At 49.6% G+C, this 104,248-nt stretch overlaps 5 protein-coding genes across 10 annotated transcripts; 1 reads left to right on the forward strand and 4 right to left on the reverse strand.

The window, feature by feature from the left end:
* Window positions 1-9,726: 9,726 nt before the first annotated feature.
* Window positions 9,727-28,455, reverse strand: MYBL2 (MYB proto-oncogene like 2). Of its 3 annotated transcripts, none has more exons than XM_075768502.1 (14): window positions 28,319-28,455; window positions 23,826-23,919; window positions 22,640-22,711; window positions 22,158-22,250; window positions 20,167-20,387; window positions 19,850-20,006; window positions 18,811-19,080; window positions 17,183-17,569; window positions 15,438-15,577; window positions 14,333-14,432; window positions 13,596-13,709; window positions 12,931-13,047; window positions 12,562-12,708; window positions 9,727-10,497 (listed from the first exon to the last, which is right to left on the reverse strand). In XM_075768502.1, the coding sequence occupies exons 3-14, from the start codon at window positions 22,694-22,696 to the stop codon at window positions 10,369-10,371; spliced, it is 1,932 nt and encodes a 643-aa protein (XP_075624617.1). In that variant the 5' UTR covers window positions 22,697-22,711; window positions 23,826-23,919; window positions 28,319-28,455; the 3' UTR covers window positions 9,727-10,368. The 3 variants fall into 3 exon arrangements, with proteins under 3 accessions (XP_075624617.1, XP_075624615.1, XP_075624616.1); XM_075768500.1 differs by lacking the exon at window positions 28,319-28,455 and adding an exon at window positions 24,712-24,825 and having other exon boundaries at window positions 10,202-10,497; XM_075768501.1 differs by lacking the exons at window positions 22,640-22,711; window positions 28,319-28,455 and adding an exon at window positions 24,712-24,825 and having other exon boundaries at window positions 10,202-10,497.
* LOC142604131 (uncharacterized) lies at window positions 26,433-28,027 on the forward strand. The gene has a single exon (XM_075768656.1). It carries the CDS (start codon window positions 26,925-26,927, stop codon window positions 27,675-27,677), a length of 753 nt encoding a protein of 250 aa, XP_075624771.1. The 5' UTR covers window positions 26,433-26,924; the 3' UTR covers window positions 27,678-28,027.
* A 2,270-nt stretch (window positions 28,456-30,725) lies between the features above and the next one.
* On the reverse strand, window positions 30,726-42,227 carry IFT52 (intraflagellar transport 52). Its single transcript, XM_010306603.2, has 13 exons — window positions 41,911-42,227; window positions 41,030-41,117; window positions 40,625-40,754; window positions 39,660-39,735; window positions 39,504-39,575; window positions 38,535-38,661; window positions 36,255-36,341; window positions 35,506-35,574; window positions 34,600-34,754; window positions 33,487-33,574; window positions 32,288-32,396; window positions 31,642-31,787; window positions 30,726-31,061 (listed from the first exon to the last, which is right to left on the reverse strand). The coding sequence occupies exons 1-13, from the start codon at window positions 42,027-42,029 to the stop codon at window positions 31,014-31,016; spliced, it is 1,314 nt and encodes a 437-aa protein (XP_010304905.2). The 5' UTR covers window positions 42,030-42,227; the 3' UTR covers window positions 30,726-31,013.
* A 288-nt stretch (window positions 42,228-42,515) lies between these two features.
* Window positions 42,516-61,417, reverse strand: SGK2 (serum/glucocorticoid regulated kinase 2). Of its 4 annotated transcripts, none has more exons than XM_075768693.1 (15): window positions 61,315-61,417; window positions 57,390-57,542; window positions 52,373-52,442; window positions 51,081-51,138; window positions 50,335-50,384; window positions 49,667-49,724; window positions 48,993-49,076; window positions 48,546-48,677; window positions 47,632-47,744; window positions 47,043-47,079; window positions 46,389-46,475; window positions 44,971-45,066; window positions 44,539-44,694; window positions 44,052-44,141; window positions 42,516-43,829 (listed from the first exon to the last, which is right to left on the reverse strand). In XM_075768693.1, the coding sequence occupies exons 2-15, from the start codon at window positions 57,439-57,441 to the stop codon at window positions 43,674-43,676; spliced, it is 1,239 nt and encodes a 412-aa protein (XP_075624808.1). In that variant the 5' UTR covers window positions 57,442-57,542; window positions 61,315-61,417; the 3' UTR covers window positions 42,516-43,673. The 4 variants fall into 4 exon arrangements, with proteins under 4 accessions (XP_075624808.1, XP_075624807.1, XP_075624806.1 ...); XM_075768692.1 differs by having other exon boundaries at window positions 57,440-57,542; window positions 61,315-61,402; XM_075768691.1 differs by lacking the exon at window positions 57,390-57,542 and having other exon boundaries at window positions 61,315-61,395.
* Window positions 61,418-65,741: 4,324 nt separating this feature from the next.
* On the reverse strand, window positions 65,742-69,579 carry SLC32A1 (solute carrier family 32 member 1). The gene is made up of 2 exons (XM_075768381.1): window positions 68,765-69,579; window positions 65,742-67,902 (listed from the first exon to the last, which is right to left on the reverse strand). Exons 1-2 carry the CDS (start codon window positions 69,140-69,142, stop codon window positions 66,715-66,717), a joined length of 1,566 nt encoding a protein of 521 aa, XP_075624496.1. The 5' UTR covers window positions 69,143-69,579; the 3' UTR covers window positions 65,742-66,714.
* Window positions 69,580-104,248: the final 34,669 nt, after the last annotated feature.

Raw genomic sequence — 104,248 nt, forward strand, 5'->3', positions numbered from 1 at the left:
CATATTTTATCAGAAGAGCAGGGGGAGACATCAGCGGAGGATCTAACAAACCTTCCTCTTTAACCTCAACACTGCCACCAAAAGCTCAGGCTAAGCAGGGTTTACTCACACCTCCTCCTGCAGAAGGCTGTCCGAGTGGCACACAGTTGATGGCACTCAGCTGTTTACTCACAGGTTTGCTTCCAGAAACTCTTACTCATAGGTAGCGTCAAGACCACAGGTCAAAAAGCGGTCCAGGGTCCATCCGGGCACCCTGGACCGCTTTTTGACCTGTGGTCTTGACGCTACCTATGAGTTCCAATAGGCTGATGTTGCATTTGATTCATATTATTTACAGCTTGGGTGATACAAAGCGTTACCAAACATGTACTCTGCGACACCAAGAGCTGATGTGCAATGCCTGGGGCATGTTTCCTAACGGAGCTATTACGGATTTAAATGATAGCATTTGCCAAGCACTTGTGCCAAGATGCTTTCAAAAGCCCCGTGTGCTAAGCCTTAGCTGAATAGCTGAATGATCTCTTGCAGAGATGGGGACACAGAGAGGAGGAATTTAGTTGATTCCTTATCAGTAACACCAAAAAATAGCTTTTTTTGTCTTTTCTTTTTTCTTTTTCAAGAGGAGGACCAGGACTCCACTTATCCTCAGAAACAGCTGCCTCACCTTCCTCGCCTTTGCTGGCTGATACAGTTCGATCTCTTCGTCTTTAGTGAGTATCTTTACTGCTATGTTCTCACCAGCTTCCCACCTTGGCCTGGCTCCTGGTCATCTCCATCTCCCAAAGTCATTCTGATGTCCTGGCATAGCCCTTGTCCCAGAGGCAGGAGGGGAAAGCAGCCAGCCCAGAGCCAGACGGGCACCAGTAAACCTCCCAACTAGAATCTTAAACAAGATAAGGGAGTGAGATGGGGAAAAGTTTGTATTTCATCGTGGCTTGTTCCTGATAACAGAGGAAACAAACAAACAAACAAAAAATAGCAGGTCTCCAGCCAGCCACAGAATACTCCAAAACACACACAGCACACACAGCATGGCAACATCAAGCAGAAAAAGGGCTCATTTTCTTTCATTTTATCTTAAAAGACACCTCTCGAGGTCACTTACCCAGAAAAAGCAACAGAAGGAATAACACAAACTTTTTATGCTTAAGCGTGCCTTTTCTAACACAAACACCACGCGTGACTCCCCTGCCTCTGACACAAAACCAGGGCCAATTGCTCGGGGACAATCAGCAGAGAGCACCCGGAGCGCATCTCCTGGGTCACACACATCTGCAGCCCACCATCTCAAGGCAAACCAAACCCAGCACACGGGCAGCCCGTTAGCCAGCTGCCCTGGCACAAGCCATCGTCCTGGGGCCACCGCCTCCGCTCGGGCAGACCAAGAGCCAGCGCGGCACCGGATCAGGCCTTTCTCCTCGGGATCTCACAGTCCTCCCTCCTATCGCCTGTGGGTGGGGAGGAGGAGGACAGGGAAGAAATAGGATCTCACTGCCTTCTCCTGTGCATCACACAAAATAAATCCAAGATGGATTGGTGACCTACTTTGTCTGAAAGGCAGTAAATAATAGGTAGCGCAACCGATTGCCTTTCAGACCCACCAGCCACGTGTAGCAGATAAATCTACTTGGGCGAAGGAAGGTTTCCCACAGCACACCATTGCCAGAGCACAGCCGTGACCTCAGAAAGCCCCGAGGAACGGACTGATGAGAGGTACGTGCCAGAGACACACAAAGCTGGAGATGCTCAGCAGGTCTGGGGTCGACAAACAGGAGCCGGCGGGGCTGGATGGAGGTTCTGCCACGCAGGCGCAGACCCAGCTCACGGGGGAGCTCAGCTGAGCTGAGGTGCTGGTGTCCGGACTGCTGTGCTTGTGCATCGTTGCCTGATTTGTGTGTTGACTGGACCTTATTTAAAAGGGCTTTTGCTAGAGGATGTGGGGCATCAGCACATAACATAGCCCACGCTGTCTGGGTAAGGCACAGGAGGGCACCGACACAAAGCTGCTCCTGGGTCACTGGGCCAACAGAAAGGCTCTGGGTGATGCACTCACAAGGGTTCAGCAAAGACAAAGGTAGTCCTCAGAGAGATTTCCTTAGCAACTCCTTTCCTGACATGGCAGCAGCGTTCCCAAATCACTGCACGGCCAAGAGCCAGGTGTGACCAAGCTGGGTAGCCAAGACACAGAGGGGCTCAAGAGTCATCCACGAGTACAAAGACCCTCCAGGGAGCTCACCCTGCTGCCACCAGCCAAAGTGGGGCCCTGCAAAGCCCAGCAGGTCCCAGCACAGCGCAGCACCCTCAGCCACAGCACCATCCCTGGCCTTCCCCTCCCGCAGTGATGGAGTCAACACCCTGGCTTGTGCCAGCCCACCCTGCTGCCCACCACAGCATGCAGCTCCATTGTGGGGGCTGCCCTGAGCCCCACGCCCTGGCACACCAGCCCGAGGTCTGCTGAAGCCAACCAAAGCCTTTTTGGGTCAAATCAGTCCCTTGCCATCTGCATGATGCTGCTCCATGCCTGGAGCCACAGGAACCAGCCATGTCTCCCACCCACAGGCAGGAACTGTGCCCTGAATATCTGCACTGGGGTTATCCCAGCTCCCAAACCCGTGCTTAGGCGCTGCTCTGATCTCTGCCTGCCTCTCCCGCCTGTCTAGGGTGACCACATAGGAGCTGCTGCCGTACCCCCACTCAGCGCATCCCGTCTGCGCTGAATTGCGGGGCCTGCCTTTTTTGCAGGGATGCGTGGATACGCGTGCGTGCCGGGGGAGATTCGGTTTCCAGAACAGGACAAACACTATTCAGCCACCGGTTTACAGTCTGGGAGAGGCAGAGCAGGCAGGGAGAGCCCCAGGCTCTCTGCAGACTGGCTGGGGCTGCCACTGAGCCATGTCAGAGGGGCTTTGGAGGCAGACGGGTGGGAGGGCAGGGACGTGCCTGGGGTTGACATGGAAAATGCTGCTAATACCAGTCTGGAGGGAAGTGCTTTACAAAGATGACGTTGGTGCGATGGGATGAAACGAGCGCCAAAAGTGCCAGCCCAGACACAGGACGAGGGTTGGAAGTGATCAGACCCAGGTCTCTGGCCCAGCGGGTTCCCAGTGGCGTGAAGGGGGAGGCAAGCAGACCCCCGGCAGGTCTGCTCACCAACTCACAACTGTGAAAAAGCCTCTGGGTGCTCAGACCCAAAAACAAGGCAGATGCAACCAGCCAACCCATAAGTATCAGCAGCCCGGGGCAAAACCCAACCCAGAAACCCAACCACTGCTGGGGTCTCTCATTCACGCGGGGCAGCAGCGATCCTCATCACAGCCCTTCGTTCCACCCCTGCACCGAAAGCACGAGAAGGCTGTGCGTGGAGGCAGCACGGGATTACAGCTCTTTCTCCCTCCTCCTCCTCGCCTCACCTTCCCCAGGAGCTGGAGGTTTCCACTGGTGCCACCGCTCACACATGCCAGCTTTGAAATAGCCCGAGGCAGAGCTCACCTGTCCAGTCGACACGGGGGCAAGCAGCAGAAGCGTGTTTCACAAAGAGCTGGCAGATTTTCTAACCTGCTGTATTTTCCTGCCCTTGGGCTGCGCTCCTATTTACCCGCTTGTGAGACGGATACGGCAGCTCCATCCCGCACAGGCTGCCCGGCGCGGTGGGAAGAGCTCTTGGTTTCACGAACAAGTATTTATAAGATGTTCGTGCTGGAGCCTGTGCTTCACCTACCTGTTTTATTTTTAATCTTTATTTCATAGAGCTCAGACAATTCTTTCAAGGTTCCTGTGAATGATCTTTATCCCTTTTGCAGCTTATTCCAATTCTGTGAATAAAATCCCTGGGTGGCCCTGGAAGAAGAAGAGAAAAACGATGACATTTGAAATGAAGTAAGAAACTGAAAACAGAACATATTTTTAAAGAAAACTCACAACTGGAACTCCAGCAAGCCATAAACAAGCACGTTTGGCATCTGTAGATCCCAAAATCCTTTGTAGGGAGAGGTAAAAAAACCTAGATGAATGGAGTTATCTGCATTTCGTAGGCAAAGGGAGTGGGGTTGAATTGCATCTACAGATATAGCGTATTTCACAGGGCAGGGGAATAACCTTGAGGCCAACTTGAGCACGTAAATTATGACGTAAGCATCAGACCATATAAAAGTGCCCAAAAGCAGAGATCCTGAACTGCCCTACCCTAACAAGGGACTAAGCACCACTTTCTCCTCTCTCTGCAGGTGGGGAGGGACCACTTCCACAGCAGGCTTTGGAGCATTTCTTCTCCTCTTGATCTACTCGTTCCTGCAGCAGGAAAGCCTGTTTCACCAGACTGCCAAGTGTTCATCTGCCCGCCCGCATCCTCATCACGCTCTCCCAGGTTTTCATCAGCATCTGTCCTCCTTGGGCCTCAAAGGGCTTTGTGGGTCAACCAGCCTCTCGTGGTCCACGTTGTCAAACCCATCTGGTTGCGAAGGAAGGATGATACTTGTACTTATTGTCCAAGAGGGGTCTGAAATTTGGGCAACTCCCCTCTTTGATATCAAACAAGAGGGTATTTGCTCTCCCTTGAGTGATGCTGTGGCGAGTCCTTCACTTCTGCCTTTCCCACCGCTGCTGCGAGGAGGAACAAGGACCCAGCTGCTTCGGCCTCGCTCTGCGGCATGACAACACTCCCCCTTAGTGGCAGGAGCCAAGAATAAGTCTTCAGACCAGAAATAGCTCTAATGAGGGACAGAATGATCTCCTGGCTCAACATGGGTCCGGCACATAGATCTGGGTATTAATCCGACTGCATTTCCACAGCGTGGGACTTATCGCCGCCTTCTAAAAAAAGATGCCTGACATCAAGAGAGGGGGGAAAAAGAAAAAAAAAGATTTTCTTCTTTGCGAGGGAAGAATGCTGTGCGCACCCCTGAAGGCGGAACAGGGATGGTTTTGCAGGAGAGATTTAGGCAGCATCCCCGGTCCAGAGGGTAAGACAGGCTTTTCACAGCTTCCCGCTGCATGGCAGCCCGGGACGGCACACTGGGAGGGAGCTGTGGGACAGGACACGGTCCCATGGCACGGAGGGCTCCGGAGAACTGCGGCTGCAAGGATTACTAGGCAGAAATTAATCTGTAAAGAAAACTTAGCAACAGTTAAAGAAAATATTGATTTTGTGTTTGTCTGCTTCTGCAGGGCCTGAGAAATGGCAGATTTAGACATTAACTGGGGCTGTTTGGGCTTAATTCAAACCTCGATTTACACTAACCTGGGGAACAGACAAGTATATCAGTGGAATTGAATCTAAAATTATTACTTTTTTTTTTTCCCCCTTATCTAGTCCTTTTGCACAGATCTGACACCAATTTCAGCACCTGTTACCTGCTGCACAATTACCGATAGGCTTTATTTTTACAGGGCTGCAGATTTTAATTTGATAGTGCAGTTTTTAGAGCAGCATCCTCCCCGGATGAAGGCACTCGGCAGCACCATCCCCAGCCGCTCACACCAGCACCGCTGCTGCAATAGCTTTGCAAACGCAGGATGGTAAAAACAGCTTTACGCACCAGACTTTGCGTTCGAGTTCCAGCTGCCATAGCGAGGAGGGGAGCAGTGTCAGGGAGGTGGCTTTGCTCACCCACGGGGTGATGGTGAATGTCACAACATGCTGGAGCATCTCCACGTCTTAAGCAAGATGCTGGGTCTCTGCCCGAAGCACAGCCGGGCGCTGGATGGATCCGGGTGCTTTCAGCAGCTCGCTGCTCTTGGCCGAACTCAGGACAGGACACAGTGCATTTGCACCAAGAAGGGGGGGGGGGTGGTGGTGTGCAGAATATAAGTAAAAATCACACCTTAAGAGGCATCCCTTCCCCTGGGCTGGCTGCCTCACTCAAAGCCAAAGCATTGGGTGAGATTTCCAAAACCAAACAAAAAAAATCCCTAGGGGAATTAGGAATGCAATTTCTATTTATTTTCCTACAAGATCTGTCTAATATTTTGAAAAAAAAAAAAAGTAGAACCAATGTACTTACAAATAAAACCCCTATAAAAGCATTAAATTTGCCTTTCACTAGCTATTAAGTCACCAGGTCGCATAGGAGCCGGGTGAGGGTTACAAGCCGGAGGCTGCCCATGGCGAGCGGAGGTGAGCCTCCGCTTCTGCCCCAGGCAGTTCTGCTGAGCCTTTTCACAGCAGGGGTTTTAACTCCCTGAAATTTTTCTTTTCTAATGCTTTCCAAATGGAAACATTAATTTCCTCACTCCGAACCCTTCGGTTTCCCCAGCAAAGTATTTTCCCTGACTTCACACCGTATTTTAATCTTTTATTATTCTGTACTGGCGGAGATTAAGAATTGCAGTTTCCTTGCTCCTGAAGTGGGGCAGGAGGGGCAAGGAATTTTAAGTTTCCAAAGTGCATTTAGTTTCCTGTCCAGCTCCAGCCAGCTCTCAACACGAGTGGTCTCCATCTCTCGCAAAATCCAGGAGCTGCTCAGCTAATCCTCAGCGTGTATCTACCAAGCTAAAATTGTCCTTTTAATTTCCTAAACCTTTAAACCTGTGGGTTAGAGTATCAAAAAAAAAAAAAAAGGCAAATGGGAAATTTTACAAGGTTATTGCTTAGCAACTGCTCAATAAATACCATAAGCAGAGACAGGAGAGGAGGCACTTTGCTGCTTTGAATAATCCCCAATGTCAAAGCATTTTTTTGGCAAAGCAGAAGCCTCAGCAATCCACTCCCATCTCAACATCTCCTTGCTCCCATCACAGGGTCCAAGGCAGCCTCCCTTCCTGCACTGAGCTGCGACAGAATTTGTGAAACGTTGTCGAGGCGTAACCAACTCAAATTTAGCCACCAACGTGAAATTCATCTTTAACACACCTCTGCTCCGGGAGGACAAACCCACCGGACGCCCTCCGTGCACGCTGCAGCCTCGCCGTGCCTTCGTGGAAACATCAGGCAGCAACAGGTTATGCTCAAACTCAAACCTCCCTGTCAACGCCAAGCAATTATTCATCATTTCATGCTCTGCAATTTCCTTTGCATTAGTTACTGAGTACTGTGCGGTAGAAAGGTGAACGGGCCAAGTTTGGGTTGCACCGGTAATTGCACCCAGGTTAGCGGCTTCTCCTGCCGCAGCTGCGGTGCTCGGCGGTGCCACCCCAGCTGCGCCGGCAGAAAATCCCTGCGTGGGAGCAGGCAAAACACTTGCTTTACCAGGGCTGGTTTCGTGGGCGAGCTGGGGCACTGGGTGCATCACTTCAGTTGCCTTTTTCTTGTATTTTCTTTAGTTACAGGAAACACCCAAGATAGGAAAAAATACTTCGTTCACCATTTGCATCCCTCCGTGGCTGCGTGCAGGGAGGGCTCTCGCCCCTCGCCGGTGCCTTGCCAAAAAAGCCAAAAGTGAGCAACTTGCTGCTTGCAAAGCGCTTTAGCAGAATTACCTGTGAAAACAAGATTAAAAGGCTGTGAAATCCCTCCAACCGGCAGGAACAAGCCCAGCAGCAGAGTGCCCTTTGAGGGACACATAGCAGCTCTGAGGCTGCTGAGCTGTGCAGGCTCAGCACCATTCTGCCCTGCCACTGGCCACCCGGGCACCACCCCGGTACCCGAAGGAAGTCTGCCAATGAAAAAACCTAGCTGTCTTCTCTTTTTGTTTTTTTTTTTTCCTTACCCCAATATTTTTGCACTCCCCAGCTCTTCCAAGACTCATCCCAGCTGGAAGTGACATCTTGCTTAGTCTGGGCACTGCCGCAACCCACGAGCTCTGCTATTCCCCTCTCATCCTTGCTAAAAATCAATCCTTTTTCTGTGTCTTGACCCAAACAAGGGGTCATCTGCTCTGTCGAGGAATGCAAAATATCAAAAGCAAACACAAAGTTTAAAATAAAGCAGCAACCCAAGGTTTCTGCAACTTTCCAGCAAGCCAGGCTGCAGGAGAGGTGTAGGCACCACAGCTCCTGGAACTCCTTTGCCCTGCAGGGTCTTTCATTTCCAGGTTTCTTTTTGCGATGAGGGCTGTGCAAAACGAGAGGACTGTGTCACTGCAGAGGCTTTGAAGGGACAACAGGGCACAGCCGGGGACACCGAGGGGACAGGGAGCCCTGGACTGAGAGGAGCCTCCAGCAAAACCCCTTCCTGGGGTCTCCACCTCCAGCCCGGGGACTCCACTGCCAGTGGGAAGTTCAACCTCTACGAGGTTTTTACTGGAAACAAAGCTTAGCATCCAAATTAACAGAAAAATTAAGCAAGCAGGGCCTTCCCCCCCCCGCCCCGCCCCCAGCACTCGTGCAGCAGTGCCTGTTCCCAGGTGCCAGGACAGCCAAGCCAGGCTGGTAACGTCCACACCAGAAGGAGCTCCATTTTCCAATTAAAAGCTAATTGTCTTTTTACTCATTAACCATGTCAGGCCTTATTCATTTTCCTCAGTATTTTTCTGCCCCTCAATCTTTCTTAATAAGCACTCCGCAACGCGGGACACCCAGCGCTATCTGGATTTACAGCATCAGAGCAGCAGTTAATACTTCTCAGCCTCATAATCCTTTAATTTAGGGGCAGTTCCCAAACACATGTGCTGGATTCACACCCCGATTTATTCTCCAGCAGAAGCTGCCTGCTCAGGACTCCCAGCTCACGTCGGCTCCGGGAAGGAAAAGCAAGTCTAGGCTTGGTTTTGTAAAGTCACCCAGCACAATGGCCAAGCCTGCTAAAGCTCAAGCGGAGAGGGATGGTTTTATGTCTCTTAAAATAACACAGAACTGAAGTAGCTAAAGCCAGGCTTTCAGACAAGCAGTCCCAACCATCCTTCCAAAGCAAACATTGCAGCACTGCGAAACAGAAATAAAAATGACTTCATGGATTTGCTTTGGCCCTGAGCTTGTAGAAATGAAAAATGAGCTGGGTTTCAAAAACTCCCTCGTTTCCCAGGATCCAATGTTTTATTAACAAAAGTTTGTCAGTAAGGATTTTTTTTTTTTTTTACTGTATTTCCATCGTAAGCCACAACCCAAAAAACAATTTATACAGCTGTTTTTCCATCCTGCAAAGGGACTGTGAACAACGACCCTGTTAAGAGGCACAGGGGTGAACAGACCCCCCCTCCCCACACCTTTGCTGCGCTGGCACCCAGCTGGAGGCAGATCTGCCACGATGGCTTTGGTGGCTCACAGAGAATGGTGCAGCCCCGAACTCAGCTTACGCGAAGAGCTGTTCACGTGCTGGTCTAACCAGAGAGCTGCTCTTCAGTTTTTCCAGCACCTTTCCAATTGCAAAGTTAATATATTGCCACAATCACCACATTTCACCCTTGGCTATGTCAAAACAGGACACTGTACTACTGTTATCGCACTGGAACAGCTACATGGATGGAGCTTTGGCCTCTGAAGGAAGGAGGACAGAAGGGGTTCTGCTACATCACACACTCCTGGTGCTCTTCTCCAACCCACTGCTCTCTGCAGCCTCCCTCCACTCCTGCAGCTTTGCAGAGATCCTGGCCACACTACGCTCAAAGGCACTCCACCACCTACCCATAAAGTAGCCAAAATAGTTTCTAAACAACTGATGAAACTACTAAGGGTGGGGAGGAAACCATTCCTTCTCCCCACGCCAGGAAGCTAGAAGGAATTCAGCAATTCGCCAGGAAAGAAAAGATCCCCCATGAAAAGCGATGCTCTGCTGCACCTCGCCACCCCAGCACAGCGCTGCCGCCCTCCGAGCATTGTGTGGCCCCGGGGAAAGTCAGAGTCTGAGCAACAGAGTGACGTTAGCACCATCGTTTATTTGAAGAGGGAGCACGGCCCTGCAGAGAGGCGCCCGCCACTCCCCTTCTGCAGCACAGCAGTACAGAACAGCCCCGCAGGGAGCAAGGGGCCAGCTCCGAACACGGTCACCCCAAAGCACATCTCCCACGAGCGCGCAACATCCTCCTCCCTCCTAGAGCGAGGAGAGACCACTCCATCCTCCGGAGAAAGCTGGAAGGAGAGATGCAAGACATGCAGGAACCTTTACAAAAGCTGTTCCTGAGGTACCAGAGCAGCCAGCACAAAATGCAGGCAGGCTGCGAGGCCGGTCTCCACCTCCCGCCGCACACGCTGCTCCAAGGTGGAACGCGGCTGCGTGCTTCTACTTTTGCAGAAGCCAGGTCATGCAGAGAGAGGTCTTGCTGTTAGCTTGCCAGCCCTCCCTCATTTGCCTTTCTGTACTGATCCCAAAACTTGCATGCCACACATCAGCCAGCAGTTAGCCCAATTTATTACAATATAAATCTACCTGGGAACAGAAAGAAAAAAATCCACCCCCACATACTATGGCCTGGCAGAGGGTAATTTTTCCTGTGGTTCCCTCCCCTCCACTTATAAAAAAATTTTAAAAAAATAAAATAAAAAAAGCAGAACAATCCTTCATGATAAGATTAAGGTCCTTGATGTGTGACTCTGTTTCAACATGCCCAAAAACTGCCGAGCTTTCTCCTGCATGAAGAGTTGGTCTCTGGTTCCACCACAGGCCACCGCTTTCCAAGCCCTGGTCATCTACAGAGGGAAAAGAAAGCATGTGTACAACAGAGTTAAGGGAGAGAACAAACACAGTGTTGTCACCCTGTTTTAAAACACTGTAAAAATAAATAAAACTAACTACCACTTGCTATAAATAAAAGGGAAATAAAGCTTCCCACTTAGGAGCACCTATCTTGCAACCAGGCGGAACCTGCACACTGCCAGTTACTCATCACAGCCAAGGCGGCTGTTTCTAGCAAAGGGAGGTTACGCCCAGCAGTTTCCAAGGGGAGCGCTCCATTTCAGGACTATCCACACACCCTTTCAGGGCTTTCCCTTACTTGACTCGAGACAAAAAAAACCCCAAAGCACAAACCCACTAAGGCTCCTCACGCTGAATAAACTCCAGAAGGATGGAAGGAATTCAAGAACAGCTTTGGGGTTTATCCCCTAACAACTCAATTCCCACATGAGCTGCCTATCCCCAGGTCTAGATTGGTCAAAGACCATCCTTAACAGCAGTTTTGTGGCTGTAGTTTCAGCAGGGCCCTGCAGCACACGGGAAGAACTGAAAGTCAGGTGTGCTTCAGTCACTGCGTGCCGAAAGGGCACCCACGAGGTGGTTTTACACTCCAGGAAAACCCCTGAAAATCCTCTGGTAAGTGCAGCCAAGAGCTACACAGTGCCCTGGAGTGGAAATACCCATTTACACACACTGCAAAGAACCAGCGCTCGAGCGTCAGCGTTTGCTTACAGTAACAAGGCTGCAGGCAGCCACAGTACGGCTTTGGGGCTGACTGAGGTTCAGCCCAGAGCTAGGTGAGCTTCCTTAATAAATAACTGCCACTGCTACCAACACCAGTCCGGCACAATAAATCCCGAGAGCCCAGCGACACCACAGACAGCTCTGCTGTCTTTGGGCAATGGGATTTCAGCACACACCTGTACTCTGTCACCACGCAAGCTGCCTCACTGTCACCTTCAAGTCACTCCCAAAGCTTTATTTATACAGATCTATTAGCTCTCAGAGCAATACAACCCTGCCTAGGACAGGAGGAGAAATGGAAGTGTTTAAGTAGGGTTTATTTTGAGAAGGGAAAGGAATTACTCTGGCTGAGGAGTACTTATTTGTCAGAAGAAAGAGCCTTCCCAACAGACAGCTCTAATCCAGGGACAGATGAAACCTCCCTCGCTGCAGTGTTTCATGAAGACTGAGCCAGAGCTGCTCCGTGAAGACAACACTGCACCTGGGCTCTCCCTGGGATGTGAAAACACGCCCACACTAGCCCCCATTTACAGTTCCACTGCCCCCACCAAGGGGAACATGTATTTCCATGCTCATTTAAGCTGCCAGAGAGCTCCTATGACTTGGCTCAAGCAAACACCTGCAAAATCATGGTCCAAATCTCCTGTAAGCCACGCCGCCTAACAAGGCAAGGATACCCCTCTACTAATGTACTCTGTCTGCAAATATACCAAGTGGTGAAGAAAGAGACAGCACAAGAAAGTATTTATGTCCCAGAGGGCATTTGTCAGCTGCTGTGACACCAGCAAAACCCAGATACAGCTGTGCAGAGCTGAGGAACAGAGTATCTCTAACAGCACCAACCTCAACACAAGCTACAAGGTGAAAAATACATTTTTGTTTAGCATTTATACAGCACTTCATAGGCTTGCTATGCCCAGAGAAACAAAAAAGGTAAGCCTACTATGGTCCACCCAAGGAGGGCTCACTGGAAAAAGGAAGGTTTACTTCACTGCTAGATCAATCATCTAAGTTCCCTGATGGATTGGGACAGGATGCAGATTCCTACGAGGAAACCCAGGGCCAAACAGGCTAAGCAGGCCACAGCTCTGGTCAACCACCGGGCTTTGAGCCCCAACAGAAGGGCAGGTTTGCAAAGAGACAGGAGGAAGCTGTAGCGTGACACCGCTAGCTCAGCATCTCCAAACCTTGGTGCAAAGACAGCCCTACCAGAATATGGATGCCCATGCAGGAGTGCACAGAGCTTCATCCCCTCACTCCTCCTCCCAAGGAAGAACAAGGGCTGCACTACTAGCTAACCTCCTGACTGGGAGAGCAGCGGCTGCAGGACTTACTGGTGCTGGTGGTCTGAAATGGCTCGGCATTTTCCTGTAGGACATTTTCTCTGGCTGCACTTGCACGAAGGCTCTGTTGAGTAAACCGCTGTCGTTCTTCCTGCTCGAGGAGGAAAGGTTCAGGGACCTTGACAGGAAATTCACAGGCTGCAAAGGGGCAAAAAAGAAAAGTATAAGGAAACAATTTATTTTGCCCTAATAGTGCTGATACTTGGCCTGGCCAAAAGGCCAGCTAACAAATCCAGCCCTTCATCCACATGTACTGCTCAAAGGCAGGTGCAGGTGGCAAAGCTCCCACCGCTGCTTTGCACAGGGTTTCTCTGGAGCAGAAGCCAGCTCTCCCTCTGCTCTGAGCACAGTACTCCTCACCTGGGCTCTTTTGAAACAGATGGTCTTGGGGAGGGCAGGCATATTTTGCGTCATATCTTCATCCACAATATCCAGGGCCAGAGACTTCCGGACCTTCTTGATGGGACTCCTGCGCAGCTGGGGAACATTGAAAAACAAGTGTCAGCACGAATCAAGCTGGTAAACTCCCATCCTAAGGGCCCAGGGTGCACACCAAGCACACGTCACCCCAGGTCTGCATTGCGCCAGCACCTCAGGAAGGTGTGCAGCAGCCTCCCCCACCACAGGGCTCAGCAGCTTCCAGTGCTCTCCCGGCACCAAGACACACCGATTTAGAAGAGGAAGCTCCTTTCAGTGGGAAAGGAAAGGCACCAGGGTAACTGAGCCAAGAGACTTTGCATGCCAGCCCACAGCCTTCTGAGAGCCCAACTTGCCACAGATGCTCCAAGTGTGCCGGGGTCTCTGCTGTAGGTTAGAGACACAGCACCTCCTAGCAAGCCCCGAGTTCAGCATAAACCAGGACACAGCTGGCTGCATTTTAAGCAGGCCTTACCCTCTTGCTGGTTAAACAACAGCAGCCACAGGCCAAAAACTTTTTGGCATCAATAGTAGGATGAACCAGGCAAAACACCCCTTAACAGCACAGGGCAGCTCAGCACCAGATAGCAGTTGCAAAGTCAGCTCACCCCTTGTTTCCTCTTCTGTTTCTCAGGCTTCACATCATCCTCTATGATAAGTTCGATGCCAGCTTCACTTCGGAGCACCTCTTTCAAGTCTTCTTCCAGGTGAGGAGTCTGGGGCTGGTGTGAAAAGGAGAGAGAACACAAGACAGTCAAAACTTGTATGCTGGGCAGGCCCACGAGTATTTCCCTCTAGGGATAATGGAGTCAGGGGAGCCCATAGTGGGAGCACAAACATAAAGATGACTTATTTACTTCCCAGCTGGAAAAAATGTCATAAGATTTCTGCTAGCCTGACAGATTTACAGCATCCCAAGGCACGACACACTTATCAGCTGAACCCCAAATGTGCCATTGACAGACCAGTATGCACAGAGGGCCTGGGATACTGGAAACTGCCATCTCCACAACACCTGCATTAAGAGATCCAGTTCTTCAGGGACGTCTAGGTAGATCATTTCCTTGCTTTTCCTTAAGGTCATCAGTAGGCCAAGCACTGCAGCCTGATTCAAGGGCAGTTTGGGGCATTTTTAGCTGCTTTACAGAGAAGCTAAAAGTCCTGTGGCTACTTGTCATGACAAGGTTCCCTTCATCCCTCCCATCTCAGCCTGGCAGTACCAAACTCTACCTTGTTACAGCACAGATAACGCCTAGCTCACAGCTCCACCACAATCCACCCCATGTCCCATTTCTATTCATTATGTTTCTGCCACCAGCAAGCAGCAGACCTGCCCAATACTTACCAGAGGTCTAATTGGTCCATATTTCTCCAGGGCATTTTTGAAAGGCGTGGGCGTGTGAGGAGTGTTGTCCACCACATACTTCTGATCTGGTGTGACAAACCTGGCAGCAGAGAGTAGGAGAGACAAAGAATCAGACATGCTGTAACCCACACAAAGTAACCCCGTCCTTCTGAGCCCTCTCATTACACGAGACACCTGCAGAGTCTCACGTGGTGGCAGCAGAAGCCACCTGCCTGGCTGGACTGCTCCTGGGGTGCGAGCAGGGCAAACAGGCAGAGGAGCCTTTAGCAGGGAAAACATCTTTCAAACGTGCCAGCTATGCTGCTCCACCTTGCTGGCTGCCAAGCACCCTTGTCAAAGCAGTACAGCACCTCTGACACAGGCGATAGGCAGCTCTGCAGGCCAGCCCTACTCTGCAATGCTTCTGCTGGCAGATCTGCTCAGGCCCGGCCTGGGCTTTGCGACAGTCACAGCTGGACCAGCAGAAGCCCTGGGTGCAAATGCACTTAGAGCAGCCAAGCCAGCTCGCACTGCCTGGATGGGGGAGCTACTCTGGACCACGCCAACAACAGAGTGGTTTTCCTATCACAGCCAGCACCCCCAACACTGTGCTGCTTCAGCGCAGCGACAAGTCTGCCAACAAAACACCCCCTGTGCAGACCACCCCTTCTCCCCTGCCTGGTACAGCACCTCAGTTAACCGTCACCCTGGAGTGCCCCTCAGGTCAGGCAAAGCAGAGGGTGCAGAGCTGAAGGGATGAATCCGAACAGCTCTCGTTAAGGAAATCAAATCCCTTCCCTGCTGGCACAGGGCTCACAGCATCCCAACATTTCCCAAAGATGTGCACAGAAGGCAACAGCCCACCCAGCAGCTGAGCACAACGGTGATCACTTGGCTGCAGCCCAAATCAGATGGGACACTTGCTCCTTGCAGCTCAGAGGAGGGGTGTTGGGGGGAAACACCGATTTAAGGAAATCCCCAGTGTGCCCTGCCCCTCTCTCAGTAGTGCCAGTACAAGTACTGCAGGAGGTATGTTTGAACTGGACCAGACTCCAGCGTGGAAAATCACGCTGCTCAGGTGGGGATGGAGGAGAAAAGAACTTACGCTGAGTTCTTCTGGAGCAGAGGGGTCTTGTCCCTGTGCAGAGGGGTGGTGACAATCACCTTCTGACTGCACACAGGCGTGGAGGTCAGAGATGGGTTCTCCAGTTCTAGTGTATCCTGTTTGGTCCAAAAGTTTAAGAACTGCACAGCACCAGAAAGAAAGAAAGAAGCAGCTCAGTCTCATGCATTCCAGCATAGTATCACAAATCATTACTTTTTCCTAAATATGGGGGAAAGCCTGAAGCAGGAACAATCCTCCCATACTGAGTGGCACAAGAGGGATCTGTCCCAGTGCAAACCAGGATGACTCTTACAGACTCATACAGTCCTGCACACGGACACACACGTGAAAGTTGCCAGAAGGCGCCTCACACCCATAGAGATTATTCACTTCCCATACGGGATGAGCTGATATGACTATAAGCAGCTACAGGGAGGGAGCAAAGTCTCTCCTTGCACCGGTCCAGATAAAGCCAAGCAAAATGGTGAAGGAGGGGTAATGCCAGCCCAGAAAAAGTCTATTCCAGCCTCAGGTTGGCAAGTGTCAGGGAAGGCCACGTAACACAACAGTGTACAAGTTAACAGATTTTGCACTGAGCTGTCTTCAGCCTAAACTGTGAGAAAATGACACACTCTCTCATCTTTGCTAGGATTTTACTTCACAACAGCTAATAAGTGACAACTTTTATTCCCACAGGAAACAAGATTTGTACCCAAGAAATTATCAGGAGAGAAGAGCTGTGTGTGTGACATTCACTGATGGTTGAAGCTCAACCCGAGAGGCAGGACATGTTATTTGCCTTCTCAGATTCACTCCAGGCCTTCCAGCCTTTTACACCCTGCAGAGCTGCGTATGTCAGGTCCCACTCCAACTTCCCAGTTCTTGCTGTCCTTGCATTCAAGATCCTCCTGAACGTGGGTGCCAGACTGTCCTGTGCCACCCAGGGCTGCAGAAACAGCAGAAATAAAGGCCTGGAAGGCACAGGTACACAGGGTCTGAAGAACAGAGCAGCTGTGGGAGCTCTGCTGGAGAATGCAGCAACGCAGCAGCCTTTATTCTGTTTTATAGACAGAACTCCACCACATCAATATACGAGACACTAGTGGGTTTGAACACCACAGAGCTCCAAGACGATCTATGTTGGAGACCACGCGTGCACACTGCAGGAGTCATGACAGAGGCTGAAAGACCCCAACTCCCTTTCACAACAAGCCCAGGAGCGTTCTCCTAAGCACAGCAACTCGGAGATCCGCACAAGGCACGTGCTGCCGAGCCTGCCTGCGTGACTCCACTAGAAGTTAACAGGGAAAGCCACCTTTCACCGTTGGCACTCTGCTCCCCACAGCTGGGGCAGGAATGCCCTGGGGACAGAAGCACAGTGCTCTCCAGATCCTGTAGCATGCAGTTGCTCCTTCCTAATAGCAAGTACATGCCCTGCCCATCACACAAGGTAGCTGGGCTTCGCTAACACTGCAAGCACTCCCAGAGGCAGACACAGGCTGCTGCTCCCACAGGAAGGGCAGTGCTGAAAACAAGTAGTGCCAGTACCCAGCTCTGCACCTTGTTTTATCAAGGAGACTCACCTTGTGCACTGATACAACCTCACCGAAGGGAGGAGAAACACAAAGCTGGCAGAGCTGATGGGAATAGATGGCATTAAGGTATACAGGGCACTAACCTGCTGACTAGCTCACCACCAAGCCCAAGCAGAGAAGCACAGACTGGGCTCTGTCATTGCTCCGTACCTGAGATGGAGAGAAGGGCAGTGTCTTGACAGGGGTGCTCTTGGGCGTCATGCTGTTGCAGGAGTCAAGGAAGGAAAGGCTGGTGCTGGTGGCATTCTCTGTGACCGGGGAGAGGGAGATCTTCCTCTTCTTCTGCCTCTTCAGCACAGAGGGCGGCGTGCCAAAGCTCACCTCTGCGTGTGGAGAGATGGGGATGAGCTCCCCTTTGCTACTCTTGCTCAGGTCGGAGATGGTGTGGCCGTCCAGGCGGTACTCGGTCACATTGGGCAGGGATGGTGCTGGCTTGCTGGGTGTTTGTCTCACCGGGCTGTTGCTGCTACTGCTGCTGCCGGCGGAGGGTTCCTCGGGCAGGTCAAACTGGGTCAGATCACACCACCCATCTGGGTCCTGCGCGCAAGGGAAGCCATCAGAAGCAGCCCAGGAAGGAAAGCCAAGCAACCGGCTGGTGCAGATGTGGAGATGAGGTGGGAGGTGAAGTAAGTGGGTGTGTGAGGTCGCACTGGCTTTCACAAGGAGCCTGGCTAGAGGAGTACTCAAGGCATCCTCTCCTCTGCTACCAGCACAGCCGAGAACCAGAGCATGGAACTAACCCAGCTGAAAGCTGCTGCTTCTGCACAGGGCAGATTTTTCTATTCACGCAAGGTTGGTTTCCTAGTTCAGTTCACAGCACAGCTGCACAAACAGCTGCACCCCCACACAGAGGGGACAAGAAAAAGCAGCTGGGGACAGAGGCTGAATGAAGCGACTGTCACCCAACACCAAACCACAGTCTTGGGCACACCAATACAGCTGGACCCAGGGCTCTGCTGTAATGTGCGCTGCTGGAAGCAGATTAAAAATAACCAGACCAGTTCAGAGACCAGCTGCTTCACAGTTCAGCCCCGCCAATACCCAAGGTACCACAGAAGCAGGCCCCTAAGGACCCACAGATGGGCCGTTAAGCCTTGGGCACAGACCTCCATCCTCCTATACACACGCAAAGTGGATCCTTCACAGATAATCAGCTCATAAACTCTTCAGGCAGGCTGGGAGCTGCAGAGACATTTCCTCTGAAGGCAGCAAAGAGCTCTGTTGATTCTAGCCAGCCTCCTGCCCTGGGGTGCCTCCATCACCCTGGGAACCTCAGGGCTGCTTGACTGGCCCAAAATTGATAGTTTCAGTGAAGCTACCTCACTGAAAGCAAACGGTGGCGTCGTCCCACAGTGAGGGGGTCCGTCCCACATACTACATGTGCGCCTGGCCTATTCCCAGTCTGTCCTGTCCTATACCATCCCATAACAGGAGGGAAAGGAAAGCCCACGAGCACGGGCCTGGGAGAGCTAGGGACACTGATAAAGGGGGGCTTGAGATCAGGTTTCCAGCATCTACAGCCTCCCACACCAGCAGAGCCCGTGCACAAGGACAACCACCATGGGGAATCTGCAAGCCCATAGCAATACTGGCAGAGCTGGAAAGGCCTAATCCAGCCCTGGAAAAGAGACAGCGGGAAGCCATAAGCCAATGACAGATCCAGCCCTCCTCAGGATGCCTGTGGTGATGAGCAAGGGGACCCAGTAAGTTCACTCAGGGGAAAAGAGTTGGGATCAGTCTCCCTACATTAGCTGGAAAAGCAAGGATGTGTTACTTACAGATTCAATCATGTCCAGAGCTTCATTGAAGGCTGGCACTGATGTTGGGTACAAATAGTTGGCAGCTTCGACGACCCATTTGTAGGGTGATGTGACAAATGAAGAGGCATCCTCAGGCACCACATCATCTGGAGTCCCCTCAGCATTACGTTCTGCCAGTTCGGCAGCTGGCAGCTCTGAGGGTAACTCCTGCACGCCCGTCACTTCCTCGTCGCTGACATCCTCTTCCTTTATTTCCGAGATATTGACCGGCCAGTTTGGCAGGACGGTCTTTGAGCATACAACAAAGGAAGTCCAGCCATTAGTAGAAACCAAGGGAACAATGTCAAATCCTGGGGACAAAAAGCAAGGGTCCCTGGACACATTTAGCTCTGCCTGCTCTCCTATCTGCCATTCAGTTTGTTTCACATCCCCATTCTCCCTTACTGCTCTGTCCCATACACCATCTGAGCACAAGTCCATGCAACACTGAGCACAGGATTGTTTATTTGAAGATTTCACTTAATAGTATCCCAGGAGAAAGATGAATGAAGGCTGAGCAGGTAGCACTAATTCTGCATTTCCTACTTCCCAAGAGTCTGCCTTTAAAAACTATATGCTTTCTTCATGAAAAAATAATTGGGCATACTTCCCCTGCTTCCTTTTTTAGCAGAAAGGAACACAATACCTCTTCACCATGCCCCCCACATTGTCTGGAGCAGCCTCCTTCTCCCTCCAGCAACAGCACAAAAGAGCCAAAAAAGAAATATCTTCAGTCTCTAAGACAGACCTGATGCTGGGATTGGCAAGATAACAGCACCAGCAGACTGCTGAACTCCACCCGGATAACACACCTGGGCTCACATTACACCTCTAACTCCTGGAGGGAGATATCTCCCAAGAGTCAGTGTCTTGGAGAAGGCTGGGGGAAGGCACAGACTGTCTACGTAGCCACCAGGCTGTGGCAAAGGCAGCAGAAGGGTGGATGAACAGCTCTGATATGCATTAGCAGAGCAGGGGACTGACCCAGCTGCCTGCTGCAAATGTGCTGGTGCAGTACCTGGCTCCCAGTTCTCATTCGACTTTGGCTCTCCTTGTCATCCACCTCCACAAGCAAGTATAGTGACTTGGACTCCTTAGTTTCATTGAGGAAGCCTCCCGTGTCCACCTTCCGCTTGATGGTGGAATTCCAGTGATTCTTCACAGCATTGTCGGTCCTGCAGAGAAAGCAGGAGGAAATAGAAATCTCCATTTAGTGCAGCTTTAAAGCACAGCTAACAGGTCCTACATGTTCTCCAGCCCCATCTAGTAAGCCCAACACATGAATCTCCACAGGCCACCCAGCTGTGAAGGCACCAGTGAACAAAGAGGTCCTACCTCCCAGGCAGCAGCTTGGCAATCTCTGCCCAACGATTCCCCAGGACCTTGTGGGCTTCAAAAATTATGCGATCCTCCTCCTCTGTCCACGAGGACTTCTTCACCTCAGGGTTCAGGTGGTTATGCCAGCGTTCCCGGCACTGCTTCCCTAACCGCCCTTTCAGGTGCTTGGCTATCAGGGTCCATTGTTTGGTGCCGTATTTTTTAACCAGTTCAATTACCTTTGAAGAGAGCAGGAGGGAAATAAGGAAATGGAATAAAGTGGGGGAAGGTCAATACAGTCATCTTCAGGCTTTGCTCTTCACCTGTCTTAGGACCAGGTAAGGGCAGGCAAAGACCCCTTAGAAGAAAAGGCTGGAGGGATCCAGCACTGACAATCGGTTGTGCCAACACTTGTGAGAACAATTCAGCCCAATTTCTGAAAGAGGCTGTTTCCATGCCGGTATTTTGTCACATGGCACTTGTGAACACAGACAACTACTCACAGAAGATGGGGTGGAGACTGGCAGGTGCACCAGGGGCAGAGGGGCCCAGATTTAGAAACACATGCCCATTTCTGAGCAAGGGCCAAGCCCCACGTGCTCCAAGGCTCCTCTGCTCTCCCTCCTACCCTACCCAGGACCTGGCCGCATGACAACAGTCCCCATCAGCTCTGCACTGGTCTGCCTGCTGGGACAGAGGCACAGCCTCGCTGTAACAGTGTGCTACACCAAGGACATGCCAGGCCCTGGAGCTCCATGCCCCGCTGGCACTGAGATGCACAGCAAGAGCTCCAAAGCATAAAGAGCCATATTCATTCAAGAACTATCCACTTTGCCACTTCCCCTTCACCCAGGGCTTTGTCACTTCTGCCTGAGGCTCAGTGGAAATGCTTCTGGGCAGGGAACCTGTTCTGAGCCCTGGCAATACGTCCATGGCACAGTCGGGATGAAACAGTCTGCTGCCTGCAATGATCAGCCCACCAAAATCTAAAGACAGGAGGCTGAAGAGTTCTCAAAAAGCCTTTCCACCCTGGCCAGCTGCACTCAGCTGAAACGTGCCGATGCTCACAGTGCTCTTGAGCCACAACAAATGTCCCTACTGCAAACTCTTGACTATCAAGCACAGACAAACGGACCAAAGACACCAAACTGAGGCACAGGCCTAGGAGCTGGAGTGCTGGCAGGGCAAAACAATGTGCATTGTCTGGAGGAGAGAGCTGGAGCCCGGCCTGGCCAGGACAGCAGTGAGCATCACGATGGGGTAGGCCGGCAGTCAGGACACGCAAAGGGAAGGAGAAAGCAGGCAGCTATTGCTCTGCTGTAGGAAGGTGGAAGGACATGATGATAAGCTTCCTTAGGACATGCTTGACATAACATACAGATGGGAGGCAAAAGGGACTGTAACAGCCTGTAATGGGACCAAAAGGGAAAGAAATGGGGGAGGAAAAGCCTTACAGGGAATCTGAAAAACTAGGAAATTCTGCAACAGAAAACACTGGTAAAAGTTGGAATGGATTCCAACTTTTCTTAAGCACATCAAGATGAGTCTGTCTGAGCTGGCTCCTCTCAGCTTACTCTGGAATCAGCAGAGAAACAGGCTCGTAGAAGTCACAATTCACCTAGCTGACCTCAGACATCCACTTTAGGCTGTTTACTGTGGCACAGGAAACACGTTTTATTTTCTTTTAGGTCCAGCATGGCCGGGTCAGGTGGAGATCTGCCAGCAGGCAGATGAATTAACTCCCTTTTCTGCTCTCTCCCTTAGCAGCCTCCAGTAGCAATACCATGTGAAAGGGAGAAAGTGTTTAGCGAAGAGGTCTAGATCTCCTTCTGCTCATCATGACCACGGCTGCCTTAAGTCTGCTCAGAACACATCAGAGTGCTGCTCTCACGGGTATCCACTATTGGAAAGAACTACCCACAGTTTACAAGAAAAGACCTGAGGGTCTGACACCTCCATCCTCTCCGCAGTCACAGTCCAACGCTCAGATCCTCTCGGCCCTGACTTACCTTTTGGTCCTCCTCTTTGGTCCAAGGGCCCTTAACCAAGTCTGGATTCAACACCCTCAGCCACCGGTACTGACACTGCTGATCACTGCGGTTCTGGGAAAAGGAATGAGAGTAGCCATGCGTTAGACCAGAGGCTCCAAAAGCCCCTATAGCAACAGCAGTCCCCCCCACACACACACACACACTGAGGCTGTCCCACAGAAAACCTGCAGAAGCACATGGAGAATACACACTATGACTAGGGCACTGGGCACGGAGACAGGAACCTCAGTTTCTCACCCCAGCTCCGACAGACTCACCCTCGAAAGTCCTCTATGCAAGAAGGATGTCTCCCTGCCCTGAAGGAGCACAGTTTCACAGCCCAGAGCTGCAGTCACAGAACAGAGTCCCGCTGTGCCACACAGACACAAAGAACCAGCACATGGAGCACAAGCAGCAACGTGCAAACACTACAATTCCCAACTGGGCAAGGGGTCACTTACAGGAAAGTGACTGGCCAGGAACTTCCAGTCATTCTGCCCGTAATGTCTCACTAACATCTTCAGCTGCTCATCCTGCAAAGAACAAAGGCATCCACTTTCACATACACTGAGGCAACACACGCCACAGGCCCCCCTGGGCATCAAGAGACCAAACTAGGTATTTTGAACCGTCAAGAAGGGCTTTTTGGCATTCTGCATTGAGGGGAGGAAGGTAGCTCACACAGTGGACAGAACAAACATTTTGGTTCTGGGGTCTGTACTAGGCAGAGTTCATATAGTGAGTACAAAAGAGGTCAGCTCTGTTCCAGTACAGTCTGGTTCAAACCCTGCGGACGAGGCTATCTGCTCATCCATCCCAGTACACCCCTGACCAGACAGTCCATCTCCCAGCTCCGCCACTGCTTTTGTCCAGCCAAGAAAGCAGACTGGTGTAAGCGTATCACCACTAGCTCACTGCTGTACTGTCTTTCAGTGCTACTGGGCTTTATGGTATTTTTTTCACAAACCCTGCTATAGCCCAGGTTTGCCGACTCTCACAGCTCACAAAGAGCCTGCTATAGGTGCCCTCGCTGGTGTGCTCTCGCTGGGCAAACAGAAGCATGAAATAATTCCTTGCCCAACACAAGCCCAAGGCTTTGATCTCTGCACAAAGACCATCTTATTTGGTGTTCAGAGCCCAGGGGAGACAGGACATCTTGTAGTGTTCAAACAGAACACAGACGATGGAGGAACTGGGAGGAGGGAAGAGAATATCCCAACTAATTTCAGGCTCTCAGCCAGGATGACTAAGCCATGATCCCAATGCTCCCTGCTTTTGCTACAGAAAAGGGAGGACGTTTCCACACCATGATTCAGCTTGATGGAGGCCTCCTCCATCCTATGGAACCCCTCTTTGCTTCCGAAAGCACTGCAGGCATCTTGCTCAGGGCTCAGATGCTTAAGCTAAAGTGGTTGGAGCTCTTACTCTCCAGGCTACGTTTCAAACTCACCTCAACTCCCTATCCCCATTAAGACCTTGGCCCACATCACCAGAACAGACACATGGCCTTCTCCAGTAGCAAGACAGCAGAAGGTGGTGTCACGGCCAGCGGGTAAGAACTGGGGTGCGGGCACCCAAGCCCCGGGTGCCATGCCAGACACCTACCCCAAACCACTTGCTCTCAGCAAGCGCCGGGCTCTCACTCACCTCTTCTTGCGTCCACTTGACTTTGCACCTGCTGTCCCGCTGCTCCGGCACATCTGAGTCGGTATCCTGGTAGTGCAGCTCATCCTGGTCCTCACTACAAAGACGGAAAAACAAAGATTATAATTTCTACCTCTGATAAAAAACAGAGAGAGGGAGCAAGCTCCACCGCAGAGAGCAGAGCTCCAGAGAGCGACCTGCACGGTGTAGCACAGAACTCCAGATCTACTCTCCACCAGCGCTGAACCCTGACACCTCGCAGACACTCACTCAGACACCCCAGGTTTAAAGGGGTCCCTCAGCTTTCGGCTCCCAGTTTTCACACTGCTGAGAGCAGGACAAGGGCCGTTTGTCTTGACTTCTGCTCGCTCCCATCCCTCTGGCAGGACTTTGTGTCTCGCACCCCTTCCCCTCTTTACAGCTCACCAGTCTCCCCGATTGCTGGAGGGATTCAAAGGGATGCAAGGAGCAGCCCGAAGCCAGCCGGCTAGTGCCGGGACAGCAGCCCCGCAGGGCTCCGGACACCACCACCCCCCCGGCCCCCCCGGGCCTGCCCTGCCACCCCCCTGCTCCCGAGCGGGCAAAGCCAGGCCCGCGCCCAGCTCCCGGGCGGAGCCTAGAGGAGCTTTTAGAACGGGGCCCACGGAGCCCGGGGGTGCGGGCCCGCGGCCCTGCCTTACCGCCCGCCGCCCCGCTGCCCGGCCGGAGAGCGGGAACGGGCCGTCCGAGGGAGGAGGGGCGGGGGAACCGCGCGGCGGAGAGGAGCCTCCAGGGGGTTGCAGGGGGTCCCCGGGGCTACCCCGCACCGCCCCGTTCCCCCGCACCGCCCCGGCGGGAAGGCGCGGGGCCGGCACACGAAGCCCCCCGTCGCGGCGGGGCCCGCACTCACCCGCGGCTGCGGCGCGCCATGGCGGGGCCGGGCGGCGGCGGCGGCGGCACTTTCCTATCTCGCGCCAACGGCGCTCCCCCCGCGCGCGGGGCGGGGCCGGGACGCGCATGCGCTCTGCCGCCTCCCGCCCGCACAAAGAGGCGCGCGCGGGAGGGCGCCCACCCGCCCCGCCCCTGATGGGCGGCCCCGGGACCCCCCAACCCCCCCCCCCCCCGGGACCCCCCGCACCGAGCCCCCCCCGGAGCCCCCTTCTCCGAGCCGAGCTCCCCCCCAGCAACCGCAGCAGGCAGCCCTGGGCGCGGGGCAGGAGGATCCCCGGCCCGAGTCATCACCTCTACCCGTGCAGCGCAGCCCCCCCCCCCGCCCCGGGAACGCGGCTCCGGGGGGGTTTGGGGTGTACCGAGACCCCCGCAGGACACGGCTTTGCTCGGCTCCGGGAAGGGGTTTGCTTCTGCCACAGCCCGGCTGCGGTCACCTCACGCCACAGCCAGCCACGGGACAGGGGACCCCCGGCACCGCCTCCCATCAAAATGGGCAAAAAAAGAGGAAAAAAAAAAAAAAAAAAGGCAAATTAAAATCAACCACTTTCCCCGCGCTGCTCGTCCCGCCCCAGGGGTGCGCTGCGGGGTGCCCGGAGCACAGCACGGGTCAGCCGCCCCCCGGGCAGAGGGGAGGCGGCCAGCACGGCGCAGCCCGGCTCTCCCCGGCTCTCCCCGCCCCGCTGCCGGGCGGCGGCACTGCCGCTCCGCGCCAGAACCGCGAGGGAAACGGGGGGCAGCGGGGGGCAGCGGGGCCGGGACGCGCCGGGCCTTTGCACACCCGCATTCGGGAGTCCTGTTCCTTTCACGCTGCCTGTGCACACACGGCACACGCACCGGCCAGTGCCCTGCCGTAACTGTAACGCCCGTGTCCAGCCTGTGCGTGTGGATGCTCCCGGCCAGCGCTGCAGAGCAAACGGGACTGAGCTTAAAGAGAGATGTCACCTTGCTGGGGACCCTGGCTGTGCGCTAGGTCCGAGCAGGACGGCTCTGTGCGTCCTCCCTCTGCTCCCCAGGGCTACAAACACAACCGGGCCCTTGCAGGACTTGTTTTACCTTCAGCAATTAACCACGGCCTACAGGAACTGCCCCTGTACTTAAAAAGAAGCAAATAAACCCCCCCTCCCTCTCCCAAACCAGCTTAATTAGGAAATTAGTCTGTTAATTAATAATTACCAGAACTATAAAACCACTATAAGCAACACTAGAGCAAGATCTTGAGGGGGTCTCTAGAGAAGCTGAAGGTAAGTAGGGCTTAAGTCTGGTCTCTTAGCATGTATTCTTTATTTTTCACATACTAATTTATTTAGGTTATCTTTCAGGAAAAAAAAATAATCTTTTAAAGAAAACTTTCCTTTTAGACTGACTATACAGTTGCCCGCCCTGTAAATTCAGGAGCTTTTTTTCCTCTGTTTTTAATGCATTTAATGTAAGAAATAGTTTCAGACCACAGTAGCTGCCTTCCCTGATCTGCCCTGCTCCTTCTGAGGGGGGCTCAAAGGCAGCTGCTGGCTCAGCCTGTGGTGAGAACTTCCCTCCCGGGCAGAGGGAGAGCAAGAAAGAAGTTCCTGCCATGGAGCAGAAGGTAGGGGTGTATGGCATGTCCCCAGGGACCTCCCTTGGTGCCCTGTGTGGGCTGTGGGACCCCACCGGTCTCAATGGGGGCGGTTACCATGTGTGGGATTAAAGTTGAGAGCTGTTCCTCAACCTCTCCCATCCTAAGCAGAGCCTGGCTTTAGTGCTCCCTTCTCAAAGGGATTCAACTCTAACAGTCCTCTGACTCAAGGAATGAGGATAAAGTGTCTTATCCCTGGGGAAAACCAGTTCCATCTTAGTACCACTAGCAGAGAGGTTTACTGAGATTCTCTACACCCCGTACAAAGCTAAGAGTAGTGGTACATGGGCTGAGGCCAAATAAACACAACTCTAGGGAGGCTCCATGATGACCTCCAAGCAAAAAACAGGCTGTGGTGCAACTCTGGCTCTAGAAGACAATGACAGGCTGGATGCCCACCTACCTGTCATGGATCCTGCTCAGCTCCTTGCTCTCCTAAGCAAGACTGAGACAGGGTTTTGCAGAGAGTGGTCCTGCAACTCGCTAGTGAACAGTAACACATTTATTCTGACAGGGACATCCTGGTCTCCATAAGCCTGACAGCAGTGGGATTCTGCACCATGCTGTCCACCAAGAAGCACGGTACCAGCACCCTGACCATAAAGGAAATCCTGGAAAATGGGTTTGTGGCCGGTGCCCCCAGCCATACCCATTCTTCTCCTGGCCACAGTTATTACATGGACAATAGCAGTGCCTCCAAACCAGACACCTGGGAGCTTCTCATGGACTTGGACAATGCAACAAAAGGCAGTTCTCTGTGTGTTGTCAAGCAGTCGGAGTCTCTGAGCAGCTCTGTGAAGACTGACCTGCAGAGTGTGACCCACGGTGTCTGTGACCTCAGCCTTGTCTGCTTCTGCAAGACCCACCATGGTCAGGCCACCTTTGACCTGTCCGGTTTGCCTTGTGAGCACCTCAGCAGAGCCGGCTGCCTGATGGACATGGCGTCGCAGAACACCTCAACGCCGTGCAAGAAAGAAAAGCACCCCAAACTGCTGGAGAACATGCTCTCCAAGAGCACTGAGCTCACTGGTGACCTCTCAACCCTTGGGAAGACACCAGCACCCAGATGGGAGATCTCAGCAATAAAAGCCTCCCTGGACACCAGCCTGTCCCTTGATGTCAGCACTGAGGAGCTACAGCTACTGGGATGCTCCAAACTGGACATGCCATCCCTGGAGACCTCTGTAGTAATTCCTCTGGCTTGGCCTGGTGCTTTCAAGAGGCACCCTACGCTGATCCACAGGTCTGCCACCCCTGAGACCCAGCTGAGCGATCTTGAGCCCATCCCTGTGTTTCTGCATCAGGCTCAGTGATGCTGCTGCCCAAGCTCCACGCCGCTGGGCTCCGGGGTGCCTGCCTGGGGATTGCTGGAGAGGAGCACAGAGCTGCCATCCACGCTGCCGCACGGAAGATGAAGCCCCCTGCCCTGAGCCAGGGCCTGCTGAGGCACCACCCGCCCGAAGGCTGAGTGTTCCAGCCCGGGGTGACTGAAACGGCAGAGGGCTCGGGGCAGGGCCGGGCGGAGGGTGCTGAGGCTGTGGATGGCAGCCCCTGACAGCCCCTGACCCCTAAGCAGCAGCCCCATTGGCTCTCCCTCCTCCCCCATCGCTGTCTTTTGTATTAATGTAATAAAGATATAGATTTCGCTCCGCGGGTGGTCTCTAATGCTGAGTGCCCGCCTGGCCCGCGGCTGAGCTCTGCTGGACACGGGCGCAGGCCCGCGGGTGGGCCCGGCTCCCCCCGGACTGAGGCCCGGCCGCCGGTAAAACCCCAGCGAGAGCAGCCGCTCCGCGCCCCAGGGCCGCCACGGAGCTCCGGTGAGGAGAGGCGAGACGCCGCGGCAAGATGGCCGGGCCCTGCCGAGCTCCGGGCGGGGAGCCCCGCGGCAGCCAGCGGCCCGGCCCCGCTCCCAGGTGCGCGGCCCGAGGTCGCCCCGCCCGCCCGCCCCCGTTACCTGGCAGAGGGGCCCGGGGAGGTCTCGGTGAAGGAGAGGCGCCGGAGCGCGGTTCAGGCCCCCGCCGACGGGCCATGGCGGCGCCGCCTGGGCGGCCGGGGCCCGCCGCTGCCCACGGGGAGCGCGGGCAGGGAGGCGGCGGCCGGGCGGGAGGTGCCGCCGGGGCTGGGGATCCCTCTTCTGGCACACTGGGAGAAAAACAGCCTGCGAGCGGGGGGCGGGGGGGGACCGGGCCGGGCAGCGGGAAAGAAAGCGGCTTCCCGGGAGCGCCCGCAGGCCCTCCCCGATGAGCTTCAGGCGGGATGTGAATCCTCAGCCCAGCCGGAGGAATTCCTCACCGGGAGCGCTGACACCCGGAGCTGCAGGGACGGTTTGCTCTGCCCACGCCCTGCTCCGAGGGAAATAAACGAGACCCCCCATCGCACCCCACCCGATACAGATTTTCTTGCTCTCCCCTTTGAGCTTCCCACTTCACATTGCCTCTTGCTCTCCTTCCTTCCCCCCCCCCCCCCCCCTCCACTCGCTGCTTACAGCAGACACAAAAGCATGGAGAGTTATTTGTTAAAACCAGCTTTCTGGGGCATTTACAGTTTGAAGAACCAATATCCCTTCCCCTCTCTCCTTTTAGGGATAGATTAAGGGATGAGAAGTCACGTTGCAGGACAGAACAGAGAAAGAGGAAAGCGGCAAGAGCTGCTGTAACCAACTTCTGCAAATTGCAGCAGTGATTTCATTACTACATAAACGTGGCTAGCTGCCTAACCTTCCAGGGGCCTGGCCTCACTTCCTGAAAGCCCTCACCACTTGTACTTCAAAACCCTATCATCAGCCATACACTTTATGCCTACCATACTGCCATAACCAAAGTAAGCACTTTTGTTCACAAAATAACACTTTAAATACTTCCCAGGGGCCAAAGGGACAGCTTTGAATGAGAGATGCAAGTTACTGCCTCCACATACATTTCACACCAAAGCTTCTGGCCAAAAGAAAACTTCCATTCAGTGAAAAATTGGCTCTTTTACTTCAGCTGTCAGTGGCACTACAGACAAACAGTAAACAGGGAGCTGCTTGTATTCTCTGGCTGCTCAGATGACTTTTTCTAAACTATGTTACAATATCAGGAAGATGTGACAAAAACAACTCGGAAAAAGGGCCCAGAAAGAGAATGTATTTACAGTTTGAAGTATAAACATCACAGAACAGTACAAACCAGCGCTATAATTAGCAAGAAGTTCGCACAGTTGTTTGGTTCAACTGCAGTCTGTGCCGGTTGACTGATTGGTATTGATACTGCAGAGGAAAGATTAAGCTTATTGTGTAAATCTGTAGCTGGACTGTAGGAAGTGTTCTGTGTGACAAACACAACCACATCGTGAAAGAAAAATAAATAAAAGAGGAAGAAATGAAAAATCTCAAATATGCTGCTATGAAAAAGGCATGTCTGCAGAGGAGGCAGAGATACAGCCGCTTCTGCTAACGCTGTACTGGCACATCTCGACTGGTCAGTAACTTAGCAGGTGCTTTGAGGCACCTCCGTTAGAAAAAAAAAAAACATCCAAAGCATGAAGCAATGTAAGAAATTACTTTTTGTGGGATAAAAGATGAACAGATCTTTTGTAAAAAGCAACTTGATGTCAAAAAACACGGCGGAGCAAGATAAAGCACAGGTGTCACAATGGCTGCATAGAAGGCTCGAGTGGGGGAAAAATTTAATTTTCAGAGTTTGGGTGTCAGACTAAATACAAAATTTTTTGGATGTCAAAGTGGAATCTCAGTGTTCATATAAAAAAGTCCTTGCAACAATGACACAATGATGTTGACAAATCTCCTCACCACTCATATCCTTGGCTCTATTTTTGTTGTGCATGGAGCTTCACCATTTCATGCTCAATGAATTTCACTTGAATTTCCATTCTTCTCATGCATTACCTATCTCACTAGCTCTGGGAACAGGCTAGATATCAAATAACTGTAAGTAAAAATATTCCTGAGTTTCTACACATTATCACATTTTCTTAACAACGATCTATTAAATCTTAAAGTCTTCTTCATCCAAATGCTGTCCCTTCTTTTAAAATTATATGTTTCCAGTCTTACATGAGGCAGCGATCTGCAACATGTCATTATTGCTTAATTTCAACTCTTCCCCTCCCCTGGAAGAAATGTTTCCCTTCTACAGTAACCCACCTCTCCTTGGTTCACTTCGGCAGAGAGACAAAAGATGACTGCCTCAGGGCAACAGTCTAGCATATTTTCAGCAGCTGCTGTTATTCATGGCTGTATTTTCTCTTCCACAGTTCACAAACCAAAATAATTGCACTGTGGGAAAGACTGTTAAGACTACCTGTACACCAGAACCCACAGTAAGCCTTTCCACAAGAAAATAAATACTGGAGCCAGAAAGAAGGACCCAAACCACATTTTCTTAGTATAAGATTTTTTTTTTCATATATTACAAAATTACAGTTTCAAAAAAGAAGTAGAAAAATAGGAAATTATTTGGAAAGTGCTTGCAAAATGCAAGCACTTCCTCCAAAGGCATTAATTATCCAAACTACTACACATAAGTGATCCGAACATTCAGTGAACTACTGAGACAGGCCCAATCAATACACTGAGCATAGATGTTATAAAAAAAATGAGAAGTATGTTTTTACTAAAAGGTCTGTCTCAAACTGGGGAAAGCCAGGTCTCAGTTACCATTCTGGAATCCAGCTTCACTTGTGTCAGTATCATGTTCCTTAGGTAAGGGAAGAGAAGAAAAAAAGAAAAAAGAAAAAAAAAAAGAATTTGAACAACAGGGTAGAAATGTCAGATTTTTGTCTTAACTAGATTATTTGAGAAACAGGGAATACTTGTTAGTAGAAAGAGCTGATCTGCCAATATGCTCCAAACAGACTCTGAAGCATCAAATTTACTATGAAGAATTATTTCAACACAGTATTGCTTGTGAGTAACAGTGCTGGTTTCACATCTACGCTGTAGTATTAGCAAGCCCTGCGAACGTTCATAAGGGCACACTGCTGTTACACAATGCAACGCTAATGAACTGTATTTAGCTGAAATTACTGAAACTATACTTGCATGTATTAACCCCCCAATTAAAATAAATGAGAGACTTAATAAATTGAGCACCACACATTCTATACAGATTAACAGTCATAAGTATTCTGGATCACTGGTCTAATTTATTGTACAACAAATGCCTTAACACATCACTCTTACCTCTTGCCTGGGACAAGTGTAGCTGCTACAAAAATGCATCAGCCTCAGTGCTGATACTACCAACTATTCACTTGTAATTCTGCTATTAAAAATACCTGATTCAGTTTCTTAAACTCAACCACTTGGAAGAAGATGTGCTCGAGGATATGTTTGGCATGTTGCTTCTCCTTTGGGAGTTTACTTGTTACTCCTAGGATATCGCCACATTTTCGTACATAAAACTCCAGGTCATCATCAGTACCTAAACAAGGATCCCAGGGAAGAAGGCAGTTGAATGTCACACATATCTGTATCAGCTGGGCAAAAATGTACTACGAATCTCCATTTATTGCTGGCATTCTGTGAGGTTAAGTCCTATAAATAAGTTCAGTGGACTAGCCGTGATATGTTCTTGCAGCTAGTAATTTCTCATTTTTTTAGACTTAAGGTGTGTTTAGAATAACCTTAACATTTTAACTTCAAAGCACATTAAAAGATGTGAAATAAATCAGCAAGACTGCACAAAAGAAATTTATGTATGATGTAGGAAAATGCAAGCAGAAGCATAATAAAAAGTCATGTAACAAACCAAATAAAATGTCATGGCAAATAAAGTTACGTTACCAATTTCTTAGCCCAGGAAGACAGCAGCAGATTTTCATAAATGAGGACCGTGGTCTAAGATTAAATGTAACAACAATTTTCCTCCAAAAACTTGGACTTTCTATGTAAATGTGTAAACAATCAGTCTGCCCAGCTTACATTTGTTTGTAATCTCTGCAAGACGAGCTTTCTCAGAGGAAAAAGTTTCATCCAAGTCAAACAGCTCCAGAGGGGGAGGAGGCAATTCTCTGAAAGCCGGTGGAAACACCTTGGAGAGAAGAATTAGCATGGTTTATTGCCAAGTATTTTTCTTACACTTTACAGATCTCTAAGACAACAGTTTTTTACTTATATCGGACTAGAAGAAACCTTTTATAAAGTCAAAAGCAACTCCAAAGGCCACAGTACAAAGGTACACCTTTTTAAAAATTCTATTTATATTTTGTAAAAATAACTGAATATTCCAAAAGAGTTTCGTCACAAGTATGCCGGAATTATCACCTGGCATCACAACTAGATGTACCGCATCCGCAGGCTGGTTTTAGTTGTGCCCAAGGAGATCCAGGTGATAGCTGAGGTACTAAGCTCACCATAGCAGCTCACCTTGGAAACATATTCATATTAAGTCCGGTAAGAGTATTTTCTTTTTCATGCAGTCACCACTCGTTGATAAGAGTTGAACTTAGTCTTTTTGAAGAGCAGCGCATGAGACACAACTTTCAGTTGCACCCCTGCAGCTGTAAGGATCCCAGTAATGTTTCCTCAGTGGCCAAGATAAAGAAGGATGGAGCCATGATGGCAGAACTCAAAGACACTCAAAGATCCCTGCTTTTCAAAATAAGTTTGACACTGCCATAGCTCATGTTGTTGCTGCCAGCCCAAATCTCTGCTGGTAAAAGTCTGGCCAGCCCTTGCTGTAAAAGATCAATGTTCCACTTTCTACTTCCCCAAAAGATATGGGAGATGGAAGAACAGTGGGACAGACTGGCCCCTTCCCTGGCAGCAGTCAGTGTAAGTGCAATAATTTACACCACCACTGCTTTCTGAAATACCACAGTCTGTTTGCACAGTGAAGGCTGAACCCCAGCAACTCACAGGGCTGGGAGCAGCTACCCGGCTGAAGGCTTATATACGCAAGGTGTTCTGCTGTGGTACCAGATGCTACATTTTCTGAAAAATTAGAAGCTTAAGTATTCTTTCCCAAAAGATAGTCCCTGCAATGTATTCAACTTCCAACTGATTAATTATTGCAACAGCATTTTTTTTTTTTTTTCTTAAAGAACTACGGAAATGACACACAGAGGTGTTACATGAAACAGGATTCTCCATGTGCTGTATCAGCAAGGAGATTTACTCACAGCTGGCTGGAGGACAGGTAGTGGAGTCTCAAATTGAGGCTGAATGAGTTGGAGGGGTTCATGCTTCACATTCAGCTGTTCATAAGCTCTGCAGTCCAGAAAAAGACAAAATATGAGAGAAGAAATGCCACAACAGCCATTTCCACTTGCATGCAGAAAGACTATAGAGATGATTTTTTATGAAGACACCAGGGTCAACATTATGCACAGTCATAGCATTAAAAAAATGGGATGTCTAACTTTAGAAAGACCCCAGAGAACTACATATCAGTGATAACTGACTTCTACAGCAAGCAAGTTAAACTTATGACAGAGAGAAGATATGGATAGGTGATAAAGACAAGATGACAAAAAAAAAGGAAGTCACATCTCAATTCTTCAAGCAACTTTTAAAGGGATGAACGTGGATGAGGGAAAAGTGACCCAGTTCAAAAAGAGCAGACTTGGGATTTCAAAAGGTTTTTCAGGACGTCCATAACCAAAAGCTATTTTAAAAAGTTATTTGTTATGGGCTGAGAAGGGAGATCCCACTATGAATTCCCATCTAGCAAAAATATAAGACATACAGAGTAAGAAGAAAGAATGTCCACAACAGAGTGGAGTTTCATGGAATCTGTGTTAAGGCTGCTACTATTCAATGCGTTCATATGGAATCTGGGTAAAAGATGAGTTATGAGGGACAAAGCTGCTAGCGATACAAAACTGATAAAACTGAGCAGCAGATAAATCTCAAGACACAATTATTGGGAAATGCAGAGAGGAACAAAATACAGCTTCAGTAAATGGCAAGTAATTCAGAAGTGGAAAAACAACCAGCTCTCAGTTACCACTCCAGAAAGTGCCCAACATCACTGTAGAGAGTTCTACTGAAAATATCAGTTCACTGAATCAGCAGTAGTCAGAAAAAAGGAAAAAACAAATGTCAGAAACTACAGCTAAGAGAAGAAGCAAGAGAAAACATGACTGTCACACTGTACAAATCAATCTTCTGGTATATCCATACTCCAAAGGCTGCCTACAACTCAGTCCCTTTTCTGCTAGTAAGCAGAAACAGAAAATACAGAATACACAATGGAAAAATAAGTAAATAAAAAAAAAATCACAGCTGCTGACTTGATAACTGAAGGGAGGGCAGTTGTATCCAGCTGATAAAGGGATGTATCAAACAGCTTTGTGAAGTCTCTTGGGTTCTCATCTCCTTCTTGCAGACAGACTCGCAATTGCTCAGACAGCGCAGCTGTGTCTGGGAGCATGGTATAATCTGAAATCTGAACACACACACACACATACAGAGATACACACACCTGTGATTTAAAGAGACCAACCCATTTACATAGTCTCTAGTTTACATCTCACCTAAAATCTCACCTAGAAATAATTCATGCACTCTCTACCAGGTATGACCACTTGCAGTGCAGCTTACTAGATTAGTAACTGTGCAAACGCTATTCTCTTAGCTGTAAAGCTACTTGCCGCAAGGATGTTGTATCTGGACTTCTGTTAATTCTTTAGAATTAAGAGACCGCTTACTAGTCAACCGTGCAAGCCTGTTTTTATGCACAGAGAATATACAATTTTATCACATATGATATTTCCAAATAAAAATAGCGTTTGCATACATCAGTTAAAAAACCAACTTAAACTGACACACAGGTTGAACCCTACTCACATACAGAAAATCCACCTTCGCTTCATGCACGTTCCTCTTGTCTGAAGACTCAGAGCAAAGTGCAGACTTATTAAGCTGGAGCAGCAAATGATCTCATAAACATAGGCAAATTGGGAAGAGACTTTCACAACCGCAGTCTGATAATGAATAGCAATCTGACAGAAATACAATGCCATCATTTTTTATACCTACTCCATCTGCCTACTCAATCTTGGACCCCGAATAAAGGGTCTGCAACAACAACAGCATCCATCTAGCTGTTAACCATTTTGTGCTAAATACATGGTTTGCCAAAACTGGTGCTGTTGGATGACAGTATTATTTACTTCCTCACGATGAATCTCTCTTACCTCAGGATCCTCCATATCCATCTGGTTTAAATGGATATCTGATGTTGTGAGCCACTGGAAAAGCACATCCTGGAGAAGAGCAACACTTAATTAATTTCTGGAGAGTCCAAGTTATTATTATTATTATTATTATTATGCTTAAGCGTTCATATTCTATTAAATAACATACAGTGAAAAGGAAGGAAAAAAGGTAATAAATCAAAGAATATCTATGGAGAAAATACAAGCTTTATTTGTATTTACATATGGAAACAATGAGTGATGGCAATGAGTGTACTTTGTACAAGGTGCACACTTTCAGGAACACCTCAGCAGGAAACTCTCCTTCTTACACGTAACAACATTACATTCCCGACTTTGAAAAGTGCATTACAATCTCTAGGTATCAGGAGCTATATATGCAAATATTTATTATTAATCATGTAGCCATAATCAAGCGCTAAGGAAGCTATGAAAAAGTAGTAAACAAAAAACCTACTGAATGTTTAAATATTAATAACAATAAAATAGTGAACTGAAATAGGAAAAGCTTTTCAGAGTCCTATAACCTAAAAAATAAACTAGATCTTTAAAAACTCCTTCCTGTTGTGCTCTAACAGATTCCTCTGGATGTTAGTATTGGGTTAGAATCTCCACACTGAATCCATTTCATAGCTGTCTTGCTCTAAAATGAAACTAGTGGGCTTGGACTGCTTTCTAAGTGCTGTGGATATCCACTAAGAAAACTTTAAAACAAACAAACAACTTACCATGATCTTACCATTTTCTTCTTTATCTAAATATTGATCACTGAACATGTGGGAAGATCCCAGCGCTGCCATCTTCCCACCTTGACTCTATCAACAAAGAATACTAAATAGCAAAAAATCCTTCCAAATCACAGTTTTGTAGGCAATTGTTAATACTAATTACAAAGTGATTTAAAGAAATAGGAAATTTTGTAGTAAGTAGTGGCAAAAGCAGTTTGAAACTTGGCAAGCTCACAAGAGCGCAGCAGCATTTTAAGTGTGTATGCTCTTCAGGCTCATCAATTTATCAAAAATACTGATCTGCATTTCGTAAGAGTACACAGACAATTGGCTGGCAATCAAAAACCAAACCAGAGAATATCATCAACAATAGCTGCACTTCAGCTATTTTTGCAGAAAAAGAACACTCTTTTTTCAATCAAGTAAAAAAGAATTAAATTAATGCATTATTAACTTCCTGCAACCCATTCTTCAGTGTTCAGAATGTAAACCCAGAGGCCAGTGACTGAGATGCATGCATGTCGACGTAGCACTTATTCATGTCACCTGAGAGAAGAGTTTGGTAATTTTATTATTTGTAAGATAAAATGCAAATATGTAGGTCATTATATTTTAATTTAGTTAAATTAAACACGCATGAAAATGCATTCATGAAGTATCTTTGGAATACTTCTCTAAGATTACCCCTTAATCCTTCCACAAGGACATACGTAAAAAATAGTAAGTTTTCAACAGAACAAGAAATCCTGTTAATGCTCCCTGCACCAACTGTGAAATTCATAGCATAATATAACAACGAATACTGCTGTAACGAATGTGAAGATACATCAAAGCAAGCTCCAGTTTGTTTAACAAATTTCTGATGTTTCATACTCCATGTTTTGCAAGGTTTTAACCTGAATTCTACATGCTTTACCCACAATAACATAACTGGGTAGCATCCCCTGCTCTTGCTTTCCATTCCTTCACTTTCTGATGCTATTCTTTACCATTTGTCTTTTTCACTCCAGGAGACCTTGTTTTCCTTCAACCAAGTTTCTCTGCTCTGCAGGAGAGACAACCTCTGTCTCTGCCTTCAGCTTCTGCCCTTGTGTCTCTATAACTTCCTTGAGCTATAGGAAAAATGATGCCATCTATTTGACATTCACGTCACGTCAAGGGAAGAACTATCCATATGGTGTGTAATGGTATCCACTGCACAAACCTATTACACTTCAGTGATCAACTCACGCAAAACACTTCATGGAGGTGCAAGCAAGTTATATGGATTTCACTTACAGCATCACTTAGTTGTTGTAATTCTCAGAAGAAAACACTCCTCTCCATACCGATTAGGAGAATGAAATCCCACATAAAAAGGCAGTCTCGAAACAAGAACACCAACCAGCAAGGCTATAATCCCAGTAGAGTTAAGGCTTTACATAACTTACATGACTTATGTCACAAAAAGATGACTCTATCATCAATACAAATAATTTCAGTATTATCATGGATGCAAAATTAGGCATGAGTCTATGGGTCTACTGGATCTGTGTGCAAATATTGTGTGCGTGGAGGGATTTTGTTACACCTTACTCTGATAGCTGCAGATAAAATGCAAGCTGTAAGTGTACTTGTAAGTTCACTTGATGCTGCTGTATTGTCTATGATTTATGGGGTTTATTTCAGCCACAACATGGGAGGATGAAGTTGGGCATCCTCGGGGAAAAAAACCAAACACCTTCCTAACAAAGACATCAAAAAAACACAGTAGTAGTATTAGAAACTCATCTACATAGTAAAAAATGTGCTAATGTGTTTACGTTCACTATTAATCCTTTGTTTGTACCCATCAACTACTACTAGATTTCTTTTTTTTTTTTTTTTTTTTAACAAATTGACAGGGCTGGATGGGTAAGGTAACATATAAAAATCTACTGGTTCCAAGGTGACAGCCCTCTTCCTTAACTCAACATGGTGTATTTATGAAGCTAACAATAATCTTACTTACTAAATGATCACTGAAACAGTGGAAAAAAACCCAGACTTTAAGGAAGAACTAAAAATATCCATCCGTCAATCAAAGAAATATATAATCTTTGCTGACCATCAAATTAATCCTCCTCTGAACCTCGTACAAAGAAGTTTTCCATAAAAGGAGGCAGGAGTCACTAAGCTCACCTGGAGTTTGCAGATGCATCAAAAGAAGAAGTAGGTTTGTAAGTACTCCCAGAAAATACACTCACAATTTTTGTGTGGGCTAGGGGGAGAACACATGGTTTGTTACGTGCAGAGTCATACCTCATGCTGATAGAAGGCAAGAATAGGCCTGTTGAGCGGGAAGCAGACAGATCCTGTTGATAGAATAGCCACTGCTGGTTTCATCACATTCAGCGTGGCACCAAATGGATACACAAAAGTGAGTGCTCTGCAGGAAATACAGGAACTCCGTAAGTACCTGTATCTATCAGGTAGGTCGGACATATTTATAAAACTCAGTTTGTCTGCCTAAACTGCAAACTGTAATTGTGCACTGGTGGTGGAATGCCAAGAGGCATGGTTTCAAACATTTGGATCATTATAACAACATTTCAGTCTCTTTCTACAGGTTCTTCCAGGTTGATAGTTTGTCTTAAGTAAGGAACAAAAAATACTCTTGATTTCTGTTTGCACACTTCTGTATCTGAGAGAAGGGCAGGGGTATTTAACTCACAGATTAATATATATTCTGGAGCAAAACTACATAAAATGTTTTTACACTTACATTTTTCCTTGTAATCAATCACATGGTAATTTATTAGTTAAAAAACTACACGCAAGGAAGAATACAAACATTTATAGTTATTTACAGAAATGCTGTATTCCTCTCAATGCCTTTTCACTCCTCTGCAGCAATAAATGCCTATCTTACTCTGGATTAAGACTTTAAAAAGATGTAGGGTTGCTCATGCCTGCAGCCGGACCACCCACTATCTAGAGTTTATTCATATTTACATGGTTTAATCAAATTCAAATCCACAGACTAGGGGCAAAAAAAATTCTCGTCAGGAGAGTAATAATTCCCTTCAAAATTTATCACTCCTGCTCCTTCATTGGTTATCAAGCACTACTAAACAGATTCTCCTTTCCTTGAGGAACAAGAAGCTGATATAAGAAACACATTAGAAAACCTCAATACAAGCACAACATACTCCTGCTAGATTACAAATCTGCTAATTCAGAATTGGTCTAAATCTTTTCACATCAGCTTCCTCAAGGGAAAACACTTACTGTGACTCATGTCCACTTCCATCTTCATCTGTTGTCTCAAGCACTGTTTTTCTTGCAGCTTCACTGATTCCCCTACAAGATGTTGAAAAGCAAAACTTACTGAAAACACTATGGATAAGAGTTTACTGCAAAGATTTATATACCCCAAATATTTACCTATTCAAAACTCCATCAGAGATCAGTGCTTCTTTTGGGTGGTGGTACTTGTAATATACATTTCGTACTACAGCATCTTGAAGAAAGAAAAAAATAAAGACATTTTCATCTTAGCTGATCAGTGTGCTAGATGTAGCAATGAAAAATGAGTTTAGCTCTTGGATTCCCTGAGTGTTTGCTTCTAACACCACAAAGCTAGCATGTGGCTCCCAAAAGAATTCAGATCGGCCTTCTCTACCATTTCCTTTTGGACATATGGATTTAGAACAGGAATATATTTGCAAATTCAAATAATAAAAAAGCACATCTTCATTCTTCTGCAAAGCAGAAGAGGCAAAAGGACGATCCAGTTAAAACAATATGTGTAAAGTTTTACAAGTTCAAATTTTTGTGTACATCTTCCAAAAGCATGATGAAACTAAAACTGTTGATGTAAAAAAATAGGCACAGTTTAGAAATGCCACCAAAGACCCTAAAAATATTTTATGTACACTAAGACACAGTTAGTCTGGGTTTTTGGTTTTGGGTGGGGTTTTTTTCACATTGGCAGTACAAAACCTAATGAATGGCATTTTATTGGTTTGCTAAAGAAAAGTGCCACTGTTTATTCAGTGCGAGTATGAAGTGATTCGATCCATTAAAACGTGTGGATATAATGTTTGAAATGAAAGGCTTTTTAACCAAGAAATGTCACTGTAATTATTTTTTGTTACTAAATACCATTAAAATTGACAATTACAGCAAAGGAATAGAGATAGAGTTGTTATCAAGGTACTGTCTCCATAGAAAGCCCTTGGTGTGCTTCAGTTTTACACTGCCATGTACATGTAGATTTCAAGAAAAAACATCTCTTAGACCAAAAGGTACTTTGTGAGAGGGATCTGTTGGGCTTTTATCTACACAGGCTGAACCTGCACTTTAGATTTTGCTGAAAACGGAAGTATAAAAGGTATCAGCCCCATTACCATTATTGAAAACGATCCCATATTCTTCTAACAGAAAGTTAATGTTTGTGCCATGTCGGGACTCTCCGCCTTCTCTTAGCATCACCAGGATGGCTCCACCATCCTCCAGAAATTTCTTCAGGACCGAAAACTAGAAGACAGCAAAGATTCAGGAAAAAATACACGTGAAAGAAACTACACACAAGACTGCAGGAAGTTATACTGAGATGAAGGAAGGTAAATGATTCTGCCTACTTGTGATGAACTTGATCCTATCAGAAAAGGATCTCAAAGGATTCAATTTTCAAATTGTGTAAATTCATATAAAGCAGTAGTACTGCAAATTCTTCTGTGTTGTTCTTTTCTATTTCACATTAAACAAATCTTGAAACATAACTAATTTGCAAACAATTGTTGACTTCTTACCTCAGCAGCACTGAACTTTTCTCTTGGCCCTGCTGTAATCCACAATTTCACCCCAAACAGTTTCTCAGACGTGATCTCATCTTTTAAGCTATGGATAGATTAATGCAGACAGATGTCATTCTTAGATATAGTCTTGAACCACAACTTTTTTTTTTTTTAAGAACTAGCAAATAAACACAAAGAAAATCAGTCAGCTTACATCCTTTTATCTGAGTTTAAAGTTGACAATTCAAGTGAAAATAATCCTTACACATTTCAACCCATTAAATAGTAGAGCCCCTCTAACAAGGTACTGTGGCAGATCCAGAACTGGTTTAAACTGTCACAGCTGCTATTAAACTTTGCACCTGATGAGTTTCCTCCTGTTCTTTAGGGCTGTCTTCTTTGTAACCCAAACTCTAAATCAAGATAGGTTCAAAATACTGTACCAGGAGTTTCATCCTTATAACTTACGCTCCATCTCTTCCACAGATAAGATAGCTGGAAGCTCTGAAAAAATTACAGCTAACGCCACAGAGTGCAATCAATGCAAAGAGAGATTTTAGCTTACGCTACACGTGCGCAGAGACTGTTCGGGTATTCCATGGAGACCACGCACAGATTTGAGGATCTCTGTACGGACTGGAGGTGCCCCAAGCCGTACCCTGCAGAGCGGGGAGGGTGAGGCACCCCAGCCTCCTCACTCAGGAGAGGAGGTGGATGAGGTGGATCCGCAGGGCCTGGCCAGGCCGGGGGAAGCCTCCCCTCCACTACCTGCAAGAAACCTAACCGTGCCTTCGGGCCTGGCTGTGAAGGACCCGCAGGCCACAAAAACGCAGCTTCTCTCCCGCGCCGGCGCTCCAGAAAAGCTGCCAAGAGTTCCTCAGAAAGCTGCCCCTCACCTCTGCACCTTCCAGTTACCGCGAAGCCTTTTGCGCAAGGATTTGTAGCTGCTGGCGAGAGTGAAAGTCTCCCCTTTAGAGGCATTGAAGACTACGGCATTCCGCAGGCCCCTCTCCATAGGGTTACCCGGGGCTACCGCAGGGGATGCCGAAGGACGCCAGCTCTTGGGACGCGAAGCAGACCTCCAACGCTCCTGCTCCCCGGCGGGACCCCCACGGCAGGCCCGGGGCGGGGGGGGCTCCCCGCAGCAGCGGGGCAGAGCGGGCCCGGCCGCCGTTACCAGGGCGCGCTCCGCCTAGCAACGCGCCGGCCGCCCAGGCGCATGCGCGGAGGTCGACGACCCGAGGCGGCGGTGGCGGCGTGTTCCATTCCCCGGGCGGATGGGGGGGGGGGGCCAGGACGATACCACGGCAGCGGGTGGGGGGAAGCGGGGCTCCGCCCACCACAGCCAGGCCCCGCGGTGGGGGGCGGGGATATGACACTTGTTGTGCATTTAAAAAAAAAAAATCAGTGACTTTCTGGGTGCAGCCGCTCTCAGGCACAACACGAAGCCAACAACCCCTCCCTGCTCTCCTCCCATACACAGGACAGAGATGGAAGCAGATCAGTGGATGCACTTTAATATAAATATGTCACATTTGTGATGCCTTCTGCATGTACAAGATAAGGCTGATAAAAAACCCAAACATTGTTCAAGCACAAGCTTCCCAACAGAACAACTTACCCCTGTGTTGCCATTAGCTCTAACCCCTTTTCCTTCCCAAGAACAGCAACCAAAAAAAAAAGCTTTTGTATTTTTTTTAAATGGGAAGTGACATTCAATGAGTATACCAGCATTTACATTAAGGCAGAATAAATAACTGTTCTACACCAGTAGAAGGGCTAGCTGCCCTTGCTCCGTGCTGTCCCGTGGTGCTCCATGGCGCTCCAGACCATGCCGATGGCAGCAGCGGTGGCGTGGGCCTCAGGTTGCGAGGCCATCCCCCAGCCCAAGCAAGGTTTGGCCATAAGGTTATTTTTATTTTCCCAAGCAACTCAGCCTCTTCCCCACCCATTTTATCCGGTGTTCTCCTCCCACACATTGGTTCCTCCATAACAGGCTCCTTGTTGCTTCAGCAGCATCCCAATCCTGGACCAGGGAGATGATCCACTCACCTTGGGGAGGGATGGGCTGGCATGAAAGGCCCCAGCACACTTCAGGATTTACAGCCCTGCAGCTGCCTTTGGAGCAATAACTGATGAACAGTTTGAGCCCAGCTCATCCAGGCCAGGATGAGTGGCTTCCGTTGCACGGTCCACTTCGGAAGCCACCGCTCTTGGTGGTGTGAAGAGTTTCCCTCTATGAGGGGGCAAAGCAGTTGGACAGAGCTGGGCAGAGTTAGCTCCACCAAAAAAAAAAAAAAGCCAGGTAGAAGGACATGGCTGTTGATGTGAGTGATGGTATATACCTCAACCATAAATACAACCACAGAGTGAAGACAATTCTGCCAAGTAGCACAGGACACTCAGGGGAAAAAAAAAAAATCATCATAATCAGTGTCCCCCTTTCCCTGCCAGGGGAACAGTCATTTAGAGGGAAATCCACCAAACAGCAAAAGCTAAGAGCTTTGTTCCATACCAGCCAGTTAGTGTATTAGTCCCAGTTTCCTTAAACCATGAGCAGAGGACAGTACCAAATCTTTTCAAAAAACCCAAAAAGCAAAACAAGAAAATAATAAAACCCATGCAGTTAAAATCTGGCTTCTCAAAGCCTTTATAAAACCTAGATGCCCTCTTCAGTTGGTGCATAAGAAAATCCTAAAAATGCATCTGAGGCACTGGAGCTGCTGGCTGCTAGGTCAGGCGTGTGGGTGATGGAGGTGGAGATGGCTTCTTGGGTGAACTCTGGATCAAAGTGTCGCAGATCAGCTGGACCAGCCTAAGCCAAGGAGCAGAGACACATGGTCATTGAGTGAGCAGACCCCAACCAACGGCTTGTGTTCAGCGGTCTAAAAACAGCTGCTCTTCCGAAAGAGTGGTCACCACCACATTTGCAGCTCCTAACCTGCACTTCAGCTCCCCTCAGTGTCAGCATGACACATCTGGAGAGGATTCCTTTTGCACCATTGTGTAACAGGTACCAACAGAGATAGCCACTTACCACATTGGGGTTGAATGGAGGAGTAATCCTTTTGTGGTACAAGTCGTCCCAGTTTATGGGGCTGAAGAATACATGGTTCTTTATCTCAAGCTGCACAGAAAGTAGAGGGGAAAGAGTCAGTCTTCTGCCAACCCTCCTCTTCCAGCACCTGCCAGATGGTTTCATAGCATTAAGTGGTTGAAGCAAGACTTGGAGCTACCACATAGCCATGCAGGGGCCACGTGGCAAGTCCTTAATACATGAGGGTCACGGTCCAGTAATCCCCTGAAGGGAGATGACACCATCACACATTGATGTCCTAGCTTGCCACCACACCTTTCCCTTTGGAAATCCAAGTCAACCCCATACACCCCTTTTAAGAGGCTGGAGAGACATTAAACTGCATGGAAAGCTTTTTCCAAGGGAGGGCTGTTATCACAAAATAAAGACTCAGAATAGAAAGGTTTCCTATCCATCCTCCCTCCCAATTGTAATGGAGGCCACCTACAAAGTCTGTCTTGGCACCCAGCCTCCTCTTCTGGTCCTTGTGGAGAAGTCCCTGGAGGATGTCACAAGCTGCCACTGTCTTGCTTCCTTGGATCTGGAGTGGCTTGTGCAGAATGTTGTCATACATTTGAGACACATCCCGGCTGTAAAAAGGAGGCTAATTTGAAAGAGAGGAGAAGCAGCCAGGTAAAACATGAGCTAACCATAAGGAACCACACACTGCAGGTCAAAACGAGTCCTGCAGCAAGTAGATGAGGGAGACCTGCCATATCTCTGTTCAAATGGGCAACGGTGTGACTGAACCAGGGCATCTAATTCAGGATTCAGTTGTCTGTGTCAGGTACCATGTGAACACCAGACCAGCCTCACACCACAACTCTGGAAAAATCAGTTCTCCACCATGCAGAGTAAAACAGACTGCTTCCAAACTTACCAGTCCAAACAGCATCTCATAGAGGACAGCCCCTAGGCACCACCAGTCTACTGTCCTGTCATACGGCTGCTTCTTTAGCACCTCAGGAGCCAAGTACTGGGAAGAGTCAGAAGCAAATATTTGGGTCAAATTATAAAGGAAGGTCTTTGCTCTAAGTACGCAAGCCCAGCTGTAGTTCAAGCCAAGCAAATGCATTCAGAAGCACCCAGATGCATTTCCCACTATGCTTTAATAGACTCTCCACTTGCTTCAGAGCAATGGGTTTGAAAGACACCTACCAAAACCCCCAAAGTGTTTTTTTGGGCTACAGAAGGTTCTCTTCCTATAGAGGACTCGTACAAGGATTTGCCACCCACCACAACTCAGCCAGAAAACCTGTCCTGCACTGACACATTACACCTTTAAGAGGCTCCCATGGTTTTGAGAAAGCGGCATTTTTCAGTCCCAGTAAGTCCAAAGCAGCAAAACTGCCAATAACCACCACCAAGGAGTAACAGGCAAGAATTCAAGCAGAGCAAGCAGCACATTGAGCCTGGTCTCACACAACACTATCTCTGTGTAATATCAGGCTCCCTACCTAAGGCAGAAATAAAAAGAACCCACAACACACCAAAAAAAACCACAAAACAAAACTCAAACATTCCTGCTTGGTTCATGCTGTACTATTGTGCAAGTGGGTCCCCACTGAAAGCCAAGGTTTACCACCAGGAAATTCCTGCCCACTTCTTCTGAGCTTGAATACTGAAAATATCTGGTTCACAGACCCTTCAAGCTACCTGAGGAAGGGCAGCCGGACAGGTGTATTACCTGGGCCAAAGTGCTACCAAAATCCCCAGCTCAGTAAGAAGTAGGAAAAAAGCCTCCTAGAAGCCAAACTGGAGATTAGTTTTAGCAAAACCTATATGAGGTGCATTGGAGAAAAGGCATTTCCTCCCCTCTGAGCAGTGTTCACACTCCCAAGGAGAGCCTGTTCTTCTCTGCACAGTGTGTTTTGCAGCTCCGGCGTACCAAGGACATGTGGAAGGGCACGGCGAGGTCCTGCAAGTCAGTACCAACAAGCTCCCTGTTCTGTAGCTCCAGGGTATCAGAGCAGGTAAACAGCCTGCTCACAGGCTCCCAGGGTCAAGGTTGTCTCCACAGCCACCTGCAGCAGCCCCAGTTTCACAAGACTGGCCATCACCAAGTGCAGGGATCCCTGCCCCAACAGCACAGCAAATTAAGAGTAGTAATCAGCTGTTATAAGGAAAACTGTCTGAGTGGGAAAGACCTTATCTGAACTCCACCTTCAGGCTTACAACCCAAAAGAGCTCAAGATGGTCTAATTCAGAGACCATATTTTGAGATGCTGAGCACCCACACAAGTCAGATCCAGGGCAGCAAGTCTCCAAAGGCTTTCAGCACCCCAGCACATGCTGTACCTCAGGAGTGCCACAAAAAGTAGAAGTTGTCTCCTCTTGCTCCATTCCTTCTTTGCAGAGTCCAAAGTCTGTTAGTACTATATGTCCCTAAAGAAGAGAGGGACATTTCAGCTTGGCCAACTCCTTCTAGAGAGGAGACAGGGTTTCCAAGCATTAACCTTCACATTGCATCTCATGTAGGTTTTAGTTCCCCACTGTTCATCCGCTTTCCCTCCCTCTCCTTCGGGACATCCTGTAGTACAAGTACAGGAGCCTATAGAGAAAGTAGAGTTTAGATTTTTTTTTTTTTAATTTCTCTACAACTGCATAGCTATGAAGAGATCCAGCACTGCTGTGCTTTGCCACTGATTTATCCCAGAGCCAGTTTATAGGGTGGTCACCACCAGAGCAGCAGTGACTTGCTCGTAGCATCCCTGATCCCTGCCCACAAGTCAGGTCCCAGCTTTTGGGAACAAGGTGAGAGGGCCCCAAGCGTGCAGTTCTGCAGACAGCAGGCTCACTCCCTCTCACAGGATCTGCACAGAAATGTGGTGGTACATACAAAAATCCATGCAATGAAGTGAGCTATAGCCCAGCTTGCAGAACCATAGCCCTCCCTCTATGGTCCTGATGCTTTTAAAGCCAGAAGGTAGGCAGCACGAGCTGTGGATATACCTGGCAATCCAGAAGGATGTTCTCAGGTTTTAAGTCCCTGCAAGAAAGAAAAAAAAATGCTGTTTGAGCAGATTTGGCCAGATATTTAGAAAGGCTGGATCTGAAACAGCATCAGCTAAGAACAGGAGCTAACAAAGCTTCCCAATCCAGGTCACCAAGACTTTCCCAAAGTGCAGATTCCCATCAGTGCTGGGTATCAACATACAACATATGCAAACACAGAAAGACCGCTGTCATACAGGATGAGGTGTTAGCCTACATTTTCCTGCATATCTAAGCATAAATTGCTACTGAGAGCTTCCTAAACTGAGCCAGGTTTATTTTAGATCTTCACACTTAACCCTTCTCTCTCCTTCCCACTGTCAGACTGAGAGTATTTATTGCCCACCAGGTCCCGTGCAGACAGCACTCCTCTTGCAGGATAAAATGCCAGCCGCGCACTGTCTTGTCTGGGGTAGGAGATTCTTCAGCTATTCCAGTCCTGCGTTTTGCATGGCCCCAGTGAAGCCCTTCTCTTCCCCAGCACTGCGCGCAGCCTGTCTGGGCATAGTTGGTGCCCCCACTCTCCCCGGCAGGAGATGTGCCTCACCTGTAAATGATGTTTAAGGAATGCAGGTACCCAATCGCACTAGCGACTTCTGCAGCATAGAATCGGGCCCGGGGTTCACGGAAGCAGCGCTCCCTTTGCAAGTGGAAGAAAAGCTACAAACAGATCATAAGGTTGATCATTTCTTCTTTAAAAAAACTGAAGGATATCTGGAATAAGCCTGAAAGACAGCTACTTGAGTGAAAACCAGTTTGCAGCAAGTAGCACATGAACATCACCAAATAAAACCAAACAACTTTAAGCAATCTAAACAACTTTTCTAGAAATTGCTTCATTTGTGCTCCTCTTATGTCACCATCCAACTTAATTCATTGCCCCAAAACTAGTGATCTACTGATCTGGTTAAGCTTTCTGGGTTGCTACAACCCACCAGCTGTAGTACGGCCACGCACAGAGCTGAACCCACTAATACCCCCAATGTGAACTGGACTTGGACAAGATACCCATGTTAACATCACCCAGCCAGTTTCAGATAGCACAGAGAAAAGACAGCTGAAGAAAGCTTCTACAGGACAGAAGTCTAACATACCACAATGGAATCACTCAAGCACTAGACTGGAATCCAGAGCTGGCCCACAAGTGGGTTTTGCCTAAAGCTCACCAACATCAGCATTTCCCACGTTCTCCATGGGATTTTAAAATGCCCATAGCATTTTTCTGTGTCCTTGCCTTGGGAATGATCTGACACAGGTCATATCCAGAAAGATCTTTACTCAACTTATAGGTGACATAGCATTGCCAGCCACCCCTAGCTGGTCCTTGCCAGCAGTCAAGGCAACATTTACTTCAACATCATCCTCTTCTGACAAGCAGCAGCTTTAGGCAATAACACAGCATGTTTGGGAAGGACCACATAGAGGACTAAAATGTAAATAAAAGCCTGTATGTGCACTCACCTCTCCCCCGTTTACATAGTCAAGCACAAAGTAAAGTTTCTCCGAAGTCTGGAAGGAGTAGTGGAGTCCCACGAGGAAGGGGTGCTTGACATTTTTCAGGAGCACGTTGCGCTCTGCCATGATGTGGTTTTGCTATCAAAAAGTAGGCAAGGCATTAGAGTTTCAGGCAAGGGTCCAGTGCAGTCCACCACAGGGGCTCACTGCTGCTTTGAAAACAGTAGAAGCTGGGAGTTTTAGGGCATCATCTCCAGCCCCAGAAAGGGAACCTCTCTCTAACCTGATTCATCTCAGTTCTTCTCCATTTTCCCATGGCACCAAGAAATCCTGTTTAGTATGTGACTTGTCTATGCGAAGGCTCACTCAGCCACAAGATACTTTAATTGCATTATCACGATTGCTCATACACTGACCACGACTTGCAGAAGTGGCCAAGGAGAGCAGACATACCTCTTTTTTCTTTAGGATGGTTTTCTTATGCAAGACTTTCACTGCATAAAAAGTCCCATCACACTTGCGTTTGGCCAGGAGAACCTGCAACAGAAGGTCCTGGTCACAGGTTTCAGTCTCACCTTCTGCCACTTAGTGTTTCCTCATTAGCTCAAGGCTCTTGTGAGTGATCATACACAGATTACAGCTTCAGAGGGTCAGGTACAGAGTTTTAAAGACCAAGCTCCAGAACACCGACTTCCCAGCACTGGCTCATTGCCAGAGAAGGGCACATAACATTTCCACATACTTCTTACACACCCAATAAAAAGTGTGTTTGGACCATTTGGGGACAGCCCCAATTATAGTGGATCCTTGCTATCACAAGGCACAGATTTGCCTGGAGATTTTTGCTAGGTGAACAAATCTGAGGTTTATTTTAAATTGAGTACTGCTCCTCACCATCTCTACCCTGAGCATAAACCACCTCACACCTCTGTCTTTAGAGAGGTTGCAGGATAGCTCAAAGTAAGAATGGACTATGAAGGTCTCATCTGGTCTCAGCCCCACTCAGGCTGAACTAACACCTCAGGAGAGGTGCAAGCAAAGGACACAGCTAGAAACTCTTTCAGCAAGGAAGTCTCTTTGCAAGCTGTCTCTGAAGAGCTACAGCCCACCTGTACAAATCCACTTACTTTTCCAAAGCTGCCTTTGCCAATAACCTTCAGGAAGTCAAAGTCTGTTGGCTTGGCACTGTTGGGCAAGAATGAAGCAAGTTAATGTTTCTGGGAGAGAAACATGCAACAGCAACACTACCATCAAAGAAAAGTTCCTTCTTGGAAACCCGAGTGTTTGTGGAAGGGATTAAAGGGCACTGGACGGGTGACCCTTGCTCCCAGCCAGCTGTCAGCAAGCAGGGGATTCACACTGGGAACATTGGTGCACCCAGCAGAGGATGAGCAATGTCTCAGGAACCCACCTGTGAGCACAGCAGCAGGTGAAAGCACTTGTCAGGGCAAGTGGCACCTTTACAGGGGACACAGTTTATCCCCATTTCTGAAGGGAGACAGTCAGGGAGCTGGCAGCAATAAGGAAGATCTTCCCTTACTACCTCACAAGAGGGGTGGGACAAGGGGCTGCAGACATGGACAGGAGAGGATGATTATGATAACAGGGACCAGCTATAGCTGAATGTCTTGAAAGCTGATGTATTGGTGATACACATCGGAGTTAAAGGCCAAATAACATGATTGTCAGGGCTTTTGCAGACACCACCCACCCAAGACAGGAACCAGCTGCATTCCCCTGCCAGATCTCTTCGCTGCACACTCCACACCCTACCTGGCTTTTGCAGGGAGCTTACTTTGGGTTAGCAGAAGGTCCGAGGTTGATGTTGTCAGTTGGTGTTGGAGGCTAGAGAGGATAACAATAAGATTAGTCACCAGGACCACGCTGCAGGTTGTGCTTTCTCTTCCTCAATACAGCATCCCTTGCACAGAGCCTTTGAGAAACACTCATCAGCAAAAGACAGAGCGGATGCCTTGGTAAATTAAGCGATGGAGAAAGGGAGAACAGGGCTATGCACTAAAGCAGTAGTACAGCTGGAACCTGTACTAAGCTACAGTCTCATCCCATACTTGCACAAACAAAAAGAGAGTACTAAGACTGCTTGGCTCCTGACTTGGAGGCTTCCAAGACCTGCTGTGCCACCTCAGAAGAAAGGCACTGCAGGCTCAGGTGCTCACCACAGCACCGAGACAAGAAGTCTGGAGCCTTGGAAGTGGCATTACGCACAGCTAGCACCACAGAGGTGCTCAGCCCTCTTCCCAGTGACAAGGGGGTACATAAATACACATGGTCTTCCTTCTGTTCCTTCTCCCCAGGAATCTTCCCCTCTCCAGACTCTGGGAACATTATGCCTTGCCCAAAAGGCTACATAGGGCCTCTCCATTCTCCTTTTTCTCTACCCAGCATCACCCACAGGGACAAGGCAGCAGTAAGCCTCTCAGCAGGCTAACACAGCCTGTCCTCCCTGCCTTTCTGCTGCATGCTCTCTGCCCCTCTCTTCATCCCAATGGTGAGGACCTGATGTCTGAGCCATGATCTCACCTGGGTGCTTTTGTCCGGGCTCCGAGAACGATCCATTAAGAAAGCAACTCGTTCAGCACTTGGGAAAAGAAGAACCCAGTATTGAAAACAAAATCCAAGAAAGAGTGAGCTTCACACCATTAACTTGCCAGGGACCATCACAGACCCCAGTGCATCCTCATGGGAGGCCTCAGCTGAGTTCCCCAGCTGCCCCCTTGGTAGCACTGCTGCTCCCAAGGGGTCAGGGTGCTCAGGCACTGGGGGAGGCAGGGGACAGTGGGTGCACACCAGCAGGAGATGGGGAAAAATGTTCCTGAGTGCAGGAGTTATTTGAACAAGCACAAGCATGTTAAGTGCCACAGTTAGTCCTTGATTTGCAATAGCAGAAACCGGTCAGGGCACCAACACATGGAGACCAGCACAGCCCAAGCAGCAACACAGCATCAGGGCCAGCCGAAGCTGCAGCCCTCCTGGCCACGGCCAGACCCCTCTGGAGGCAGATACAGCCCCCACCCCACCGGGATGCTGCAGCACCCAACAAGCGTCCCCACAGGGCAGCCAGGAGAGTCCAGCGGGGTCGGACCACCACGTGCCACCCAGGCTGGCAGCAGTCAGAGGCTGCTCCCCCGGCCAGTGCAGCCCAGGGCAGAGGGGCTGGCCGCAGCAGGCTCGGTGAGCAGAGCCATTAAAGCACAGGCTCTCGTCTACCCAGTGCAGCTGCTGCTGGGACTGGAGAAACTGGACTTGAACGACACTTGTTGGTTCAGATCCACCCTGCTCAAGCAATCATTGGGGAGGGACAGGTCCTGCCGTCCCAGGGATTCCTCCCCTTGGTTTTAACGGCTCCCCCACACTCCTTGCAAAAGCCAGGGGGGGAAAAATGTAAAATAAAATAGCTCTGTACCCTTTTCCCCTACCCCAGAGAGCTTTGTCCAGCCCCACCAAGCTCTCGTACACCACAGGAAGACTCTGAGGGCTCCTGTCCCCCCAGCCACCCTCTGCCCTGACCCTTCCAAAAAGGGGTGCCCGAAGATCCCACCAGCCTCCCCCAGACCTCACCTGTGGGTGCTCCCCCTCTCCACCCCCATGCCCCGCCAGGCGCAGACCCACGGCCATCCCAGAGCCCCCCTCCTCTGCAGCAGGGCTGGCCATGGCAGGAGATGCCGGGCGGCAGCGGGTGCTGGCGGCCGTCCCCGGGGACTGCCCGCATCTGGCCGGTGCCAGCCAGCTCCATTCACCGCCGAGCCAGCCCGGGGGTTATCAGGCTGAGCTTTTAAAGGGCTCTCATCCCACTGGGAGCCTTCCGTACTCACTACGAGCAGAGCCTGGAGCCGGAGGCCTTGATGGTTTGTCCTATCCTCTCGCGGCCGTGCTTGATGAGTTCTGCGAGGAAAGTTGGAGCACCGAAGCCGATTAGCTGGCGGCGCGATCACAAACACACAGAGGCACGTTTGTTCTTCACTGACCTTGCTCTTCTCTCCACAGCTGCCCTCCTCCCCCTTCCACCCACATACCAAAATAACCAGGAAATTATAGGAACCAGGACAGCTCCCCTCCCACCCCAGCCAGGAGCCCTCAATAGCTCACAGGACGGGGATAAGTGCCACAAAACAAACACCCTCTCCCATGGCAGAGGGGACTCAAGCTAAAGCACCACTGTCAAGCCTCCCTGAGCCACCCCTGGGTCCCCAGGAGGGACAAGGAGAGTGCTCACAAGGACGATGTTGTACTGGGATACGTCACGCACTTGGCACATCCACTGCCCCTTTCATTCAGGACTCTGCAAGTAATTAGGGACATGAATGAAAGCTTTCAGGGCTCTGCAGGAGGTAAGCCAGCACACACACGTTGCAGCAAGTAAGTGACTTGCCCAAGGACATGCAGCCAGTGCCAGAAGCTGGGATTCCCACCCTGGAGCATCCCTGCTGCTCAGCTGTACAGGCGGTTGCCACCACCCACCATCATCATCACCATCACTTCTGCCTTCGCAGAGAGGCAAAGTCCTGAGCCCGCTCCTCTCAGCGCTGGCTGAGCAAGAGAAAAGCCTGAGAAGTGCAACCTGTATGGAGGAGTTCCTTGTTTTGCTTAGCAGTAGATAACAAAAATATTCCAAGACTCATTTTTACTCCCTGGCTCAGCCTTAGCTTTGCTACTGGAGGGAAAGAGAACCAAAACATTCACAGGAACATACACTTCTTCCCCCCAAAAAAGTGCCTTTGTAGACACAAGTAAGTTGTCATCCTGGAATAGTTCCTCTATAGTCCAAGGACTTGGCAGCACCGACTGCCAGGGCCCATCTCCCCGAGCACGGAGTTTGTAGGACAACAAGAAGCTTTGGAGTTAACACAAGCCCATTTGCAGAGCCCTTCCCACATGGGTCTTAGGACCTGCTCGCTCCAGAGAGCCGCTGAGCCAGGTGCCAGCAGTTCTGGGACGTGGCTGCAGATCCGATGAGGAGCCAATACCCAGGCTTGGGTTTGGAGTTTCTGAATGGACAGGGAGAAAGCAGGAATTTAAAGAAACACAAACCATTCAGTGAGAGAGCTTACAACATCAGACTGGTCCAAGACCCTGACCTTGTCCAATCCTTTGCCCTGCAGCAGGCAGAGCACCCAGACAGATCAATCCCTATCTCCTCCCACTGGGCATAGTCCTTATTTCCCTGACAGTCTGGCTCGCCAAGGTCTACTGAAGGTCATGCAACGCCTGCCTCAGGGCTGCGTCTGTCCCACAGGCTGCTGGACAGGCTGGCCGGTTATGGTCACAGCAGAGGGACGTCAGCCCTGCCCTCCAAATCTGAACCCCCACAAGCTTGGTTTTGGCCCCAGGGTCAGCTTGCTGTCACAGACACTGTTCTGATCCCAAACTTGGAGGAAAATAGAAGACTCCCTTCAGGTGGGCATGTCACAGCTTGGGCATCTTTGGGGAGCACGCAGGCAAGCCAAGGAAACATATCCATCTGGCTTGGAGGTATTTGCTGGCAGCACAGGATGCAGGACAAGTTCCCAACTTGCTCTGAGGGGCTTAGACAGGCTGCTTTAGCAAGGTCTCCACAACCTGCACCTAGGCAGGAGCATCGCTACCGAGCAAAGGCTGTGCAGCTCTCCCAGGGCCACAGCCTGGCAGCCCCTTCGTGCTGCCCTCCACCAGTGCCATCCTGCTCCACTGCTGGAAGAGAAGCTACTCAACAAGTCCCTGCTGACCAAGGGCAGCATTTTCCAGCAAAGCTATTTCATTAAGTGTACTTGCTCTGAGACAAGAGTCTTTCTGCACTGAAGCACCACACACAGTTTTAGGATATTTATATCCCCATCCTGTATTACTTTCAGGCTCAGAGCCACCTTTCCCAGCCTGTGTCCACCTTCAAAGCCAGGTTAGTTTCTAGTTTAAATCTCCTGAGCAGTCAAATAGGCTTTTCCTTATCACTAACAAACCCTACTCCCCCTAAAGCACAAAGATCTCCTGAGTGCACACACACCGAACAAGAGAATCGGAAATAGGTCACGAAAACATGCTGGAATCCTTGGTTATACATGCCCAGCTGCATCCCTCCCTGTGCCTGCTGGGGCAGCAGGGATGCTCCAGGCACAGCCAGGGCCACCGAGAGCATCAGCAAGCCAGCCTAGGAGTTTCCTGATACGATGTGACTATTACACACCAGAAACAAACCACTGCACCCCATACCCCCCTCCTCAAAGACCATTTCACCTCAATGCCCAGGCCAGAGGCATCCCCCAGGCAGCAGACACCCACTCACACAACATAAAGCTGCTACTTAACAAGTTGGAGCAGTTACTGCAGCTAAATCTCCCCCCCCAAAACATCCCTCAGTCACATACGTTTTCTTCCCAGCACAAGCAGCTCCCTCTTCCTTCAACAGTTCTGCCAGCAGTGACCCACATTCCCATGCTAGCCCAGCGTTATTTGCTACAAACACATTACTAATGCAACGCGTACCTTGCACGAAGAGACAACCTCATAGACTCGTCATCTGCAAGCTGCCTCCCACCCTCTTCCCTGATGTCACTGCTCTCAGCATCATTTCCTACCTAACCTAGATTGCAATCCCCTCCGAGCAAGTGCCTCATCCTCTCCCGCTCTGGGAAGGGCTAGTTGCCAGCACAGAGAGGCAAGGAGGCCTGGCAGGCTGTCACCGGGACAGCAGGCGATGCTGTGGAAGAAGCACAGGGCTTGGAGGGGCAGGGTCAAGAGAGGGGCATCTCTGGCAGCCCACAGCTCTCATCCAGCACAGGGGCTGCATGCAGCATGAGGGGGAACGCCCCAGTTTCTGCTCAGAGAAGGAGCATTGGGGGACATTGCAAGCAGGACTCCTGCAAACACATGCCTTTACTGGCAGAAAAAAAAAAAAATCAGCCCAAGCTTTCCCCTGCAACAGATCTAAGAGAGATCTCCAGGCCAGCAGTGAGCTCCACTCTCATTCCCATCGAGACACCACAGCACACAGCAAGCCCAGGAAGAGGTTAGAAAAGACTTCAAAGGACTTCTTTGCTTGGGAAAGCATTCTTAAGCTGCCCTCTGCAGAACTCCTGGCTTGTCCAATTTTCTCTTGGGGATCCTTTCCCCTACACCCCAGGGACACTGCAGACCACAGCAGGAACCCCAGCCAAGCAGCCCTGGCTCTGAGCAAGCTGGAACCCACAGACAAACCACCCTCCAGATTTTAGAAAAAAGCTACATGCAAAGCTGGCAGAAAACCCATCAGGTGGCTAAAGCTTGCAGCATTTTGGGGAAGAAAAAAAAAACCCAACCACAAAAACCACCAACCCATGAAAACAGAGAACAAAAACACACCTGGAAGCACATCTACCAGCAGAGGCTGTGTCCTGAAGCAGGGGAAACAGTCCACAGCCAGTGAGCACAGAGACCCCTCATTCTCCACACTTCCCATCCTTGCACCAGCCCACCCTGCCACCGACTGCCCTGGCAGACCAGAACCCCAAGGCTCTTTCCTAATACCCAGAGGGGAATAGCTTTGTTTCCTACAGCAGTGCATGAACACAAACACCCCTCCACCCCCTGAGGGTGATCATGCTACTGCTACTGGCTCGCTGCAGCCCTTTAAAGAGAGCAGGAAAAGCTGATCAGCTGCAAAAAAATGACAACACACCTGCTAGGCATACTCAAGGAGTGAGAATTTAGGTGGGGGTGGTAGTTTTGGATGAGGAAGAAGAGGTGCAGGTGATGGCAGGAGCCAATTACATCCTGGCCAGCATCTCAGGTGTTCAGAATGATTTTCTACACTTTAGCTGGAAATTTGTCCGCTGTCCTCTGATTTGGAGGAAGGTCAAAACTGTTGTTCGGTTCAGGTCAAACTCAGAAGCAGCTGCTTCTTCCAGCGTCCTCAACCAACCCGGGAAGACTGCGGCCCCGGGGTGGCTGGACTGGTGCTTTGCAGCAGTATTGAATGCAAACATAAACACGTGTGGAGGGGAAAACCTCCATGTGTCGGAGGCATGCAGTGGTTCGAGAGAACAGAGACAAAGCTCTGAGCAAAAGGAGACAGGAGAGAACGGCTGGTGTCTTTTCTCTCCATTAAAAATAAAACAATTGCTTTTTGCTTCCCTTGTTGTTTCCTATAAAATCTCCCGTGTGCAGCTGCAGCAGCAGAACGTCCAGCTTCCCTGGGGGAGCAGAGGGGCTGGCTGCCGTGGGACGGGTCCCTAACCCCAGACTACAGCTACCGGGAGGAAAACATCTGAAACGTCCCACGTGCTCATTGCCATGTGTAACGAGAGAGGGGAAGCAGTGTGTTGCTTGAAATATCGTTCTCTCTCAGGTCGAAGCCTGATTTTTTTCTCAGTCAACATCCTCAAGCTATTAGCATTGTCAGCTTTTGCAAGTATCTCCTATTATGTTTTTATTTTCTCCAGTTTTGCCTCTACCTGGATTGAAATGGTCAAGTTTCAGAATACTTTCAGCAGCTAACTTACATTTTCAAATTAATATCTTCTGCTTTTCTTCTTTCAATAAAAACCTCAGCATTATCAACAAAATCTACTTGACTTTATTTTCCACAGAAAGGCATCTTTAATTAAAAACCCATTTTCAATCCAAAGAAGAGAAAGCAGAAGGATCCTGGAGGGAAAAATTTTTACCAGCTAGAATACATAAAATATCTAATCTGGACTGTGGCCAGTAATGATAATAATTACCGATGGACAAAGCAATGGTTCGGAAGGTGCAGTGGGGCTCTGCCCTCTGCCAGCTCTGCCGCAACCCAGCGTCGGTGGGACACCTCTGTGGAGAAGCCTCCTCCGCGCCCTCACCATCCCCGGGGGTCAGTGACACCAAACCAGCCAGGAGCATTACCCTTCGTCTTCCCCAGGGCAGTGGAGGAGGGCTCCATCCAGGCCACGTACATAAAGCCAGCCGAAATAGTCCCCTCTCCGTACAGCCGGGGCAGGAGCTCAGCGACCGGCACCGGGCATCCTCGGGAAGCAGAGCACGCAGACGTTTCTCTGGCTGCAAAGGCGAAGGGCACAGGAGTAAGAGGAGAAACGAGCCCTCGGGTGCTGTGTTGGCTGCTGGCCAGCCGGGCACGGCTCTGGGACGCGGGGCCAGGTCCCTGACCCTCGGCTGGCCAGCACCCACCGGTGCTCGGTCTGGTGGGGATCGGGGTGCTCAGGTCACTCTGGGCTCTGCCACAGCTCTGGTGGAAGGGTCTGGAGAAGGTGGTCAGCCCTGCCTCGGTGTCCCTCTTTGCACTCCTCTGGAAAGTGCTTTGGGACTGGCAGAAGGAGGGCACTGGAAGAGAGCTGGGTGGTACTGGTTGGCTGTGTGAAATCTGCCCTACAATTGGTACATGTACAGATGTCTGCTCTTGGGAAAGGATTTTGTTGTTTGATGCTCTTGAGGCACTAAGACCCAAAATGTCCTCCCTGTGCCTGGGGTGACTGCCCTGGGACTGGTGGCTCCCTGGCACAGGAGAAGACATTCCCTGGAAGGACAGGGACACACGGACAGCCAGTACATCCCCAGCATAGGGCAGGTCCTCACCTGGGGATTGAACGTCAGATGCCACCAGATGCCTGGGGCAGCTGCAGAGGGCTTTGCCCAGGAGAGCCCCATGACTTTCCATGGAGAGGTGTCCAGGGCGAGCAGTTGTCCTCGTGATGACGGACAGGAGTGGGACAGGTAGATGTGAGCAGGGCTAGCCTCCAGCACGCTGCCCACCCGGGCAGCCCTCCCCACGTGCGAGAGGTGAGACTTTTCCCCTTGCCCTACGCCTGCGTGCCCATGGCCACGTCCAGCAGCAGCCTGCAGCGGCTCTCGCCCCTTGACCAGTATTGTCCCTTGCCCACAGTGGGACACATCAATGCCATGCTGAAGGGGCTGCTGGACGTGGGAGCACTTGCAGTGCGCGTACGTTATATAGGCACGCAGGCACACATCCTTACCGGTGCTGCTGGCGTGGCCGTGCACCCCTTACACCGGGACAGGCCTCGGCCCGTTCCCCTGCCCAGCACCCGCAGGCTCCTAAACAAAATCAAACAATTCTAGTCAAGCCAGAGACCTGCTGGTGTCAGTGTTGGGTTTTGCTGGTCTTCTGTGGGGTGGTGTTTCCCTGCCCCCCAGAGAGCACATCTGTGCCAGGAAAACCTCTGGCTGGACCTGGGTCCAGAGATGATGAGCAGCTCTCGGGTGATTTAACCCCTTCTGTGCACATCTCCTGCCTGGGTTGGACTTGGTCAGACCATGGTGGCAAAATCAGGCAAAGTGGGAACGTGCCCTGCCCACAGAAAGGGGATTTTTTCAGCTGCACTGGTGCAGCTCAGAGCCTCCGGACATTGCCTGTGCTTGGAAACATTCTCCTTTTCCCCCGAGGAAGGAAAGGTGCCTTCACTTCCCCCAGCCCTATAACGGGTCGAGGGCTGCGTGGCCCCTCGAGCTGCGGCAGCTGATCCTGGTCCTTCCCTGGCCGGTGCCGCTCACCCTGGGGAAGCCACGTTTGCAGCTTCTCCAGGGAAAGACACATCCAGCGGACAACAGGTCCAGCCTGTTGCCTCTACACACGGCGAGGTGCATGACATTGTATATGCTAAGCATTTAGGCTATTTTATGGGGAGAGGTGTACTATCTTAATCTCCCTATCTAGCAATATCCATAACCATAATCATAAAAGTATCACTGAAGTGGAACCACACAGTCCCGAGCAATCGGAATTGCAGGGCAGGGTCCAGATAAGGTTAAAACAAACATTTCTCTAGAGAGCACAAAGCAAGTTTCCATCGACCTGCAGTGAAAGGTGACCTGAAATGTTTGGCTACTCGGTTATCTCTGTTGGGTAAGGAATAGGAATAGGGACAGGGATAGGGATAGGATAGGAATAGGGTATTCTTTAAAAGGTCAGAGTTTATTTCTTCATCTTAAGAGGATTCAAGGAATACTAAATAGACTACTGGTGACCAGTAGGGTTCTTTAATTTTTTTTATATATATATATTTTTTTTTTTTTCTTTTAGCTTCAAAAAGCCAGGGCTCTGCCTCAGGCATGGACCTTGCTTTTGCCAAGGAGTCCCACAGGGGTGCTGGGAAGTTTCGCATGGTTTGGTGAAAGAAGCCAAGAGGAGGCCACTCCGGATCAAGTTTTTATTCCGAAGCACAGCTCAAGTGGGTTTAAGCAACTCTCACAACTTTCTGTGCCTCCGTTCCTACAAATAATGAATGTGGCAGAATATTACTGATCTCTTTTAAAGCCTTTACATCTTCAGAAGAATAAATGCCTGATCTTATTATTGCCATTAAATTAGTTGGCTGGGACTTTCTTGCTCTCAAGTGTTTTTTAAGTGGAGGCACAGTCTCAGTGACTAAAGAACACAAAGTTGGAAGCAGCCTGACGATAAGCGACACAGCCAAGCCCAGTCCTCAGGGAAGATGCCATTCTCCTGCTTGCTGTCCTCTCCTCTCCTCCCCAGCAGGACTTCAGGACACATTACAGCCTATGTTTTAGAGCCTTCCTTAAAAAAAAAACAAGTGGTTTTTGGGGATGAGTGCCTCTTTCTCCTGCAGCACAGCCTGATGCAGGGCACGCACTCAGGGCCACCACCCACAGCTCAAGCCCCACGTGTGACCAGCCCGGTGGGGACAAGGGCAGAGAGGCAGTTTCCCGGCCGGATTGAGCAGGGCTTAGCAGCTCGGAGACGGCTCGGAAAGCTGCGCTGCCCAAAACCAGGCCCCTCGCTGCTGGCACAGCGCTGGGTTCGTTAGGAAAGCTTGTGGGCGAAGCAGCCCTGGGAATGCCTCCCCTCTGCCCTGCTCCCTCCCCATCCCATCCTGGTCCCCGAGAGCTGCCAACTCCAGCTCCACTGCACGGGGTGCGTGTTTTCACCCCTTTTTATCCACATGCAAAACCTGGGAAGCAACTGGTGCTGGCACAGCTGGAGATTGTCTCCAACAGCGCTATATATACTGGATCCAGTGGGCAGCCCAGTCCAAACTGGGCCAAGCATGGCTCAACGCATTTGTCAGGACCCGTGAGCCCTTGTGCAAGAGCAGCAGATCTGCGCTGAAATCTGCTGAGCCCATCTCTGTTCCCTGCTCTGGCACCGAGCAGGAGCAGCCCTCCCTGTCCGGCCGGCGAGGAGGTTGGGGATGTCCCGTTAGAGGGATGCCGGGCACAGCACCCAGCCAGAGACACCTCCGGGGAGACCACAGCCAAAATGACCTGAAATTTCTGGTGCAAACCTCACCCTTCTAGTGCTGGCTGCACAAGCCCGGTGCAGCCCAAGCCTCCTCTCCCTGTGCAGGTGGCTCAGGGACACGGGGACGCACGCGGTCGGTCACCAGCTAACTCTGCTGATCTGCCAGCTCCTGAAATTACCCAGGGCCAGAAACACTTGTGGCTGCTCCCCACGGGAGCTCACCCAAGGAGATGAGCTGATATGGGGCTGCAGACACAAATAGGGTGATGGAAGCTCCTTGTGATGGAAGTTTCTTGGGGAAGCACAGTTAATGCAAAAAAACTTTCGACCTAATACAATATTTCCAGGGGAGTGAGGAAGGCTGCTCGTCTCCTCTCTGGATTCCTCCACCGCTGGGAAACAAACCCACTGCTGGACCTCCAACCCCTCCACTTCCAGCTGCTGACCCTGAGCCAGACCCCCACAGAACAGCTCTCCCGCAGGTCAGCCGGGGATGACTCCTTCCAAAAACCTCTGCTTCTCCCAAAGGGGTTCAAGGCCTCATTAAAAGCAGGGAAAATCACGATCATCCCAGAGAAAGTAAATCAGTGTTACCTGCAGAGAGCGAGGTGCGAGGAGCTGGGCTCCTGGGCTCCAGCTGCGGAAAGCAGCAGGTACCGCTTTCCCTCCCGTTGTTTTTATTTTGGCGAATCAGTCTGAAGGTCGAAGGAAAAGTCCGAAGGAGTGGCCTGTGGCAGGAAGTAAATGATTACCCTGCTACCGCTCTCCGAGGGGACCGAGGCACAGGGAGCTGTGGTGGGAGAGGAAAATCCCTCCTTGGGGGGGATTAGAGGGCAGCTCGCCAGCAGAGAAGTGCAAAGGGTCAGAACAAAGTGCTCTGCTCGCCCAAGGCTGCCGGGTCACGTGCCGGGTCCTAGTAGAGGTAACGAGGCATGGGTCACCTCCCAAACCAGCAAGACCTCCTGGATGTGGACGTGACTCATTGCCTATCCACCAGCAATCCACAGAGTTTGTCAGCAAGGAAGGAGCTGGGCGAGGTTGAGCCAGGGCAGGAGATCCAGGGACTTTTACATGCTTGAACTTTGCAATGTGACAGTCCTGCAGCCCCACTTCTGCCTCCTGCGTGACCCTCCTCTGGCTCCATGCTCCCCATCCTGGGCCACACGTATGCAGGAACAAGTACCAGAGCAGCCGGTGAGGACTGAGCCCCGTGGACACATCAGAGCTGAGCCCAGAGAAGCCTTCTTTCTGGAGCCCTCCATTCATGCTTTCCCCCACTTGCTCCCTGTTCCTCTCCCTTCCCCTCTGCAGGTGCCCAGCAGCAGTGGTCACCACATCCCTGCATGAGTGGGTCCTCAAACAACGGTTTGATGGTTGAGCATGCTGGTGGAGTCACTGCTGGTCACTGGTGGAGCCTCCAGCTCCTCACCCAAAATACAAACTTCATAGGGAATTTTCTGATTACCCAGGAAGGTTTCTTTCGCCCTCAAAAGCCCTTTTGTGCCTGCCCCTCTTGTGGAACTGGACCATGATGTAGTTGGTCAGTAGGTCCCACAGCTCTGAGAAACCATGAATGGCAGCACAGTTCCTCAAGTGTTTGTCAAGCTGCTGACTTCTCGCCATCGGCACGTGCCCATCCCAGCTGGGCTTGTGAATCCCAAAGCAGAGAGGCGAAAGAAAAAGAAAAAGGGTCACTGGACAGGGAAGCCATTACAAAAGCAAAAGGCTGAGCTGAGGTGGGATTTGAATACACAGACGGGTACAAAAATGTATAAAATCAGATGATGGAGAACATTGGTGCTGCCATCAAAATAAGCATTTTCTGAAACAGTCTGGAATATGTGATTTGGAGCATCCAAGGTTCACGAGGCCAAGACAGCCAACTGTCACCACAGCCAGGGTCTCCAGCTCCAGTGCGTGGGGAGAAGGCAGAGCCATTCCTGCCCCTCTGTGAGCCCCAGCACCATCAGCAGCGTGCGGAGAGGAGCAGGCTCAGCCCTCGCCTCGCTCCAGCTCCCACCAATGGTCCTGTTGGGTGGCACGGCCATGCAGGTGCATGAGGTCCCCTCATGTCTCGGGGAACGAACCCAAACAGAGATCCCTGTTGTACTTGAGAAACCGTAAAGACACAGAGAGAGAAATAAATCCGTTCCCTGCTAGTGCAGAGAGGGCCTTTGTTCGTCTTGTTTTCAGAATGAGGAGGTTTAGAGGATTGCTGCAGCACATGACCAGAAGCTACGAAGCTGCAGACAAAAGCCATTTGGAACAGAGATCAGACTTTGCCGTCATGCTGGTTTTTCAGAAGATTTCTGCTTTGTCCAAGTTAAACCTGCTGCTATTTTGGGTTTTATTTTGCTCACTCCGCTCCAACCCCTGCGTTAAAGGCTGCACATTTCCCACAACACCGGGTTCGCGTACGCTTTCACTAGCATCGGCACAGCATCAAAATGTCTGCTGCGGCAGGCTGGAGGGGGCTGCCTTGTATTTCAAGCCCAAGTCACAAGGGTTGCACCAACAGCCACGCTTTGTCCAGCCACGGACAAGTTTAGAGGACAAAGCCTCGGCTTATCGCTCTGGCTTGCTGAGCAGGCTTGTTTTGCAAGCTCATTGCACGTCAGCCGCGAGCGTGTGTCGGCACCCGGCAAAAACACGGAGGAAAGCGCTCGAGCAGAACTGACAGTGAGACAAAGCCCGTTGGGGCTCTCTGGATAATCGCTGGCTTTACCACAGCTGAAAACTACAGCGAGCCAGACGCCGAGATGCCCCGTCAGCCCCGGAACCCGCACAGCCTGCTGCCAGGCATCACAGGGGAGGCAGAAATGCCTCGCAGAGTCCCTCCGGCCAGGCGGTATCTCTCCTCCCCAGGAAGCAGGGGGTTTGGGGGGGCTGTGCCTAGGCAGGACGTGGGGATTTGAGGTGCCCTTGCAGGGGCTGAGGGCACGCTCTGCTCCTGCTCCCCTGCTCTGCACCCGGAGGGATGGGGCAGGGGCAGTGCAAGGAGCCCTCGGCTGCCCTGACTTTACCTGCACTGTCACAAAAAAAGAGTCAAATCATCTTAGAGCCCCAAATACACTCAAAGCAGGAGCCATTTCTGTTCACAAAGGGGAAAAATAATTTTGAAGTAGGCTTAAAACTTCTGCAAAGTTAAATCTTCATAAAATGGTTTCGATCATCACGTGCCCTGAACCAGAGAACCTTTGGCCCCTGAAAAACACAAAGACAGGGGACAGGTTAGTCTGTGAGCATCCTGTATCCACGCACAGGCAGCTGCCCGCAAGGAGAGGCGAGCAAGCTGCGCTACCACTGCGGCATGGCAGCTGTCCTGGCTGCATCCGTTTGCTTCCTGCGATCCAAATGGGGAACACGGAGAGCAAAGGACCCTAAAACCGCCACGAGCAAAGCAGATGCAAACAACATATGTTCAGAGGAGTGTGTTAACTTTGCAGGGCTCCTCAGCTCTCCACTTACTCCCAGGATCCGAGGGGTTATCTCAGCCCTGCACAGGGCAAGGGAGAAGATGGGCTGGATCTCCTCCCATACTGGTCCCTTCTCAGCATCCTGGGGAGAAAACAGAGCTGGAACAGAGAGAGCTCACGGCAGAAGAAGCAGCAGCAGGCACCCATGAAGGAGGAGCTCCTCGCCCAGCTCCACCGACCCGGCGGTCTCCCCGCATCCCGGGCGGGTCGATGGATGGCTCCCGGGCCGTGCCGCGCCGTCGGGCGAGGGCGCTGCGCTGCTACCGAGCCCCCGGGCTGGGAGCGGGGGGGCACCCCCGGGTCAGTGCCGGGGGGGGGCGGGCAGGGGGTGTGGGCAGCTTTGGCTGCCGGTGCCTTCCGGAGGATGGGGGGGGGGGGGGGGGTAACCACGGGGCGCCTGCACCAGGATGGGGATGGGGCACAGCTGCACACCCACTCCCAGAAAAGTGGGCCGGCAAGGAGGGAAAGGCGGCTAATCCGGGGGGGGGGGGGGGGGGGGCAGGCGCCCCCCTCAGTGCCCCCCACACCCACCCACAGCACCACACGTCCCACGTGGAATAAACCTCGCGGTTCCTCTGCGCTTTCCTTTCGGAGGCTGTCAGGGAAACCGCCCGAAAAATGCTGTTTTCTCCGGGAAGGAGCATCCCCCCCCCCCCGCCTCCTGCCCGCAGCCCCTTTCCCCGGCTTGTGCCCCCCCCCCCCGCCCCGGTACCGCATTGCGGAGCTGCCCGCTGCCGTCGGGGGGGGGGGGGGGGGCAACTCCTCCAGCTCGGGCCGGGCAGGGGGGGACACTCCAACCCGTACCAGGGCTCAACATGATTTAGGGGGGCAATAAGAGGACCCCCACAGGGACCTCTGCTGTGTCCGGGTTACGGGAGCGCTGCCGGTGGGTGTTGTGTCGTCCTCCCCCCCGCTTCCCCTCTGTGCATCGGCAACGGACAGACAACGAATTAGTTGTTGTGGCTTTTAAATCGGTGTAAATCGAGGTGTTTTCGGTCACGGGTGAGGAGCGTGGGGCCGATCCCCGCCGCGGGGGCAGCAGCCCCCGCGGCGGGGATCGACCCCACGCTCCTCACCCGTGGGCAGGGCAGAGTGAGTTTGGTTCAAGCCATGGAGTACCCCCCAGCCCATTATTTCGTTTATTTCCCCTTGAATTTATTTGTAAGGGTTTGGTTTGTTGTTTTGGTTTTGTTTTTTTCCCCCCACTCCTTCACAAGAACAAAAATCTCGGGGTACATCTGCAAACTCCATCCATCCCTGGTGTCTGAGCGCCACGGGGTAAAGCAAAGCTGGCAGGTGGGGTAAAAGCAGCCCCCTTCCCTCTTCCCCCCCCCCCCCCCAAACTGTAGGATGACCTCTTCCCAAAATATAAGTGTCCTTCCGCTTGCAAACAGCTTAATCCCACTGTCGGTGACAATCCAGCGCTGCCCCTCTGTTACCGCCAGGGATGTGCGGTACCCCCCAACTCAAGTGGGTGCGGGGAGGATGAACCCCCCCTCTGCCTCCTCCGAGCCCCCCCATGAACCAGGCTAGCCTCATCGACTATGTTTTCTCTTTATTGTTCAATATATTTATGTACCACATTATATGTTAAAGATAGATTTTTTTTTTTTTCTGATATACATTTTTTCATCTTATTTACCACAATGACACCACACGTACATTGGAAACAGCTCCACGGATCTGGTAGATTGCACAGAATGAATTGTGTCGTAGTTTTGTTCCTGTATCCTGAACGACGTCAAATCCAACATTATATTATATTTTGTTTTTAACGTTTCATAATTTAGAAATAACAATTGTGAAAACAAAACAAAACAAAAGTCACCAAGAAGTGGACTCCAGGTCTGCGATTTCAACCAGAGGCAAAACATTGTAATTGATGGCAATCGCCATTCCTTGGTGTGAATTCGAATGGAAGAATTAAGCAGTCCTGACATCTACGTGACTACGGTGTAAACATTGCAGGTAACTGGCATCGCTGGTCGTCAGCCGCTGCTGGGACTTGTTGGGCTGCTCGTACAATCTAGGTCTCATCTACATCCATCTCGCACGGTGTAAAATGCAGGTCCCTGCTCCCAGCACCCACGGCCGGTTTGCTTCCGTCTGTGAGTGCAGTAACCCAACCCCATCGGATCGGCACCTTGTGTTTCAGCTCCTGAAACACTGAATTGCGTATCTGCAAGGAGTATTGAAAACTGCGACTGTTTCCCAACAGGTCATTCGCGGGGGGCCAAGCTTCAGGCAACGAGTGAGGAGATAGGGGTGGGGCACCAGATAATTTCCTTCAAAAAATTCTAAATAACAAAAAATATATTTAAATCTTAGCTTATTTAAAAAGACGGCAGGGTGACCCCTTTCATCTCTTCTTGTTTCCTTTAATTTGCAGATTCTGACATAGAATTTGTTGGATGCACGTAACGAAAATAATGACTCTTTCCATTAAAGGGATGCAGAATTATTTGGCTATGCAGATGTTCAATGCGATTCTCTCACTGCAGCCGACTCTGGCCCCTCCTTAGTCTTCAGCGTTGGTTCTGAAAGCCTCTATGAGGCCTTCTAAAGAGTGGATGAACCCAGAAACGCTGCAGATACCACCTATAACGAAAATGGCGACATCAAAGAAGACATGGTGCCACAAGAGCTTCCTCCACAAGAGTTTGAGGTGGAAAAGACTGGGGAGCAGGAAACAGAGCCCTGCGCCTGTGAGGCTCCCAGTAAGACCCATCAAGAGGGCAAAATGTGGGACATAGATAGCCATGAGCAGGGTGAAAACTACCAGGGCACATCTGAGGGTGAGTCCCCAAGATTTGAGCCGCCCATCACCCCCGTAGCAGTTGGGGAAGAACGCCCTGTTTCCATCTTGGAAAAGGGACCGCTCCAGGACTTCCACAGCCGCAAAGAATGGCAAGGGGTACGAAAGCAAAGCTTTGGCCACCAAGAAAATGTTGACTACTGCCCTAATAGTGGATGGCAAGTTGTCTGTAATGACTTCCTTGGTCTCATCAGCCCAGGTCAGATAGGCGACCAAGGCAAAGAGTCCCTTAAGGATGCAAGCTGCTATGTGAGTCCAGTTCATCATGCAATGAAACTCCTTGGGGTTCTGCATGTTCCCCTCTAAGGAAGGCAGAAAGATCTGAGAGGTGTAGCTGAAGACAATGATGCCAATGGAGATGGGAAACTTCTTTACATCAATGTAAAACTTGACTTTGTCCCAGGCCCAGTCACGTGCCCTGGAGAGGCAGTAGGCGATCACCAAGATGTTGATCACAAAGTGGGCTAACGTGCAGAGTAAGCTGAACTTGGAGACTGCCTTGAGGTTCTTCAAGAACGCGCAAGGCAGGAGCACTGCCGTGGCAATGATGGACCACGACTTCTGGGAGACGGGCAGGTTGGGGAAGCTGTTGTACATCAGGTTCCCACTGACCACCACATAGAGGATGCAGGTCATGACCAGTTCAATGATCTGAGCCACGTTCACAATTCTGCCTCCAAGGGTGGGGAAGCGGGGCGCACAGCACGCGTTCGCTATGTCCACGTAGGAGTCTCTCACCCTGACTATCTCCCCATCCTCATTCTCTTCATAAAGACAGGCAATAAGGATTTTCCCGGTGTAGCAGCAAACCACTGCAGCAAAAATTATTAAAAAGAGTCCTAGGTATCCACCATGAAGGATGGCATAGGGCAGGCCCAGGACAAACATCCCCTAGAAAGAGACAAAATGGAAACCGTGTTGCTCGTCTCACAGAGGGGACCAGGCAGGCGCCCGTACCCGGGCACACGCAGTCGCACAGTCACATGCACGCTCGCTGTCTCGCTTGCACACCATCACACCCACGCAATCGGTCACGCAGTCACGCCACGCAATCACGGCCGCACACAATTATACACTCCCCCTTTCTCTCTGACGTACCACCCCCCACAATCCCACCCGCGCAATCACACCCGCACACCCACATAATCTCACCCCGGAGCACCCAGAACAAGCGAGCACGGTTTCGGCGCCCGGGCTTTGCCCCCGTCTCTGCCCTCTCTGTCGCCAGCCCCTCTCTGCACTCAAGACCCCCAGAGCTGAGGACCCCCGGAGGCGCCAGCCCGGGCCCACCCCGGCGCAGCCTCACCGCCGGCCCGGGCACCCCCCGGGGTCTCCCCTCGCCCCCCCCCCGGCCCATGGGCTGCGGCAGCCCGACGGGGACAGCCGCCAGCCCCCCCGGGGGGACGCGCAGCGGGACGGGGCTCGGGGCCCGGCGCCCCTCCCCGGCTCTGCGCCCTGTTCCGGGGGCGGGGGGCAAAGCGGAGATCCGGGTTGGGGCGGGTTTCCTTCCCCTTTTTACTTTTTTTTTAATTTTTTTTTAATTTTCCCTATTTTTCCGCTATCTTTCCCCAATTTATATTTCTTTCTTTTTTTCCTTTTTTCCTTTTTTTCCCTTTTCTCCCCAGTGGCTTTGCCATCACCCCTGGGCTAGCGGCGAGCCGGGCTCGGGGCCGGGAGCGGAGCGGGGAGCGGGGCCGGGAGCGGGGCCGGGAGCGGGGGGCTTTCCCCGGTGGCGGCGCGGCCGCGGTCGTACCTGGATGGCGTTGGTGACGTTCCAGCCCGCCTCCCAGGCCGTGATCTTGGGCTTGCCCTGCCCGGAGAGCTCGGAGCAGACGCCCGCCTCCTTGGAGGCGGAGGGCGGCAGGGGGCCGGTGCCGTCCCGCTGGTAGTGGATGTCCCCTTCCAGGGGCGGCTCGCCGCCCTCCTCGCCGCCCTCGGACTTGAGGATGTCCATCTGCAGCCCTTGCCGGTGCTCCATGTCCAGGTCGTCGCAGTGGGCGAACCCCACCGCCTCCTCGTCGGTGGCCGCCTGGAAGCCCATCCTCGCGAACATGCCGCTCATCTTCGCCTGGGACTTGTTGGACACCGAGGTGGCCACGTTGGAAAGCTTGCTGCGGAGCAGGGTGGCCATGGCGGCTGGTCGGATAACTCCGCTGCTCGGGAACCCTCGGGGATGGAGAGACCCGACGGGGCGGGGGAGCGGCGGGGCGGCGGACGGGACCTCAGCGCCCGCCGAGGGGCGATGGCCGCTGCGGGGGAGGGGGGGGCTGCTCCGAGCCGCTACCTCCGCGTCCCAGCGCAGTGCGAGCGGCTCCCCGCCGGGCTGCCCAGGGGCATGACACCGCTGCGGGGAGGTGCGGGCCCGCACGCCCCGCCGCCCGCTCCGCGCTGGCTCCGCGCTGGCTCCGCGCTGGCTCCGCCGACCCCCCGCGATCAGTCGGCCGGGGATGAGGGGGCTGTCAGCAGCCGGGGGCTGTCACCAGACGGGCAGCGCGAGCCCCTGGCAGAGCGAGCCGCGTCTCCATCGCAGTGCGCCCACCTCGCGGAGAGAAGAGGGAGAGGGGAGAGGATTGCTGCATTTCTGGGGGAGGTACCAGCCTCCCCGGCCAAGCCCAGCCTTCCCCCCCCCCTCTCCCCTCCCCACCCACGCCCGCCGGGCCCCGCCAGCAGCGCCGCAGCGCGGATCTGCCCCCCCCCCCCCCCCGCCCCGGTCCCGTCCCCCCCCGGCTCCGCAGCCCCCGCACTGCCCCACACCCACGCCGCGGGCCCCCGGCCGCCAGCCCCTTCCCCACAGCGAAACGGGCAAGAGCCTTATCGAAGGGGCGGACAAACGGTTCTGCACCGGTGCTTAACGGAATTTTCCTCCCCGCACCCCCTCCTTTTTCTTTTTTCTCCCCCCAAAAAACGTGCGGCCCCTTTGGAGGCCGGGGGCAGCCGGGGCAGCGTATCCTGCCACAGCTGCGGAGCACAGCCGTGCGTGGAAATCCGCGCACAGGGAACAAGGGCTTAGTGTCTGTAACGACTCGCACGATCTGTGTGCTCCGAAACCGGAGGGAAGCGGGTTCCCGTTCCCGCCCGGGGCTCGCAGCCGGACGGCAGCGCCTCTGCCCCGCGGAACGGCACCGGCAGCGCCCTGCAGCTGCGGGATACCGGCACCCCGCGGGGATGCTCGGCTGCGGAGCTCTCCTCTTGGTCCCCACGACCTAATGTAGACAGTCTCCTTTCTTAAAAAAAAAAAACAAACACAAGACCCCCCCCCAAAAAAAAAAAAAAAAGCCCCAACAACCCAAATCCGATATTTTCGTTTTTCTTCCAAACGCTGATACCGATTTGCAATTAAAAAGCCTTACGATTTTTTTTCTTTATTGAAAATATTTCCGAGGTGAGCAGCCAACAAAACAAACAACGGCAACGAGAAATCCCTGTCCTGTGCCGTGGCGGAGCACAGGGTGGCGGGGGAGCGGTGGCATTTTGGGGTGGTGTGTGTGAGAGCACGTCCCCCCTCTGCTGCGGGGAGATCGTTTCAATCGTTGGTTTATTAAAAAAATAAATGTTCCTTGAAAGGGATGGGGGGGGAAGGGGGGGAGATATTCTGTGTTTCGTTTGCTGCTTTTGGAAGGTAAAAAAAGAACATTATTTTACTACAGATGGGCGGAAAAGCCAGCGCTAAATGATTTCCTGATCTCGTTGTCGAGGGAGCGCTCAGGCTGCGTTGCAGGTGGGTTGCGGCACCGAGCAGAGGTGGGGAAATGAACACACACCCACACCCACACCCCCCGGATCCTAGGAAAAAACCCTTAAACACCCCTTTTTTTTCCTTTTTCCTTTTTTTTTTTTTTTTGGTTTGTTTGGTTTTTTTTGTTTCTTAGACAGAACGCAAAAGGAAATTGGGTGCAAAGCGACTGAAATGCCTTTAAAAAAATTAAATAATATCCCCGATGAGGGCCTTATCCCTAAGGGGATCTCTCGGTCGCTGCTCCCGGCTCCCGGTGCGGCGGGTGCTGCTGGAGCGGACGGCCCCCCCCCAAAAAAAATTGGGCTTTTTTTTATAGCAAGGGGAGGAAGGCGGCAAAGCGAGGCGCATCCTTGAGTCTGCAGAGGAATTATTACATGTCAGTGCACAAATAGGTCGAGAAAGCCAAGCGGGGCACGCTTTCGCCCCGGGTTTAGCAGCGGCCCGCGGCGGGGCCCTGACGGGCTGGGATTTATCCGAGGAAAATTTAAATCAACCTGAGGAGGACACGGGGGGGGGGCTCGGGCCACCACCGCTGCCCTCGGCTGCCGCAGCCGCCGTTTCTCCTCTTTCCAGTCCTGGTTAAAGACTGCTACCATAAACACTTCGGCAAGTTAATTCACCGATATTTTTTTCCCCGCCTTTTTTTTTTTTTTTTTTTTTTTTTTTAAATTTAGCCCAGGATAAGTTCATTGCGAAAACAGACCTGAAGACGACCTGTTTCTGGAGGCTGCAGGGGGCATCAGGGAGGAAGAAACGAAAATTCACCCAAACCGCTCTCTGGTGCGTGAATATTTCCTAAAATCGCCCTGACGCATCCCCTCCCCTGCCCCGGCACCCCCCAAACCTCGGTCCTGCCCTGGCTGGGAGCCGGCGGGGCACAGCCGCAGCCCCCGGGCAGCCCCAATGGGCCCCCCCCCCCCCCCGCACCCCTGGAAGGGGGTGCCAGCCACCGGCATCATGGCAAGGGTGGACGAGATGGGGTTTCGGCTGCTCCTTGAGCAACCAGTGTGTTAGGGATGTGCTGGGCTCGGGAGACACCGCTTAGGAAAAAAAAAAAACCAGCAATAAACCCAAAAAATAATCCCAAACCAAATTAAAAATCCCCACCAACCCAAATACACAAAAAAAAAAAAAAAAAAAAAAAAAAAAACCCAAACAAAAAACCAAAAACACCCCACACCAAAACAAAACAAAACACCAAACCCACCATCAAAGAAACCCCGAATTACAACGAGATTGAAAATAAGTTCAGCTTCTCCGGGCCGGTGTGGAGAGGTGTGTCCCGAGGCAGCGGCTTCCTGCGTGGGCCGTGGGACCCTCCGTGCCCGCCCGCGGGCTCGTACCGTTTCTCCGGGCGGGGATGCCCTGGGAGCGGCGGGATCTTTTTTTCCGCTGCTGGATGCGGCAGTGCCCCCTCCTTTCCCGAGGGACCCCTCACCCTAACACCCCCGGCAAAGCACCGGCTGCCTTGGCGGACGGGAAACTGGGGGGTGCAGGAGACGCTGGGATCGCGCGGGGATGGCCAGGGGGATGCAGGGGATGCTGAGGCGTTCGAGGGCTGCGGGGGGTCCGAGGGATACAGGAGCTGGGCAGTGGGGGGTGCCAGGGGTGCCTCTGTGCCCACTCCGGGTAATCCCACGCCCGGTTCTAACGCTGGGAATCTGAGCCTGCACCCGCCGCTGGTGGGGTGCACCTCGGAGCCGCCCCCGGCAGCACCCTGCCTGGCCAGAAACACCTCCCCGGGGATCCCTCTGCCCCCGGGACGGCGGTTCCCTCCTGCCCCGTTTCCAGAGGAGGAAGAAAAAGACTTTCTGCAGCAGTGGCTGGAAATAAAAAGACACACCACCACCCCACCCCCCCCTCCAAACTTCTGCCGGCGGCTAAAACGGGGGATAACGCACATGGCGGGGGGGGGATAGAGGAAAGAGGCAGAGGAAGAGACGAGAGAGAAGCCCGGAGAGATGGAGAGGAGGGTCGGGGCATTTACCTCTGCTTCTCTGCCCGTCGCCGCCCGCAGCGCGCCGCTCCGCCGGGGAGCAGGAGAGGAGCGAGCAGGGGGAGGCTGGAGGGGCGGATGGACGCACGGATGGATGCAGGGATGGATGCAGGGATGGATGCACGGATGGACGCAGGGATGGACGCAGGGATGGACGCAGGGATGGATGGAGTCGCGTCATCCTGGGCTCCCCCTAACTCCTAATTAACTCAGGCAGGATAACGGTGCCAAACCTCATCCAAAGGTTAGCGGCTCTCAGGGGGACGTTTGAGCTGCAAATCATTTCAGATGAAGCTAAAAGGAGAGAGAGCGCCTGCAAACGAGCCGTAGCCCTCCCCTCTGCCCGGGGCTGACGCTGGAGGTTTCTGGGGCGGGTTGAGGGTCTTGCCCCCCCCACCTCCCCCCCGGGCAGCCCTGGCAGGGCTGGGGGTGTGCAGCCCAGCTCCTGCGGGGAACAGCTCACCCAGACACCCCCCCATCCTCCCCAGGCACCAACAGATCCAGCCGGAGGAGCGACTCCACCTTATCTCCGCAGAGTAGAGTCGGATGGGTTATGACTGGGTCTTCTGATTAATAAACTGTGGGGAAAAAAGGTATTCATGCTCAAAAATCACTTAAAGAAAGCAGGAAAGGCCAACACCGGGTAGGCTGCCTTTCTACAGCCTTCACTGACAGCCCCTCTCTAGGCTGCTGGGCAGCACAGGGCAGCGGCAGCTGCATGAAGGTACGATTATTCAGGAGCAGGATGAGCATCACCCCTAGTTCACTGGTCAGGCTCCCAGGTCTCAGAGGATTTGATTCTCATGCACTGCCCTAAACACATGGTGCTGCAAATCATGTCTGTGGGGAAAAAGGGGACTTGCGATTCCTGCGTGCTCAGCTTCATCTTCCTCCGTAAGACTCACAAAAAGCGTGGGTGTCTAAATGCAGGTGTGTAACCCTCTGATTCCTGCTCAGCCTCCCTGCTTATGCCACAATATTTCCCCACTCCCCTAAAAGCCACTGCTGGGCATCATCAGCAGAGCTGCCAGCTGCAGAGACAAGAAGGCCGGGCAGCACCTTCTGCCTAACCAGGCAAGAAGCTTCCCCGGCCACATGTGCCCGAGGACCAGCCTGCCCAGAGCAGACCTAATGCAGGTCAGCCCAGGCTCTCACTCTTGGACAAGCAGCCACCCCTCCCGGACATGTACACGTACACCCAGAGATGTGATTGCAGGAGTCAGAAGTGGTCCACCTTGTTCCCAGCCGTTGGTAAAAGCAGCTCCTGGGTTTATTGCCCAGGCTGTTACCATCCCTGCAGCATCAGAGATGCACAAGCTCATCCTCCGCTCTCCACCACAAGTGGCTGTGCAGCAGCGAGCTTCGTCCCAGCTCTGCCTCCCCGTCTCCCCTCCGGCACCGTGCAGGGGAACTCTGACAGGATAATAAAGAGTTGCACAATATACTATAAAAAGGCAATTAGATGAACTGCTGGATTGGGACCAGCTCCCATGACCTAGTTAATAGCTCTGGGAATTTCGGGAGGGTGGTAGGGAAGGAAACGGCATCAGCGTCAGTACACGGTGCAGGGCGAGGGGGTTTTGGAGGGGAGGAAGGGCTGCGGCACCCTGGAAACGCCCCGAGAAAGCAGCCCCGTCATAGCACAACAAACATCCCTGCCTTGGGTCACACCTTTTCCTTTCTTGCTCACGTTTAGAGCTTGCTGTCAGCATTTAGGGTAGGAAGTGAAAACGCTGGATATAGAACCAGTTCTCGCACAAGCTGCTGTTCAGTTTGCGCTCTGGATCTTGAGACTGAATTCATGCACAATGTTGTGTGCAAGACAAAGACTGTTGTAGCCAGAATGACAGATACTTTGCAGTAAGATAACCATTGCAGAGTAAAATCCAAAAGCAAAGTCTCCAGGAGAAAACCCACAACGGATGTCCCCTCTTTATTGAATTTTTTTCCTGAACACAAAATGGCTGCCTAAATTATAGAGACATAAAACAAAGACAGAGCATATAAAGGGCAAGGAATATTATAATTTTAGATTAACATGGGTTGCAATAACAAAATTCTCCTGAAGAATACATGAAAACTAAATAAAGGCTTCTTGATTTAACCTCACTATTCCTCAAACAGATGACTTCTGATCTGTAATTTGGGGGAGAGTTTGTACATGCACTTCTATGATTTTCATTTCCCAGAAGGGAAGAGTCCTTATCATTATCATCTATAAACTAAAAATTCATTTGCAATTTGACCATGACATGTTCTCCAGGATACTTCCAACACATTGGAATTAAATTTAACTCATAGTTTGTCTTTACTACTGACATAAAAATTAAGTGATAGTCATTGGTTACTTGCAATGCCAAATTCCCAGCTCACTACACAAGTAGTATTGTTCCCACAAGCTTAACAACATTTTCATTGAATTTTATATGTAAAGCTTCATCACTGTCAAATTAAATATTCATATATGTACACGCTCTTGTATTTCATAGAAAACGATTATGGACTAGGAAAGTGCATACTTCATACATGCCAAGCTTTTTAAGGTCAGCTTGCAAATAAAAAGTCCTCCTCTCCTGCTACAATTTTAAAGTCTAAGTCCAATTTAAAGTCTAAGTCTAATTTTTTCAAAATTAGATTATCATGCTACCGTACTCTCCAGTTGTAGACTGGCTAGTTGTAGATTTTCCTCCAGCCTAAAGTGTCTTGGGTTTTTTTCCTTCCTTTTTCCTTTGGGATTTTAAACAAAATCAAGGTCAACTTGCAATGAAAGTGCAGGTTGCAGAGGACCGAGCGTTACCTACAGCTATAGGCTAAGTGGCAGCACCCACGCCTGCCTCCCCCAGCCCAGCCCGGCGTATTCCCAGGCAGAGCAGGAACGAGGATTGTGCCCAGGAGGGCACGTGCGTGGCCGCTCGGCTCGGTCAAGGGCCAAACGCTTCCGATGTCCCTTGCTGACCCCAGCCCTGCTCCCCACGGAGTGCTCGACTCCTCGCGCAGCAGCCTCTGCACCCAGCAACCGCTGCCTGGGTCCGACCCCCCTCCTCCTGGTCCCATACCTGGTCGTATCCTGGCTGGTAAATGGTGCTTCGAAGCACGGAATAAAAGCTGCTGTGATGAACGGTGACTGGTCTGTACAGGAAGTTTCTCCCTAAGCAGCCTGCAGTCAGATGATGCCCCACTGCTGGAGAGTTTTTATATAATCTGGTTGGGGGTTTTTTCTGAAGTTTTTTTCTCTCTTTTTTTTTTTTTTTTCTTATTTTTTTTAATGGGAGCAGGCTGTGAGGAAGGGCCTCTCAGAGCAGAGGGACGGTGCCGGCAGCCAGCTCGCCTTTGGGGTGTTTCTTGTCGGGAGGGCTCAATCTCAGCCAGCTCCATCCCCCATCTGTGCATTTTCCTTCTCCATTTTGTGGCCATTTCTGATAAAGGCGGGTCGACGACACGGACGGTTGCTCACATCGCTCGCAAACATCTCTCAGCCCCATCCAAAAACCAAGACCAGCCCATTGGGAAAACCTACCCCCCACTTTGTGATATTCCTGGCAATTCAGCCGGCCGAGGCTCACAAGGGAAGCAGCAGGCACAGCCTCGTGCATCTTCAAAACACCGAGCGAGGTCCCGTTAGAGTGACACAAACAGGGAACGCCTAACCCAGGGACTGGTGCTGCCGGCAAAATTGCAGTCGGGTCTCTGAACCCAGCCCCTGCATCTCCCTATGGAGCTTCCACACAGAGGCTGCTATCTCCAGAGGCAGGATTTGGATGTGCAGCCTCTGCGTGCTGATATCACCAATTAGTTTTGGGGTTTTGTTTTTTGTTTGGGGTTTTTTTTGTTTGTGTGGGGTTTTTTTTTTTGGTTTTGGGTTTTTTTTTTACTAGAGGCCAAAAATAAAAGCCACATAAAGGATACAGTCAAAACCTGAACAGAGAAAAACGCTGCGTGATGCTATTACCACGTCGTAAAGAAAACCAAAGGGCAAAGCGAGGTACGTCATCGCTCGATCCAAAGGAAAGACTGCTCACAGCCCGCGGCAACACTTCCAGTGCCGCTGCGTCTGCTGCTGGGGAGGATGAGACTGCAAACCTCACCTCGTGCTGCTGTTTGCGAGTCCTCTGCACGCCCACTGCCAGCTACCGAGGTACCTGTGCTCGTGGGCGAGGACTGGACGCTGCGCTCAACTCGGCTTCCTTTGCTCTGCAGTGCAGGCAGAGTCCTGCTCTTAAAAAAAAAAAAAGAAAGAAAAAAAAAAGAAAAAGCATCTTCTTGCAGAAAAGCTCCAAGCACGTTGTTCTCTTTCATCCCACGCGTACCGGTGTGAGCGCTGCAATGCACGGCGCTGGGAAAACACGCTACAGCCCAAGGAGGGCGAGAGCGCCCGGCTTTCTGCAGCCTAACGGGCAGAACCAGCCTTCCTGGGACTAACGGTGTAACCGAGGGTAAACGCAAGGAAATACAGTTTACCTGTGTCTCACACAAGCAATAGGGAACATACTTATTTCTTACACGGCTCAAAGATCAGCTAATCACAGTGTCTTAATTTGCTGTTGCATGCTGCTTCCGCCAAGCGCCTGATCCTCGATACCACGGAGCAGCAGATCATCTCACGCCGCAGACATCTCCTCCGTGCTGCCTCCGGATCCGGTCACGGGGACAGCACGTAGTCGTTACGGTCTAAATGTAGCATTTCTATAGGGTTTATCAAATACCCTGACCTGGAAAGCTTTTCCATCAGCACTTCAGATTAGAAAAACTGGGACGGGGTAATATTTGTTGTCCTCAGGAGCAGACAAGCCGTGCTGCAGGAGCAGCTCCCTGTCCAGAGGCAGCAATGGCGTCCAGCCAACCCCGGGGGGGTCTTGGCGCTGACCCCATACGCAGAAGACCATCGCAGAGAGGCTTTTCTTCTTTCATTTAGTGTAATGTACAGAAAGAAAACAAATATTGGGACATGACTGAAATTATCCCTTGCCAGGAGACAATAAGAAGGGAACAGACCATGAGCTGGAAATCACAGCTGTAGCAGAGGATGTATTTTTTGTGACGCAGCAGCATACACTTCAGCTGTGCAGCTCACATTGACCCACAGCAAATATTTCAGTAAAATAGAAGTTTCACTTGGTACCTCTGCAGCAAACCTCCCATGGGGTTTTATTCAGGCTTCCCGGCGGGCTGGGAGAGGCCGAAATGGGCCCAGGAGCGTGCAGGGTGCAGCCAGCCCGGTGTGGGCAGGGTGGTCCTTGCCCAGGGGTCTGCTCGGCTGCCGCGCGTTGCAGAGACAACTTTTGTGCACTTCCATGAATATAGTTTAAGCCTTTGAGTTAGGCGGGGGGAAGACAAATGGGATTTAAAAAATACTTACAAATAATAGTGCTTGGCACCGTCCCGCCCCGTTCAAAAATATTATATATGCAATATATATAAAAATATGCATCTACCTGCATATATGTACTCATCATGACACGTACCTCCTTGCACCTGCAAAACTGGGCAGAACTGCTCCTATTACCATCGAGAAAGCTGAGAAACCAAGAACTCGCACCTGGACGATGATGAAACCCAGCTCCCTGGCCCCCGTCCCGCACTTGCTCTGCCCAGAGCCGTTCTTACGGCCACCACCCCATCGGTGCCCGGGCTTTTCACAGGGATGGCTGCATCGTGCTCCCGGCGCTGCCGCGTGGGTGGGAAGCACTGTTATTCTGCCTTTCAGGCACGATAAATGGAGGCATGAGGAGACAGGTACAACGTGTACATATGCATCAGACTCCCACATTACCCCCTGCAGAAAACTGCAGTTAAGCACTTCATTCCGTATGTATGTTTTGCCCCAAATTGCTAGTACAAACAGAATTTTTTTTTTCCTGATGCCAGATATCATGCTAATAATGTCTGAACCCCAAGTCTGTGCCTTTGTCACAGGAACATCCACTTTGTGCTTTAGCCATTGGCTCCGATTCCTTTTTCAATGCCCTGCTCTTCCAGCCTGAAAAACCTTTTTCTAAAAAATGTTTTTGGGGTTTGTTTTTTTTTTTTTTTCCATTTTCTTTTTACTGCATTGATCCTATTTTAGCCTTATAAAACTCATCATGGCAAGCAGCCCACCAAAGCAGTGACCGCACAGTACCCTGGAGTACTTTCCGTGCACTAAAGCAGCATTTCTGCTCCCTCTCTCCATCCTCACCAGAGAGCAGAGGGCAGCAGCACGGAGGAGCTACCCGAGGCTCAGAGATGCTCGTGGTGCCAGCGAGGCCACCGCCACCCCTCCTCTGAGCACACCAGGAGCCCAGCCCAGCACGGTGCATCTGCTTGGGACGCACCGTAGGTTTTGGAGGGAGCTTCACCCTCCCGTGCTGCTGCTCTTCCATCTTACCCCACACTGCAGGCTCAAATTCCAGGAAATTTTGCTGCGCTGATTCCCTGCTCCCCCACACCGCTTTCTCCTAATAGAAAAAGGGGGACACGCTGCTTCGTGAAGCACGTCGTTGTGTCCCATGGAAGAGCCCACCAGCCGGGCTCACTGCATTCGTGGCTCTGGAGCTTTCCAACACCAGTCAGGACCATGACCTTGTACACATCCACGTGGCTGGCAAACCGATTTGGGACTGGCTGTGGCTGCCTGGCTTCTTAACACGGATAACCGCTCTGAGCAGCCGGCTCTTGGCCTCTCAGCGACCATGGAGGTGAAGGCTAAACAGGGCCCAGATTTACTGTCAGAGCATATTTTAGAGGACCATAAGGTCCATCACCCTGACTTTATTTGAATGCTGCTGATGCTCGGGTGACCAGTCTGGCTCGTGTGGTTTCCTTGGCACGGTCCCCAGAGGAAAAAATTTCCCAGTGCCTTCGAGTCTCTAGTTCTGCTGGAAACCCCAAAGGGAAGGAGGGGTAGGAATGTATTGACTGCTCCATGTCTCCAGCATCTTAAATGATGTCCGTGTCATAAACCAGAATGAAGGGCAGAGATCCCAAAGTACGAAAGACCCAAATCCGTAAGTCCAAAACCCAAAGTTTTGACTTACCAGTGTGTGCCGTGGTGGTCTGACCACGCCAACCCACCCGAGAACCCGGCCTCACTGCCTCTTGTGTCGTGCTGGGCCAATGCTGGAACCCTGCCGTGTGAGCACCTCGGTTCGAGCTGCATTTGATTTGATCCAAACTGTTACTGTCCTGGCAGCGAATGTCCACCAAGACTCCAGGTACCACTACCTGCTCTGCACTGGAATTCAAGGGGTTTCAGCAAATAGAGTAACCAATCTATTAGCCACCTTTACAGCTTTTCATCCTTTTGTACCTCAATTTAGACCTCTGTAAATGTGTACCAGAATATTCTTTTCACAGGGGAGTCTTAAGCATGGTCAAAGCCTTTAAACTCTGAAGAGAAGAAAGCAGCCCATAGACTTGAAGTATTACTATTAAACAGTTCTCATAGTAAACCTTTTAGTGTCATAACACTAAATTCTTTTAATAGAAAAGTACTTCTTAAGCAATTTAGTTAATTTGATTTATGAAAAAAGAAATTTGGAGAGTGTAAAACCTCAGGAAAAGAACAGCAGGGAAGGGAGCTCTGTGATTACCTCCCCCTGCACACATGTAAACTGTTGCTGAGATAAATTAATAATGAGACTTAAAGGTAATACTTCTCCACAGAGCACGTCAGGAAACAGAGTGAAAGATGACTGCAGGCCTGCGAAAGAAGAGGGCTGTGCGGTCCGAGGGCAGGACTGTGCTTCAGGAACTCTCTTCCAATACTAAACCACCTAATCTTAGGATTACCTTATTAATTAAACATGTTTTGATGATTGCATGGGGTAGAAGATCCTCAGGACTTGTTCCTCAAGACTTGCAGGTGTCGTTAGACTTAGAGCTGAGTACGGCATCCGCTCAACCTCTCAGCTGAGCTGACATCCCTCTTGCCATGTCAGAGGCCTGTGGCTGATAAAACCGGAGGCTTTTTGTTGTGCCAAAACCTCCTTTACGTGGTACGAACCCCCGATGGGGAAGGGGCCACCTGGGATCCCAGACTCTACCAGCTTGTGCAGGAAAGCAGAGATTAAACTTTCTTGTTCCCACTTCAGTCCCTGAAGCTTTGTCACTCTGGATAAATCAGTTGAGCCTGGTTCAGCTGGTAACAAGACAAAAGTGCCCGGAGGTAAAGTTAAACAAGAGGGTGTCACTTTCCATGATTTGTCTAAGTTTAACTCTTTCTACAAACCAGAATGCCTTTCTGGGCACCTGATGCCCAATTTCCCTCTGATATTCCCTCTTACACCTCACCGGGTGCCGTCCCAACAGAGCCCTCCGCAGGGATCCCCTCCTCACCCGAAGGCTCTTATTGCCTGGCTCAACCACTAGCCGTGCTGGAGGCTTGTGCACATCCCAATTCATCCTGCCTCTTCCACTGTCACTTCTTTTCTGCCCCAGGAGGTGTCATTCTTGATGTCCCCACTCCTAACCCATGCGAGGCGGCTGGACAGACACTGCTAAACTAGAGGGGCCAAAGGTAACATTGACTTGCTTTCATTAACAGGTAATTACTGAGGGGTCTGAAGCTGTCAGATCTGATAAATGGTCATTAAAATATTCCTTATCTTCTTTCATTTTTCCAATTTCACTCAGAACAGGGCTCTGCTAACCAACTTCCAGTCTGGGAGGGCTCAGGGTGACCTTATAAGTTCCCGTATCATAGACGAGATACTAGAAGTAGCACCTCCTCTTGCTCTGAGTGGAACCTAATATCTGTTCAGACCACCATAGATGGTTTCTCAGTTGTGTTTGTACCCATCAGTCAAATCTTTCTGAGGAAATTCAATCTTTAAAATGATTTTCCCATTAACCTTCACCATATAAAGCCACATGAAAGATCCATAAAAAAGTCACCTTTGAAACCAGCTCTGAGAGCAACCAACCAGCTGCTACGTGGCACCTCTCTGGGGCAACGTCAGAGGTTATGGCAGCCCAAAAGTGAAACCATTAGTGAAAGAAACTTCTTGAAAGTGCAGTTCCAAAGCAGGGAGGAGTTCAGAGCAGGTAACCCTATGGCCCCAGGAGCTCAGGTGGTGCCCCACAAGAAGACAAGGATGTCCGCAGAACCCTCGCTAGGGCTGAAAGCAGGGAAATAAGTCAATAATTGCGTAATCAGTGGCATCTTACTTTTTTTAATGAACCTGTAGGACGAGGATTCCCCCCCACCTCCTCTTTTCCCAGAGCTCATCTTTCACTTTGTCATGCAATTCCCAGCTGGCCAGCTGCAGCCTGCCTCGCTCCCTTTTCCATTACACACTCGGCTGAGCTGAGGATGAAAGGGCCCCTGGATTCCAGTGAGAAGGTAATTAATTGACTTTCTGCTCTCGTTGCTATGCGGCAAAGGTGGAAGCCGCAGCAGCTACAGTTCATTTTTAATCCTGGAAGATTAGTCACAAATGGCATCATTATGGAGATGATCAGCTGCCCACAATAAAGACACTGGCTCAACTAAGGGGTGCTCTCAGGACAAGCAGGGCTGTGATGAAGAGACCAGGAGCCGTGAGTAACACACATCCCATTAACCCGTCAGCCAGGTATCACTATTTGTAGCTCCTCTCCTGGGTAGCCTTTCTCCTTTTCATCTTAAACCTGTCCTAACCTCCAGGTTGGGCAGAAGTCACCACTGCTTTGATGGCTGGTGTCACCTCCCCATGCACTCCAGGTAGGAGAAAAGAAAAAAACAACCACCACAAAAAAAAAAACAAAACCAACAGCCAGCCCACAACCAAAAAACCACTTTTTGAAGCTGTAGGTAAAATAAGTGGCTGATTCTGCACCTTACCCAGCTCAGGTGAGCACCTTTCCATGGTGTGACAGCAGAGCTGTGCCCTTGGAGGCACAGACATCGCCAACATCAGCTTCTTAGTGTGATGGTATGGCAAATTCTACCAAAATTTGTCAGAAGATCATTTTTCAGCTCAAAATACTAAAAATTATTCTGTAGCTGAGACAGCAGGATCACTCACATGCAGAAAATTACGCATATATTGAAAATATGTTTGAATTTCAACTCTAGACTCACACTGGAAATTAATTCCTCGTTCTTCAGCAGCATTGAGTAACTGCAAAAATAAACTCATTTTACTGGCAGAAAAACTACTAACCCAGGGGGATGCTTCCATTCTAAGCTTTACAAAGTTTATAGTAAATCCGAGTAAGAGCAACTGTTTTGTTGATTGTGCAAAAGAGCTGCTTATTCTTCAATAGTTGTGTATTTGCCCAATGATTTTCAACTAAGCTGCTCTTCCCTATCTGCTAAGTTGCTGTTTAAGCCCTTCCTCAGTAATTGTCTTCCAGATTTTAAACAAAACTGCTCCTGATGGTGCCTTGAGCCTGTGCTGGTGGCTGGTACCTCCCCTCCCGCAGCCAGCACCAGGCAGGGAAGGGTGGGCGGCTTTGGACAGACCCTCAAAATCCAAGGGGGTTATTTGGGCACATGCATCCAGAGAAGGGCTTCTCGCTGCGCTGGAATTTGGGGAATTCATCATGGGTCCCCATAACAATCAGCTGCTTCTCTACAGCCCTCGCTCGCTTTCGGTGATTTCTCACTTCCCCGCGGGGCTTGGCGCGCTATTTGCCTGAGAAGGTCAGCAGCAGAACAAATATTTGCCCTTCCTGTGTCTCATTCAGGGCTTTATAAGAATTAAAGTTTTATTTTATGATCAAAATCTGTATCTTTCTCTCTTTTCTGGTTCCTTGTTACTCTGGGACCATTTCCTTTGATTTTCAGTTAGTACCAATGCCATTTTGCCAGCACGCACATAAAATCTTGCTGGGCTCTAAATCTGATCTTAGTGATAGCACAGAAAAGCATTGTTTTAACCTCATGTCAGCGTCAGCCCAAGGTTAGAGCCCTACACACAGCTTTTATGGCCTGAAATAGAAGCCAACCTGCTTAAGCAGCATTTACGTAGATGCCCCAAGGTGCACAAGTACAAGCCAAGACAATGGCAACATTACAACCAAGGAGTGACGGGGGTCAGACTGATGAAGTCCTCACACTATGGACAGACGATCACAGTAAGAGGGTTACTACAGCAGGGTGAGTTACCACACATCACCCAAATCTTGGCACTCAGCTGGCTAGATAGACTTAGCCTCTTCCTGTTGTGCAACAAAACTTTTGGCTCAAAACATCACCGCTGGAGTTCTGATGGTTCAAAAGCACCTGCCGGTGCCTTCAAGCCATTCCGTGGCTTGTCCTCAACGCTGGGCTCAGCCTCTTCCATTCCCTGGTGTCCTGAGACAGACTTGTCTGCAGAAGAAGGCTAATTTCTGGTCAACCTCCGTAGCACTGCATGAGGAGCTCGCTGTGAAACACGCTGAGAAAGGATGGAGGGAGGGCTTGCTGGCCACGGGCTGAAATCTGTCACTGGAAAGAAGGCAGAGATCCTCTTCCTGCTTCTGGTCAGGGCCATTACCAGATTTACAATGCCTGTAAAAGCGCAAGGCTCACTCCCCTACCAGCGTGCCCAGGAGAGCCATCTCATTTCACCGGGGTGGAAACTGCTCTCCCACATGGACCTGAGCGCAGACGTCACGTGCAGGGAGCTGTGGAGGGGTCTCAGCTGCAACACCACCAGGACTAAAGCACATCGTTAAAGGTGTCACTTTACAGCACACAGCTGGGTCAAGGTACAGATTCATTTTCACCTTTCTGAAATCATTGCAAAGCTTAAAAGCCATCTCTCTCACTATTCTTTGAGCAGTGAGCTGCAACCTTCATCCCTACGTGGAGTTTACCCTGGAACTTAATGCAGGTGACCTGTACAACCATGTTACTTGCAAACAGCTGGTTTCCTGTGATCCGCACAAACCCCGTGGCTGTATAATCAGTGGTGCAGCAGCACGAAAGTGTGCGGAGAGTAGCAGCATCCCAGGAAGCTACCTTCAGATGTTCCCAACCCCCTTTCCATCACCGTGTCCAAGGGATTTCTGCTTGCGTCATCAATAGCATTAATATATTTACCCACCTAATTATCGTGCTTCCCCCCTCTCCTCCCCAGCAATCTGCTATCAGAAACTAGAATAGAGGTCTGAGGTGCTCTCTAGAGCGACAAAGAAGAAAATCCAAAGCTAAAATGTGTTTTACTGTTTAAACCTTTAACACATCACACAGATTTCATCAGCTTTGGATTTACAACCCACTGTACGTTTCCTATACCCGACCAGGCATGCCGTGAGTTGTGGCTTGCATCCAGCCGCGCAGCCGGAGCACTTCCCGATGCCCACGATGAGACCGGGGAGCTGCTGTGCTATGTCTCTGGTGCTTCTGAATGGGCGCACACCCTTCGGCAGAGTGCTGTGTTATGAAAGAAGCAAGTTTATTGCCTGAACTATAACAAAATTAATTGTCTTTTAAAATGCGGAGGTGGCAAAATGTGCAGGTATGCCCTGTATGTAGACGTAACTGCTATATAAATGAATACAGCGGCTATAGCAGGTCATCTTTTTCCCCACAGAGTTACAGTATGGTGTGATTTGGTTCGTTTGTCTTATGCCCTCAGATTCTCTCTAGGGCACTTTTCTGCAGGTTACTGGGCAGATACTGGAGATACAGCCACTCATCAACGTCCATCCATACTTACTCCAGTTGCCCCTTTGCTCTTTGGGGGCCAATAACAGAGGAGCAGCCAGCTCCGCTCGCGCCTTTCACAAGGGTTGAGCCGAGCGGAGTCAGAGCGATGAACCCTGAACATTTTGTTGTGCTGCTGATACGCTGCGCGGGTATTGTTGTGACGGACGGCCAAATGCTCAGCGTACACAGACCAAGGGGCTGCGATGATGTAGATAGGAGGCCCGAAGCAGCAGGAGGCAATGGGGAATTAGTCCTTGCCTTATCTCCTTCGTTCAGCGTACGTCATCATCTCTGCCGTTCCCCGATCTGGCAGGTCCCAGAAGGATGCATCTGCCAGTGCTGCTCTCCTGATAAGGGAAGCTCCATCACGTACATTTGCAGTTTCTTACACGCTTTGCATAGCCACAACTGTTATTCTGCGTTTCTTAGATCTAATGAGATTTGGAAAAAAGCACATGCAACTAATTCTAATTAAAACGTATATATTGGCTGCTGGTGCCATGGTGTTCGCAGTGGAGACCAAACCTGGAGGCCTGATATTTGCATGTCAGAGTGTAGCATGCAAATTTATGCTGAATACTACGATATTTGGTGGGAAGCAACATGATAGTTACCCCAGGAAAAGTCGTCTGCACAAAAGAGTGTGGTGCACATTTCCCTCCCTGTCTCCTCCTTCCCATTTTTTAACAGCAGAGGTGAGATTTAGCGTAGGCATTTTGTGATGCTCCATACAGAGCAGCCCATCCCCAAGGGCACCATCTTCCCAGCCATACCTGCAACACATCCCCAGTCCAAACTGGAGCCTCTGCTTTCCTGCTGCAGTCATATTATGCTGTAAATAAAAAGCAGAGCATTTTAAGGAACCGTAACCTCTTCCCCTGCACATTCCTATGGCCAAAGCGATCTCCATCACCACTGACTCAGACATCAAAACCGAAAAAGCAAGCTACAAAACAGGAGGTCAAATATTTATAGTTATGGACATATAGAAACCTTATCTTACGTACATATGGGCATGGGAATATTTACCTACTTACCCAGGGATATTTAGGTGCCCACGGCCATCAAAATACCCCCTGCTGCAGGGGCTCCGCTGTGCCCCGCGGGGGGACGCTCCCAGCTAGAGCAAAGTGTGACTGTACCCAGCGGAGACGTCCGTCTTGCACCAGTCAGGATCTGTACTTCTAAGAGTCACAGTTTTGCATTTGGCTATGTGATATCCAGGGGAAAAAAAAAAAAAAAAGAGGGGAAAAAAAAAGAAAAAATAAGAAAAAAGGTCAGGCTGTGATATCTCCTCAGCTGGAAGAGGAACTAGCAAAGAAGTTTCCGCCAGCATCTTTAATGGCCAACGTCTGATTCACAAGCGTGGCTTTTCTTGGGCTGAAGCCCCTAGTTAACAAACATTGTAGTATCAAATTCAACGTCTGCAGTGTCAGGCGATAGCCCTCAGCTTTTGTGTTTCCTTTATAAAAGGAGCCCAGGGTGAAAACACGGCAATATTACAGGAAGTTAGAGGTCCACATCTCATTTAAATAAGAGCTGATGGCTGGGGAAGCGTACACCATATAACAGCGGGATATGTTCTGCCTTTTAAAATTCTCTTCCTTGTTGGAAATAGACTAAAAGCAACTTCTAGACAAATTAGGAAAAGAAAAGCTCTGGACAAATAAGATGTGCCGATATACTCCGTTCATGGATAAGAAAAAGTCCATATTGATTCACTTTAAAAAAACACAGCAAAACACCCTACATCTTTTTCTATGTCTCAGCATGCCTATTCAAGAAGTGGCAAGGCTAAACCTTATTTTCTTTACAGGCTTTGGAGAAGTGAAATATTTTAATCTCTACCTTTAAATCTTTGTGCCCTCAGTATTCCTGTCCATGCACCCTACTCTGATCCCATGGCAAGAGGTGGGAGAATTTCTATTGCTTTCATGGAGAGACGGATCAGGCCCATTGGGAATTTCAGACCTTGTCTCTTTTCTGCATTTCAGGCTTGTGTGTTTAAGAATTGGCTTATTTTCTAGCCTGCTAATGTTTTCAATTACGTGAAGCCCAATTCAATATCTCTACCTGACGGGGAGGCAGCAGGAGTTGGCTTTTTGTGTTCTCTGACCTAGAGCTGACTCCATTTGCTGCCTATCTGACTAACTAGTGAAGCAGAAAATGCACACAATACAGCACAATTAATGACAGACTGAAAAACACACCAGATCCCAGCGGAGAGGAAGAAATTAGGCTCTTGCACAGTGAAGGAGTTTGTTGATGATGTTTTTCTATTTATAACATTTTTAAAGGGCAGGGGGGATGAGCTAGGCTTAGTGGAAAATCCTGACTATTTAATTTTTTTTCTAAAATTGGCTTAATTTTTTTTTTTTTAATTGAAGATGATAATATTAAAATTCACACCAGCTGTGTGGCTCCACTGAGTGCCAAGAGAGGGAGAGGGTTTCTCTGGCCTTTAACAATCTGTCTCTCGGCAAATACGGCAAAATGGTTAAATCTACATAAAGACAAAAATACTCTTTAAAAATAATTGTCAGGTGATATAACTTGCTCCTCTACCATGCTGATATACTACCATTAAATAAGATTTTATGGCAAAGATATATATGAAATACATCACAGTTTGACCCTTTGCAATTTTTTTTGCCCATCCGAATTAAACCAGAATTTACTTCCGTCCTAAGCACTGTGCGTGTTGGAGTCAGCCAACTGTTTATCATTATATATCCTAGAAAAACGGCAAACCTGGTGCTGCGTTTGTTCTGCTGAGTTATGCACCTGCAGGCACCCCTTGGCCAGACACAAGAAGAGACGCAGGGAACAGCTACCTCCCATCACCACCACTTCTGCTGCGACTGTAAGCACCTCAGTTTGTAGAAAACACTAACACTGTTTTAGCAATCACTAATTTCAATAAGTTCGCTAACGGGATGGGATGGGTCTTGTTAACGGCCTGGTCGTTAGCTGGAAATTGCTCTTGTATACAAGGTGCCTTTGGACATGGTGGAAGAACCAGTAGGAGCAGCATAAGGTCGTTACTGTGATGATAATACAGTGAACAGGACCCAAGGTACCAACATGAGGTCTAACAAGGGGAAAGACATCACCATTTACACCTCCCTTCTCTTTCAGGCTACTTTATATCTTTTGAGGAGCAAATCCTACTTCTGCAGCTGTCAGTGGGACATGGGTAGTCCTTACTAATCTTTTTTTTAAATACTAGCTGCCCCATTTAAATGTTCAGTCTAGACTCTTACTTAATTTTATCTCCCCGCCCTGGAAAGCTGCCACATGCCCTGTCCTCCCCCATGACAAGGGTTTCCTTAGCAGGGCTGTTCCCACGCTGCGTTGTCCTCACCCACCACCTACGACAGCAGGCAACGCTTGGCGGTGACACAGCTGGCGCAGGATGCTGTGGGTTGCACTAGCATCTAATCTCTACTCGCACTAGCTCCAGTGTAGCACCAGGATCAAGGTGAGGAAGCTGAGAACCTCTCTGGCAGCACCTCCATCCCAAGGGGCAACGATGCATTCATGTTAATTTTTTAAATAGAAATGCTTTTAAATAAACTGTACTACATCTAAGTTACATAGAGCCAAGATCTCGCAGAGCATTAGGGCCATTAAGTAGCAGCTGTGCTGCCTCCTGAATAAACACACCAACACACCGCCCGTTGGCTTCCACAGGGGATGGCAAACCAAGTCCAGTACAATTTAGTCTCTAAAGGCAGGGAAGTACACACAGACCACATCCACAGAAGTTGGTGACCATTGCAGAAAGGAGCATGCAGGAGATTGAAAGCATCAGAGTTGAGCTTATTCCTACAATCTTATCGTTAAGCAGATCCAAAATTCAGCCTTCCAACCAACATACTTCTTTACAGGTCCTGCTTCACTCCACACGTGGTAACACTCCACAAGAGAATAAATAGCAACATTTTCATTAATTTTCACTATGTGGTCACCAGCTTCATTCATTGCATCGAGGTAGACGCTATTCTGAATGCACGAGTGTTTGTTTCCGCACAGGCCATATTTCATGGCCAATAGAGCAACCAGATTTTTCAAGCACTAGTAGATACATCTGCACAACAATTCAGTAGGACACGGCAGCATTGTTCCCATCTTACCTATGAAGTATGGAGCTTAATTGTATAGTCAGCTCAAAACACACAGGACCTAATTTTTTTGCAAAGGAATTTAATATTCTTCGGCAACTGCTATGTTCAAAATCCAAACTCTGTTGATTTCAACTGCAGACTGGAAGAGCTGTACTACTGAAAAATCAGGTCTCAGGGTTGCGAAACAGTTGTGAAATACAGTTGTGTACCTCTGCATGTGCTTTTTAATAAATAGGTTTTGAAAAATAAGCATTCTTCAGCTTGACAACATTTATTTTAATACAAATACCTTTTGTTCATCCTCTCCTGGGAACAGACAGCGCAGGCACTCAGCACTGTGCCTGGCCAGGGCTGTGATGAGCAGGAATGTGCCATTTGTCCCCTTCAAACTTTGCAGCATTTGCACATTTTGGCACTGAATTTTTAATTCTCTCCTCTTTACAAGAGTCATGGAAGTTTGGGAGTTTTTTTGTTTGGGTTTTCTTTAATACTAATTTAGTAATCAATTATTTATTTTAGTATAAAAAAATTGAAAATATTTTTTAAATTCCAGTTCCTCTACAGATCACTCCTGCTTTTCTGCATTTCCAACAGTTTATCAGGGAGACTTCTCACTGGATCCAAGTGGCAATACAGGGCCTCAAGAGAGCTTGCAAATGGATTCTAAATTGATGTTTAAAAGCCTTCTTTTTTTTCTAAATGGGAGAGGCTAATGAGTTTTAATTCCTTGGAAGGTCAGCTACTTCAATAAAAAGGGATTTTTCTATTACTAGCAAGTCATCTGTTTTAGAGACCGGTTTGCTTATTTATGTATGTCCCGACCAAAAAGCATTTGATTAAGGCTGTGTTTTGTTATTCAAGAAATTATACGGAGCACTGTTGGAGCAGGTTTTACTTTGTAAACATTCAAAAGGAAGGATAGGTGGAATGCAATAAATGTATTAGCTGAAGGCCAAAATTTGAGCATTCCTACCAGCGTCCTGGTATATAAGCGATTTTCAGATGCTCAGAGTGGCTTAAAAACTATAAGAAGAACAGCAGCTAGGTCTTGCTCCCACACTAAAGCCAGGAATAAAATTTCAGATTTCAATAGATAACTTGGGCTATTTACCTGAGCGTTACCACGTCTGCCCACGGTCTGGGTTTACAAAGCTCACATTAATGTCCAGCTCAGTCAAGATTGTGCTGTAAATTGTTCCAACGAACATCACTAGGTAAGGGACCACCAGAGGAGAAGGCAATCTCAGGGGGGACAGGGCACACAGCCCTTTTCTCATGCTCCCCAAACATTGGGAAGTTGGACAGCCCCATTTCTTACTGCTTAAAAATGCGAAGCCAGAAAAATTTCATGTCCCCACTAATGTTTAGGTAGGTGAAGGGATTCCTGATGCAGACAGAGAGGAGAAGCTGCTTTCTCCATGGAGATCTTGCAGCCATTGCAAATCGCTTGCTGTTCTGCCCCACAGTAAAAAGGTGACACACGCTATTTCTTGGAGGAGTTAAGCAGCTCTGTTCAGCCATACTCCAGCCGGGGAAGAACAAGTTATTTCTCTGGTTTCGTCCCCAAAGTCTGGAGAGAATCATTCTCCCTCATCATCCTCAGTCTTATCCTTTATAGAAAAGGATTCTGAAGGCAAAAGAAAATTTCCCAGTTTCAAGATCAAAAAAGTGACACTTCTTCTTGCCACCTTCCTTGGGAGGGAACCCAGAATATCAAGTAAATGAGGAGGAGAAGAGAGGAAAAACCTGCCGTCCCCCTTAAGGAACAGTGTACGCTGGAATAGAGCTTGGTGGTCTGGACAGCTTTCAGCTGCTGATGGAGCACAGAGGAGCAACAAAGAGTGCTGTGAGGGGGACTGAAGCCCTTGATAACACATCAGCAGAAGTAGAAAAAAAGGATAGGGCTGGAGGGAAGGACGATAACCTGTGCTGGAGCCCATGAACCCCAGGGCTGTCCCCCACTAGAACTCCCTCTTGACAAATGTGGTCCATGCAAAGCACCAAAGCTTTGGCACTCCCTCCCAGCTCCCTGCCAGCAAGAACAGGATGAGACAAGCAGTTTTGCTTTCTGGTCCCTGTGTCCCCAAAAGGTAACACTCCAGCAATAGCTGAGCGCAGGTAGAAGTGATGGAAAAGCTGGAAGAGACTGACCGTGGAGGGACGATGTGACACACCTCTCCCACTGGTGCTCACTGCATGACGGCTGCACTCAGCATCTCACGGCCGTGGTGCTGCCTGGTGAGACCCTCCGTGCAGGGACAAGGGGCTCTGCTGGGTGCCATCCCCTTCCTTGCATAACTGAGGAGCTGCAGGGGAGAAAACCAAAAATAGAAGCCTCAGGAGTGAGATTTATTGCTTGGTTAATAACATCCTTCCTTTCCCAATGACCCCAGTGAAGAAAGGAAGGGCTGAGTGGCTTTATCTTTATTCAGTGCTGTGGCCCTTCTGGGACACTTGAACGTGATTGCATCATTTTCGGTGTCAGACTTGATAAGACGTTGATTGTGTTTCCGCGTTTTCCAGCGGCGGAGGACTCCCCCGGCAGCCTGGATGGTTAATGGGAACTGACTGGCTCTCCACACTCGCCAGCGCGGTTCCCTTTGGCTTCCTGCTGCAGCACATTAACACAACAAATTAACATTGTAATTGCCTTTTAACTATTTATCACTGTGAAAAGGGGGGGAAAAAAAAAATAAAAAGGGAAGATCACAGGCGACAACCCAAGAGATAGCTAAGGAAGGCAGGTCTCTGTCTGCTCCTCCCTTTATTTCTATTTATACCCTGCCATTAAGTTATGCTAATAAACAGCCGACCGCAGGGTATGGCAAATCCCTTGCTCAGGCACAGAAAAAGCACTGAGTTAAATATATTCGGCTTACCCAACTCACAGGACCGGTGTGACTGCTACCAAAACCATGGGGATCTAATAGCAGCTTCAGCAGCTTTCATTTAGATCTATTCACACAGCAGAGCCATTGCAAGGGTATGTACATTTGGCATATAGATATGTAAATCAAGCACAGGATAAACAAACCAAGGAAATTCAAACAAAATACTCAGTATCAATGACTCAGACTTAATCAATTATTTCGGTAAAGGACAATTCACTGCAGTTCATAAACTGATTCATCTGGGAGAAGAGAGTCTTTTATATCCAAATAGCAGCATAATGCATCTGCCACCAATTTCTCCAGAGCAATTGCATCAAGAATAGCATTTATTTAACTCTCCCTCTCACACAATTGATTGTTATGCCATTTTCACGCATATGCAGCACTTTCTAAATGGGATTGCATCAGGTCCTCGCATAACCTATAGATTTAATCAGATTATCCAATTAAATAATACAGCCTTAAATGAAAAGTCTGCTATTCCCTCGAGCATTTCTGGGAAAGCTTTCATGGCTTGTTCTTGTACTTAAAATGTCCTAGCAGCACCGTCTTCCGCAGCTATTTTTAGGTACCTAGATATTTGTAAAACACCCATCACTAATTTCTAGATGCTGATACCTTGTTTTCCTCATCAAACTACAGCAGTCAGAAATGTCACGTTAATCTATAAAGTCACAGAGCACACAAAAATAATTTTATCTGTTCTGATTGGAGCAAACACAGGACGAAGAAGTGATTGCTGATCACGGGGGTTTTGTAGAGAAAGGAGGAGAATCCCACCAGGGTGTTGCGATTGCTGCCCCCCGTGTGCTGTGAAACGTGACAGCACGTACCTGGTGGAGCAGCAGCCGTGGAGGCTGGGTATCCTCTGGGTTTCCCTACGACTTCCCCAGCAGCCGTCAGGATGAGATATTGTGTGATGGATTCAGTTCTTGGGGCGACTCATCGCAACTCATCCCTGGCCGCGGGACCGTGGCAGCTTTGCCGTGTGAGCCAACGGGGCCGGAGCCAGAGCCAGCTCCGGGTGGGCGATCCTTCCCTGGGGGCAGATGCTCCGGGTTTGAGTCTTTCTGCAGCCTTTGGAGCAAGGATATACAGGGGGGAAAGGCCTTTTATCAACCCTGAACAGAAAGTGCTGGAGATTGCAAATCTCCAGGAGGATTTCACATGCGGAAGGTCATCGCAGAGCTCTGCGGCAGAGGTAGCTTCTTCCAGCAGGGAACCCTACGAGGATGGTAACACCTCTGGTTATTTTGCCTCCCAGTCCCCATCTTGGTAAAGACATGTTGCCTTACTATCGATTTACAGTTTAATTCAATGTCTCCAAATTGTTTATTTTATAGCAACGATGAAATAGGTCATCAGAGAAAGGCTGGGAGGTGTTAGAGCACAGCGGTGTCCGGAGCGGCGGAGGAAGCACCACAGTGGTTCAGCACTGCGGTTAAGTGAACGCAGCGGTCTGATGGTGAGCGCTCGGGGCTTTCTGCCAGTCTGGCTCTCGCACAGTGCCCAGGCTTGGGCAGATTTGGCAGCGCTGGTCAGAGCCCCAAACCACGTTCAGTGTTCAGGCACCAGTTGCACCACAACCACGTGAACAGAGTTGGTTGCCTGCATGTGCCACTACCAAGTAAAACAAATGATTCCCTGGCCACTTTTCTCCATCCCCGACCCTAAAAGGCAATAAAAAAAAATTAATTTGGTTAATTAATATATCTGTTCTATTTCTTTTCTCCTCCCTACCACCACACACCCCAGGAAAGCAGGTGAGAGGCATCCACCCCTGTGTCAGCTCTTGGACATTCCCCAAATCCCCAACCCTCCCCTTCCCTCCAGGGGGCAATTGGGTAGGAAGAGGGATATTTTGCAGTCATTAAAATTTCATTCTATTTTTAACCAGATGCGCTGCCATTTCGAAAGCTCCCCCGGTGAGAGGGGGATTGGCAGTCTGGGGAAGAGAGAGCAGAGGCGGCGGGGGCCGGTTGGGATGCGGGAGGCGTTTAACGGAGCAATTGTAGGAGCAGCCGGAGATGCTGCCGGCGCTGGGAGGGGTTGGCTGCTCGCCAGCCTGCTCCGCGCTCTGAAAAATAGCAAAGCTAATAACCTCAATTACAGCCCAGCCTCTCTGGGGGTAGCTGACGATGCCTTTGTTTATCTGAATCCCGATGTGAAAGCAAAGATTGTTTTCTGTCTGCGGGGGCATATGTTGTACAGACACCAGAGAAATAAGCGGTCCACGTAAGGTCAACTATACTTTCTTCCAAAATTCACCTTAGATGCTGACAGCTTTAATATACCTTAAATTCTGGCTCCTTTGGGCTCAAAGTATTTTAACTTGGCAACCAGAAGGCATAAGTCACCTGGAAGGTGGTTACTGATGTTTCAGCCTTGCTAGGCTTTCACTCCCACCCGCTGTGGCTGTACCATGGCCTGCACTTCCACTGCAAAACTCATCATGAAAATAGGTCTTATGGCTTTTTAAAGAAGCTTGGAGCTAGTCCGTAACAGTATATGGGGACTGATTACCAAAATATTTCTTTTATGAATATGTTAGTTAGATAGGGGGTGCCTAGAAGGAATAGGCACAAAGAAAACAGCCATGTCTGTTGAGATACATCTCTGCTGAGCCGTACCTCAAAGGATATTTGAGATTTAAGCTACATTGTTGGACTTCTTGCAATTTCCCTCCTTGGTTACAAATCTAGTCTACATTCAGGAAATCTGAAAGGATCAGGTAAAGGGTCCACTAGCTTCATCATCAGACGCAGGACCAGAAAATGGAGTATGCAGCATCTATGCAGGGACAAGAAACACACATGTTGTAGAGAGGAGGTTTGCCTATATCACCACGAAGAAAAATTAACTACAATAGATTTCATAGAAGATGACTGTCACTATAAAAACCGTTGTCATATTTAAGCACCGTTCCTGCTGATAAAATGAGCAATGCTTTTGTTTACGCATGGTTTCCCTCCGCGTGTCACTGGACACAGAGCCCTGCAGGCTCAGCGATTCAGTTGGGTCTGCCAGATGGTCCATACGGATGGTCCGCCATTGCAGTTTTAATGCTGTTTACCATGCTGCAAATTCATTTCCTTTTTCTACAAAAAGCTGTAAAAAGGCTTGCCAGGACCAGCAAAGTGATGTTATTTGGTTACAGGTTCCCGCTCAGTCTGTCAGCACACCCGAGCAGACCTGCCACCTAAGGTGCTTGCAGCAATATTCCTCCAGGTTTCATTCGTATAAATTTCAATGTGGGTGAACTTACGAAACGGAAGTTAAATTTTCTCAATTCCCTTACGAAGCAGAGGCAATCAGCCAGCACTCATGGCCAACGTCACAAGCCAGCTCTGTGCCCTGTATACACACAAGAAACACAAGTCTTGTTCATCTACAGCAGCGTAAATTGAAAAAAACATCTAATAATTCCCAGTTCCTACTCACCAGATACTAGATGGAGAGACAAACCGCTTCTTCCCGGTATAAGTCAGTAAAAGCGTACAACGCCACCCACTTTTTGGCAACCTGAAGTTGGACAGGTTATGGATAACTCGTTACCAGGATGCGTTAGATCAGGTTTACACAGATTGACAAAAATGCATCACTCCTCGCAACAAACAAAGGATAGCGAGGTTATGCCGTCAATATGTTTTGCCTATGAAAAACCAGAATCTAACAAGCAATATAACAGCTCAGGCTAGATACCCCTGCCTCAGGCTAGGAGTCAAGTCTTTCCTTGGCTGAGAGAGCCTTGCAATTTAACCTTTGCCTGATCTCACACGTGACGCTCTTAAAAAATTACAGCAGAAGAGCTGCGACAAAAGGAGGGGGCAGTTATCGGACCTCTGACCTTGTTCGCTAACGTTAAATAACAAGACGCAGACGGGTGGAGGCTGGAGGCTAGCATTAAACCGCACCTTGGGCATGTGCTGGTTTTCACTAGCCACGAAGGCACGTTGGAAAATTCATAGGAACCCGTCACACAAGACCTGTAAAACTAAGCCGATGCCATTGCCTCGTCCTCGCTACGGAGCTGAGCATCACCCCACCGCAGGTCTCCGACCACGCTGCACCAGCGCTGCGTCGCTCACCAGAGCCTGCAGCGTTCACAGCCCAACACCACCGGCTGTACCTTCTGACTTCACACCTTTTTTCCTCCTCTAAAGACAGTAAAAATTGCACAGAACTTAGAGCTGGAGGTTTACCCTGTGCACATTACCTGATTTTTCAGTCAAATCACAGAAACACCAAACACATCTTAGGTTCATCAGCCAAATTCTCCCTAAACACCTCCAGTCCCCAGGACCCCAAATCCTCTTCTGCCCCCACACTGCTGCGGAAACACTTGCTGTTCCTGCCACATTTTGGCACAGTGATGACAACTGTGATATTAATGTCCCCAGCAAAGGCAGCCAGAGCAGCAGAGGAAATAGGAGTGGTGATAGGAATACTGAAAGAAAAACTGGGTTTTGTTTGTGTGTTTAACTAAATAATTCAAGGAATGTCAAGGTCAGTAGAGGCTTAAGGGTGCACTTAGCACAGGTTAGACACTCCAGTTCAAAATACCTGCCTGAGTGATGGAATTTGGCCTGTCCTCCTACAGAAGATTTAGTTCTCCCCACAGCATCTTTACTCTTGCCCTTTGCTGAGGAATTACAGTCTGTCACACTTTGCCTTGGCACCTGCAGAGGTGCTGACGGAGCCCTGCGGGGCACCCACACCCCAGAACCAGGTCACCAAATAAGTACTCGGCACTAACGAGGAGGATGAGCCAGAGGTGACACCAAGCAGCCAAGAACCAGCCTGGAGCTCCAAAGGAAGAGGATTTACAGCACCATCCCCTGAAGCGGTGACAAAGCCGGGGTGGAAGCACCCCCCAGTGCCGTGGTACAAATGCTGGTGTTAATGGTGCCAGATGGAGATCTGACCTTAACGTTTGAAGACTAAGTGGGTAACCGTGTGCCCCATAACTCCAAATTTAAGTAGCTCTGTGCTTAAATACAAGGTTCAGCTAAATGACAACATAGCAAGTGAATGAGCACAATAAATTGTTTAAGCTTAGGGCAGTCACAGACCGTAGAGGATGGTTCCCACCCCCCCCCAAAAAGAAGAGAAGGAAAGGAAGAAGAAGGGACAGTGCAGATACTGTTGATGTTTCTGGGCGATCTGTGGGCTCCAGGCTGATTAGCAGTTGACGGTGTCCTTTCTGTGTCAGGAGAAGATAAGCCTGGAGCAGAACACTGCAGGCAGCTGATAGCAGCAATTCCCAGATCAAGGCTCGTGGGGGCTGAGGATGCGGAGCAGGGAAGATTTCCCGGAGAAAACGACTTGTGATGCTGAATGGTTCTGAAATTTGTGAAAAGTGCCTTGAGCCTACTAAATAAAAACATGTCACTGAAATCTTCTTTTCATCCCTATGGAAAACAGTTTTATTTTAACCAGAAAGCAGTATCTCCCAAATTCAAGCCCAGATACATTTCAAATGTAGTTCAGTTTGCCAAATAACAACTCCTCAGCCATCACTTACAACCCTAACTGCTTAAAAACATGCAAGTTTATTCTTGAAAACATCATAAATCTTGCACCGCCTCCCTATACATTACCCTTATCAAGAAAGGGACACAGACTTCATTAAAACTATGAAAAAAAAATCAGTCTTAAAGCAAAGCAGTCATTCACGAGCCATCTGGAAGTTTACATGGGAGTGTAGGTGACTGTAAGGACCTATGCATATTTGATTTTTTTAGTCTCTTAAAAAAAAGCTTTAGTGTGAAGTTTTAAAGGAAAATTAAGCAGTTTATTTGGATACCCACACCACTGTACAGGGATGCAGAGTATGTGCTGGTGGTTTCCAGATGGCTGTGAAAGGCCTCCATCACTTTTTGGGTTTCTTTCCAAGGGTGTTGTACACATTATTGTATTTTCTTACAGGCCAGAAGGTTTAACCAAATCTGATGTCCCTTTACATACAAACATACTCCTGCAAGAGATCTTACAATATTCACAGACCAAAATACACCAAAGGAATACTGTGATCCTATTCTACACGGGGTATCAGAGATGCCGAGAGGGCCAGCGATGTGTTCAAGGTTGCAATGACGTTCGTAACAAAACCAAACAACGCCTCATCCCATTCACTCACCACACGGCTCTGCTCACCAGTCCTGCTGGGGGAGGATCTCGTGGGTCTGAGCTATATCAGATTTAGTTTCTTCCCCTTCCTTTAACTTGGTATTTCTGAGCTTTTCAAGGAAAGCAACAGTTCAGACAATTCAAATCCTATCCCCGCAGATGCTTTGGAGCGGAGGCACCAGCTCAGCACCACAGACCAGGGAGACACCGGTAACTCGGGAAGGGGTTCGATCAGCACCAGGGACGTAACTGCTCTCCTGCAAACCACCTCATCTGTTCACCACCACCAAAAGGACAAAGCAGAAGCCCCACCAGCTCCTCGGTCATGCAAAGTACTAGAAACCCCAAGTTGTCAAGGAAAATAAAGACACAGAAAGTTTCCAAGCCTCGAGCAGGACCAGTCTCCCCCGGGCAGCTGGGCAGCGGAGGGGCCCTGCGTTTCAGACAGAGCATCAAGCTCATTTCTGTGTAATAGCCCTATAATTTAGATATCAAGCCCAGGCCAATGAGGGCTCAGCAGCCACAATCACTGCAATTTTAGCCATCCAACCTAGCACAGAAACCCTTCTGTAATCCCCTTTTCCTAGCACATTATCTTTAATCATCGGCATAATAGAGATTCACTTTGAGTCCTCAGCTGCATTTTCTTCCTTATTATTCACAGTGCTGTATTTTCCTCAGTAATAAACAATTTTCCCCCATTCCATTTTGCATTGATCCGCCTCAAAGTTCAAAGAGGGTCTTTTAAGGTTTTTATAGCTCTGCATGGAAGCTCCTGGCCAGTAATGAAGACAGAAACTCAGGGCTTTTACCCAGAAAATTGAATTGCACAAAGCAACTGCTAGGAGAGCACCCACTTTCTTTGTTCTCCTTCAGGTAGCATCCCTGGAAATTCGACAATTATTTGCAGCCATTTTCCAACACCGTTTGTATCCAAGAACCCAGATCCCACCATCAAGGATTGCTCCAGCATGTGCCCTGGCTCTGCAGTCTGATGCTCAGTCTGTCCCACTCCCAGAGGAGTTTCCACATAAATATTTTGTTACCAGAGGTACCTCTGGTACCTTCTCCAGTACTTTCAGAACAAGCAACCTCTTTAAGCAATATCAATAGTCTCAACTGTTTAAAAAGAAAGGTGCCAAAACATGAAATTAATCCAGGCTGTGTAAATACACAGTTTCCCCTTAATTGACTCTTTAAATGCGCCTGTATCAATGCAGACACCACAGCAATGTATCAGCTTGCAAGACTGAAAGGTCTATTCCCCCCTAGAGGCATCTGGGCTAACATTTCATAAATTACAATCATGTTTTCCTTTTCTGTTAATATTTTCATTCCAAAGGTCATTTACCACACACACACACTCACAAAACAGGGGAGGGTGATGGAAGCTGCTTGATTCCCAGACTTGGGAATCACAGTCACTCCATTAATGATCCAAATCTACACTCTTACTACAAAGACATATCTATCTGCAGCCAGTGCACTCATCTAGAAAAGGCTCATGTTCTTTAGATCTACACACGTATGAACATCCAGGCTATGGGAGCAGGTGCGAGCCACCTCTCTACACGTGTATTCGGCTACTGAAGACATTAGATTATCTTTTCTCAAGCTGGGTGCTTGACTTGGGCACCTTCATCCTACACGACGGCAACCAAACTTCAGCCCCCAGCCATGGACAAGGAGCAGCAGCCAGTCTTGCTCAGGAGGGTCACACAGAACATCTCTCCTCTTCCCTGGGGCGCAGAAAAGACCAAGCTACACAGCAGCCATGGATCAGTACCAAAAGAGGGACCCCAAAGGTGATCGGGATCCTGAGCCTGCTCTAGTTATTGCCCCAGTGTGAACTGGGGTGTCTGACAAGGGATGCTCGATCCCAGGAACCCAGGCATTGCCCGAGCAGCATCTGGGTGAAGAGAACATTGTTTACACGCACGGAGCTGAAAGCCTTAGATGAACGGTTAATTCCCTTTCTGAAATGTCTAAGGAACATAACATTTTCTCTTACTATTATCATATTAGCCTGAGAAGGTTTGTGCTCCCCATCCTAGAGGGTGTCAGAAGCTTAATATTAATTAAATAGCAGATTTAAGGTTATTGCTCATAATCACAGCTGTGATCTGAATTATTGCTTGATGATATTCCACTTTTGCCCGCTTGCCGCTTTTGATTGATTATTTGCATTTGCTGGTTTATAACGTGCATGTATTGCTTCGAACAGAGGCATCTTTTTTGATTCTAACTGCATTACATTCTCTGGTCAGATGATGGATTGGACTTTCGAGCATACCATAAACACCAGCCCGTTCTTGCCAGCGTGATATGTATCTATATTCCATATTCACTCTTCAGTGTATCCTGTATTCAATCATCCTTATATTCATTTCTCCTGATATTATTATTATTAGCCTTGGGGAACTTGTTTTATAGGCTATTTAGTTTGAATTAAGCATGTATGTCAGTCATTTCTTGTTTCTAAAAGAAAACAGATGATAAATTATAGGATTTACCCCTAGACTCAGTTTTGCTCTAGTTTCCATCTTTAGCTATATCTAAATATTATTATACTAGTAAAATAACTGTTAGATTCTTTGTCAGAGCCTTCCATGCACACATTTACACAAGCTTTTTAGTAGATTCATTAGGCACAATTGGAAATCGCTTTTTCTTTCTACCAACTTTCTAGTTTGATCTGATACAGTCTCAAGAGAGAAAGGTCTTTTGCCATTTTTTCCCCTGTAGGGCTCACTGCCACTTCCCAAAAATAAATTCATGGATTGATCACAACATTGATTATTAGCACAACCACGTTTCATCTTCATTTTGAGCTGTCTATACATTGAGACTTATTGAAATTTCAATTACTTTTAAACAAACATACTTGGTCATCTAGGAACAAGTGAATGTGTAGACACTTACTCCAGATAAGAGTCTCATAGTTCTTTTCATTCATTTTTAACGAGATCCGTTACGGTGCTGTTAGTGCAAATTGACATGCAGAGTCAAATGACCACGTGTGCAAGTTATAATGAAATATTCAGACGTACGATCAGATGATCCCCCACACTCCTCTTGATGCACTGTCATTAGATTTTAATGCTTTATTCTCCTTCCCACAAGTTTTGTAGCAAAGCACACCTCAGATGACACGATGCTCAAATTGCTCCCCATCATCCCTGTACTTTCGCCTCCCACAGATGACTCAGAAATGTCTCTGGGGATTTCTCGAGTAACTGGCATCCTTTGCGACGGAGGGGAGCACACTATTGCCTGCTGTTCTGCACCCCTTTGGAGCAGAAATGAGTCACTGGTTCCCATTTTTGGCTTGAAGCCCACAGATCCCTCTAAAACTGCTGAGAACGGTCACGTTGCAGACAGATAGCATGGGGAACATCGCTCCTCCGCTCTTTCCCTGGTTACTGCACAAGCTTGGTGACTTCTCTTTACCCCTGATTCATACAAAAGTTTTTCGGGGTGCTATTCATTGGGGGTTTTTTGGGTCTTTTTGCTTCAAGTTTCCAACTCATACTATAATCAGAATGATGCATTTACAACACACTGCGTTCTGGAGGCATTTGCTGTACCATGACGGCTCTTTGACTGAAGCAGTGCAAGCCGGCGCGGTTGTGTCACATACCATCGGACAAAGCCACACATTAGTCAGCCACAGATCTCCAGGAATAGAAGTGAGCAGCCTAATGCACAGAAGCGGATTATGAAACTATTTTGTCACATCTGCACTAGAAGATTAAAAGCTGTCAAATGATTATCATCATGGAAATGGGTTCTCTAGCAAGGTGAAGATTGGTAGCAGCTGGGATGCCACCACCAGAGCCAAGTACTGACAAAACCGGCAGACTGTCTGCTTTCTCTATCATTTTTACATACACTTCCAGCTACCTGAGCAGAGATTAAGGCAGGGAAGCCTTAAATCAGGTACAATTTTTCAGATAGAAGTTTTCCTCAGCCTGCAGTACGCAGTAGACACGATATTTGGGAAGGAAAGGCAAAAGAAGTCTTATCCTTCCAAATCTGGTTAGAAAGCAAAGCAGGTGTGAGCCAAAACATGAACAGAAAAGAAAAATGTCAGCACCCACAACTGGAGGCTACTCATGAAAATATTACAAACAATTTAGATGATATTACAAACAATTTAGATGACAATCCTTGCTCTCTGCAACTCTGTAAGTAGCATATCTAAGCAAAATGATTCCCCACACACTAGCAGAATGCCTTTAAATCAAAGGAATAAGAAAAGGCGGCAAGAAGCAGTCAGCCATGCACGCTCCTGGTCCCCTGATGTAGCAGCGGGCATCCCTTCGCGGCATACTGCGATGCAGCCCTTGGACTGGGCTGGGGACTTAGTCAGTGCCCCTGCAGCCAAACTCATCAAGCGGTGACTCAGAAATGGCTTTGAGAGCAGAGACATCCTTGCGGATAGGACTGCGGGAGGACGAGGCATAACACGTTCTCTCCATTTCATCCTTGCCAGTGTAAATAGACTATAGGACTCAATTTGTTGTGGTAGCTTTAAAAAAATAAAATCCTTTAACCACCAGAGAAGCAATATTTGTCCCTGTATGTTGCATCCTGCTGTAGGTATTCACACGTGCTTATGCCCGTACCCAGGATGGCGTGGGCAGAACAGGAGGAACTGTGTGCACTGAGCGGTGGAGAGGATGTGAGTTCAAGATGAATTATGTTTCTGTCTCATTAGCCTGCCAGCTGTAGCTCTCTGATGGTAGAGGTACTCGCCAAGAGTCCCGATTCATTGGGTCATAGAGATCATGGGCTTTAGGACACAGGGGAGGAAGAAGGCGGCGGTGAAGATATTTTTATGCCCGACCTTTCTCAGAAGGTCAGGAGTTAGGAGGTTGTTTCTTTAAAGATCCAGGTCTTGATCTCAGAAACAGCCTTACTGAAATGCTACAGCACAGCAATAGCATTTTTAAGTGCTTGTAGGGTAATGACACACCAAGTATCACAGGCAGATCACCGTCCAGTATAAAAACCATTACTTGTAACGACATAGATTAAAGTCACGAACAGGCAGTGATGGACCTAACTAGGAATTCTAACTAGCTGTTAGGGACATAGTTTGGATTTATTCGCACCATTATCCACACACCACTGGAGAGAGAGCCACCCATCGCTCCGGTGTCACCCCGACCACCACCGAAGTCCCTGTTTCAAATAAGAAACTCCACAAGTAAGTTCATCAGCAGGCAAAAGACCCCAAGATTTTGGTGTAGTTCTTTCTGCCAAGCTGGAGAAGGGGTAGTATAGCATGGGAAACCTGTTCAGAAACAGTACGTCTACCCGGGACCTGCAGCCTGCACTTGTGAGCTTCATTAGAAGTACACAGATACATAAAATACCTCATGAATTCCTGGGGATTCACAGCGTGAGCTTCTCATAAGTGAGCACTCAGGAACATTATGAAAAAGTTAGGACTCTTAAATAAACATTCATGCTGGGCACCTGATTTATAAATTTACTGTTCAACCAAAATAAAAGCAGAGCCAGCTCACACACCCCCCCGCCCAGCCACAGCAAAACCTCCCAGCTGGGTTCATAACAAATGGCAGGAACAACCTACCTGCTCAATTATTCGCAGAAGTTATCCAACAGATACATCTTAAATAGCAGTGAGATGGACAACATTTTAATCAAGCTTAGTATTTTGATTAATAAGCAACAATCCACAGCACTTCACACTCCACAGAGGAGGGGGTATCCTTCTAACAAGGAGTAATCTAA

This window comes from Balearica regulorum, chromosome 16 (genome assembly GCF_011004875.1).
Source record: "Balearica regulorum gibbericeps isolate bBalReg1 chromosome 16, bBalReg1.pri, whole genome shotgun sequence".
Taxonomy (NCBI): domain Eukaryota; kingdom Metazoa; phylum Chordata; class Aves; order Gruiformes; family Gruidae; genus Balearica; species Balearica regulorum.

Excerpts from the sequence above, each read along its gene's own strand:
- IFT52 (XM_010306603.2), bottom strand. The coding sequence starts at position 42,029 with ATGGAGAGGGGCCTGCGGAATGCCGTAGTCTTCAATGCCTCTAAAGGG. Across the intron at positions 33,575-34,599 it reads GCCCTCCCTTCAGTTATCAA|AGCTTATGAACAGCTGAATG; the intron begins GTCAGCAGCTGT and ends TCTGGACTGCAG. Across the intron at positions 31,062-31,641 it reads AGTTTAAGAAACTGAATCAG|GAACATGATACTGACACAAG; the intron begins GTATTTTTAATA and ends CCCTTACCTAAG.
- MYBL2 (XM_075768500.1), bottom strand. The coding sequence starts at position 24,731 with ATGGCGCGCCGCAGCCGCGG. Across the intron at positions 23,920-24,711 it reads ATGGCGCGCCGCAGCCGCGG|TGAGGACCAGGATGAGCTGC; the intron begins GTGAGTGCGGGC and ends CCGTCTTTGTAG. Across the intron at positions 12,709-12,930 it reads TCTGTTTCAAAAGAGCCCAG|CCTGTGAATTTCCTGTCAAG; the intron begins GTGAGGAGTACT and ends GCCCCTTTGCAG.
- SGK2 (XM_075768694.1), bottom strand. The coding sequence starts at position 56,073 with ATGCACTGCTGTAGGAAACAAAGCTATTCCCCTCTGGGTATTAGGAAA. Across the intron at positions 49,725-50,334 it reads GGACCTTCTGCTAACCCAAA|TGCCAAGCCAACAGACTTTG; the intron begins GTAAGCTCCCTG and ends CTTGCCCAACAG. Across the intron at positions 47,745-48,545 it reads ACTATGTAAACGGGGGAGAG|CTTTTCTTCCACTTGCAAAG; the intron begins GTGAGTGCACAT and ends ATCTGTTTGTAG.
- LOC142604131 (XM_075768656.1), top strand. The coding sequence starts at position 26,925 with ATGCTGTCCACCAAGAAGCACGGTACCAGCACCCTGACCATAAAGGAA.
- SLC32A1 (XM_075768381.1), bottom strand. The coding sequence starts at position 69,142 with ATGGCCACCCTGCTCCGCAGCAAGCTTTCCAACGTGGCCACCTCGGTG. Across the intron at positions 67,903-68,764 it reads ACGTCACCAACGCCATCCAG|GGGATGTTTGTCCTGGGCCT; the intron begins GTACGACCGCGG and ends GTCTCTTTCTAG.